Source organism: Pieris brassicae, chromosome 1, assembly GCF_905147105.1.
Source record: "Pieris brassicae chromosome 1, ilPieBrab1.1, whole genome shotgun sequence".
NCBI classification, from domain to species: domain Eukaryota; kingdom Metazoa; phylum Arthropoda; class Insecta; order Lepidoptera; family Pieridae; genus Pieris; species Pieris brassicae.
The window spans coordinates 5,766,469-5,873,452 of NC_059665.1; the positions used below are offsets into that span (position 1 = coordinate 5,766,469).

The 106,984-nt window shown below is 32.3% G+C and overlaps 7 protein-coding genes across 13 annotated transcripts; 3 read left to right on the forward strand and 4 right to left on the reverse strand.

Annotated features, from left to right (window-relative positions):
- The first annotated feature begins 1,031 nt into the window (after positions 1–1,031).
- On the forward strand, positions 1,032–35,700 carry LOC123712613 (estradiol 17-beta-dehydrogenase 11-like). The gene is made up of 7 exons (XM_045665817.1): positions 1,032–1,260; positions 12,506–12,862; positions 28,721–28,845; positions 30,612–30,722; positions 31,865–32,112; positions 33,218–33,334; positions 33,908–35,700. The coding sequence occupies exons 2-7, from the start codon at positions 12,556–12,558 to the stop codon at positions 34,083–34,085; spliced, it is 1,086 nt and encodes a 361-aa protein (XP_045521773.1). The 5' UTR covers positions 1,032–1,260; positions 12,506–12,555; the 3' UTR covers positions 34,086–35,700.
- Positions 35,701–37,684: 1,984 nt separating this feature from the next.
- Positions 37,685–55,245, reverse strand: LOC123714190 (integrin beta-nu). Of its 2 annotated transcripts, none has more exons than XM_045668389.1 (13): positions 55,070–55,245; positions 48,943–49,087; positions 46,523–46,677; positions 46,132–46,297; positions 45,706–45,850; positions 44,684–44,873; positions 43,704–43,825; positions 42,259–42,585; positions 41,743–41,915; positions 41,101–41,292; positions 40,363–40,532; positions 39,377–39,565; positions 37,685–38,366 (listed from the first exon to the last, which is right to left on the reverse strand). In XM_045668389.1, exons 1-13 carry the CDS (start codon positions 55,119–55,121, stop codon positions 37,981–37,983), a joined length of 2,412 nt encoding a protein of 803 aa, XP_045524345.1. In that variant the 5' UTR covers positions 55,122–55,245; the 3' UTR covers positions 37,685–37,980. The 2 variants fall into 2 exon arrangements, with proteins under 2 accessions (XP_045524345.1, XP_045524337.1); XM_045668381.1 differs by having other exon boundaries at positions 48,943–49,093.
- Positions 55,246–59,623: 4,378 nt separating this feature from the next.
- On the reverse strand, positions 59,624–63,170 carry LOC123710708 (phosphatidylinositol 4-phosphate 5-kinase 1-like). The gene is made up of 2 exons (XM_045662816.1): positions 62,825–63,170; positions 59,624–60,145 (listed from the first exon to the last, which is right to left on the reverse strand). The coding sequence occupies exons 1-2, from the start codon at positions 62,982–62,984 to the stop codon at positions 59,745–59,747; spliced, it is 561 nt and encodes a 186-aa protein (XP_045518772.1). The 5' UTR covers positions 62,985–63,170; the 3' UTR covers positions 59,624–59,744.
- Positions 63,171–63,567: 397 nt separating this feature from the next.
- LOC123708517 (dihydrolipoyllysine-residue acetyltransferase component of pyruvate dehydrogenase complex, mitochondrial) lies at positions 63,568–72,102 on the reverse strand. Of its 5 annotated transcripts, none has more exons than XM_045659308.1 (10): positions 71,874–72,102; positions 71,157–71,332; positions 70,706–70,888; positions 70,415–70,454; positions 67,625–67,809; positions 67,086–67,312; positions 66,921–67,015; positions 66,474–66,673; positions 65,865–65,967; positions 63,568–64,588 (listed from the first exon to the last, which is right to left on the reverse strand). In XM_045659308.1, the coding sequence occupies exons 1-10, from the start codon at positions 71,990–71,992 to the stop codon at positions 64,459–64,461; spliced, it is 1,458 nt and encodes a 485-aa protein (XP_045515264.1). In that variant the 5' UTR covers positions 71,993–72,102; the 3' UTR covers positions 63,568–64,458. The 5 variants fall into 5 exon arrangements, with proteins under 5 accessions (XP_045515264.1, XP_045515240.1, XP_045515232.1 ...); XM_045659284.1 differs by having other exon boundaries at positions 67,086–67,360; positions 67,625–67,806; positions 71,874–72,101; XM_045659276.1 differs by having other exon boundaries at positions 67,086–67,360; positions 71,874–72,101.
- A 298-nt stretch (positions 72,103–72,400) lies between these two features.
- LOC123709796 (60S ribosomal protein L37a) lies at positions 72,401–73,260 on the forward strand. The gene is made up of 3 exons (XM_045661349.1): positions 72,401–72,508; positions 72,674–72,802; positions 73,086–73,260. The coding sequence occupies exons 1-3, from the start codon at positions 72,506–72,508 to the stop codon at positions 73,224–73,226; spliced, it is 273 nt and encodes a 90-aa protein (XP_045517305.1). The 5' UTR covers positions 72,401–72,505; the 3' UTR covers positions 73,227–73,260.
- A 128-nt stretch (positions 73,261–73,388) lies between these two features.
- LOC123713927 (solute carrier family 41 member 1-like) lies at positions 73,389–75,335 on the reverse strand. Its single transcript, XM_045667818.1, has one exon. The coding sequence runs from the start codon at positions 75,045–75,047 to the stop codon at positions 73,734–73,736; it is 1,314 nt and encodes a 437-aa protein (XP_045523774.1). The 5' UTR covers positions 75,048–75,335; the 3' UTR covers positions 73,389–73,733.
- Positions 75,336–78,914: 3,579 nt separating this feature from the next.
- On the forward strand, positions 78,915–102,150 carry LOC123706552 (polypeptide N-acetylgalactosaminyltransferase 5). Of its 2 annotated transcripts, none has more exons than XM_045668074.1 (14): positions 78,915–79,024; positions 79,280–79,512; positions 79,625–79,835; positions 79,969–80,098; positions 80,853–81,019; positions 81,426–81,590; positions 84,663–84,816; positions 93,156–93,333; positions 93,548–93,728; positions 97,861–98,000; positions 98,723–98,821; positions 99,208–99,342; positions 100,217–100,383; positions 101,118–102,150. In XM_045668074.1, exons 2-13 carry the CDS (start codon positions 79,360–79,362, stop codon positions 100,367–100,369), a joined length of 1,866 nt encoding a protein of 621 aa, XP_045524030.1. In that variant the 5' UTR covers positions 78,915–79,024; positions 79,280–79,359; the 3' UTR covers positions 100,370–100,383; positions 101,118–102,150. The 2 variants fall into 2 exon arrangements, with proteins under 2 accessions (XP_045524030.1, XP_045515938.1); XM_045659982.1 differs by having other exon boundaries at positions 78,932–79,034.
- Positions 102,151–106,984: the final 4,834 nt, after the last annotated feature.

The following is a 106,984-nucleotide window of genomic DNA, read 5'->3' on the forward strand; positions in this document are numbered from 1 at the left end:
AAAATTTAACCAACCGTTAAAGTCATGTAAAATTCATTAGCAATATGTTTGATTATGCACGTTTACATTAAACGCGTCAATTTAAAAATGCTTTGATATTACTTGTTAATTTAAATTTAAAAAAAAATCTTTGTAAGAAATACGAATAATTTGTTAGTCATTATTATAATCCAGATAGTCTTAGTGTTATTGCACCGTTACTCTTTTGTCTCTTACTTTACATTGTACTTAAGGTATGTTAAAAAGAGACACAACAGATTATAAAACAGTGTAAATTGCACTGATTTAGTCTTAATTATATTAGAGTGTTTTTCAACTAAATGATCGTGAGTCGAATTCACTATCATCAAAATGACTATTCCCTTATGTGGAAAGAAACAACAAATATATTTATTGGCAGAAACATTTTACATATTTTAGATTGTAATTATTTATCAATTAGAAATTACGTATAAAATGCTTGAGGCATTAGAACTGTTATAGTATGCTATTTGACATACCAATTACATTGCCAAATATCTTAATATTCGGGTTCATACTTTACGAGATTCAAAGATTACTAATATATTTGTTAATATTGATTTATTTCAAGGCTTTCGTTTGTTACGCACAATGACCTGAACCTACTTTTTGATTAAACAAACAAAAGAAGTCACGTGCCTGTTTCCGCTAAGCTAATATTCTTTATAGGAGTTAGTCTACGGACAAGGACCAATTCGGCATAAGATGGAACATTTACAAATGGCAACTCGCTGTCGAACGTCAAACAATATTTTGTGTTTAAGTTAATTTTTGTTTTTTTCTAAGGAAAGGTGATTTTTAATGGGACATTTCACGACTGTATTTGTTAATCACAGTTAATGAGGGAGATAATCTTATATATTAACAATAACAATATCATATTTGTGTCAAATGTCGACTAAGCATTGACATAATCATCCCCCTGCCAAATTTTGTTAGTTGTCAACTTAGGGAACCTGCGCGAAGGTCACGATCTCGAGGGTGCGACGATAGTTGAACCTGCGTGCGCAGTGTGCAGCAACATTTACTAGCGTCTACGCTCAGTCGATTCACAGCATCGCGCGCTGTTGCCAGCCAGTCAGACGGGACGACCCAGCAGCCGCGCGTATCGCGTTCCAAATTCAAATTACGATTTATTTTAATTTTGAATAATCGTCTGTCTTGACTCTATTATCAAGATCATCGAATTTAAAGGCAGATTATAGTGAGTGTAGAATATCAAAGTGAAAAAAATTATAGGTGAGTTTGTTTGAATAATATGTCGTGTTAATTAAATGTTGTCATGTTAGGTAAACCTTTTCGCATAGTCCATAAGATATTGGAAAGTATTTCAAGGCGATCGCGGTTCGCAGTGTGCTGACTTTGAATTTGGAAAATGCTCATTTTCAGTTTGCCTCAAGCATATCACGCTGACGTTAAATGCCGCTAAGAAGTGAGGCATGTGTAAAATAATTCTAGATGCTAAAAAACTAAAAGTACTAAATTTTAAGGCTTATAGATTACTATGAATGTCTAGGAAAATATTATTTAAATATAAGAAAGGTTCGCGGTGTATTTTTTATATTGTTTATTAGTTTAAAGGTTTATACTTGAGTATTTAATTACACTTTTCTTATATCGGTTTCAAAATAGTTGGTACTAGATTACTTGAGTGCAGTACGAACTAGCAACGAGCTTACAAATAATTTCTTATTGATATTTGCGCAAACCACTCTATACCAAATCTTCTCTGGGCCAGGGGCAAAATATTTTGTGAGCGCGAAGTACGAAATATTTCGAAAGTCGATTGTCAAGTTTAAATTTCATAAAAAACTGAGAATTACTTTTACGCAACTAATTCGAAACTAAAGATTCAAATATTCAAAAAAAGAACAAATAAAAAAAGTTGCATGACACTGAAGAGACTCTTTTGTCTTTAAAAACTCTTTGCACATCGATTCGGCAGAATTAAAAAAAAAACAACGACGTCATTTTTAACAGAATGGTTTGACGTAGGTGGTAAAAAATTGTAGAAGAGATTTAACGAATTGTTTCTACTGGTTATGTGTAATTACATAGAGTAGGTTTGCTGTTTACTTCATAGTATACTAAAGATCAGGTGCAGGCTGCAAGTTATCGTATATTAAGCAACACAAGGCCGTTTGGACCAGTCTTATTGTAGGTACTTTACTTACAACATTGCGTCGTTAGATGGACATAATAATGAAACTTATAAGTCAAACCATTCCAATGTACTATAACTGTAATCAGCTAATCATAATTAATTTTAGGAGCTTAATGGATATTAAAACCCATCAAAACATACATTAAGAATCGGGATTAAAACTTAATTCTTATCCTACACATCACAAGTAACGTAGAATAATTAATAAGGATAATCTTTATTAATTATAATCCCTTAAATTTTTCGATTGACATATATTGAAGTAAAATGTACTTATGAATAAAATCGTCTTTATTTATTGCTTAATAACAAGGCTGTGTGATCCAAAAAGTGACCTACAATTTTGTCCAAAGGAAAAGTTTGTACTGACGAAACAACCAAGGCTTAAAAAATGTACAATACTGGGAATGTAATAAAGTCCTCATTCTCATACCTTAAATGGTTTGTAAAAGTACGACTTAGAACAGTCTTCTACTCTTACTGTAAGTCGCGTAACAAACACTTCAAGGGAAATGGGACACACATTTGCGTTTCATTGATAATTTTTGTGGCCGGATCAAACTTTCGAATTGATTGTTGCTTCATTGGGATTCGTGTTCGTTTCATGTGCCAATACTTTGGCTGTTTTACCAATACCATAGACAATTCTGCGTCTACTAATCAGCTCTCGAAGTTTCCAATTGTTTAATAATGTACTTTATTTGGCTGAGATTCGAACTCACGCGCTACAAAAAAATATGACAAGCATTTTGAAATGCAATCTACAAAGTGAATACGTTGTAAAATCATAACTGTAAAAGTTAATTGCGAAGTGAATGTGCATTTTTATAATTATGTTAATATTTTTGTACAGGTTTAAAATGACTAAATGTAAAGTAATTTTTTAAGGCCACATACATTTTTATCATTTTTCGCACTCAATTTCTATGACATCAGTTGCCATAGCAACGCGAACGCGAATCTGAATTCTGTCTACATTGATTGCCCAAATAGTGACTAAAAATCTATAAAAACTAGAATTCATGACATATTCATACAAATGCATAATGCGATTTGCATATTTTATATGCTGATCTTAAACGCAACGAGTCGCTTCGTGGAAACATTAATTTTGATTAATGTGTTATTTTTTAATTAATTGTAAGAACAAAACAAGCATGTTTTAAAAATATACTCGCAATTACGAAACAGTTATAATTTAAGCGAGTTTGTATTGATAGTTAATATTTGTGGGTCATTGCCAGCTCGCATACGTGTTTGATGCTATTTATTTGAATACTATGTATTACATAATCCTTGAGTATTTACTTAAGTTCTTGTTTAACATTTAGTCATCAAATATCTTTAATAAGACATTAACTATACACTAAAGAACAGGGCAGCGGAGATTATAACGTTCGATAAGTTGACGATTTAATCACGATTAGGCCTTCTGATGTTTTTTAGGTTCTGATTAGATCTGTGGTTAACTAATTAAATTAATTATTTGAGTTACTGTTAATTCCTATTGACTAATTACGGTGTTTAGTAAGCAAGTTTACCTATCATTCCATTTATATACTCTAAAAACCGTTTCTAAATCAAAAACTCCTCAAAAACTGCCTTTACATTAAACATGGGTTTCAATATCATCTTTGTTAAGATGGTTACGATGGTATTTCATATAAAAAGGGTAAGGTTAAGGGTAGTAACTATGGTAACAAATATCGTGCTAAGTTTAGGTTACGTTTTTTGAAGACCGTACTAGTCATTCACTATTGCGCCTCCATCATAAATTTTATTTGAGATTTCATTGTTTTATAAGTAAATACATATTAACTGACCTTTTTTGTTCTGTGCCCTTGTACTTATCTTTTTAATAACGTTTAATAACCGTTAAGGTTATTTTCAAACATATAAATAGATACAATAAAGTTGATATAAGCGAAATAGGCTTGAATATTACTTTTTTATATTAAATGGGGCTTTCGGGCAGGAGGCTCACTAGATGTTAAGTGATACCGCCCCCATGGGCCAGAAGGCTCCTACCAGAAGTGCGTTGCCCCCCCCCCCACTAAATCGAAAACCACCTTTTTTTCAATTTTGTTTTTAACGATAATAAAGAAAATCCGGTGGAATGTGTAACTGTGCTAAATATAATTGATTCAAATCCATTAAAAAAATATATCTCTTAGAGATCCTAATTTTTATATATAATAAATTTCAAAATATTTTTTTTAATTCTATGCGATAAAATACTTATATTTTTATTTATTTATTTTATTTTTATTTATTTACACTTCGTTACACTACAAAATAAGAATAAAAATTAACATAATTAAATCAAAAGGAGGGCAAGTGGCGGCCTTATCGCTTACGAGCGATCTCTTCCAGGCAACCACTGTGAGTAAAGAAAAAAATAAATGTATTAAGTAAGATAGGCAAGTAGTGCAAAAATACATGTAATACACAGTTATTAAAACTAAACAGGAATAAAATATTAAAGATACATTAAATATAGAAAGTAAAAAGACACATAAATCACGATAATTTGAGATAAGTCTCACGTCAGTTAGTAGTTAGTAAGAAAGTTAGGGATACGATGTGGACAGGTAATGTTTGTAAAGAAGAAATTTAAAGAAAGATAAAGAAGGAGCTAAGCGAATAGGGACGGGAAGTGAGATTGAATTGAATTGAATGACGGGATTTTTCTGTATACGTAAGACCGGTTCTCTAAAAAAAAATATTGAATGTTTTCCATTCTCGTAATAGTTATAGTTTTTTTTCTTTACATGCCTATTTTTTTATTGGAAATATTATGCTAATATCAAGCAGAGTGCATCGGTCAGAGAAAGTATGAGAGAAAGTGTATAAAGAAAAAGAAATACCGAAATTGAACGGCACTTGTACTAGTTAAATAACTGGTTTGTCAAACTTCAAATTTACAACCATGGCTAGGTCAAATTGTATTTTGTATCGTTGGAGCAAATCGCTGTTGAGCAAAAAATAAAAGTTTATTAATTCAAACAATAATTTTAACTAAATAAAAAGGCAAAGAATTCTAAATGAATATTTTTATTAAATTTATTCTATATCTAATCATTTTCTTCACCAATGAATTTATACGAAAATAATTACCGTCTACTGATGTCTCAACAATATCATTTTAAAACTTATAACACCAACGCGAGAGCTGACAGTACTAAAATTCAGAGTAGAAAACACTGGCTATTGTTTTACTATTGACTGTGAATGAGAACGTTAAAATGTATTATTAAAAAAGATTGCCATCGCCTGCCAAAGAATAATACAAGATTTAATTTGACCAGCTCTTATAGGCAAACATAACAATCAAGAAGAGCGAAAACAATCCATTCATGAATTATAAAAAGGAGAGGCAAATCAATTAAATTTAATGTGTGAAGAATGTTTCATGCTCCTATTAGATATCCGTAACGAATAGCTTAATTTTAGATGTGTTTCATTTACGTAATGTTTTTAACTTCGCTAGATCTTTTTAAATACCTTAGGGTTGATTTCACTATTACAATGTATGAAATATGGACTATATACAAAAAAAATATGAGAACGCTAATTAAATTTAAATTACGTTACTATACTACTCATATGTCACTTACTGTAGTATAATTTTGTGCGTAAAACAACACGATTAGAGCGTAACATAGACTTCACTGGCTCTTATGTTTATTGAAAGAAGACTCATCTTATAAAAAAGGAACGTCACATTTTTATAGGACTTTTACTGCCATACACGTCTCCATCGCCATAAACGTCTTGATTACTTTGTGAGAGTGTTTAATTCGTCTGAATAACTCAGATACCTCACTTTATTGCTGACTTCATAGCGGTACTCAGAATTGCTATATTGCATTAATATTGTCCATCCAAAATTCGCTCGGTGTAATATGATTGAACAAAAGAATTATTTAGTAAAATAACATACACAATATTTTATACCTTATCATAATTTCACCCAAATAATAGTTCTAATTTTAAAATCTAACACTATTTTGTATGAACCAAAATTACTTGTACCGGAGACCTGGAAAATTAAATTGTTTTGTGATATAGATAATAATATACGTTACTTTAGGTATATAATCTGAGTTAGTATTTTTTTTACTTGTATTAAAATTTGAATTATATTTTCATATTTTTATACATAGACAAGTTTCGTGTTCATAAACAAATACACATTTCTGGCTCGTGAATATGGCTCATATGGATTTGCACAGTTAGTCAGCCCGAACACATAACAAAAAGACACCGAAGATCCCAGGCTATATGCCATGTACGTAATCCATAAAACTTTTATATAATAGCTAAATACGTAAGTTTGTCTATTATGAACAAGAAAAGAAAAGTTATTTTGAATAACTACTACAATTTTATGTATATTAATATATATTATATGAATCTAAACATAAAACATTATTTTAATTAATTTAAATTCCATATTAGTTTAATAATTTTCTGACTTGTATTCCGCTGTTGAATTCTGACGTGGTAACAAAAGTCCTTGAGGTCATATTGCCATAATAGTCCGTCTTTCATTTCGATCAGGAAGAAAGGCTTCGAAAAGGCTATTTACTCTTGTGAACGATGCTTAACAGTGTAAACATGTTTTCACAAACTGCTAATAAATGAGTCAATTATGTAAATACAAATCATTATCCACTCTTGTGACAATTTCTCCGTTCAGTAATTTTTAAGATCAAAATCTATTAATATCAGAATTTTACAATGATTTCGTTAACTACTGCTTTCTTTACAGCTAGCGTTCATTGGTCAGACATTTAATAATATTTGTACGTAACGTAAAAGCACACACACTGAAGGAACTCGATAAACAAAAGAGTATCTTGATCAATGTGTAATTGTACATAATTCTAAGTATATAAGGCGTACTTGCGACAGTAGCATCGCGTGTTGAAATAATTAATGTATTTTCTCAAGTGCAGACCATACCATGGTCGGTGTACCATAAAGCTTAAATAATTAATTTAATTTCTTTTGTATTATATTCTATATAGAACTAAATAACTGTTTTGTCTGAAAAAATAATTAAAATGGTGATTAATCCACCCATAGAAGAATAATAAATCAAATGTCTGCACATGTAAAAAGCTATTTTTAGTTTAAGGTATGTGATGCGTTTGCGTATCAATATCTATTTCAACATTTTCTTACATCAACGTCAAAATTTTCCATAAACAGATATTTATATCTGACATCCAATTAATAATATTACTCTTTCGTGTCGAAACCTCCATATTTCGGGTTTTTTTTTTTGATTGCACAAGTGTAATATGGAGATTATTTGGTATACTATTATGTAAGCCCTTGATTAGCAAAGATAAATGTTAATTTTAAGTTTGTGACCGAATATAGGAAGCTATTACAATTGAGCACGTATTTTTTAATATATTAGACGCCAGCAACTAGATCATTACATTCCGATACCGTTATATTTGATGTTTATCTGCCATTGTATGCTTTCTATGCTTGTCAAAACCAGAGTCGAGCTGGACCTTCATGCCAATAGCAAGTTACATTGATAAAACCTTCTAAACTGGGCAATAATGGTAAGTAAACAGACCGTGAGCTCACCGGCTAATTTTCATCAAACTTTAAGAAAAACAGCGTTTATCGCAGTAGTAAAAATAGCAGTCGGCACCTAATAGACAATGTTGTTATTGATTATATTACTTTGATTTTTTAGAACCGCCTTTGAAGGATATTATAATGTATAAAAATACACATACTGAAATTCGAATTAGTTACTAGTTAGCTTAGAATATACTAGCTAGTTTAGAATATCAAAAAATCAGTAAAAAATCTACATAGGATTCCATTCTTTGTTTTCCTTTAATGAGACGTATTTAATTGTTTAAGTAGCATCCGTTACTTCCATTCAAATTAGCTTATTATTCGGTTCTAAGTATAAACGTCTAAACTTGTCCTCATTTCGTATCTATTATTTTATTAAGGTGCTAAGACAATCTCATCTATACAATACGTTGTTGCATTGTCACCACGGTTGAGTGGCTAGTCATTTATGGATGTCAATGCTCTATTGTTTTGTATTTAAAATGGCCATGACGACAATGAAAAGCCTTGACAGTGCATCGTGTAATCACCAATACGATGCACCCTTAGGGTTTATTTATAAAAGCTTGCTATCGCTCGGCACACTGATACATTGCTACAAAAAACCAATATTTAATATGCCAAGACCTACATACAGACAAACATAATATTCACGACGAGATAATTAAAAAAACAAAAAATTAAATTATAAAAACTACACTGGATATTCCGTTCTATATACAAGCAGTTTATCAAAATGCTCAATCTGGATATCGGTTTTCTGAAAGGGGGGACAAATGGAATGATGGAATGCCTGCGGTATCCCTTCATGTTTTAATGACATTTCGAAATGTTAGTAAACCTTCCTTCGTATTAAACTTGTTCATATCTCCGGGTGTCATTATAACTCGGCCCTAGATAAAACGCCGGCAATATGTTTCCTGCGTAACCTATTGGAGTTTATTTGTAAATGGTCATATGACTAATCGTAAAGTCTTATTCATATACTTTTATGTCCATAGCCCATACAATATATTATTCTTAGGTAAACTTCGTTCTTGTGACAGATTCTATCGCAACATCTACTTGACATCTTCTTGACATATTCGATAATGTTACCAACTTGTACTTGACAGTTGACACATCAATTATAGTGCCACTATTTTCATCATTAGTGTAGTGTTTTATGTTAAAAGAAACATGTGGATAAATAATTGGCCTGTGATGATATATTTGTGATTAACACATATGAATGATTATTTTCATAAATGATCGTTTGTAAATATTATAGGGACCTTCGGCGTGATAAATGTACCGTTAGGGATGTCAAGTATACCATTTATAATAAATTTTAAGGTAGTTTTTAAGTAACCGTTCTACAGTGAATAGGTACACTTTTATTATAAAGGTTGTTTGTTACTAGAAATCAATAAATATATTTAAAATATATATTACTAATAAAGTACTACAATATAATCAGTAAATCAAAATTATTTCTCAGTTTCAGTACATACTCCTAAAATACACAAACATCAATTAACATATACTCATCACACTCTCCAACAAAGTGCCGATAATCATAATATCATCTTACCTACCATTTTTAATGTACTTGGATTGATATTCTATTATCTTACATTTAAATCTCAATCCAATTTTGATTATTGAAGTTACGCAAAGTTTCGTTTCGCCGTAATATGTTATTTTTAATTAACCTACCTTTTTAGTAGCTACATACTAACAAATCGATTGTTTTGCTATATTACCCAATAGAGACTGTTTGCTTTTCTGAAATAAAAACCAATGTCTCCAATATTCCTCTCCATAAAAAACCTTATAGTTAAATAAAAAAAAAACTCAAATTGGCCCAGCCGTCTTCGAAGTCTGCGCGTAGCGACATACTTTACGATACATTTTTACTTAATAGGTATTGTAATTAAGGTTTAGCTTATATTTTTAATCATGTCGGTAGCCCTAGTTCAAACACAGTTTGTGCAATGATTGCATTCACCAACCGTCATTGCGCCACGGTATGTATGAAGTAGCATACCCATGGTTTTCTACAATTTGTACCAATACGTGCCATACGAAGTATTTGAGCTTCCTTCCAGGCTTAATTCTTGATATTGATGCGGATATATAGATATATAAATAGCTATATACCTATTAGAAAGATAACGTGTTGGGCTTATCATTTTTCTTGTTTAAAAGGAAAAACGCTGAATGTATCCTCATACATTTATAACTTAAAACAAATAAACATAGATAATTGAAATAAATCAATTAAACAAAAAATCATTTAAGTTTATATTAGTGATACTAAGTAAGCCTTCACACAAAAGATAGCTTTGTAATATTAGTATAGGTACGCAATTTATATATCTTGTAATTCCTTAGAAAATAGATTTATCATTTGGAAATATTTTTTATCATTGATCAGGATTTGGCTACACATAAATCAATTGAAAATCATTTTGACGAAAATAAAAATACTTTTTTTTAAATATGCCTTTTTTACTTTATACGGTATTTTTTGCCCATACGGTGTAAAGTTTAACACATCCTTACTTGGAAACCCAAATAAACAATTATACCGACTTATAAAAACAGTTGCTGTAGGAAATTGCTGGTAATATTGATTCTATTATTATATTTATTTATTACTTAAAATGTCATGTGGAACATGGTGTAATGGTTGCAGCTCCATACAAACGTTGTGTAATACAAAAAATAAACTTGGCGATTAAAAAGAGTGGCGAAGAGTTTATTGCCAATTCTTTTCCGTTCTACGCCCTTGATTTAACTGGCAGTAAATGAAAAAATTGATGTATATTTATTTTTTTGACGTTCATAAGTGTACATTGTGTTACCATGAATAAATGATTTTTGACTTTTGCTTTATTTAGTACATACATTATAATACTAAATTTATTTTTTCTTTGTTACTCCACGGCTACCAAACATTAACCACTTTCTAAGAGGTTATGATTACACTGCCGTGTAATGCTTTCAAGGGGAAGATGATTAAATTTTAAAGGCAAAGTGCCTTTATAGCTTGACAGTGTTTAGACCAAAAGTTTTGACAACAATTATAACTAACTTAACTGTTCATATTATTATTATGACATTATGATAGTTAATATGTTATTTGCATGCCTATCTTATATGGCGAATTGGGAGATTTTTTTATAATTAATCATTATTAAAAAAAACGCACATTGTACAACGTATACATGTTTACCCCTGTACACGTTGCATTGTTCATTGCAAATAAAAGATTTATTATTATTATAACTCGTTTTCAAATAATCTTAATTGAAACAAAGGTATGTACAGTGTTCGTCCGGTAACAAATAAGAACAGCAAAAGTTACCGAGTTAAAAATAACTGTACCTGTCAAACTGGATTTATAATTGTGTGTTATAGTGCGTCTTCTCACGGCTAAATTCTCACGTTTTGCCTCAAATAACAGATTCCACACAATATCTAATTACTTTATCATTTTTTTAGTTTTGTGAATTTATTTATATACAGTATACTATTTATATTGTCACTGATTCCCACTGAGGTGAAATCATGAATATACACGACAACTGAAACTAAATATGATTTTTACAAAGAAAATGTTTTAGTTTCGATGTCCTGATTGTGAGAAAAAAATACTATATGTGATGAGATATTATGAAGTCCCTTTTAACAAAAAATCCTTTTATGTTCGTATTACGTAGATATTAAATCTAACTTATGAAAATAGGTACAATACGAATTTGCATGTATGAGGTATTCCTAGTGTGATTCCATTTATATATTTATTTCTTTGTAACACTAGTTTTCAAATAACCGTCATGCAAGTTTCATAAACATCTCTACCAAAGGTACGTTATAACTACTATCTAAATTTGGTATTTTAGTTGAACTTTACGATGTTGGCAAATATACTTGATGATAATGTCAGACCAATTCAGCCACGCCAAAACTTGTACTTGAGAAATACAAATTCACAAGTGATCTATTCCATAACTACGATGGGACAGCCATAAAACGGCTATTGAAACTAAATCAAAATAAGATTATAACACAAATTATCAGCAAATAAATATATTTAATATTAAAAAAACTCTGGTATCTTTTATTAATAAGGGCTTTGTTATTCTTCCTTTACATTAAATATTTATTATAATTATCAATGAATGTTAGAACTTATAATCTAGAATTTAGAATGAATTTGTACTTTGTTATATTTTTTGTATAAATAGGTAAAACTGTGCTTTATGTTTGAATGTGTATTCCGTTTTTGGCTTTTGTGTATAATGTAATTGTTTGAATATTATTTAATAAGTAGCTGTAGGAATACTGTAATAAAATAAAATAACTTGTAAGACTCACTATCGCGATTCAATTTGCTTTTGTCGGCTTACGCAAAGGTCTCTAACATAACTCTTTACGAAGCGAATAAACCGTTTATTTGCGTTACGTCACTTATACGCAAACATAATTTTACGCCGAAACTTATGTCTAATTACGAAGTTATACAACAACAATATTTTATAAGAGAAATTTATTTATTTAGCTAGTCAATAAAACGGCCTAGTAAAATAAATATCCGTGACTATTTACTTTATATAATAATCTGAACATAACTCCTGTAATACGCCTTGGTTTTTATGAAAACGTCAATATGAGAAAACTATTGAAATTTTATATTAATAATAAACTCTTATTTTGTTTCAGATAATACCGGTGATGCGATAATAAATAGCAATAAGTTAAATACAGAAACAATGAATATCGAAACGCAAGAATATATTAATGGTTTAAGGCCGGGTCCTTTGTCGAGCGAGATACCAGAATGTATGAGGAACAAATACACTTTAGTTCAAGCGATTTTCGAGCTTATCGTCACTCTATTGACGGCACTTGGACACTTATTTTACGAAATATACAAATCAATATTTAGAGACCCGAAAAAGGATTTGAAGGGTCAAATTGCCTTGATAACTGGAGGTGGAGGTGGTTTGGGAAGCCTTATAGCATTGCGGCTCGCCAGACTCGGATGTGTCGTCGTACTTTGGGATATAAATAAGCAAGGTCAGTGTCTGTTTGTAAACAGTTATAAAATAACACGGATAGTTAGATATGCAAAGCATATGCATTGTAATCGCATTGTTATGAGTAACTATTAATGTTTCGATTATACGAAAAAGTGTTTTATATCATGTAGTTAGCATATTAAAATTAACGATCCACGGATTACTTTTACAACTTAAAATTTATAACAAAAATTTAAATAACATTATTTGGTCATATCAATGCGGCTACATAAAACTTATAGTTTTTAAAAACTGATACATACATCTAATTTTTAAATTTCTATATTTTTTATTTATCTTTCCAAAAAATGTTTTAGCATTTTTTTTTTATATTATGGCAATAGTTTTTACTTTGTGCCAGTTTCAAGTAAAATTTCAGCGTCTAAAAGTTTATGTTTAAATTCAGACAAAATGAGGTTAAATATCCGTTTGATATCGACAACCTTGCAATTCGAAATATAAATAATTCTACACCCACTTGGATACTTGTTTGAAATTCCCATTTATTCGTTCTGGGCTTCGGATCCTATGCATTTTATATGCTAAGACTCGTCATCGTGCTTGCAGACTTGTTATTGACACATCACACCTCTTATCTCCAATCAAATTAAAAAGTAGTATCGTAGTATTTATGATAAAGAAGTATATTTGGAGCTAGGATATCAATCATAATATTTTGTAGGTTATAATTTTAAAAGTTGGTGGAACATGAATGAGACCTTGGTCTTATGGACAAATCAAAATGCCTAGAGTGTATCGAAGCCCCCTTTCCTTTCAGCAGTGTGACTTAAAAATAAATAAACAAATACTAAATCAACGTAATCAAAACATACCGATCGCCAAATACCCACATAGACATTGTAATTACTTTTTAAGGACTAAATTAAATGTTAATTAGCCATGACCTACTTACGTTAAATCTTAATCCTGAAATTCGCACAAAAAGTGTGTTTTCTCTTGACCTACAAAGCTATTGAAGTACTGTGATAAATCTGTAGTTTATGCTTCATTCGTTTTATGAGTTAATCGTTTGGAAAGTGAGTGATAGTTATAAGTTATTACATGTCCGTGTGTCATTGGAAATGTTGTTAAAATGTTCACTAATGTAGATGTCTCTTGAGCATTTCGAATATTAAAAGGCTTTAAGGGCACACAAACTAGGCAAATAGATAATTTAAACGTGGTAAAAATTCATTGTTCAATAGAATATGTCGCTTTAAACAACTTTGTCTATTATTATTAGATTATTTAAAAAAAAAACTCCACGGGCTTTATATTCGCCCTTGGACCACTTTGACTGGCTACGCCGATACTTTTACCATATATCGTAATGTATTTCTAAAGAATTATCAACTACTGAATAGAATTTATACTACAAACTAAACAACACAATATTTTTTTTTATAATTATTCGATTTAAAGTAGTTTGGTAATAAGTTTATATTGTGCTCGTATATACACTTAATATATCTTACGGATAATTGTAAAATAAATATTACAAGGTAATTTATCTAAAATATGCGTGCCTCGCCACACATCGCTAATACTTAACATCAGTATATAAATGAAAAGTACGTTGTAAAAATATTTTCTTATAATTTTATCTTGTTGATGGTTATCAAACAGCGGAACGTTGTGGAACAGTAATTTTTGCTTTCAAGCGGTTTGTGAAACGTACTGATTTCATCTTGTCTTGACTGGCGCCAAATATATTGCAATAAAATACTGAGTTAAAAGAGTGGAAGCATTGTTGGCCTAGTGGCTTCAACGTGTGACTCTCATACTTTGTGTCATAGGATCGATCTCCGACTATACATCTGTGCTTTCGGAGGAAACCGGGACGCATCAGACCCAAAAAGTCTACGGAGTGTGACAGGCAGAGAAGGTCGATCACCATAATTAGAAATGATCACGAAACATATATAGAAATGAGGGCCAGTTCAAAAGGTTGTAGCGTCATTGGTATATATAAATGAGCGGTAAAACAAAATTGCCTTATTTGTGTTATATTTAAAGAATTCAAAATATATTTTAACAATTACAAGAATATATTTGACTAGGTAAGTAATTGTCTATTATAGAGCAAATGCTTGTATAATCATGCGTAAAAACAATTGAAATCACAGATTAATATTCATTTAAAAAAAAATTGAGTTTAAACCCAAAGAAAATCTAATGATCCTTAGAAACTTTAAATGCGAGAACAATTTAAAAACCTATTAAGGTTTCAAGGGTAATTGAATATTCACGACAATCATGTTCTTCATATTTTATAAACCTTAAGGAAAATTAATTTTAACTACAATGGTTGTACGTTGTCTAGGTCCTATCTAAATAGGTCTTGAACTCAAGTACTATAAAATAGATAACATTCAAATAATAGATAACTCGACACAGTTACGACGTTAACCTTTATAAACATTTATCTGAAATAAAAGATATTTTCGCAGGTTTCTTAATGATAAGAATATTAATAAAATAGCAATGTTACTCAGAGATTACGTTAATTTGAAATTAATTTCAAACATAAACCATTTTATTATACACGCTTTTATTATTAATATTGCGTAATAAAACAAAGATTTACGCTTAATAGTACAATGTTACAAAATTTGATTACATACTTTGAAAATTCGAGAATGTATGTACATTTTCATAATGATCGCCAATTATGGTTATTTGGGCTGTTGCAAACGAAAATGTAACAAAATCAGCCATCTTCGTCTATGTCACGTAATTCTTTTGTCTATTATTATGTTACGAGGCTTTCGAAAATGTCACAAAAACGGCAACGTAACTAAAATTTCAAATAACGTGAGCAACGTGTTTGTACCATGTAATATGTTGTATGATATATACAAGATATTAAATATTCGCGTATTATTACTGGTGCGTGTAATTTATTCAGTCAGTATTACCCAAAGCTTAATTAATTAATGTTTGACTTCAAAAAATACCTAGAAATTTGTCCAGAAAAACCAGAAACCAAAACAGATTTACTTTGACCTGTTATAAATAAATTATATCGGGTTAAGGTCGCAAGAACCTTGGGATGGGAAAACGGAAACTGAACCGGTTCGTTTGTCGGGATGCATTGATTGCACTTTAATAATTTTAAGGATAATAATAATAAACGTTTTTATATTATTAAACCTTTATCTATGTAATTTAGATTCTTCGTTATTATACCCAAAAACGTAGAACCTCAAATTACTATTGAATGTGTTCTGTATCTCTTACGGTTCAATGTCACTATAAAAATAAATAAACAAGAGTTTAACAAAAATGTTTTTAGATAATTGTCTATTTATACATTTTTAATTATTATTATTATTGATATGTAGGTTAAGAGAATAGTCAAAAATATATTGATATTTTAATCTTAAAAAAATGGAATTTGCTTATATAACATAGGTCACACAATGTGCACAATCGTCAAATTTATATAAATTCAAAAAGTAAAATAAAATGTCATAAAAATCAGACTCTATAGTGTTGAATATGCTCAGAGTCACTCTTAAGTGCAATCTCTTTCATTTATCAAAATCCTAGTTTATATGACAGTGGACATGGGAGTGCATCTTTAAGTAGTTTTTTTTTCCAATTTTCGTTTATATTTCCTGCATGACGTGCATAAATACTCGTTAATTTTTGCAAAGTATCATAAAGTCGTTTATGTATGTAGAATAGGTCACAGTGCTACAAAGAGATCAAGGAAAACTTCATGTTATATAAAATGCTATTATCGTGCCAATTTGTATTTTTATAGCCAACAGATCAAACAAACAGCAAAAACAAAACTAACCGACTCCGTAGTGGAAATTTTTGCGAGATAAATATATATATTAATAATAAGCCTGATGAATTATCAGGCCGACATGATTTTCGGTGCTTTGAATTTGATAAGTGTCCTTAGCTAATACTGGTACGCTGATTCACGACAGAATTTTTCACAAAATTAAAAATATTTTGTACTCTAGCAAAGAAGAACCTTATTAATATTTCCTAAATTGCATTAAAATATTTCTTTAAATTAAACATACTATTTAATATCCCGATTTACCGTCCTCATGGATATGGGCATTCCCATTCCACCTTTTCTACATATCCAACAGTAATCATGAGACGAAAGTTCAAAGGAAAAAACCTATGTAGAAGAATTCAAGCCTGATATAGGCCAACCTCAACAGTTTATTCATGCTAAACTAAATTACTTAGTTAGTGAGAGACTTGGGCCTATTATAGGATGCTGCACAAATCTTTGGATCAGGATTGAAAGACCAAAATCTGTTTGCTCCAGGAACCACATTTTCGTGGTTCAGGCATCGTAAAAAAGAGTTCGTGGAATATTTCTTTCAAGAGGGTTCACTGGTGTAATAATATTCCTGAACTAGTCATGAAACTGGGAGCTGACAATGACAATTGCACATTATGGTCATTGATTATTGTAAGAGAAGAGAAAATGGTGCCTTGTTGCACAAATGTAATACTTAGGTATGCCTCGGTGCCTGTGGCTCACTCCGTGCATCTCAAAGAATCGTGTGACAATCTTGAGCTGTTGCTTATTAAAAAATGAATAGATAATATTGTAGGCAACTCTGTGAAGACTTCAAAATAATATCATTTTCCTAACTTTTGGGTCAGCAATCTGGATTAACAAAGTATCCATGTTTTTGTGCGAGTGGGACAGTCGAGGACGAAATTTACATTATGTTAAGAAAGAATCCACTCAGACTTGAAGAATTTGCAGAATTATGCATTCGTTAACCCAAAATAAGTTATTTAGCCTATCCTTTATATAAAGTTAGGATTGATGAAACAGTTCGTCAAGCTTTAAATAAACAAGGTGACTGCTTCAAATACCTGTGTGACCTATTTTCTGCACGAGCAAAGAAGGAATTTTTCGGACAGATTGTATAACGCAATTGTAGCCAACATGGTCGAAAATTATAAAAAAAAATGGGATGCAATATGAGCGTCAAACTTCTTTACCACGATTCCCACATAGACTCGTTTTCTTAAAAACCAGCGAGGAACAGGGAGAGAGGTTTCATCGAAACATAAAGGAGATGGAGAAACGTGACCAAGAAAGATGAGATATTAGCATGATGGCTGATAACTGCTACCTTGACGAGGGACTCGTTTTGCAAATATCCACAAAAAGAAAACCACATAACGCAGTTTTCAGGGAAAATGAGAAGGATTAAAAAAATAACGATGGTCTAACGTAAATTATTATTCATACTTAATTGTTTGTTTTGCAATTTTGCAGTGTTATTTTCTAATGAACATTTTCTCAATATTTTTTGGCAGTTTCTATAAAATCTTTCAACAAACGTTTACTGACGAGCTGAAAAAACTAAGCATATTCGTGATTTACTATACCTAGTAAATTTGGCAGGTCTGTGTATCCGCTAAGAGACGATACTAATGACTATATAAATATATAGATACTAGGACCTATTTTATTTAATGAAATAAGAATTTGATAACACTATATAAAGTGGTTTTAAATGTGTCTCTCTTAACTCGATTTTCTATCGCACGAAATAACTACTTAAGTACATACTTCATACTAACTGAAAAAAAATCTTTAATATAATTGATAACAACCATAGACTAAGTAGACTATAGAAGCAAAGAATAAACGTCTAATAAAATAACCTACAAAACTGCTGTCAATAGATTATCTACAGACGCAGTCATCATAAGTACATACAGACTATAAGCAAAATCATCAATTTGACAGATACGTTTTAGATTTGTATTTATACATTTTTATGTATGTCGGTTCATTTTTGTCGTATAGTAGTAACGTCTTAGAAAAGATGCTAATTATAGTACAAATTATAAGAGGAATCATTTATCTTGGAAAATAAACAACAATTAAAATAATGGATCTTAATTGACTGTGCTGTGAAGTGATGTCAAATGTAAATTTATATAATGACTATACACGAGTAATGACTGTGATACTGTAAAGGTTATTTATGATTTAAAAGGGTGAATTTATAATCTGTGAAGGAGAACACTTGTGAGTGAATTATTTCTTTTTTTGATCTCTACATTACTGGAGGTTGGCGTCAGTCTCGTGAAGCGTGTCCTGTCTTGGGCCAGATGCAGAAAATCTTTCGCAGTCGCAATACACACCCTAACGTTACGACTCCATGATTTTTTCCTTCTACCAACAAGCCGTTTACCTTAAATTTTACCCATTATAATTACGAAAATAATTAATTGACGGAGATGCGCAGGTCAGGGCGCAAAAAGTAGACCAGGTACGGAAAAACAAATTCGACATCAATATATAATAAATTTGATAAAACAATTTTATCACATAATGTTTATATTGTATAAAAAAATCAATGGCGCTACAACCTTTTTTAGGTCTGGGCCTTAGATTCTGTATCTGTTTCATGATCATTTGTTAATCGAATAGGCAAGTAGGTGATCAGCCTTCTGTGCCTGACGCACGCCGTCGACTTTTTTGGTCTAAGAGAAGCCGGTTTCCTCACGATGTTTTCCTTCATCGTTCGAGCTAATGTTAAATGCGCACATAGAAAGAAAATCCATTGGTGCACAGCCGGTGATCGAACCTACAACCTCAGGGATGAGAATCGCATGCTGAAGCCACTAGGCCAACACTGCTCGTTTATCTCGTATGCTCGTATACAATATACGTCGATATAATAAAGCCGCAGAGCCGCACACACCATGACAAAGGTGGCAGTTAGCACTCTCTTCTAACTCCTTTTAATTGAAGAAGCAACAACTCCTAACGGGAAATAATTATGTTAATTGTATAGGTAGGGAATGGATCCTAAGTTTATGAACCCAATTTCAATATAGTTCTACTAGTCGTAACGCGACCACAGCTTCTAATTAATATCAAGCTTTATGATATTTAATTCTGAATCACTTATTATTTAGAAGCTACGGCCCTAGATGCAGTTTATATTGACACCAAGCGTCTGAGTTTAAGGACAAAGATTTTATGAAAAGTTATTGACTTTAAGTATTTACAATGTAAAAGTAACATGACGAATGGAGTGTAAATTTATTCACTCGCTAAAATCACACTTACTTCACGTGTTTACTCCTTTCTCTACACAACCACTCAGCATCTATCTATTTAAATAACTGAACACCTCTATAGACGCGACCGCCTCTTTCTTAGTGTTTATTCAATGGTTATAGCCTTAAAAGTTATCCCATAAATAAATTGTTATAGAGTCAAGATTTTCATTCAGGGCTATATAAGCTTTGATCTAGGACTCGTGGTTTAGCGGAATCCTTCAATTTATGTTATAAAAAAGAAAATCTTAATTTCAAATGTAAAAACATCCATAACGTTTTCCTGTTAATGCAATTAACAGGAAAACTTTGTTATTTTTTACATGGATTAGGAATTTTAAAAACTACACAAATTATAAATTTTGTACACTTGAATGCTATTATCAATTCGATGTTATTTTTCCGCCTTCTAGCTATACATGTAGCATTTTAATATTTAAAATAAACATGTTAAAACTTTAAAAAAAATATGTAAGGCTTATTATTATTATTGATATATTAAAAAATATTAAGAAAGAAGCTGCTTAAGTGGTCGGAAAGGTACAACGTGGTCATCATGCTTCAACAGTGATGGTTTGGTGGGGCGTGTCCCTGTTCCCCTCACGCGTCTTTATTGGTATTCGACTTTTATATATAGGTCTTGAACGAGATAAATTTTATAAAGTCGTTTTGGATCTCTTCAATTTTCACTTAGTGTACTGTGTAACTGGGTGACCAAACCGAGCAACCATATTCGAGAAAACTTCTTACATATGTATTGTGCAGTACTTTCATATGACATCATGAAAATATTCACTGACATGTCTTACAAAACCATGCTGCTTATAGGCTTTGTCTACTATTGTGTCATCACGTAACTTCATAGTCTAGCCTTATTTATACCTTATTATATAAGTCACGAACACAATCTTCTTTAACGGATTTGTTGTTAATATTATAACCAAAGTTAATTTTGTTTTCTTTTCATAAAATAAATAAGTTAATTTCATGAGCGTAACAGTTATTGCACGTCTAAATTTTGGACAAAAAGCAATTATAATTTTAGTGTAATTTAGGACTTCTAGCTTCAGTTAGGAAATTAGATATAGCAATGCAAGATGATTATTGGATTCATACGGTGGAACTAATTTAAGTTTTTATAAAGCGTCTTATATGTAATTGAAATTAGTGCAAGATAGTAATTTTGAGTGATATTTTACATTTAGTTGCATAAGTGTTTATTTGTTTTTGCTTGAAGATGTCATGCCTTCGACTTCGGCTATTAGTGATAATAGCGGTTACGAAGAGAAATCAGGGTGACTGTCAGTATTTAATATGTAAATATAAAAAAATAATTGCTGTTCATTTATCTTGCGAGAAAAACTCGAGAATAACTGAACCAATTCCGCTAATTATGAACTTGAAATATTTGTGGAATTCCAGTGAAGGTTTAAACTACTAAACTAAACAAAAAAACAATTGAGTTTTCCAACAAAAACCGTACCAAGCTGGGAAATATTTGATGTATTTTGTTTGTTTGATGTTTTTTTCGAAATATTTTTTTTTTCTTGGTCGTATACTTATGTCCCACATATTTATGTAATGTCATACATGATGCCTTTAGAAATTTGTGTTACATAGCTGTAGTATGAGGTCCGAGCTCTGTAGTCTCTTTTAAAAAAATTGACGTATCTATATATATACATATATAAAGTCGATACGAAGTCAGGTCATGTAGTTAATAATAAAAATGTCCTAGTCGTTCCCGTGCTTGACCGTCACAAGTCTAGAAATTTTAGTTGAAAGTGATGAAAATAAAAGACATTACAGTAAATTCATATTTAAAAAACTCGAACAGATCCATTTATTATAAGGCATTCAGTAAACATTTTTAATTCGGTGATGTATTTTTAATAATTGCTTATACTGTATTGAATAATTTACTTATTCAACATTGTGTTAAAGTCTAGTCTTAATTAAACCTGATAATTATTTTATTCTAAGAAGTTTTCGATCAGCATCAGCAATCCTGGCCAAATGGCGTTTGGTAGGTGAGCGTTGCGAACCCTGAGGTGAAGCGTTGAAATTACACCTGGGTACCAATGGATGTCTATGCATTTAAAACCGACTCGTACAGTGAAGGAAAACATCGTGAGGAAACCGGCATACCCTAGACCCAAAAAGTCGACGGCGTGTATCAATTCACCTACTTTTTCTATTAAAAACACGAAATGATCACGACACAGATACAGAAATGTCCAACGAAAGGTTGTAGCGGTTTTTTATGAACATTTGACAGAACAAATGATGAGGACGTTTATGTCTTATTAACATCGCTCACGTCATGCATTTATAGCCCATCTGATATTTATGCCAAAATTTGAATCCCGGCCAAAAAATAATTCTGTTTGGCGAACGAAAATCATTTATAAATCAAATTTTTATGAGCATGGCAATTAATAAAATAAAAAATAATACAGTTTAAGGAAATGTTAATACTTTAGCCGTTGTTTTTGTATTTTTCTCAAAATAATTATTATAATTAAATGTCAACAAAATAAGTGTCTCCAGTTATGAACTTATGAGAACCGGTTTCCATATAAGGTTTTAACACTACTTATCTTAAATAATTCAGATAAAAATTTCAGTTAACGATATATTTGCCTTGCACATCTTATTCCTCTTGTAATTTTTGTAATTTGTGTGGTCCTCGTTATACATTTATAATCTCACTCTTAAAATATTTTAACCTTAATTAATTTATGAATTAAACAAATATAATATGGAAAGGGACAGGATGCGATTTCATTGATCCCTTGGAAGATGGGACGGGCTTTAGTATGGGATGCTACTTGTGTAGACACGTTAGCCCCGGACAAGCAAAAAATCTGGGGCGGCCGCAGAGCAGGCGGAAAATAATAAACGGCTCAAATAAAATAGTTTTTCTCTAACTTCGATATTGTTCCCTTTAGAGTAGAGACTCTTGGGCCGTAGGGTTCAATTGCACAGGCGCTAATTAAAGAATTATGTTGGCGCCTGGTATATAGTACTGGTCACCCCAGAGCTGGTGCTGTCCTCGATCAACGAATAAGTATCGCAGTACAGCGAGGAAATTCTGCCAGCACAGGGACTAAATTATTATTATTATAATATGAATTATTTTTATTAATTTTTTATTATTACTATGTAGGTTAAGGAAATTGTAAATACCGTATATTTGATTGTTATGTTTTGTTGAATAAATAACAAATAAAAATACTTAAAACAAATATAATATTAGATTGTTCGAAACACAAAATATTAAATGCAAGCATACAAAAGTATTTTTCTCAAGGTTTTAATAAGAATGAAGATGTAAATATTATCTAATATGAAAATAAGTTAATAGGGTATCTCGTAACATACTTTTGTCTGTATACTAAGAGGTATCTATCGAGTTAGTACAGAAGATTGAAACAAAATTACCATTTACACAAAGACATACATTTATTTACCACGCTAATTGAAAACCATTCAAAACGTCGAGTTGCGCAATAAAGAAATGAGTTCGCGTTATATTAATGTGTAGTACTCACGTAAAAACAATATTAGTAATTGGGTAGTGAAACTGATGCGCAAATAGAGCCGGGGCGGAGTTCCACTGAACAACAACAAAAAGGAACAACTTATTTATATTATAATTTAGTTTTAAACTGAAACATCAGCATTGCTTATAGATTTAAGGGAACCAGTGGAAACCAACAATTTAGTTTAATACACAGTCCTTCCACAATTTTTCAGATTTAGTGGGTATCTTAGCGAGACTCACACTCAATCTGCTCGATAAAAAGGTTAAACACAGTTATTTATATTGATTCTTAACCTAAGAATTTATTCAAATCTGTTGCTATGTATACAAAAATAGAAAATAAACCTCAATATCTAACAAACCTTACATCTCTGAGAAAAAAATTACATTACTACAATAACATTACTTCTTGTAACAAGGTAAACTGGAAATGGCTATTTTGCAAGTGTTCGCTGATTGGAACAATCGCCAAGTGTACTGGGCCAAGATCAATTACGAAATAAGGTTTTGTTTAATATAAAATATATTTTATTAATTTCACGTATGATTCGTACGATATTATTATTAACTTGTTTGTAATGTTTCACGCGCATGTCTTAATTTGTACAATTACAGCATAGGTTAATATTTATTATGTTTGCTAGTTATTATAAAGGTGTAGTTTTTTGAAGAAATAAAGATAAACTATAAAATTATACAATCTTTTGTGATGCAAGGTCATGCTTTTTTGCTAAGAACCAGAATTTATTTCATTTATGCATGTGTCATTTTTACATGATTTTAATGCTTTATACTTTTTGCCATATAGCTAATTAATACCTACATAAGTGTTTATGGAAACTGTATGGGCTAGTGAGTCGCGGGATGAACGCCTAATCACGCCAAGTTACACTCCCCAAAACAGCCCGAGGTGAGCTGTAAAGCGAGTATCAGCGAGACTTAACACATATGGTCTAGTAAAAAAAAACGTGCCAAAATTGTGGTCGTCTGCATTTACATATTGCCAAAAGTATATTTAATTAGCTGTTATACTCTAGTGGCCTTATGTAAGTGACTAGTAGGCTTCTTAACTACAATTTTTTGCCAAATGGGGAATCTATATTTACATGCTACATTTGGTTCTTTTATTTATTATTTTAAATAAGATTGAATTATCTATAGTGAATGTGAGCTTAATTAGCCGTTCAATTAACAGCCTAGCCTTTTAACTAAACGGAGCCGTTTAACTAACGGCCTGAAAGATATTCAGGCGTAGCGTTTGTTACAACATTTAATAAACTTGCTGGCTAATGCTTAGGACATTCGTACGATAGTGTCATTATTTGGTAGAAATAAAACATATGACATAAAATATATTTATATATTTGAAGATTAAATTGGTTAAGTCAAATTCACATTATTGTCACTACATTCTTGTATTGTACTTTAATTAAACTTTGGAAAACGCTACAAAAGTTTTGGTTTGCCAACGCTATGTTGACAGTTTGAAGAGTTTCATTTCGAGTTTGAGAGTGGCAGAAAGTGGAATTAAATTTAAATTAACAATCAACAGGCTAGGCAAGTAACGAAACGTCATCGATCCAAGTTTATCAATCAATCCAATTTGCCTAGCTATTTAATCAACTGGCTAAACATCTTTCAGGCCGTTAGTTAAACGGCTAGGCTGTTAATTAAACCGCCGACTAAGCTAGTTGCGACACATACATACATCTGAAAGCCTAGGACGATGTATAAAATGCATTCTATAGATTTTTATATATTGTTTAATACTGACCCGTGGCTTAATTTCGGCTCACGTACCTTACGTCCTTAATATGCATTTAGGAACTGATTATAGTATTTAAATAGTGTTTATGAGTCACCCACAACAGGAATGTGCTTGTAAAATAATGTTTAATTGACAAAGTTTTATTATTATTAAGTAACTAAGGGTTAGAAATAATATTTTGGTTCATTAATTACAAACGCTTACAGTTTTAATTACGCTAATAAACAATTACATAAAAATCGTAAATCTAAAGGCTTTAGTTACAAGTTTTTTTAGTTTTCGATACCTTCAATACGATATTGGTTTTTGGCTTTTCAAACAATTTGTAAAGATGATGTCATGTATTCTTTAATCTTCCGTATGCCAACAAGAGAGATTCGATTTTACGCATTGTTCGTGGGTGGTTATATAGGAAGATGCAGATTCAAACATGTTAATAAAAATCCGAATCTCTACTACAGTAGCTTTCAGCACGTATAAATTGTATCTATTTAGGCACACCGCTGATCTTCCGTGAGAATCGGTAGTTATCATTGAGGAGTGATGGTCACGCATCAGATTACAATCGCGTTACATCATTCTTACGAAATGAGGAAAGGAACGCGCCAATGAACAGTGAATCAAGGAATTTAATTGTAAACCTATGTAATGAAAATTAAATATTATATTTAATTTCTTTTAAAGTATAATTCAATATGTGATGTAACTCCAGATTTTAATTAAATATTTTATATACTAAAAGGAATATATTTATGAAATTGTTAAAAAGAATGCTGGCGACTGCATATAATATCCTAATAGCTAATTATCTTTCCACTATTTAACATATTCAGTTAAGGAACTAATAACATCTTTTAACAGGTTTATAACTGCTCCAATTTGAGAAAGCTGTTATACCGTTACACATAAACATTTAACATAATCTAATAGAACAGTTGTATGGCCAAAAATGTAATATTTTGTTAGATCCGCTAATTTGTGAATTTCAAATATAACCCAATTGTTATATATTAGGCGATGTCAAGTTTGATAGTAGTAATAATCTGTTTGTTAATATTGTATAAATACATTACCACAGATACCACAGATAGATAGATAGACATAACTTTTTTGTTAGCTACTCAATCAATAGCATGTTTTATAAATGTATTAAGTATAAATATGGATAGTTTAAAAAAAACAAATCATACATATGCTCTAAAGATTAATATTCCCAAATAGATTCTCTATAACAGTTTAATTTTTCTTTATATTAAAACAAAACGGGCTTTCCGATTCCTTACAATACATATATAGATTTTTTTATATTTATCCTCGACAAGGTCCTATCTATTCTCCTATCTACCTGTCTATTATTATATATATTTTATCTATAGTTGAATATACAGATAAAAACAAAATCTAAATATGAATTTTTTGTTCAACGCGCGAATTCTAGATGGCCAGCATGGCGTCCGTTAGATATAGATTATAGTAATCTTAGCTAGGGTAATTGTCTATGTTATTATCTATAGAAAGTTTATATCACCAACCAACAATCTACGATGCCAGTGAACTTATTACTTTTCTTGAAAGTAGAAAACAACAATGTGTTTTTATTTTATAACTGTTATCTTTCAGGAACCTGCCCATTATCCTATGTATCTTTATATCTTTATTTTCGCAAACTCAATAGACATTATTTATTATCCATTACAACATAAAAAGGGCTGTTAATCTTAGCTTTAAAATATGCGAGAGAAGGTTTTAATTATTTTTTATTTTGGAGATTTACTATTTTTTGTTGGAAATTTAGCAATTTGTGTTAATTCTTTTGATGATGAAAAAAACTGTATAATGTTTTATGAAGTAAAAAAATAAATTGAAGTAATCTTTAAAGATGGGGCAAAAGATTACGTCGGTCAATAACATGTAAATTTATTTTTCAAAAATGACAAAAGTAACTTATATTCATTATTATGAGTATTCTCAATAATGACACTAAGGTCAAAGTATCTCATTTCTAGTACTCGGTAGTAGGTGAGTTAATTCGTTTTTTCCAATAATAATTCATTCATGTATAGTAAAAACTAATTTTTTTTTGAATAAACAGTAATTCTACTAAAACAAGATTTAGTTTTTTCGGGTGTAATTTATGAAATCAGTTGTATCTTTATAGTATCTATGGTAATATTTACGCGGTAAAATATGGAGATGAGTTTTGTAATATTCTGTTTCAAGAATTCAATACAAGATCCATTTCGAGGTACTCACTTCTATTTGTCCGCTAGCCCATTAAAGTTATTACTTCTCATTTCTATGTAATGATGCCAGGAACTTGATCTCTCGACTCAAGTGCTTGTGTACCTTGAATGAGAGAATGTCTTATTATAGTAATTACTAATTTTATGACGACTATAGAAGCCCTTTAATTCTTAGACATTTTCTTACTTCCGTGTTAAATAAGTACAATTTTTGCTTAACAACGATACTAACTCCAAAGTTTTATCTACTAAAATATTTCTAGCTTTTCTTAATGTAATACACAGTAGATTACCTTCCTTTTGAAAATATTATTTTTGTAATTAGTTTTAATTATTTTAGTAAAAGGATAGCTAACACAGACACTAGGATGTATTTATTTTGTTGGTTTCAATTTTATTGTTTTTACAACAAAAAAAATCGAACATCGCAATAATATCGTTTCGAATCAACTTGGAAATTTTTAACAAGCATTAAATAATTAAAGTAAATAAAAGTATGAAGTCCCGTAATAATAGGACATCGGCCAGATTTCCAGGAATAAAAATCCATTAATGCGCGAGTACAAACGCACAACTCAGGGTTGATAGTTGCATGCCCAACCAGTTAACATATATTTAACTAATCATGGCAGAAATTAATTACAACCATGTTTTCGTATATAATCGTTGATAAAATACAAAATATTTAATACATATGTAATCTATTTAATTATTCACCTCCGTGATATGCCTTTCATTGAGTTGTGTTGAATAAACACTTTTATATTAATTACCGTAACCAATGTTAGTCGTTGTGTAAAGCAAAGACAATAGCTATTGTCAATGGCGTCTGCAATATATTTGCCGCCATCAGGTTTAGTACATCATCAATAATCAACAACCTTTTAATTATCTTAATGCTGAAATGTAGGTCTTTAATAAACTAGATATATGAATCTAAAGATATGAACTTTTCTAAAGTCGTTTCGGTTAGCTGACGTTGTTTTATTTCATCAAAATAAATAGAATAAATCAATTGATGCACAGTCGAGGTTTGAATACGTGACTTAAGTCTTAAACATCGCTTGTTGGTAGTACAAATGTTGAGGCTACGCTAACACTGCACTGAAAGGTTTAGAAATATAACATGATAAAATGTATGAACATGACATATTCTACGTTTGATAATTATACTTGAACACTATTGATCCTACTTTTATTAAGATATACATAATATTATTTCAGGTTTGGAAGACACAGTGAAGTTAGTCAAAGGTGTCGGCGGCAAATGCTTCGGCTATGTAGTGGACTTGGCTGCTCGTGACGACATCTATCGGGTGGCTAAACAGGTCAAGAAGGAAGTTGGAACTGTAAGTATATGATTAGACGAAAAACTATTACCGGCGGCTGCTAATTGAATTTGTATCGAATATGTATATATATTCCTTAACTACATCTTCCTAGTACTACACAGTTCTGCATATTTTATAAGTTGAGTGTGTGGATAATATGTCTTAATATAATATACTTACTTATATATAAATTAAAATTGTTACCATTGGAGTGTTTAGTTCTAAGCTAACCTGTGACCGTAGTTAATCTGCATTGTTTTCGCATTCTATATGCGCACCGCTCAGCGACGAGCTGGCAACACTACTGTACCGTCATACAGTTTTTAACTAATACGGAGGGTAGGTGTTAATGTTTTGCGTCACAACAACTAGCCAATCTTTTGCTCAATTGAAATGTAACACGAAATGTTGTTTCACGCGCAAGTATTAATATGTACAACTACAATATTTATAAATATTTATTATGTTAACTTGCAATTATTAAGATGTACTTAATCTAAGTTTTTGAAGAGACTATCTAAGACCTTTTGTATATATATATAAACGAATCTGAGAAAGTTTTAAACGATAATGATCTATCTTGACAATGAATTATATGACAAATCTAAACGTACGGCCTATCAATTATTGTAAAACAAATTGTTATACGCAGACGTTGCTTAAACTCGTACAAAACAATGGCATCAGTTTTATTTTTTGTTTCTCATTTTATGCCATTAAAGTTTTTGCTTAACGTTATGCCTCGCCTCATCTGATAACAATACAGAAGTTTGGTATAACGCACTTCCTTAATAATAAATTAATTATAATTTATAATTAACTGGTCTGAGGCGTCAAAATGTTGATGACTATCCTTAAAACGTATTGTATTTTGCCATGTTTGTTGTACGGGTGTCAGATCTAGGCATTGACTGAACATCTGTGAAATAGAATAAAAATTTGTCTAAACACTTTGGAAAGAAGCACTAAAGGAAAGATAAATAAAATTAAGACATATTAAAATATAAACAAAATTAAAAGATGCATACACGACATACCGAAAACTAAAGTGGAAATGGACGGGCCATATGATGAGAGAAAAGAAGTTAATATGTAACAGAATCGTAACGGTCTGGTAAACGTAAGAGAAGCAGGCAGATAAGAAGGGGGAATGATATATAACGCCAAAATTGTAAATAGAAAGAGTCGGCCTTTATCTAAGGAAAGCTGTAAATAAACAAGTAACCGTTTGCATAGGAACTAAATATTATATTTCCTTAGGTACTAAACAGTATTGAAGGTTTTTTTATTTATTATGTACCTAAATCGGAAGGCACATCGTTAATGATAGAATATTTAGCAAGAAGGTGCATTCAGTAAAACTGAAACTGATTCCCGTATTCTAGAAAATAACTTAAATCTAGTTACAAAGCAATGTTATTATATAATTTTTTCTGTATGAAATTTGGCATATTTGACAGCTCTCCTAACTGTAACTTGAGATACGAATCTGTGTCTTTGTAATGACTACCATAAACTTTTTATGACTACTTTAAGAAAATTCGTAACCAAAAGAGTATTTTTAAGTTTTTATCGCAATTCACACTGATTGCCCTACACAACAATAAATATATCCAAACTGTGGGTAGGGCCCATTAGCAGTTTGATGCTCTATGACATTTTCTTTTAGTTCAATGTATTGTGAATCAATGAAGTAATACAGTCATACTGGCACATATATCACTCGGAATATTCTTACGGAATCTGTGATGATCTGTTAGTTGCAATAATTATTTAACTTGCAGGTGTCGCTCCTCATAAACAATGCAGGAGTGGTATCTGGTCAGTATCTTCTGGAGACGCCTGATCATCTCATTCAGAGGACCTTCGACGTTAATATCCTAGCACATTTCTGGGTATGTATAGTTTCGAGTCAATAATTTCATCATCATTCTTTACATATAAACTAAACATTTTTTATTAAACAGTATTTGCAAGAACTTATAAATATAAAAAAAAAATATTTTAAATGATTTCGTTCAACAGTCTTAATCTAGACTACTGGACTCGGACTCTGGTCTCCCAATCTTTACAAAATAACCACTACAATAACCTTACAAATTACAATGTTCGTAAAAATATTAATTATGTAACGTGCAAAAACTTTTGACAACAACATTAATTATTAAACACAAAATAATGTATGCAAATGCAAATTATATTTCAATTCATAATATGCAAGTTTTTTTACGGTTCGACAGTATTTCGGCATTTTTTCTTAGATTGAAATAAATCTACTTAATAAATTCTTTTCCTTAAACAAATAATTATCGTGATATCGAATATATTTTGTATCAAGTGTTGGGGCCAAATGACTGTATGTTTGCTAACTAAACCTGTTAACTAAATTCCATAGTCTAGATTTGAGAGATGAATTATTATGGGAGTGAATCACTATAGCTCAATAACCTGAACCAAATTAAACCAAATAAAATTTTAACTGATTTAAAGACTAGATGCCTTTGCGTATATTCAGTTTCGGGTTGGATAGGTATTGATGACTGATCAACGAATTCAAAAATCAGTCATAAAACTACCGTAGAAATGTGAGATCCAGTCAGGGATTTTGAACAAATATGTATTCATGCGTTTAAACAGAAGAAACACCAAGTAACATTGTTGCGCTACAATAAAATTAATAAAAATAGCCTTTAGTACTATAATATATGGTAAATTAAGTTTATGTTATTATTATATTAAATACTGGCACAGGATCTCCAAAGAACTAAGTGTCTTCCAAAGTATTCCACTTGTCCCTAATTCATGCTACTATTTTCCTATCTTTCCTCGCGATCTCTTTTATTTTATCTTCCCTGATTTCGTTATCCTCTTCCCTCATTTTGTGGACATAATCCACTGGGCCATTCTAAGGATCTTTTTGGACCAGTCTGCCATTACAGACGGGCAGCGTGTCCCCGAATTGGTCACGCGCTGCGCTGCGATACTTATGAAAATTTGTCTAACTACGTAACCTGAGTTTTTTAGTTATTCTTTTCAGACGGTCAAAGCTTTCATACCAGATATGATAGACAGCAATCACGGGCATATAGTAACCATAGCATCGATGGCTGGACATGTTGGGGTTCCAAAACTCGTGGACTACTGTGCCTCTAAATCAGCTGCTTGTGGTTTTGATGAAGCCCTGAAGGTTGAGCTGGATTCAAAGGGAATAAAGGGAGTCCGCACTTCATTGATATGTCCATACTTTATCAGGGCAACGGGGATGTTCGAAGAAGTGCAGTCAAGGTAGTTTTTTTTGTCTTGGCATCATGGTTGTTTAGTGATCAATATAGGTCGCATATTTAAAAAGATTAGTGATCCGCGTGCTTATCATGATGTCACCTTCACCACGTCATATTGCGTGGTGTTGCCATTCTTTGAACCTTAAAGTCATCGTGCTCATTTAAATACATTATATCCGACATATAATAATACATACATGGTAAATTACCTTTTTGATGAAATGTAGTTACTATATGTTTTAAATGGAGAGATTCCTCCAAGACCAAGATCATAATATCCAAACATACCTGTATATTTTTTTTAATTTAATGCCCAATAAAACTATGAACTATTAGCTGCCACTAAGTGAAAACAACATTTATTTTTACTTTTACTTGCAAAAGTGTTGGTCTAGCGGCTTCAGCATACGATTCTCATCCCCGAGGTCGTAGTTTCGATCCCCGTGCACCAATGGACTTTCATTCTTCGGAATATGTGCGCATTTAATATTCACGCGAATGATGAAGGAACATTGTGAGGAAACCGGCTTTTGTTAGACCAAAAAGTCGACGGCGTGCGTCAGGCACAGAAGGCTGATCATCTACTTGCCTATTTAATTAACATAAAACACATTAATGATCATAAAACACTCACTACAGAAATCTGAGGCCCAAACCTAAAAAGGTTGTAGCGCCATTGAATTATTTTACTTGCAAAAGTTACTTAAAAACCTTGCATTATAAACTTGTTATATACTTTAAAAAACTTGAAGCTTGCGCAGTTTCTCACTTGAACGGCTGAGTTTTGTTGCTTTAACACTGGCACCTTTTCGAACCATGTTAATGTAATAAATTAATTTTAATTTTACTTAAGTAGAGCAGTGTTAACCTGGTTGCTTCGTGTGTTAGAGCTACTGCGTGTGTCAGGCACAAAAGGCAGATCACCTACTTGCCTATTAGAAAAAAACAAATGATCACGACATAGATGTATCTATCTATCGAAATCTAAGATGTTGATGTTGATGTAGCGTCACTGGTTTCTTTATACTCGTAACTCGTCTAGTTAAAAAGAAGAAAATAAGGTTTTAAAAGAACTTGAATATTTGAAAATAAGCAACGCTCTATTACAGGATCGTCCCTCAGCTGAATTCCAATGATGTAGCAGATAGAGTGGTCTACGCTATACGGACGAACGAAAATGTCGCAGTCATACCAAGCTATCTTCGAGTGCTGTTACCGTTAAAATGGTAATGGTTATTATAGTAAAAATATCGTAAGCTCAAGTAGCCCGCTAAGTAGTTGAAGCACATTGCCTGTTTTTTTTTTTGAGAACTTTTACGATCGAAGACTCGCTCTGAGTAGATACACATTGGGCGCTCGTCGTTGCGTTTGACGCGTGTTGGTAGCATACATACACCGCGATTCGCAGGCGCTTAGCGAGCGTTAGTAAAGTAAAACAAAGTATTTATCGGGATTTTCCATAACCCAAATAGTTGGATTTGGACGTTTTTGGATTTCCGTATCAAAATGATCGTTCTCAATTTTCATCAACGTGCGTCCACACTTTACGAAATCGCGCGTTCGAATGTACAACAAAATGGCTGCTCATGCATCTTGTAGCGCGCGGCTAACGCCTGAGCAATCCGCGTTCTAACCAAAATCTCCGCCTTAAAATGCCTAATGTGCTCTATACAATGTGTATCAAACTTAATATATTACAATATTATGTTTAATTTTTATTATACATAAATTACTTGCTTGTAGCTAAGGTATTTAGGATTTTAGTTGTGCCAATAATATTAATTTATATTATTTTATAGGTTGGTACCTTGGGCGTGTGTTTCTGAATTCATCCGTGGCTTAGTACCGGACGCAATGCCAGCACCTATGCCCATGCCGGAAAGAAAAGTTAAGGCAGATAGTCTCAAACCAAACGGAAAATTGGAGTCCCGCCCCATGACCCTTATACCACCAGCGAGAGATGATCGACGTGTCTGACACTCTCTTTTTATATCCATGACTTTATAGTGCCAAGAGTATGCTTGTGAAGCAAGAAAATATATGGTATTGGTGTATAAATTTTACATATTTCCGATAGCATATGTATGTGTATAATCTGACATTGTTTTAAGTTTTGTATAAGTGGTGTCGATATCGCCATGCAAATTCAGCAAGTACTGTTTAAATAAATTAATGAAAAAAGTATCGGTAAACCCTAGCTGTTTTATAAAATGGCCGAATATCTTTCAGGCCGTTAGATGAATTGCGCCGTTTAGTTAAAAGGCTAGGCTGTTAATCGAACGGCTAATTAAGCTAGTTGGCTGCGACATATACAATAATATAAATCAAAAACTAAACGCTTTAATCGACAAAATGTATCTGACAATGTTTGAGTATAACGACATGTTGGTGTGACTTGATGGCCCATGAATAAAAGCCGTATTAAAAGGTGCTTCTAATAAAATATTTAGTTGAAATTACCGATGGACCAAAAACATTCCCTAAAGAATAATGAAATTACCATAGTAAGTAAACTTTTAGACTTCTGAATTGGACTATCTTCATGAAACTAACTATTAAACGGTACTGTACTCGTCATGTATATATTGGTCTATTTTTTCATTCTCCTAACCAAAAATTGATTAATGGTGCAATTTAATAAGTGTCCTTATTCAGACTTAATGTTTAATTCATAAAATTTACAAAGATCTTAAAATAACATCTTAAGTCAAGGAAATAAACAAATCATTTACTTTTGACATTTTGACGTCTGCTTGTCTATAGAATTTCAAATAAGTTGACGAATTGAACATAATTATATTCACTAATGTGCCTTTGGCTACATTTAAAATATTATCATAAATTGTAAAATATTGACATTCGATACTAACATTAAGTTAAGGAATAAAATAGTAACGCTGTGGTACTTAGTCAATATGTTAACAGGAGATTCTGGATGTGATTTCTAGTTGAATAGTTTATTTTATATCTCTTGATAAATGTTAATTACTGCTATAGTTGCAGAAAAAGATCACCCGTTTATGAATAAAACAAAATAACATCATATAATGTATTTTTTTGAATATTTTTCCTCAAAGTTACCCCTTTTTGTAATTATAGCAGTAATAAAGCTGTTCTTAAAAGCAGTTTTATGACATTACCTCTTATTTTTTAAATAGGTAATCAAAAAGGGGTTTGGTTAGATATAACGATTTGCTCAAGGTCTGAATTGTTATGTGTATATAGGTATGAGTATAAGACAATTTAGTTTGTACCATCTAACTTGGCCGCCAGTAATTTTCCATAAAGTCAGTTTTTGCTGATAGTAATTAACGAGATAATTTTGTAACAATGAAAACTATAAAACAACAATATTTTAGATTTGGCACCATAAATGAGTTTATTCAAAAAACAATAAAATATTATTTATATAAGATAAAATTAAGAATGTTTAAATTTAATTTTCTTACAGACGGTCAAATTATATTGGGCAATAATTAAATATAATCTAAATACTAATTACTTCTTTAACCGAATATTGTGTAATAAAGTATATGTAAATAATTCGTTTAAATTTTAAGTATATATGTTTTGTACAATTTAGCATTTTAATACCTTGATTTTTTCATATTGTGATAAAATCTTTTGATAAATATTTTCATAATTAATGTTATTGTTAATCGCATAAAGAATTAAACGATTCATAATAAATTTTGAAATAACAATTTTTTACTTCATTTGAAATAAAAAAGCAGCGGAGGAATTTTGGCAGCTATTATTAGGAAGTCATTAAATTTCCCTATCAAATATAAAAACCAATGTTTTTAGAAGGCACAGATTCAATAAGTACCTAAACTAAAGTTGTCCACATATGGCCATAAAATTCTTACAAATATATCAAATAATTTCCGTCACCAACTCTTAACTATCAAAATTAAATTTTAATTCAAAATGTATTTACCATAAATTCACATTAAATAGTTATTTAACTATCTATTGAGCAATAATAATATACCTTTGAAATTCAATACTATAAACACTGTATGATTGGCGCCAAAATTGGGGCGCACCGCGCATGCTCTACGTTGACGTTTACACAGATAAATACACACTATCAACACGTGTTGAAAAGAAGTAGAACCTTTGCTGACGAATTCGAAAATAATAAATCATAATATATACTTTCGCACTGGACTAGGTTACCTGCTCAACTGTCATTATTGTTTTGATAGTAAGAATTATATAACTTCTTACAAAATGTACATAAATGCAAAATACATCGCATTAATAAACATTCAGAACATAAATATAGAGATAGTTTTGATTTTTTTAGTGTATTGGTAAAGTTTGTAGTGGAAATTTTTGGTAACAGAAAGGTTTTCCTTACAAACTCTATACGTCCCTGGTGGTACCAGGTATGGTACCCGTTTTAATTAACATCAAATATTATCTACAGAAATCTGAGGCCCAGACCTATTATAATATACGAGATGATTTTATTTATTTCACCATAATAAAGTATGTTCTTTCAAAACTTTATGTTACAGCGATGTATTCCTTAAATACATGCAAGGGAGCATGATTTATATTTTTCAGTATTTAGCAGTTTTCTTTATTTATTTCAATTGCCTCAAGATGCCGATAAAGACTATGGCTGTGTGCTCCTAGTACTTTTAATTAAAATTCATTCACTTTTTTTATTTGAATTGGGATAAATAAAAACAATTAAATTCAAAACATACGTTCATTATTATTAAAAACAAATGCAACACATACATGTTTTATATACTACTTAAAAGATTTAAAAGCATTACATTATTAACACGACTGCACGGTTTGTGTGACGTCTCTACAGTCGTGGTTGGTGGTGGCGAGTTGTAAAACATAGGCTGTAATAGATCGCGTTTATTGTCTTTTAGAGACGTTTTAATAAATTATTAAATACATATATTATATCAGTGACATAAAAACGATATACACATACTTAACGCAACATAACTCTATATAAATACTTTTATTTGACAATTAAGTAAACACTTAATGTGATTTTAGTGACTAGGTCAAGATGAAACGTCTACGTCTGCCTACAGTTGAAAGTTATAATGAAGAAACATATTTTTATTCATAAACCCCTTCCGCAGTTAGAATGTTTTGTCAAACTTAGTTATTTAATGATACAGGAGTCATAACTAAAATAGTTATTGTAGAAGATTTGAGTATCAGAGAGGGGGTCAGACATTAAAATGTAGTTATTATATCTTAGCTATAAATAATGCCCTTAAACTTACTTAAGAGCGCCTTCGGAGGCGCAGGGTAACGGTAAACATGTCTTATATTAAATATTCACTGAATTATTATTACTTACCTAACAGCTAATAAGTACAAGATGGATAATATTATTTTTATTATATAGCACCCTTTAATTTTTGGTATTTTAATTCTCATTAAGAAAATACATTTTAAACGGATTGAAGTATTATTATTATAAACTTATAATTATTTACATAATTTTAAATTTTAAATTTTCCGACGTTTCGCGTGCTAATTATAAGTTTATAATAATGATACATAGCTTCAATCCGTTTAAATAGTGTTTTCCTAATGTGTAAAAGCCATGTTAACAAAAGACAATACTAAGTTTAAATCTCTTTTCAATTTTAACTTTGTCATGATTTGTAAAATTGTATTAAAAACATTTTAATAAATCTCAACGTGACTTACAAAAGTATCTTTATCAATTTGTATCTACTCTAATTATATATTTAAAAAAATACTTATTGAACCAGCGATTGATAAAAGCGTGGAGGTCATTTCTATTGGATTTACTTAGTATTAGTAGTATTTCACGCGTGAAAACGTCTTTAGTTTGAAATACACTTAAAATAACTTATGACTAATCATTTCTATCCCTCGGATAAGATTCTGGTAACGTAAACTTTGATATAGGCGAAATATACAGAGGATTCAATTCTTGCATGTTCTTTCTGCTCTCTTGCGCTTCCTGTACAAATTTTGCGTACGCCCTACGATCGGACACAATTTGCGCGCTTTTTACAGCTAAAATAATAATAATTCCGCCGAGTATCACACATGCCATAGTTATAATGGCACTCATCATGATCTTGGCTGTTGTGGGCTGCGAACACATTTTAGATCGGATAATTATTTCCATAGATATCATTGCCTGCTCTGCGGCGTTGTATGTGTATTTGTATTCGCACTCCAAACCGTCCTCCTCCCGGCGCAGTATACATGGTATGTCATTAATTTTGGCGTCCTCTGAAATAATATAGACTGGGTTTAGATATATATCATTTAAAATATCGTTTTGTTAAATTATGTTTACATTGTGATGAAGACAGACAAATGAGTATTCTAGTTAAAACAATGCAAATGGACAGATTTTTTGTTCACGACAGTTTACATATAAGGTAATTAAAATAATACCGAGATTAAAACTACTAATGTAATTAATAATCACATTAAACGACGCTGTGTTCAAATCAAAATAGTTCGCTGATTTACCAATAGATGGCGCGATACGCTAATGATGATAAATTTACTTAAATGCGCTTATAAATCAATTTCATAATATATAAAATAAATACATTTTATTTGAAAAAATCATTCCGGATGAGGTTTCTATTCAGACTGAGCTAAAACATCTGATCAGTCTTTAGGCCAACAGCGAGATTCCATATCAAAAAAGTAGAGGCATTGATTCTTCATACATTAACAGTAGCAGTGTTTACTTTAAATGTTATTAACGATTAGACAGTAGACGCTTTGCACAAATTACCCGTTTTATTTTACCGCAAACGACTAACTCATTTGCGGGAAAAAACAGTCTAATGGTAGTAGTACGATTGTTGGTCATAGAACCGCAGTTACAAGCGTCATTACCCTACATTTCATAGCAAATTACTACACTATGACATACAGTGAGTGTTAAATGCAATGGATGTCCGTTTTTTACGCTATTTGAAGTTTTCCTATGTAAGTTAGGGCTTATAGATCTAAAAATCTATTGAACTATTCCTAACTTGCATTTTTATTTATAATAAAGATAATATAATTTAATGAAAACACTTTTTTAACGGACTGAAGCTATGTATTATTACAAACATATAATTATTTTACATATTTTTGAATTTTTCCCGACGTTACGCGTGCTTTACATCGTGCGTGGTCACGGTGATTCTAATAATACATAGCTTCAATCCGTTAAAGTGTTTTCTTTAAATGTGTAAAAGTTATGTTAATAAAAGACAATATAATATAAATCTTACCGTCCAATCTTTGACTAACAGTATAGTTAAGGCCACCAATACTACAAGTTTCATTACAATTGTTGTTAAGGTTACATAATACACAGAGTTCTGCGTTTGCGCATAGAGGATTCTCACAAGTGGCACACGTCTCACAAAACGGTCCTGTATACCGCATTCCTTCTATTGTCGAGGCACATTCACATCGACCTGCAAAAAAAATCTATTATGCGATTGTGTCATAAGCAATGACGTCATAGCAAGATTCTACACGAAGTCGTATTCCGAATCTCGCTAAAGGTCAAAAATCATATATATTAGAAACAATGGCTTGACAGGTCTTGAAACTAGATGTATTTTTTTAAATAAAGGTCTTTGAATTAGATCTAGTAGTACACGACATATGCAAAATATGGGAAAAAATGGAAGAAAATAGAAAGCTAAGCCTGACCAAATAGCTACATATATTAACGCCTTTCCATTTTTAATATGCAAAGTTGACAGTTGAAGATTATCTAACACATAGACAATTTATATGTTATTTAGTAGGTAGTTTTTAAACGGGCTTTAAGTAGACATAAATAAATAAGTTGACATTTCTTTAATTTGTAAATCCACATCAGCAAAAGTGATAATGACTCAATGTGTCCAACTCTTACAGTTAATCTCACATATCTACTACTTAAAATGACCTTTCTGACACCGTTTTACATTAGTAATAGCGAACCTGACAGACGTTGTCCTGTACACAAGTTTTACATACAAAAAAGTAATTTAATTACAAATAACATTAATAACAAACATAACCATTCTCGAATCCACTCACAAAATTGGTCCAGCTATGCAGAAGGAGTTTTATTACAAACACACGCACAGAAAATTTATATATAAAGATAGGTAACAATTAAAGTAATCGTCATATTTTTATCTTTTGTTTATTAAATAAATTGTACGTAGCTCAAGGTAAAAGCTGGGAAGTATTTTTTTATTTATATTTCTTAACTTACCACAAACGCAGTCCCCATGTCCAGAGCAAATTTCTTCCTCTCCAGGAGGAATACAGGCGTCAACATCTTCAGTACAATCACAGGCTTCCCCAGTCCACCCGGCCTCACACGCACAAAGGCCGCACACACATACACCATGATCAACACCACCGCACTCCATTCCGTTTAATCTGATATTTTGAAATGAGACAATAATTTATTTATACCTAAAATCAATTTGCTATTTATTATATTCTTATAAGATAGCTAGCCTTAGAAGCATGAGATTTTTAACCCTGAAAGTTCTATGGCCAGTTGAACGCCATTGAAATTTATATGTAAATAATTAACTCGGTGAAAGATGGGACTAAACAAAGACACGTGATAACTGAGAAAAATCTGTAAGAGACTCATCTGGCACATTGTCTATAAGGCAAGTAGGTGATTACCGAAGAACCCGAAACAATTATTTATTTTAATAAAAATATAATCTAAATGGTTTTATGGCTCTAAAACTACAGAGCATGTAAATGAGCAGCCGGTATTGTTTCATTATATACCACTAGAATAAAATATTTTAATATTTTCTGTAATCACCCTTCATATACCTGTTTTGTAACGACTCCGGTAGCTCATTAACAAATGTTGGTATTGAACACTTCAACGTGGATATTTAAATTTATTGGAGTACTTAAACTATTTAGCAGCGCCTCAATTATAGTCAGAACATACCATTATTTATAAAATAATGTTACGTACCTGCTAATTTCACAATCTTTACACTGGCAATACTTCCCGCTGAAGCCTCTATCACATTCGCACTTTCCGCAAAGGCAATCACCGGCCCCGGAACACGTCAGCAGTCGAGTGGAGTTCGGTTCTCTGCACTGCGATAGTAGAGCTGCGGATGCTGCTTCATCTTCTATTGAACAGTCGCACTTGGGACCAGACCTGCATTATAGGTAAGTCAATGAAGACATTACGTACGTGTTCAATACTTTTATCGCATTAGAGCAGGCAGCAACAGCAGGAGCTGCAGTAGAAACTTGGTCATGGTGTAAAATGAAAGGCTAACAAAGAAAGTACGAGTGTAACAAGTTTGGTTTCAATCTAATTGATAAAAAGCATATATCGGCAAAGTACTCGCAAGCCTTCTGTCATTGTAAGTGTGGGCGGCGGTATCACTTAACATCAGATAAGCTTCCTGTCAGTTTGTCCCGTATAAGAAATTTTGGCAAATCACAGATAGCTGACACAATCCTTCCTTCTGTATGACCAATCACAATGAAACGTTTCATCTTTCGATTAGAATTCTTATCTCCGGGACCAAGTCTCAATAAACAAAACTAGCTACCTATTCGTTTCATGAACTTTCTTTTCTTAGACAAAACTATTACTCACCATCCTTTGTTGCATTGACAAACTCCACATACGAGGTGAGAGTGTGTTGGACAGGATAAAGACATATCCTTGATCAAGTCACTTTCGCAGGAACAACCACACTGGATATTCACCTCAAGAGTCAGTGTGTCTTGGCCCAGCTGACTTTCTGATATGTTTATTATTTGTTGCGTCTAAAAGTTCGTAATTTACTATAAAATTTCCAGTGATAGCATTAATGATTCATTTGTTCTTAATACAAAACTTATGTGAACCTGTTAAAAGTGACGTTAAATGTTAGCGTTATAAAATAAAATAATGTTTTACGCATAGTGTAGAAATTGCTAAAATCTAAATCTTAGCGAATATGAATGTATATTCTTCGTGCATAATATTATTTATTGAATCGTAATTAAGTCTTGAGGCATACTAGTTCTATTAAAACAGCGCTTATTTAATTAAACTACAATCTCCCATAAAAAGGAATCACTCCATATTTGTCGTCCATTACGATGCGATACGGCAAAACAAACACACCTTTTTGAATTCAGAACAAGAGTCCAATGTAACATGAGCTTCAAAGTTAAGTGTCATCCCATACTCGACACCAGTGCACCGATGGGTCTCGATTAACGAGCCACCTTTCACTCCGCAATCGGTGAAATATTTGACCTTGACAGGTCCCAAGGCATCATCTTCGAAGTTGACAACGCTGACAATGTCTTCGTAACCCATTTTTACCAATTTGAGAATGTTGGAACTATCACTTTCCAATTTGGCGATGTATGTGAAATCGCTGAGCAGTTGGTGCAAACTGTCATAGTGGTCTTTGACGCTCTCTGTAACCGCGAAGATTACGTTAACCTGGAAAAATATAGTCCTTAAAATTTGAACATTGTTTTTATTTAAGAAAGTATCAAACTACACGATCTTACTACAAACCCATGGCCACTGTTGCTTAAACACCCGAGCTATCGGGACAATTTTATTTTTGATTTAAATTCTACAGTTAACTTACCACATATCTGGATCGCAAAAACTAATCCAGACGTAATGCACGCACACTTTTAACATCAGCCACACACATGCATTCGCAAACTCACGCACTTGCGTATACTTAAGGTCTTAACTATATTTAATTAAAATTACGTTGAGGATAAAGTTCGTTATGTTTCTATAAACTATTACATATATCACTCATGTATTTTTTAGTATAATTGCACAACAAAAAGCTAGTTTAGTGGTTGACTAGACTATATTTGATAATATTGAAGACAGCGTAGTGACTAGCGTCTAATAAAATTGTACAATTTGTAATAAATATTTTATTAAATAAAGATTAATACTGGGCGTGCTCTCTGATAGTCGCATCTCACATACCATCAGGTGGGATTAGGGTCAAACGTCTGTCCAGTTCTTTATAAAAAATCTATTAATTATAAATATGTGATGGGTTACGGGGGTCATACATACAAACGCGCGCCAGCGCATTTCATTACCTAGTCATATATTGATTGACAGATACCAGCTTAACACACGCATTTAAGTACTTGGCAGAATAGTTGAGAATATTTAACTAAATTAAATAGAAATACTAGACAAGTTTTATTCATTTTAAAGACTTTGCTGCTAGCTTTTGGGGAGAAACTCCTGAATGTCTTTTCGGCTTTGTAAATTTCTTAAAATTTTATATTTTATAACCAATGGGTAAGATGATGAGTGATAGTACCGTCCATGGACAATCACACTGCCAGAAAGCCCGCAAATGCATTGCCCACCTTTTAAGAATTGGTATTTTACGACCATATAAGACAGCGTGAATGGACGGTTCTCCAGAATTAATAAACACTACCAGTGTTTAACTCGCAAAAATAAACATAGATTAGAACACAAAATAAACCTAATATACTGATAAGAAAAGGTTTGCGTAACACGACGGTATAATACAGTTTACATACAGATGAACAAAGAGGTCTATTTACCTTATACTTATCTAGGAGTCTGTACACTTGTGCAATGGAGGGATAGTCGTATTTGTCTGCTTCTGCATAGTAGCCATTTTCATCTAAGTGACATGTCTCGTCATTTTTCAGGGAGGCACCACCTGAAAATATTTGCCAAATAATTCAATTTTTTTTTAATATTATGGCAATAGTTTCAACTTTATGCCAGTTTCAAGTAAAAACTGGAAAAAGACACGCGAGAAACTCAATAATTTTTGGGTTCATTTATTTAATGATTAAATGGGAAACTAGAATTCAAGAGTTATGTTATTTAAAAAAACGTACCAATACTTGTAAAGAAATGTATTTACATCTTGTAAAAAAAATAAAAAAAGCCATTGGAGTTACATCCTTTTAGATCTGGGCCTTCGATTTCTGTATCTGTTTCATGTTTTTTTTTTTCTTAAGGCATGTACGTGACACACCCCCAATTTTTTTTGGGTTTAAGCCATGACGATTTCCTGAAGATATCTTCCTTCACCGCACTAGCGAGTGTTAAATGAATTACAAAGTCAGCTGCTGCTGAGAGCTTGGATTCGAACGTATGACAGTAGTGAGAGACGCTGAAACCTCTAGGCCAACACTGCTTAATTTAAAATCATCGTATATGAATACTGATGAATATTCTAAAGATTTCCGCATCCATCGCTGTAGTTAACTTATACGACGAGTTCCGGAGGTGTAGGATTCGATTCCCGAAAAAAAATCAGATTTGGAAGACAAAAGGCTTTAGCAGCTGCTTTAACAACATTTGTCACTAAAATTCATTTTTTTTTAATAATTTTATGGCCTGGTAACGAGACCTTTAAGCCAACTAAAATTCATAAAGCGTTTGCTATGTGACAAATAACATGGCGTCCTAACTTTGGCATAAATTTCATAATATTATTGATTTCCCAACGTTCATACATTATGTATTTACAATAGGCTATTAAATATGTATTTTATTAAGTACTTACCTAACTTCCCATCTCCGGCGGTATGAAGCAATCCGTCAGACAATAGGATAATAATCTTACGACTGTGCAGGCTCCAGCCAATACGGTTCCCACAAGTTATCGCTTGTACCAAAGCGTCAAGTTGGGCCTCAGCGTTGTCTAAATTTGCCGTTACCGAACTACTGTTCACGCTTTCTATGAAATCGTTCACCTTAAAATAATAAGTATTAATGATTTGACGGTTTTGACGGAACATTGTATAGGCTAAATATATGATGTAATTTTGTTCCGTTACTCTTTTGCTACAGTTAACATAGGCTATTTAACAAATTAAGAGTTATTGTATAAATATCGCGTTAAAAGCGCTGCGGTAAAGCGTCTTTAATCATTACTTAATAAAATAGAAATAATACTATTTTCATACGTTTCTCACACAAAACGGCCACAGATTAGTCGAATTGACGTAAACCGTGATTTCGTAAACTGTATTTTATCGAATTCTAATGTGTATTTCTATATTAAGTTTGTTTACGGGTGTACAAGTATAGTACAAGGAGTGTTGCAACGCCATCTAGGCAAAAAATAGGAAAAGTATTGAAATTATGAATGTTAAAATTGAATTTCTGAAAATAAACCTAGGTATAGTATATAAATTGAAATGGTTTTTAATATAGTATCACATAGCTTCTTCTGCCTATTTATTTTTGTGACTGCCGCCATTGATTTCTAGCTCGTTGATTGTTTTCCATGGTACAAGCAAGTGATTTTCGATACAATTTGTATAGTTCCCTACTATTTTCTTTCACGTGCACGTGCGTACTCTGTAACTTCCAGTAGTCCAATATAAGTTCGATATAGTCCTCTCAATATCCGTAATGTAGAAACTTTGAGATCGCGCGGAACAAAATCTCATTATCGTGATTGACGGAACGCTGCCGTTTGTTACAGAGTTAGGCTCTGTTCGCGCTACAGCTGTCCAGTAGGAATATGCTATGCTTCATATTTCACCGTAAAGGACTCCAGAGGATTACATAAATAAGTACCTGGTTAGTAAGAGACAGGTGATGTTTATAACTATAGGTGGGTTCACACGCTTCTTCCTCTACCGTGCAGGGGTTTGCGCGTCGCCCCGAGTCAACACTGATGAACGGCATAATTGGCTTCTCAGCGAAGCTTCCAAAACCCAATCTGAAAAAGTAACCCATATCTATGAATGGTTGGTATTAATTGGTCTAATCGCATGTAGATATTATAAGGAATTAAATATAAACATCGCAAAGAAGTTCTAAAGTCGAATTAAAAATATTCCGTCTTTTTAAATAAGTCTACTCTCTTTGATAACATATAATACTCGTACAATATTAATATATCCTGTGAAATTATGTGTCAAATTACACTATAGTTATTAAAATTACGAAAATCAAATATAATAAATTTAAAAAAATATAGGAAGATGAATAATATTTTACCTGAAGTTATCGGTTAAATTCTTCAGCATCTCAGGAAGATCGTCTCTTAATGACACAAGGGTTTTCTTATCATCTTTCATCGACCACGTGAGATCCATTAAGTAATATAAATCCAGAGGATAGTTCTTTGCTGGCCGGTATTGGAACTTGATTTTTTTTGTTTCACCTATAACAATTGAATTAAATCGAATTAAAGGCAAGCTCTCTTAATAATTCAAACGATAGCATAGAAAACAATGTTCTCGGATGAATACTAATTATTCAAACCTAAAATTGTATCTTTATAAAAGCATCTATCTCCTCGTCAACTTTTCCATTAATATTAGTATAAAGTATATATAGGTACATATATTGTATGACAAAAAGCTTTATGCAACAATTAACCACTTACGTGCTTTTAAAGAAAGCTTTATACGCTGCGGCTGTAGTTGTACAGCAACCAAGCCATCCGGCAGCACGTCTTGCAAACTGCTGTTCTCAACCACCTCCCAAACTGGCTTTTCAGGACGCTCTATCGTACCTTGGCCACAACCGAAGGCTACCAAACTGAAAGGTTTTTCACTTTATTACAATTCAAGGTATTGTCTTAGTTTAAACCATAAAACGCGCAAGTTAATGAAGTATATAATAACATAGGTTAATGTTATTCTAAGTTCGATTTTAAACCATGCCAGTTTTTTTTTTCGTTACACTAGTCCATAAGAACGGGTGTTAATTGCGTATGTAGAGGTTCAATCGTCTTATCAATAAGGTATAAGGACTCCAAATTGGATAAGGAAAAAAGTACAGCAATAATGTATCGTATCATTTGTTCAGTATAATCCCAATATGAATAAAGAGTATTTAATAATTTAATTTTGAACTTTTATTACTATTAACGAAACTAAATTTTAAAAACAAAAGTAGAAACATAAAATTTAAGATATTAATGTAAATTAAGGTCACTTAAGTAACAAGTTGAGATGTGTTGGATACCTACAATACTAAAATGAGTACTATCAACCAAGAAGCACTCTAATGAAATAGAAAATTAATATTATCTCTAATTAGCATTTCTAATTATTTTTTCAGTTTAAATCTAAATACTGCTGAATATAATTTCACAACGAAGATTACGTCTGTAAACGTTTGTCCAGGGGGATATGACTTGATATGATATGATTGTGAGCAAATTTTCAAGTCAAACTTAACCGTTTATATCATGACATCGAAGCTCAAGAGAGGTAGGGCCAGATATAATTATTGTTGTTTTTCAACAAGATTCAAACCCCAAAGAAAATAGAAAAACACATAGATGTACCTTGCTACTATGTGCTATTTATAGAATTAGCAATAACCAAAAAAGTATAAAAATATTGTTCAAATGAAAATGTGTTGTTACCTTTTTTGCTGATAGTACAAAGCCTACACTAAAACAAAGTAACACTTCAGAGTGTACAAAGGTCATTTCTCTTAAACATGTGCATCTTATTCTGACCCCTTTTACTGTTTTAAATCGTCTGTCCATCAATGATAAAAGTAACTAACCCAGCATGGGATTCGGCATTTAGACTATCATCAAAGGGAATTCAAATTGTAATTGGTCTTTGTCGGCGCGAGAATTGAATTATTAAACCTCAATTAACCAAAAACAAATTAATAATTAAAAAAAAACTTTGATTCCGATATCAAGAATAAAATAAATTGGGTATAAGAATTTCTTAAATATTGACTTACTTTATGCCGTTTAACTAATGTACTGATCATTCTAATTAAATAGGCTTTATCTAATACATATAAAATTCTCGTGTCACGAGATGTTTGTAATTAAACTGGGTCAACCGATTTTCGTGAAATTTTGTGTGCTATTTTTCATCTTTATTTTCTAATTTTTTTATTCAATTCTTTAGATAATTTGTTTTTTTATGATACAGCACACAAGACTAAATACCACCCTTAATTTTCACCCCTCTACGATCAACCCCTATTTTTTTGTTAATTAAATACTTATGAGGTTTATATAGAGAAAATTTCACAGAAAAACCCGAAAGTGATTTCTTTCTGGAAAACTTCCTGGGGAAGCTTAGCAAAATGTTCTATGTTTGTATGTTTAACTTATACAAAACAAATAGTTTCCCGTTAAGAGTTAAATACTTAAACATGTATCAAAAATTGTGTCAACAGCATTACTCTACAGTACAATATTATAACATTTGATTCGCTCTCTACTAGCAATTACTATGCAATAACCGCGTCTTAAAGTTAATCATGTTCCACGATCAATCAAGAAATCTCTTGGTCATGTTGAACAATCCAACATTAAAGCGAACATTGCCATAACACATTTTCATGTTAACTGTCATTTTTAATCTATGTAGCTATTTTATTTATAGTCTTTGGTTACCACAAATGTTCTATGGAATTATTTAAACGTTGAACACGTCTAAATTTAAAATGAACGTGGAAACTATTTTTGTATTAATTTAAATTACTCACACATCTGGAATAGGGATAACTTAACATTGTGATGTTTTCAAATAACTCAAATAATTTCGGATTTAGAATTTAAAAATAATCTAAAGAGGCGTAACACATCGTTGTATTTTATTTTTTTCAAGGTCATTAAACAAATATACATTAAATTAGTTTATTATTATACTCCATGAAAACACTAATAATAAATTGGTATTTAAATTTTTTAATAATATTCCTGTATTTTAATCGATATTAGTGAGATTTGAGTTTAGAATACGGATTTAACGATAAATCTGAAAATATATTTGTAATTTATTTTTAGATCTCAATGGTTTATTTTTTAAATTAGCTTGATACCTTTCATCATCATTGCACCGTGGCGCAGTGGTGGGATAGTAGGGGTCAGCACACCATCGACAGTGCGAAGCGGCTGACAGACAAGGCCCACACTCCTCATGTTCAATACACACCAGCTTCTTCGCCAGCTCTTGTTGCTGCAGTACTGGAACTAAACAATTTTAATTATGAATTTTACTTTCTCTTATAAACGATGAATTTCATGTACTAAAGCTAGATTAGATTATGAAAAAACAGTATGATTTCAATTTTAAATAAAGCTTACATAACTATAATTCAAATTAAATTTAAATTGAAACTATTAGAAGGTTTAACAATAATATGAGACAGAGAATGCGTGTAGTGTGTGGGAGTGTACCTGTGTGTTAAATTGGCTTAATTTACTGACATAAAATGCCTGATAGAGATTGAATAATCTTGGGAATCTTTTCTCGCTTAGTAACAACGTAAACACTAAAAAATTATGGGTTCATGGTAGATACTATTCGCGTTTTGGACTTCTGGCCTATGAGGCACTCTGCCAGCTGACATCGTGCCCAATATCAATGCAATAATGAACTACTGTTTATCAGGTCAATAACAATGCAATTTTGTTTGATCTAGGTTAAAACGCGTAACACTTTGTAAAAAGCGACAATTCGGTGTTTACTTAACCATATTTCCGACGTGCTCACCCCATTGAGTTGCTTCGTAGATTTTAGCTTTAAGACATAACAGTTACCTTTTGGGGTTTCTCTTCGTCATAGTAGGTGTTTTTTTTTTGAACTGGTGCATTTTAGATTCATTATAAAATTTTACGCTTAGTAGATATTAAGAATACCGTAATATTAAGTGGCGTGGCGTAGAAACGTAAAAAGAGAATTTCACAGCATCATAAATTTTCCTAAAATGTAAATATGTACTCACGATTTCTTAGGCGGGGCCTTTTTATGTTTTTCTAGATATACTTATCAAGATAACAATGGTATTTGGGTTAATCAAAACCACGAAACTCATGATTAATATCATAATGTAAACGCTAACATCATAAAGAGATATTAATGTCCACGGAATAAATAAATATGGTTGGAATTGATCTTATTTTGTTCGAGATTCTGTGACGGCGCTTTAACTGAAATATTACATTTTGATATCCAATATTTAAGAGTACGATTGTTTGATTATAGGGCCTGCATTAAGCGTATGTGTCGTCTTGTTAGTTTTTGTTTTAAAAACTTTTGACTACTATTGCTCCATAATACGCATTTATTTAAGTGGAATCCAAACCAAGTCTCTGCTGCGTTCTTATTGACCACTGATTGAAATACTTCCATCTGATAAAGTGGGACGTGCGTGAATACAATAGATAAATGTTAGCGGTGAACAACAAAAGAACTAATGTCATTCATTAAAGCTACAGACTGGTTCATTAGTGATCGAAACCTGCCATGACTTACTTCCGCAATAGTATTAACAACGCGGAACTAACTTGGAAATGGTTTTGTGATTAATTATAATTTGTATCGAAGATATTAATTAAGAATTGATATGATAAGCACGCTTTCCTTAATGGCTTCGAAGCTTTTGTCTTTATCACACCTATCGCCACAAAGCATATTATTAATCAAACATGAATAAACTTATTGTGCCTTAGCCTTAACTAGAGATAGTATAAAAGCAATCATATTATATGTAGATACCATAATTTTTTATAGACAAGTAGATTATACTTGTGCGCCCGAAACACGTGGTCGACTTTTTGGGTCTGAGGCACGCCGATGTCTGATTTCCCTCGGCGTATGAGCTAGTCTTAAAATACGCAGAAAGACCGAAAGTCCAAGCCAAGGTTCGGCCTACGACGGGATGAGAGTTTTTTTGTCACCGTATCATTCAAAATCAGTGATACCGGAGATTGGTGACACAAATAAAAATAAGTAGATATATTTGAAACAAAACTATTTATAATATCCATATTTGTTTTCTTGTGAGTTAAGTGTTAAAAATTATGACACAGCTGACCTCAATTCGAATGCAAACCTGTCCTCTACTATTGATTGTTTATTAGTTTATACGCTTCAAGCCCACATGTCTGCACGTAGTTTTATTTACATACACTTGTTTAGAGAAACTAGCCAGGGGTCGAAAAATCTTTAACAAAAGTGGAAAATTTGATATAAAACAGTACCAAAAACCTGCGTATTACATCCAACTCAATCATCGTTAGCGATATATCAAAACGAATGTTATAAAACATTAGTTTAGTTTAGGATAAGGTCACCAACATACACTAGGCACATATCTTCTGGATGCCGAGCTGAATTTCGAGTCGGGAATCGTTTAACAGCAAGGTAAGGCATTTTTAAATAAAATTCATGAAAAGCTGTCCCATGACTTCTAAAATTTATTGAACGATACTTTGTTCGATTTTTCATTTAGATAAGTTTGACAAATTCTTGTATCGCACCAGCTATAAGAAACTCTGTTACAATACCTTATCTTAATATATATAAATTAAGCGTCACGTTGTTTGTCCGCTATGGACTCCTAAATTACTTAACCGATTTCAATAAACTTTGCATACCGCGGCCAGTTTGTTTTGACTTAAAAGATAAGGATAGCTTACATAATATGTATAATTCTACTGTGCGTGTGTATGTCTTGAACACCTCTTAAGCGGATGGACCGATTTGAATGTATTTGTATGCGTTTGGGTTAAGATTCAAAAATATAATGCAGGACAACGTCTGTCGAGTCCGCTAGTTTTACTATAGATTAAACTTAGTACTGTCATACTCACGGTATGCCGTATAGGTGGAGATATATATACTGTTATGAAGACGGCAACGCAAACAAACCTACGAATAACATTCTAAAAATAAACAGTTATAAAACCTTTTCTATGTAATTAATTTACCAGTAAAGTCGAGTATTTGCCATTTTTCTTAAATGACGTAAACGTCGTGCTACAAGCTAATATTGTTCAATCAATACCCTATCTAAAATATAAGTGGAAATAAATGCAGAATCCAACATATTTTTAACTAAAAATCTGTCAATATCGTACTAAAGGTTGATCAAGAGCATGCCTAAAAATAAATAAAATATAATATAATAGAGTTAATTTATATGTCCCTCATCCCGTTTAAAGACTTTAAATAAACACACACGAGTCTTCATTACTGGATTATCATCAAAGACGGATTCCACGGGTCTAATAAACGTGGAACAATCGCAATATAAATTTTATCCGTTATCTCACTCGGGTAGCAAAGGACATATATTTTTCTATTTATATAGATTTTTATAAACATATACGCAAACCTTTATCTATCTATTTAAAAGTTTATTGAAAATCCGAAGCTTTTATTTTATAATAAAAAGTATCGCAATATATGGCAAAGTAAGTCGACGACGGCTGGACCAATTCAAGTAATTTTTGAACTCTGTGGATGGTTTTTATGGAGAACAATATTATAAAAATATAGCAAAATGTTCCTTATGTGTATATAGTGTAGTTACTAAGGTATGCTAAGTAAAAAGCGAAATAAAGTGCACGGGGGCTGCTAGTGCCTAATAGAAATTGTCCATTGCTTAAAATCACCTATTTTATTCTAACATTCTCAGACACTATCAAGCTCTCACATAAACACCCTTACTTGACGCTCCAGCCAATTTTAGAGTTTATTTTTGTAATGATTATTAATTATAATAAAATATTTCTCTTTATTTCGCGGTTTTTGTATTGTTATAACAATTAAATTTCTGTTCCATATTTAAATACATTACTGTTTTTTTATTCCATACATAATCTTTAACGTACGCGACGTAGGCAGTACCGGTTGGGAAAGACAATAATAAAAAAATCAATGCGTCCCATATTTGGAGTTTTTGTTTATCATGACTTTTTAATTACAACCCTGACAAGCGTTCGTAATATTTGTCTTTGGTTTAATCAAAACGAATTAATGATGGGAGTTAAAAATCGCTTTTAATAAATATAATTTCTCACCGGATATCTTAATGATTATCAATATATTTTTAGAATTTGTATGCGTTAACAGAATCTTTGATCGTTTCAAAGAAGCATAGCATTCGTAAATTACCATAAATACGTCATTCCTTTCCACAAAATAAAACTAATATCGCGTATATTAGTAGTTACTTTACTATCAGTTTATTAGTTATATTGAAACCTATATTAATTAACTTTTGGCACATCGTTTCAGACCGTTTTAAGACATTTTTAGCATGAATAATAATACCAAAACTTCGATTCGATAATCGTCAGAGTGGTTAATGTTTGGGCCTAATTCCAATTTTGTAATCATGTTTCCCTCGCCGTAACAAAAAATGGTAACTAGTACTTAAAATAAACAAAATGTTTTGTTTTTACCTAGGGTTTGAAAGCACGACCTCAGGAATCGCACTAAATACTTGTGCAAAAGCACTTCCTTAATATCAGGAAACAAGGTTAACTTTGTATTTTATGGACTATTTAGTTCGTGGTATGTTATTTGAGTCTGCTTACTTTAGAAGCGTGATTTATGTTCTCCAATGTTATATTGATGCAGAAATATGTATTACTTAAACTTATTAAAATTATTGAAAACCTTACCAATAATATAAATTTACTTTCGGCTACACCAAGAAACCTGAGAAAACGGGTAAGGCCCAAACATCTCTATCTTAAAGTTCACAAGGCCCTACTCGGATAGAAAGTGATTGAAGATCTCTTATGTTCTTTAACCATAAAGGGTTTATGTTTTTTTCCCCAATAATCTCGTGAGTAATACTTAAATAGACTAGAACAGACTAGAGGAGGAAAGCTGGAGCTGCAAGCCAGCAATTGGCGAATGTGGACAGGGAACGTTGAAAGTTTCTCGTTACGAAGACACTTTTTGAGCCAACGGAGGAAGTGAGTGAGATATTTATTATTTTTTATTAAATTATAATCGATCCAAATTATTCCACTACAATTAAAAAGGTGGAAAATATAGATTCTAATTATACAAAGAAAGAAAAACATTCGTTTCCATTCCTTACAAATGTGTTGTCTATTTATATCGTCACACGGAAAAAATACCTTAAAGTTAACACGTGCGTTGGTTGAAAATTTTATCCCATATAGTTTGAATTTGATAAATTTATTTTAAAATTTTCATATTTTCTCTTGACTTGTGATATTATGTGTGTTGTAATAGTGTTCATTATTACTTATATAATTATATCTCACTTGCGTTGTCGCGAGAATAATTTTTGGTGCTCAATGGTTGTATAGCTTTCATGTTGTGTGTGTATTTGTGTCTTATGTTTCAGGTTAATATCAAGAATAATCAATTTTTAGGTTAAAATTACAAGTATACTCATATCATCGTCATGAAATCTATGTCATGTAAAACAACTGTTTACACATAATGCAGTTTTGTTGAGAGAATTTTGAAATCTTTCCCGTTGACTTATTTACAAACACGCGTTTATATGCAAAGAAGTAAATAACCACCGGAACCCCTTTAACTTTTATTACCATTGGCAGTCGTTAGACGTAAAGACTTAATAACACTAATAATTTATAGTGTCGATGTATGAAATTAATTTAACCAAACAGAGATGCCGAAAAACAAACATTCAATCTAATGGATATAGCAGGTGGGATCCGGAAGAGCATCGAGGTTATTTTAGGATTTTATGAACTGCATATATCATTCTTTGAAGATAAGTAGACGTTTATGGACTGATAAAAATTAATTTTAGGCAAAAGATATTTAATACGCACACACAAGACTGGAAGAATTATACAAAAATATTAAAATTTGATTCAACTTTGAATTTTTTAATCTCAAACCCATAACAAATGTATCTTTTCATCTGATAATGTTGCGCTTCTCATTTTTGTATTTTACTCAAAACAGTGACTGACATATTAAGAAATAGCATATACCAAATGCCATAGACTAATAAAACATATAATGACATATCTATTATTAACGCTGGAAATTAAATATTTTCTGCACGCATTGAAAAAGCAAGTCCATAATTATTGAATTACTATGATTACTGATAACGCATGACTCAATTTCCACACCTCTTATCAATCGCATATGGTATCATATTGTTTTATATTACAACATATGAAATTTTAAAATCTCACCTTGACAGAAAACATATCCAATAAAAAAACAAAACAACACTTTATAGTACATGATCGGGAATAGTATTTGCACTGAATTAACTGTAACCCGATCGGTTTCGCGATGTCTGATAACAGATAAGGGCCGATAAGTGATAAGGCGGCGGCGCCGCCGCGCAAGCTCGCGCCCGTCCCTTCGACATCTGCCGTTGTACTAATCTTTGACTACCTTTGTAAGTGACTAGTGCTATGGGGCTTACAAACGAGCTCCTAAAGCTCGTAATACTAAACAGTTGTGCCAAAAGGGCGTAATATTCGATGTACATTTCTTCTTGACATGACGTCTTTGATTTATACATACCCTTCGGCCTACTAAATATTTAGTTAATAATATCTTTATATAATTTTTCGTAAACTATTTACTACATAAATAAAATTATTGTATGTACTTTTATGTATATTTAATATTAACAAAAAGTGATATTTTTATACTGATAGTGATTCGAAGAACTTTATTAATATCAAATACAATAAACTCTAATTAATACTGGTACAAACCCGTACAGGGTTGTGCATTACTTACTTCAGTAAAATTGTTTGATATTTGTTTATTAAAAATTCAAGTAAGACGGTCGCGTTAATATTATTTAAATGGCACACAATAGTCCAAGAAGGTCTAAGGTCAGTTATAATTTAACCTTTTTTGTCTATTTAAGCGTTTTCGAGTAATTGCTAAAAACACTTTTAATTTGTGATTGAACCCTCGCCGGGCTTTTTGTATCATTAAATTTACATTATATCAAAGTGTCGAAATTGTGATTTAATAATTTATTTGACTAGACTAACGACGTCCGTTTACAAACACCGTGTGATAGAGGCGACGCAACAAGTTGTACACCGAAAAAAAATAAAAATATTCATTGCGTGTTTTTAATATATGACATCAAGTCTTTACTGATAAACTCGCCCATGTATATACCGTATTATGTTTACGTCGTTTATATTTCACTGAAACGTTTTGAATACAACAGTGTTACAACAGACGCCTGATAAGAGGTTTTTCAGCAATTTGATACAGGAAGTTTTCATCTAACTAAAAGTGTATGATTGTGGAATAAAATTATTTAGACCACGTTATTGACGGAATTTAGATTAAAACACTTTTTAAATGTTTTATACGATATATGACGTTGAATTAAATGTAAAGCTATTTATATTATTAGTTCCATTTGTTTGTTTTCGTTCGACACACGAGGGAGGTATCTTAGTATGATTCTCGCGGAAACAATAAATTTACAGAAACGTGTCTGCCCATACCACATTAGAAGCCTACGAGATTTCTAATAAAAAACTCTCGTACGTGAACCTGTCTTCTCGTGATATTTTGGTCATCCAGACATCCGTGCCTTCGTAGTATGGAGTTACAGAAAAATAAATGCAAATCGTAATTCACAATACCCAATTGTAAGACATTATTAAAAAATAATAACTAATACATAGTTACTTGTTATTGTGAAATCTCTGGAAAGCTTAAAAATGATGATCTTATCAAACATTATCAGGGATGGAACTAGGTCAGGTATTAAGCAATTTCAGTGTCATTACTAACTACGTCTACTCATGATAATAATTAATTATTTGGTCTTTCAACACATACAAGGGCCGAAAATAGCAGTCCGGCTGTAAACCAATACATAATACATATAATTATAATGAAGTTATTATACCTGAGTGCGAAGGAAAGGGAAAGAGTTGCATAAGAAAGACTTCCACTTTAGCGAAATTTTACCGTATTACCGTAACCGTATTTTGCGGGTTATATATATGTATATAACCCACTAGATTACCAAAATTCATCTGTTTGTTAGAATTTTTTAATTATTAGTTTGTTTTCCATGTAGAATATTTGAGATGAATACCTCAAAGCACCACCAATTGCCGCATTGTAAAGCTAAATAATTCTGCGATTCCCTAAAACTATGAGATATAAATACGTTAAAATAAACAACTAATTGAATTTTCGCCAGGGATTAAACAACGTTTTACCAATCCACTACTACTATATATAAATAACAACAAAATATCATTCGGGCTTTTTATTAAGGCATGGTAAATTGCGCTATTCAACTGAGAATGTACTTTATGTAGGCGTTATGGCCTTGAAATAATGCTTAGGTCAGCCTTTAGTGAACGTCTACTTAAGGCTTGCTTGTAGGCGTAAACCATTTGCTACTTAATCAGGATGGCGTCGATTGCGACATGCCTAAAAGGATTACAAATACCATAAAAGGTTTTTTTCCATTTACTTCGTATTTGAATATAACTCTTATATTTAAAAGCAGACTTTTACATAGTCTAAATATTTATCTGGTTATATTATCTTATTGTCTGTAATTTGTACTTGCAGTTATCAAAGTCAAAGCCAAATAACTTAATTCAATTAGGCCTATAAAGGTTCTTTTAAAAATCAAAATTACTGTTTTAAAATAGTTGATACAATATTGTTACGAAGACGGGTCGACTGCCATGTTTCTAGATTTTTCCACTAGTTAGAGAACTTTTCAGCAGGCTGTAATATGATTTCTGACCGTTTCAGGAGAGGGTCAATCACATATTAGAAAATTGTAATTTCCATAATGTTAGCCTAGTTTTCAGGAAGATGAAACCTTTTTTCAGTCAGTTTCAGAACATGTGTAGTCGATTGGTGCAGTTTTCAGGAGGCCCGTTTTCAGGCGTTTTCAGGCCTAGGTATACCCCTTTGATGAAGGAATATTCTAGACCGAACTTTCTAGGTGTGAGACAAGGACGAAATGATACGAGAGAGAGAGAGAAGATCAGAACTTTCTCGAAACTATACTGAGCACTCTAGAACGCCGTACGACAAGGACGGAGCAACGTGCGAAAGAGACAAAGAGTGCGGACGTTCTAGAATTGTGCAATCGCTACTCAGTAGCAAGCCCGCCTAGAAAGTTCTCGAATATTGTTTAGAATTATTCCCAGGGATATATAAGCGAGCCGAAACGCGACTAGTCGCCTTTAGTTTTGAATGCGATAACAAGAGCGAAACACCGAAGCGATAAAGTGAATACAAGTGATAAAGTACTGTGTTAAGAGTGCATAAGTGAAGTAATAAGTGATTGTTTTGTGTGTGTAATTAGTGCATCTCTGCAATTAATTTGTGCCCATAAATTCCTCATTGATTTATCAAGAAATAAACCCTTGAATAAATTCACGGCATTTTCTATCCGATCCCCTAGCTCGTAACAATATTTTGTATGCATTGATTTGAATTATTATTATGTACATACATAATGCTCACATATTATGTATTTATGATATATCCTTTTTCTAAATATTTATAACGAATTAAATTAAGAAACCCTTAACCATAAAAACTAAATAACTAAAGTACTAATTTGTCCGTCGCTCTGTCTTTTCACGTTCTTTTAAAAGCAGATAGAGTAATTCAAAACTTACAGTATACAAATACGTATATTTCTTCTAAAATACATTTTTTTAAATAATAGCCACTATAATTGTTCTATTAATAAAATTGATCGCAACAATTCGCACCTACCCATATTTACTAAGAGAGTTATCAATTATAATCAACTCGACAAGTGCAATACTAATTTCTTAAAGTGGTACTTATACCATTTGCACCTAACACCAACCAGTTTTGTATTGTTTAAATATTTCACTTAAAGTTCGAGTTGATGGAGCTTCCTACGCTTGGAACGCACTGCGGTGAAACCGGCAGCTTTTAAGTTGACAAAAAGTGTAATAAAAAGAAAGAAATGGAAACAAACGAAGTATACTTTGATACAAAATTAATAAACATTAATCATCTGTAACACAACAGGCTTTTTGTTATAAAAACATTTACTCAAATAAATACACACGAGCATTAAATTTAACTTCAATCCCAAACGTAGCCGGCATAATACTAATCATATACGAGACGCCAAGCACACCCAGCAGACCTAAGCTTGAGCAAATAAAATCCGTTTTTTAGGAAAACAAAGATGACACTTCAAAACAGAGATGACACTTCCTTCTGATCTGATCCACACTATGTACTCCTTTGTGTTAAGAAAAATATTATTATTATTAGAACAACAGGATCGCTGTTACAATTTACAAATTTACTGTTCCTCCTACTAACGGAGAAACTTGCAGTGCGGCCTAAACATTAAGACGGTTTAATATGCATTTTGGTATGCTTGAAGGCTTCCTGTCACGTTGCAATAGTAAAGTTAGAGTTAAATGACCCACTTATGGGCCTTATACCGTTATACCTTTTTGGCTATCGTCTTAATTGGAAAGCATAATGATGTACTATGAATTAAGTTTAATAATAGTCAATCACGTATGCGCCTTGTAAGTGATCTAAGATGGACGTGTAGATTTGGTTATTGCATCATATCTCCTTATATGGTTAACTAAATTCAACCGCGGCATAGTTCGTTCTATTGTATGTTTCTTAAGGATTTTGGTATATCGTTTTTATAACTCACGAGACAGAAGTTGTTGAGCGTAAAAACTGCCAAATGAAACATATGCGGTAGGCAAAAATACTCAACAATAACGTAATTTTTTATTATCATCAATAATTAGTAAAATACATAATTTCCATTCACAATCTAGACCTGTGGCTAATAATATATATTATGTAATGAATGAATGAAAATGAATTTCATTTTAAAATCTTCGAAACCTTTTCGGCCTCTTCTATGTCCCTACTCTTTGTACGCTTCCGAAATCTAAAATCGCGTGTCTTTTCCAACATCTCATAGAAATGATTAACCGGTTGGAACCATCCAAAACCCTGCTCGGCTTTGCCTAACCAAGTGTGTCCATTTGGATCAATAAGCTTTAAGTTTCCTACGGGAGCGTTTTCAGCAAAGTCGCAAAGCAGAGTGCTTTCGTCGGGGTATATGTACTTTCCGTGGCCACTGTAGCACCAGTCTTTGAGTGTTCCCTCATATTTAGCGCCATCTGTGAAGGTTATGGTTGATTCTTCATTGCCTCCTAGACGGTCTACCTCCCAGGTACCTGCGTAGACGTCTCCTTCAGCAGTTGTATACACCCCCGGACCTAAATATATAAAGAATATATCAGTAATTGGATGTGGTCCGTCGCATTTTTCATTACTTCAGAAATACTTGCTTATATCAGGTAATGAATATTATCTAATTAGTGAAAATGGCTGCCTGGTAGAGATCGCCGAAAGCGATAAGGCCGCCAGTTTCCCTCCTTTTCATTTAATTGTGTCAGAATGTTTATGCAACGAAGTGTTAATAAATAAAATAAATAATTATCGTTAATAATAAATGAAGTAGTAGTGTATTTGATATGTTTATTGTAGTTAACAAATTGAGCTTAGGTACACAACGATCTTCTTGTTTTTTATAGGATCGAGGAACGAGGCTACGGAGATCTGACAATTCGAGTTTTCGTGTTTTCTAAATGACTCCACATATTATCAACTAACTGCTGCTCCGGCTGCGCGCAAGCAACCGTGATCGTATGTATATATTACAAACCTTAACCTTGGTCATAAATTAATCGATATAGTGATAATCGCAATAAATTCCAAGTATGTATTGAGTTTAACAAGAACAGACGAGAACAGAGAGATATAAAAGTTTGAAGGACTTTTTTGTTTGTTAAGCTTTACAAATTGTCACTGAACTTACACTATATATCTCCCCGTCGTTAAAGCGATGTTCACTTTTAATTTTTACTACAAGTCTTCCATTTTTTCGGTCTGATAATACTTACAAATAACGCGGCTTACTATTCGTGAAACAATGCAAGGCAGTTTTTGCCGCGCACCACCGCTATGTGGAACCAGCTGCCAATTCATTATTTCCGAACCAAATCGACTTAGCGTATTTCAAGAAAAAGGTCTTAAAAGGCCGTCAACACACTCGCGAGCCCTCTGGCATTGAGGGTGTCCATGAGCGGCGGTATCACTTAACATCAAATGAGCGTCCTGCCCGTTTGCCACCTGGTCAATAAAAAAAATCTGTAGATCGAGAGATCCTTGAAAACTTTATCTCTCTATAATATTAGTATAGATATGCCGCCTGTTAAGTTCGCATATTTTTAATCTTGTGGACATTTAACCTAGCCTCAATTCTTTAATCCACAATTAAACTTAACTAAAGCCTATTGATCGTGAGTGAATTTTTCAATCAATTTACAATTTATCAGACTAACGATACACGAAGCGAACAGTAGGGGTCATATCAATAAACCATAAAGCGATTTATCAAATATCGTTTGTTCGCTCCAAACAAAAACATTGGATCTAATATTTTGAGCAATTGGAGCATAACGCAAGTTATGGAGTGGAATGGTGAATGGTTCATTAAATTTAACTTAAAAGACAAAAGTGTTCCGAAACGCTTCGATAATTTTGATTATAGGGCGATGAACCTCTAATAGATATAATTATAATTTTTGTATATAACCCTCTATTTTTTGTATATATCTCCCTAGTACAACCTTTTAGGTCTAGGTGTCAGATTTCTGTATCTGTTTCATCATTTGTTTTTTCTAATAGGCAAGTAGGTACGTGTTCAGCATTATGCATTATTCAGCAACCGGTATGCCCCAACTTTTTGGGTCTACGGCATACCGGTTTCTTCCAGAGCCCTTATATTGAAAAACGAGACTTAGCACTAAGTGTAACTGAAAGTGTAACGGATGTAACGACTGACATACGGGAGACATAATAGACATCTGGCGATGGAGAGAAATTGGCTGTGTCAAAAATTAATCTGGAATTGTATAGGAAAAACACTTTTTGTATGGTAATCAAGGTATAAAATAATTTCTACTTATAAATTTTTTTTTTGATAACGTAATAATATATTTTAATAATTTGATATTTTATCACTACTAATAATATATAAATTGACTAATTAAAATGACTCAAAATATATAACTTTAATGTAAAATTTCTTTGAGACAAATCTGCACGCCATTATGTGTAGCAGAATATGCGAACTTTCGATTGTACCATATTCTTTCAAATAAATTATTATTATAGTTAGTAGTAAGGACTCCTTTCTGAATCTCACCCTTACTCAGTAATGAGTTTTAATTCTACGCGATCCCAAGGTGGCGACATCAGCGCAATGTTTATTGAGGGAACTGCATTGAATTCGCATAGAAAAAACGTTGGTATTGCCATCCCTATTGAATTTTGTGTATGGGCGAAGTCGTTGGCCATTTCCATAGCAATATGATAATAAGTCATAATATATGCATTGTATCTCCTCGGCTGTTTTGGAGTAGGTTAAAAAATAAGTGGGGCTTGCGATCTTTTCCATTGTGCGTTATTGATCTTTATACAAGTTTTCATTCAAATGATAATACTTTCATTTTAGAAATTGTGATGCTATATAGGTCTAATTCAAGCATTTAGTATATAGCGAAAGAGTAACGAGAGTTTTTATGCCGGCTTTGTCTCTCGGCCTACACCCTCTGCATTATTTGTCAATGAATAGGGATGTCTACCAATTCAAATTTAATGACGTGGAATAAGTGATTCCTGTATCTTATATTCCATAATAAACATATTTATTAGCGCCGAGTTTAAAACAATTTATCAAGAATTTAATTGTATCCAATACCGTAGTAAAAAATACAATGATTGACGTAGAATTGTTACTTAAGAAGTTCTAGTAATTACGGTTAAAAGGAAAAGAGTGACGCGGTCTCGGCTTCACAATTTTTGGATAGATCATAAAACTCTCAACTAACCATGCATTTTAACATTTCTATCTTTCTTTTTTGCTTCAAAGAACCCTTCATAAGTATCTCCCGTGTCATGGATGAAGTAACCTTGATCCTGAACTACAGGTATTTCTTTTACCACCTTTTTTTCATCGCCTTCAAGCTCCTGTTCCGTTGAGTCAGTCATTTTGTAACGACTATTTGACAATTTCAAAATATATATTGTTACGTTAACCTAATTCTAAACCTCCGTTCGCACGAAGTTCTACTTGTTTATTTGGTAATAATACATTTACATAATGATGTATTAATATAATTACAGAATTATTTGCAAAATGAATAACAAGCCCAACTGACACACCTTTCAGTTTAACCTTGTTTTATCATTAGTCTATGGCCATTTTCACACGCAACTTTTTAATTTATTTTATTGCACGTCCTTGACCTACCTTATGTTGGAAAGTACTTTAAAACTAAAAAGCGACATTATTATGTAAACATCTAACAAAAAAAACTAAACACATCTTTTTATAATGGCCTGGCAAGGAATTGTATATTCCACCTTACAACTCACTATTTGGACATTTAGTGTAATTCAGCGTATTCACGTGATGCATAATTTATCAAATTAAAAATAATCTGACGTCAATATGCGAATAATTATTGTCGTTATTATTTGCAAGCAAGTTAAAAATCCTATTGATTTGAACTAGTTAACAAAAATGTCGGTACTTGTACGGTGATTTTAACATATTAGGAAATAAAACAAATTTATTATAAATAAAATATATTCCGCTAACATCCATAAAACCACATTTCAGCATCAAAACGACAGCCTTGATTGATGGTAACAAGATTTATTGTATAATTTTATTTCACATTGGGTGCACTTTTCCTGAAAAACTACAAATAGCTACATTTCACTATAACTAAAAAAAAATGCATGAAACCGATTCGTTAATAAAATACATAAAAAAAGCAAAAAAATAATTCAAATATTTTCGCTTAGACTACATGATAACGATTTTATATAAATAAAAGGCAGTTTTTAAGAATTTACCCAACTTACAATTCCCTAATAAACTATATCCAAGATTTCTGATTTAACGTCTATAATACGATTGGTACACAATAATCTCTTAAATATTATTTTCCCTAAAAAATATAACAAATAAAATAAATATAACAATGGGATAGAATTTCAAATCAGTTATCGAGGTCCATACAATTCAAATAAATACTAATTATCTAAGCAAACATATCACTTCTCGATAAATTGATTTAAGATAGGAGCATGATGAGGCAACATTTCAAAATTTATAAAAAAAATATGAATCATCAATAATTATACATAATGTAGATTTGATATATTCTGTATTTTGCTTTGTTGCGTCAAAATTGCGCCATGCAACTCTGGTTAGCCAAACGCATTCCTTATTTAAAATTTGAAAACGTTCCATTTTCAAGATTTCTCATAGAATTTTTACATACAGTGCTACAAGATTTTATGGCACACTGTAAGAAATTTGTATGTTGATAATTTGAGCTTATTTATATATAGCTAAAGTTAATTAATGAACAATAATGCTTATAGCATATTTCTCGCTGTATAATTCTAAACGATTGGCTAACAAGAGTCTATAGAATTTTCACTGGTTGACTTATAGGATCATGTTGGCTGGATCTTCGAGGTTTTCTTTAAGTGCCTTCATCCATTGAGCGCCGATCGCGCCATCTATTACTCTATGGTCGGCCGATGCAGTGAATGTTACGAATTTAGCTAGACGGAATCTGGAATATAATATTTAGTTTTAATAATGTCACAAGGATTTCGATAGACAATAGAGTCAAATATAAAATCCGTTCAATATGACCATAGTACGTTTTCCCGCATAAGACCTCTTTTGCTGTTTTATGAAAATCGAGTTTCTTTTGTATTTTTTTTTTAATTAGAAGTTATATTATTGCTTAAAATATTTACAATCACATTAAATACACTAAATATATGAAATATGTTATCAGCTATTTTGTTTGGTTGTGTAAATCATATTTTTATTCTGAAGTTTTTGTGTAAACTTAATTACATATAGAAAACAAAGTGGAACATTTATAACACGAAACTGGCTAGGCTAATAAAATATACTGTTACGAAGACGGGTCGACTGCAATGTTTCTAGATTTTTTCACTACTTAGAGAACTTTTCAGCAGGCTGTAATATGATTTCTGACCGTTTCAGGAGAGGGTCAATCACATATTAGAAAATTGCAATTTTCATAATGTTACCCTAGTTTTCAGGAAGCTGAAACCTTTTTTCAGTCGGTTTCAGAACATGAGTAGTCGAGTGGTGAAGTTTTCAGGAGACCCGTTTTCAGGCGTTTTCAGGCCTAGGTATACCCCTTTGATGAAGGAATATTCTAGACCAAACTTTCTAGGTGTGAGACAAGGACGAAATGCTACGAGAGAGAGAGAGAGAGAAGATCAGAACTTTCTCGAAAGTAGACTGAGCACTCTAGAACGCCGTACGACAAGGACGGAGCAACGTGCGAAAGAGACAAAGACTGCGGACGTTCTAGAATTGTGCAATCGCTACTCAGTAGCAAGCCCGCCTAGAAAGTTCTCGAATATTGTTAGAATTATTCCCAGGGATATATAAGCGAGCCGAAACGCGACTAGTCGCCTTTAGTTTTGAATGCGATAACACGAGAAGAACACCGAAGCGATAAAGTGAATACAAGTGATAAAGTACAGTGTGAAGTGTGCATAAGTGAAGTAATTAGTGACTGTGTTTTTGCGTGCAATTAGTGCATCTCAGCAATTAATTTGTGCCCATAAATTCCTCATTGATTTATCAAGAAATAAACCTTTGAAGTAATCTACGGCATTTTCTATCCGATCCCCTAGCTCGTAACAATACCAAAGCACCTGCGTTTCACACTACATATAATACAGATTTCTAACTTTCTAACTTAATTTAAATAGACATAGATAATCAATCACTAGCAATTAAATATAAATATAAATAAATAATATATTAAAGACAAAAGGCACAAATATTTGTCAACATACCCTTGAGGTTCATTCTTGTCGGGTATAACAATCTCTTGTAGTCCACCACAGGCTAAGATTAGGGATTGAGGCGGATTGATGATAGCATTGAACATTGTAATACCTGAAAGTTAAATAAAAATATTAATTAATATGTTTCTACACAAAATATTTTAACACATAAAAGGTAAATTTTATTTTAAGTATGAGATCCTCCTCGAAAAAATTGTATTAGTCCTATCGATTTACTAAGTCTGTATAAATACTGTTACAATTGAAATTAACAAAATATTATATTTGAATTTGGAATCTGTAATTTTTATATGATTGTTCATTGGGTTTTCTCAGTTTGGCGCCGATACATTGTACAATATTTTGCAATATTAAAATGGAGTGGAATTGTAAAGAAAACCGAATCGCTGTGATTGCATTACACAAAGTAGGTATGAAGCCAAATGCCTATCCTAGCCTATTGAATTAGCATTTTCTTCGACGGTTAGGTATTTTCAAAGTAGAGAAATAAGATACATATCTAAAGATTATTGTAAAAATTAAAACTTCAAATAATTACAGTGCGTGCGTGCGTGCGTGCGGCACATGGCCAGTCTCAATATAGATTGTGGTACTTACCATACATTCCAAGATTGGATACAGTAACAGTTCCACCCTGGTATTCTTGAGGCTGTAATTTACTGTCCTTGGCCTTTTGAGCAAGCTCTTTCATATTCTTTGAGAGGTCAATAATCCCTCGTGAGTCCGCGTTGAAAAGAATGGGCGTGATCAAGCCAGTGGGCGTGGCCACTGCTACGCTTACGTCAACGTTGCTATATCTAAAAAATTAAATTAAACGACTTAATAATTATGTTTATAGTCAATTAAGTCAGGTTAGAATACTAAAATATATAAATTCCTCTTCCTTCTTTACTTAAAATTAATAACATTGATGTATATAGCAATACAATTAGTATGAGTTTTATATAATAGACATGATTGACTCAATAATTTGTTGGAAAAGCTACTGTAGTTATATGGTAAGCTTGCATTTTCCCTGGGCTATATTAATAGAAAGTATCTTACTGTCTAATGAAGGACTCCATCCAATGTGAATTGACAGCCGGCACACGCTTGCAGGCCGCCGCAACTGCTTTCACAATAAAGTCATTCACAGATACCTGAAATTTCCAAATAATATTTGATCACAGACGAAGAAATAATTACTAAGGCTAACTGCAAAAGCCATACCTTAATATCAGACTTCTCTTTGGCAAGCCGATCGTTAACCAACTTTCGCATTTCCAAGGTCTTCTCTACATTGACAGTAGCTGACAACTGATAGTGGGGTATCGTCTGTTTAGCAGCTGACAGTCTCTTTGCAATTGTTTCCCTCATGCCGGAGAGTGGGATATCCACAAAGGTGGCACCAGGAGCTGGTGCTGGTATTGATACAGGCGCTTGTGCTGGTGCTGCTCCTGCGAGGTCACCACTCTTCACTGAACCATACAGCCCAGACCCTTGGCCTGTGAGGGGTCATTTGGTAACCAATATGTACCGTAGTATAGGACGTAATTTTAATATTGCAATGGAATTGTTAAAATAATTTAGTACAATAACTATTATACTAAAAATAGATCGTAGTAGATGGAATAGACAATTTAAATCCAATACACAACTAATTTTAACATGAAATTTAACATAGACTTGATTACCTCGAAATAACGCCCTACCTAATAAATTTTCAATTATTAAAATCTTCAAAACAAATAGCTTAATATGTAACTCACCCCCTAGCCGAATATTTTTGAGCTCCGCTAGCCTTCTTGCCATAGGGCTGGCATAGATCCTGCTATGCTGGTCTGGCACTGGTTGAGAGGCCGCAGCCGGTTGTGGGGCTGAGGCTGCTGGGACAGCAGCAGCAGCAGGCGCAGGAGCTGCAGGTGGAGAAGCTGCGGATGGTGCTGCAGCTGCTAGAAACGAAATTACGTCAAAGAGCCATAAATGATAGTGGTCTTGTTGAAATGAAGTATATATATATATGTGTTCCAGCAAAACAATAATTACTTTGACTTTTGCTTTTATACTTGTATCAATTATCTGTTTAGGTTGTTAAACAAAGATGAATTTGCCTTAGGAGAGTACAGTGCAGCATTGAAAGAAATGACAGTGGACAAAGAATGATAGATTTTTCTTTCGCTTACAAAAATAAAATAATGAATAGTTTCATCAAAAAACGAAAATCGAGAAAGTGGAGATGGTTAGCACCGAATGGCATAGATAGAAATGAAATTGATTTTACTTACTAGAGAAAAACATAAATTTCATGACATTGAAGTTCTTAATAAATTAAATTTTAATACAGATCATAGAATGGTAAGAAGAGTTATTCAAAACAGAAAGAACAAATCAAGAAAACATATTACACACAACCATGAACAAGGTAATAAACTTCACCAATATCACAAAATAGATTGAATGATCTAGAGACAACATTAAATAGAATTCTCAACGAACTAAAAATTCTCAACTCAAACACTACAAGAGAAGTATATTTTTTTGGAAAAAGAACTTATAAATGTAAACAAATCGATAATGAAAAATGTGAAGAAAATTAAGTTGGTTATGTTTCTTACATTCAAATTGATGAAATAGAGAAATGAAATGTTACACAAACGAAAAGATAACAAACAAAACATTGCTAGTATTAGCAAGAAAATTCATCAAACGATAAGAAAACATCAAAAAGCAGAAAGACTGAATATTTTGAAAGAACAAATAGAAAACACCAGCGGTATTAGTAGAGGGTCTAATACAGTTGAAAGAATATCCACATTGGATACCCAACATAACAACTAAAATAATGAGGACAAAATATAAAATTACGACAAAGAGACTATCAAAAGCGAAAGTAGCGACGAATTTTTACAAAAACTTATACAGGGAGATCAATGCCAGAAGACGAAAAAAGGGAAGCTTACAAAGAAGAACAAATACAAGAATCTGAGGTCACACAAGCTATAAAATAAAATAAAAGTGAAAAAGCTCTTGGAGATAATAAAATATCCAACGAACTACTGAAACAGTCTCTACCCGCGATATCCAAATATGAGACTCATTTTTTAGGAAATAATAGCAACTGAACAAATACCCATTCAATGGACGAAATCAACCATCATCCAACTACACAAAAAAAAGGTGACAAAAATAAAATAAATAATTATAGACCTAAAGCCTGATGTCCAATCTATAAAAAGTGTTTTCTAAAATAATACTCGAACGAATATCAAAACACCTAGAAGAAAACCAACCGAAGGACTAAGCTGGCTTTCGCGCCGATTATACTATCATCGACCATATTCTTGTTGTGAAGCAAGGAATTCAAAAGCTCAATGAATACAGGCAACTGTACTATACGGCATTCCTCAATAAGGCTTTTGATTAGCTGAGTCATACCAATATCTGGAAAACAATAAAAAATCAAAGAATAGAAAGAAAATACATAAAAGAAATTACGAATTAAGAATTTATAGTTCAAAAAGCCGTTAGGTGCCCTTGCACTTGCCCCAAAACTCTTCACAGCAGTGTTAGAAAATATATTCAGGAACCTAGGCTGGGAGCATTTTGGACCTAAATCATTTAAGATATACTGACGACAGTAATTTTCGCTGAGAAACCAAGCGTACTACAAACTATGTTACAACAATTAGATGATGAAAGCAGGTTTATTAGGAACCCAACGAATAGTAAATGACGAATGCCTATATTAAGGACAACTTATTTCAATAAAAGACTAGTATTCTAAGGAAATAGATAGAAAAATATGCACCACATGGAAACGGTACTAGTCTCTAAAATAAAAATGAAACAATTCCCATGACAATGAAAAGCAAATTATATAATACATGTATTCTACCATGTCTTACTTATGGATGTCAAACGTGGCTTGCGACAAGCAAATACAACCTAAACAAACTAGTAGTTTGTCAACGCAGCATGGAGAGAACCTTGCTTAATAAAGGACTATGGGATCAATGGACAACTTCAAAAATAAGAAAAAAAACAAAGGTCAGTAACGCTTTCAAAAAAAACTTTAATGGAACTGAACTCAATGTATAAAGAGGACTACCAAAGAAAAATGGACTTAGGATGTAATATAGTGGTTCCCGAGGAACAGGAAAAGAAAAGGGGGAGGGAAAATTAAAAGATGGGAGGAAGATCTACCAAAAGGATAGAAGGTCAGCCAAGGATAGAGATTTGGAAACAATTGGGGGAGGCCTGTGTCGACAGACAATCTGACCAAAGTAGTTCCTAATAAATTTATTATTTTGCAACGGGAATTAGATTTAACATTTTATAAGAATAGCATGCAAGTTAAAAAGGTTAGAAAATAAAGGGCTTTTATTATTATTATCTTCTTTTGCCAACAACCAAGTATTGCTAAAATGAAACTGAAAAAGGCTATAATAATCAGAATGTTCTATAAAGATACTGTAATGTATGTAATGGATACAATCAATAATTTAATGGCAACATTCATGTTAATATGAGAATAAGAGTGAAATTTTAAATAAAAAGCTTTTTCTTTTGGTGGTGCAGGCCTGGAGGGTGCACTTGACGCTGTGGATATATCCATTAGTTGTGTAAATTTAAAGAAATTAATACATTATTATAATTATATAATATATATAATACTCTTTATATAAAATATTGCTTTTGTTAACATTATTCTTAGTATATACAATAATTATTCACCAAATTCTGTTATCAATACTTTAATTCTAGTACATACATGCAAAGAAGCATCCATTTATACACAATAACACCAATTAATTTTTTGCCAGGGTTAACTCACATGTTATGTTACTTACAGTCATCTTTAAAGTCTTTGAAAGCAGCAACATCAGCCTGATTCTCGACAATGATACAAAGAAGTTTGCCAACAGGAACCCCCTTTGTACCAGCAGTAATCAATATCTTAGCTAGATATCCTTCTTCTGGAGTTTCAAATCCCATAGTTGCTTTGTCAGTCTCAATTTCACATAGCAGGTCACCTTGAACCGAAATTTATTTATTTTACTGAGTGATATAGATAAGAATAGTTAAGAACATATCTTTATATATTTTATTTTCTCATATATTAATTTGCCACAGAACAATTTTAGATTAATTTTATAAAAACAATAATGTGTATGGTATAAACAATACCAGGGGATTAGACAGACTATTCCTGAAAATAAGGCCCTCACATACATTTTAATATACATTGGAAAAAGTAATATATTAAAATATTACTAACAATCAAAATTATACTTTCTTTACCTTCATTAAGTTTGTCACCTTCCTTCTTTTCCCAGCTAACTATAGACCCATTTTCCATTGTTGGCGAAAGAGCTGGCAGATTTACTTTGTTGTGTGGAGGGAGATCTGAGTAATGCCTTACTTGTATGCTCCATTGCTGAGTTGCAGATAATGGCTGATTTGATAGAGATAATAATCTGTAAATTTTTGAATTATACATTACTCCAGAAATGGATATAGGCCATTTAAATGCTCAAGCATAAAAATGCTAAGCCACTATTACCGAGTCTATTAAGAATACTCAAAAAATATTCATCAATATTCTAAGATTTCTCATGATTATAGACAGTTTGTGTGCCACTAAGATTTAAAAGTACAGTTGTTATTCATCTTTGTACACAATCAAATATGACACAAAATCGATTAAACTTGATAAAATACAGACAGATCAAGGATGTGATGATTTAGTGAATCTTAAATGGATTATTTTTCCATTACAGTAACATATGTATTGTAAATCAGCAATTAGACCGGTACACGCACATGCTTCCACCAATGTCATTTACCAAGGTTTTGACATTATGATTATGCAATTCCCGTAAGTTTGAACTTGCGAAATTAGTACTTACTGATTTGTTTAGAATAAACTTAATACCATAAAGAAAACACGATAGGTTCGTGACTGAAATCAATAATAACGAGTAAACTCAATCAAAAAAAAAGGAAAAGAGAACTTACTTATTGGCTTGTTTCCTCCTGGTTAATTCTGTACTCAAACATCTCTTGACATTATACCGAATAGCTTTCTTAACGCTATCAGCTAAAACTTGGTTTCGTACAAATATCGTTCGCAACATGTTTGTTTTTATATTACAATTTTTTGCCCGTCCAGATTTTCGGGACGGTTTTCTAAAGCCGAAATCGACCTTTAACAATTTGTAGGTCGAAGAAATGATACAATCAGTCAACTTCAAACGTTTTCGCACATTACCGTTTTAAAAGTCTGCAGAGTTAAATCAATGTCAATATAGTTTTGATTTTAATATTTACTCTGTAGTTTCATACTATCAATATTATTAAATATGATGATACTTTATACCAATGATGTAAATGTATCTTCTTTTCGGCAATTTTCAGATTTTAACAGTGCTACTACATTCTTTTAAAAAATTTAATCACAGCCATCAAGGGACTTCACTGTTTATAAAGTGCTTTTGGAAGTTGGAATTGGTTCCCGGTGGCTGTGGTTCTCAGGTCAGTTGTCAATTATATGTTATACTTAGTTGTCAGTCGTCGACGAATGATTTAAGGAAAATTACAAATGACAACTCTTTTCTGTCATACATATTGTTAGGCAGGTTTCTTTAAAAATGGTGAGAAAATAATTCTCAATTATTTTGGAAATCGTTCGCGCATTTCTAATATAATTTAATTAAATGGAGTACTTATTAAAGTTATTTGTTTATTAACGTTGTATTTCCTAGCGTGAGTGTTATTTTCTACAAAAATATATCTTACAGTGGTGAATATGTTTACAGGCCAAACGCACCAAGAAGGTTGGAATTACTGGCAAATATGGTACTCGTTACGGTGCCTCCCTTCGTAAAATGGTCAAAAAGATGGAAGTGACCCAACACGCCAAATATACTTGCTCCTTCTGTGGAAAAGTAAGTAGTTTTTTTCTTCATAATAATCCCACTTAGTACTTGTAAATAAATTTAAATAATTAATAGGTTATGAATATTGATTCGAAGCTTTAAACTAATCCAAGGCGATATATTGCTAACTACTCACATCTGATTATCATTAAGGTTATGTTTTGATCACAAATAAGTTACCGTACATTGTAATTTAAGAGTTAGAGAATATATTTTATGCTATTTAAATGTGAAAAAGTAATAGCTCATGTAATCACTATACTAAGGTTAACCAAGTAATTTATTATTACAGGATGCCATGAAACGCAGCTGTGTCGGTATTTGGTCATGCAAGCGTTGTAAAAGAACTGTAGCTGGTGGAGCCTGGGTTTTCTCAACAACTGCAGCTTCATCCTGTCGTTCAGCTGTCAGAAGATTACGTGAGGTCAAGTAAATGTTAGAATAAGTCAATAAAATAATTTACAAAATGTCTTGTGTTTTATTAGCTGCTATAAAGTATACAGTATTAATGATGTTTTAAATTTTTTATTGGTATAGTGAGTCTTACCTGTACAAAATCTATATTAAATGAAATTTGAAATAAAATAAATTTCTATATGAAAATATTTAATATTAAAAGTATGATATGCAAAAGTACAGTATTAGCACCAATATAAAGTACTTATGGCTCAATACATTTATACAAATTATTTTTATTATAAAATAGCAGGCAGCTAGGCATAGGAATTAAAAACATTTGACAATGGTCTGGAAGATAAGCAAGTTCTAAAAAAAAATTTTCTGTATGCCCATACACTGCTCCACTTAGTATTCTTTTAAAAAGATTCAAGTATAAGTACATTCATCACAACAAATTGTTAGACAATTCTTAAGGTAGATGAAACTAATTATTGTAAAAGTATTAAATAGCCTTAGTTAATAAATTCATAAAAATGTTCAGTCAGTCGCCTAGATCACTGTCTTGATCCCCTATAGCAAACAGAATATAAAATGCTACTCCAAGCAATGCTGTACCAAGTAAATCACCTAGAGCAGTTAAATAGGGTATAGCGGAATTATCTGGATCTAATCCTAATTTCCACATCCACACAACCAAATAATGGCTAATTATCAACAAAAGAAATACTTGCAATAGTGCTGCACACACATAAATTAAAATAAATATAGGTGTTACAGAGGTATGACCTGCTTTGAGATAAGCAATTGTGTAAACAAAAACAAGTTGGCCGGGTACCACCATCAACATCAACAATTTAGTTGTGTTACTTATAACATATTTTTCTTTTTGTCCAGTATGAAATAATGTAGATAGTCTGGAAGCATGTACAGCAGCCATATTTCCACCGATACCATTAATAACTAATTGAAAAACAGCAACACCTTGATAATTTGACACAGTGTAACCCAATATTAAACCTCCAGTACTACTTATAACCATTCCTGATACTACAGGGACCCATCCTTCATCTAAAGCTTGAGTAGTAAACTTATTTTGAGACGCAACATATCCACAAGCAGGGACCAAAATTGCCCCAATAATGATAATAATAGATGGCAATATAAGACTTGTGCCAAGTGATTGATATAACATTGAAGAAATCCATGATAGCAGTGCCAAGGTTGTTAAATCACCCAAACTAGCAGCAATTGGTGTAGCTATATTATCTGGGTTTATATTTAATTTTTTGGAGACTACAATAACACCAATCATAATGAGTCCAAGCACAAAACTTGCAAATGACGCAGTAAGTACACTTGATGCACAGAGCAGCATAGCCTGGTGAATATCAAATAAGCCTTGAGGTATCCATCCCATTGCTACTGCAGCCATGGCTGCTAAGAATCCAACGAGCACTGCTTGACACTGTATAAGGCACAGGTTACCCAAAACTAGCTGCTTCAAACAGGCACCTAAGTGGCCCATGTTAGCATGTGTTGACATTCTTGATGCTAAAGTCATTTCTAAATTTCCTTTAAGTCCCAAGAGAGCTGGTACAAGTATATAGACACCTGGTATCTTCTGAAATACTTCCCAGTGTTGAACCACATCCAAGAGAAGGCTTGCTGCTACCATACCAAACCCAGCAAGAAGGAAAGACACAAACATTTGCACTGCTGCGATCCACGAGTTTTCTTTATCATATTTTATATCTGGTGGTTTATCCTCATTCGTAATAAGTTTGTACACGTTTGCACTCATTTCACTCTCGTTGTTACACTCAGTTTTGGAGTTATGACTTTTAGTTCTATTCATTTTTAATTGAAAAAGCTATTAATATTTCCTAATTAATTATCCATGAATTCGTAGTTAACTAACATTAATATTTAAGGCAACTCAATTTACGAAACGACAACACATTACGACCAGCGATTTGAGTTATTATGCTACACTAATTACTAATCAGGAATCTGCGTATGGTATTTCTTAATTATTGAAATCCATTGAATAACAGAAATAGTTAGAAAGATGAGTAATATTTAGTGGATATTTTCTATGGTATTACAGTTTTCATAGATGGGCCAGACCCGAGACTGCCCAGAGCCCAGAATCTATTTTTAAGGTTCAGATTTGACATCTATCAGTTTTAGCCTAATAGTGAGGTGATCTGTTTTTAACATCGGGACTTGAATTAAGTGACTCGGACTTCAAACATATGTTAATCGAATTCAGTAAATATAAAAAAAGTACAGTCAATGGGTACTATGTTTTGTCTATCCTAAAAATTAGGGTTGGATTTAGAATTACGTCGCCCGCCACTCCTACATAATTTGATGAAACTGATTATGTAGGAGTTTCGGGGGACCTTGATGGACCTACAAGTGATTTATGCTGTCAGAGCTGCGTCTAAGTATTTTTTAAAAAAAAATGTTTTTTGTAATGTATTGTAATTTGTAAACAATCTGACATTTTCTACTTTTCTATTGGTTATTAGAGATGTGACATTCTGCATTAAAAATCGATTGTGATTTTGCATGAACAATCGATGAATAAAAATAATTGATCTTTTTTATTTATCTATTATTTCCTCATTTTTGAATTTCGTGTTGATAGATTTTAGTTGGAATGTCGATTTTGTCAGAAATTAAATCCTATACTTTCAAGATTACGTGAATGTGCTTCTATTTTATTTGGATGTTTTGGAAACTTACCTATATTTTACAATCGAGGTAATTGTTTTATAGCACCATTAATTAATATTTACTATATGTCAACTGTTAAACTATTATTTAACTAGATGTAAACTGTTAAATTACTATTTAACTAGGTGTAAACTAGATCTCGGTTAAGTTAGGTCCGCATTTATGACAACATCGATTCAGTCAACCTCAGCTTATGTCTACTAGTCTGTTTTACCCCTAGAGTGTTATTTTAAAACCGTAGGCGAAGGATGAGCAGCCCCCACCCGCTGTAACAAAGTACAGGCATTATGCAAGCCGAAAGTGCGGGCTGAGGGCTTGAATAAAATGCCTGTGCTTTGGTAGACAAGGGTGGAGAGGCTGCATTTCCCGTAGTGGCGGAGCTGTCCAAAAAACCTATTATAATTATTCTTCAGTTAGGTTAGGTAAGTATGTTATTTTTTTTTTAAATAACTGTTTCCAGTGCGTGGAAGTGATGGGTTAGCTTACGTTACTTAAAACACTTTTTGAACGGATTAAAGCTATGAATTATTATTAAACCTTATAGTTATTTACATAATTCTAAATTTTAATTTTTTTTCCCGACGTTTCGCGTGCTTTTCAGCGTGCGTGGTCACGGTGAGTGAAGACGAAAGGTGTTATATGTCAAAAGTATCACAGCTGCAGAGAAAGTTGTTTTATCTGTTTTATTGCCCCGAAGTTGGTATCGACTAAAAGATGACGGGTTTTTGCAAAAATGACTCACGGTGTCCTCTGATTTCGCGGATTGTTTGTCTTCGGGTTTTAATTTGGATATTATTGGATCCCAGGTGTTTGATAATTTTATGCCGTCTTCTCTATTGAAATTTGGGTGTTTTTTTATTTCAATGGCTTCGCGTACCAATCTTGGGAAGAATCTTTTTTCTTTCACAAGTACTTTCGGTTGGTCAAAGCGTATGTAATGATTAGGCCTATCTAGTGTTTTGTGTGTCGTCTATGTCTTATGTCTGCAATGTGCTCTTTGAGTCTGCTGGACATATTGCGTTTAGTTTGCCCTATGTAAGACAGGTCACAGTCGCAATCCAGTTTGTATATTATACCTGCATCTTGCAACGGGGTGTTACTTTTGATTGGACTTAGGAATTTCTGAATCTTCTTGTGCGGCTTGAAAATTGTATTAATAGAAGCTCGTTTTAGGATCCGGCTAATTCTATCTGTAACTCCCTTTACATATGGCAGGTAGGCTGGTTGACGGGGAACTGTTTGTGTCTTGTTTTTGTTTCTGTGATGCACCCGGGGGATGCGCAGTTTGTTTCGGTGTAGCACCTGTTTTACGTGCTGTAGATCCTCCTCAAGGTGGGCAGCATCACAATGACGTTGGGCTCTCTGGAACAAACATTTACCGACAGAAAGCAGTTGTGGGTTACTTTCCTGTGTATTGTGTGACCTAGTGTGCCATCTGCTTTGCGTGTAATTAAAATATCCAAAAAGGGCAGACAGTTGTTCTCATGTTCAACAGTAAATTTGATGTTGTTGTGTATTAAATTTATATGTGTTAGAAATGCAGATATTTTGTCATTCGGGAGTACTTATTTAGAATTATGTAAATAACTATAAGTTTTATTAATAATACATAGCATTAATCAGTTCAAAAAGTGTTTTTCTTAATGTGTAAAAGCTATTTTAACAAAAGACAATACTATATTAATATATTTTTTTAAATAATAGTTCAAGGCCTGGCTTATAAAAGACCAGACATAATGTCAAATTTCAGGTCGGAAGGTCGCACATGAAAAATTAACTCACATATTAATTATATTGCGGTAAAATGTACGGGCCGGGTCCAATCCGCGGTAAAACTATTGAGGTGGGAACCACCCTGTCATTGTTCTTTCATTTATTATCACTTCGTTACATCACAAAATAAATAAAAAAATAGAACATAATTAAATCAAAAGGAGGGCAACTGGCAGCCTTATCGCTTTCGAGCGATCTCTTCCAGCCAACCACTCTATTCTGCCAAATTCTACATAAGTTAGCTATAAATATATACACAATTCTAAAACCACCATTGGAAGTCTAGTTATTAGATAATTACTACTAAATATGTTGTAGAGATGATTTATTAGTATTGGATATCGGTAACTTTTTGAGGTTTTTGTGACGTGAAACATTAAAAGAACACGTTTTTAAGACAATTTAATAGATCCCATTTGAAATCGGTCAGTTTTATGTTCGTAAATAGGTTACTATGTAGTTGAGCAGTTATGCTTAACAAATTGATTAAAGAGAAATAATCGGTACGGACTCCAAACATATTTGAATCGAATTCAGTTATTACAAACAGTACAAAAGATATATCACGTAATGGTATGTCACCATAGCGTCATCGACAGGCATTACTGTTGCCAGAATATTGTTAATTTGTCTTTTTAGTTCTTTTGGCATTTTTATTGTAATCACAATAAATAATCGTTGATGGTGAAATATTCATTCATAGCCATCACTGCATTTGATACGGCAATGCTCATATTTTAAACCATTAATATAAACCGAGTACAGACTAACACATTTCCTTTACTGAACATAAAACTGGGAGTTTAATTTGTCTACACTTGTATACAGATTTGGACTCGGAGTTGGCTGATTCTTAAAAAATAAAAACATATTATATTTTAGGCTTGGTCTTTTAAAGTAGTTCTTCCACTATAGTGAAATGAGAACTTATACGTAAATGATGCTTTGTGCAGTGATCAAGGTCAAGTGAAAAGCGACACGTTCTGTATTAAAATTTTAAATTTTTGTAATTTATTCCTTAGTCAAGATTACAAAAATCACTGTGTGTTTAAAATTGATTAATGTTTTAAAATTTAAATCGTTAAATATTATATTAATGTGACACATCATTGTGTGTCAGTTACCCATTACAGAATAGTTGATATTGTGACCATAGAAAATAGGTTGTAATTCGTATTCGAAGATTGCCAATGTCATTGTCAAATGATGGCAATTGGCGGCCACAGGGCAGTAGGCAAACTGCTGATTGCTGGCCTGAATGGAGGCTGAGTAGTGTTAGCTTCGTCGTTAGTGATTAATAATAATTAACTTATAAGCGTAAGTTTTGGTAAATATAACTATTTAATAAATTTGAAAAATATTCGGTTAAGGCAGTGTGAATAATTGTTTCAAATGTTATGTTAAAAATTAAAGTAAAATTATAATATCCGGAAACCTACTTTTAAAATAACATGTTCATGAAGTAGACGTGTCTGTAAGTGTAAGCCGCTAAATTGCATTTCAACCAAAACATACACGAGTGCCCAGTAGATTATTCTTTAAATTACTAAAATCTTTGTCCCATTGTTTCAGGTGAATGGTCTTACCACTGACATTCGCGTCTTAAAATTGACATGTGGCAGTGAATAAACTAGTAAATCTTATTAGTTAAAATGTTTAGAAGTAAAATAAGGATACACACATGCCGAATTATCCTCCTTACATCGCTTGTGTGGTTGTTAGTTGATGTTGCAATACTAACTTTTTATTCCGACTGTTTTGGTGATGGTTGCAACAAGAAAACAACAAACGATTATGGATTAAGTGTAAGTGATTAATTTTATTGTTAAAAAAAGCATTACAACTCACGATTTTGAGAATTCATTTTATTTGTTAATTAATTATTGTTTTATAAGTAATTTAAATTAATAACTATAGGATGTAGAAGAATTAAGAGGCAAAAAGGCTGCCATAGCTGCTGGATTACATAGAGATGTGGGTGATGATGATACAAATCTGGAGGAGAATGAGGTAGAGCCAGAAGTTGGTGATGATGGGTTAAATTTGCCCTCATATCCAAGATCTAGGCTTAAGAAGTGGAAGCCTTCTCCACAAATAAAACCTCAAGGAGACATCCCAGGAGAAATGGGTAATGCTACAAATACAAAACAATTTAATTTATATTTGTGTTTGTCAATGTGAATTATCACCAAGTTTTATTCAAAGCTTGAAAAATGAGCCTGAGCCTGAGCCTGAGAAAAGCCTGTATTATTTTGTTTTAGGCAAACCAGTAAACATTCCAATAGAACAGGAAAAGATAATGTTGGAGAAATTTCAGGAAAATCAATTTAATTTAATGGCTAGTGACATGATCTCGTATAATAGGTCATTGACTGATGTTAGATTTGAAAAGTAAGTCAATATTATTGTATTATTAATCAAACAAGTTTTTTATTACTGATTCCAATTCATGGAGTACTAAAAATAAAGTAACAATTTTACATTTAATTTTGCTCTATTTTCTGATATTTAAATTCCATTTACATGTTTTTATTGAACTTGTTAAATACCTACGGCAAATATATTATGAAATATAGCAGAAGATTTCGTAGCCTCCTCCTCCATACACATACCTACACTCTACATAGCATTACACCCACTCTCAATAACAACAATTATTACGAGTAATCCTTTATAAGTTGCTATAATTAACAAAAACTGTGTAATTGTATTCATTCTTTAGTAGCTTTATTATCCTAGCCCGTAATAAACTCTGTCTGCAGTATTTGTTAGAAATTGGGATAGCTTGCAGGTGTAGACTGTTGTTGACGAAAAATTAGACAATTAGTAAAAGTGCAAGTTATGAACTTCATGCAAAATACTATTAGGATTTGAAAAGCAGGAGAATAAGATTTATCAAAATTGAATTCTGTTATTCACAAGAGAAACCAGATACAGTACACTGTCATCTAAAATGATAATAGCAAGATAATGCATGTTATGTTTATTTACATTGAAAAAAAAATACATCTATTACTACCAGTGTAATCAGGTTGTGCTACAACAAAGATACTGTAAAAATTTATAAATGTTTCAATATCACCTAGACATGAAAACCCATTTATATTATGTAACATATAATTATCAATTCATTTTGCAAACCTAGGTGTAAAGATAAGCCATATCCACAACTACTGCCAACAACAAGTGTTGTGATAGTTTTCCATAATGAAGCGTGGTCTACACTGATAAGAACTATATGGAGTACAATAAATAGATCACCGCGGCCACTTTTGAGGGAAATTATATTGGTTGATGATGCAAGTGAGAAAGGTAAGTTAGTTTTTTATGTGTTTTTGAAAATACTATATTTAACTATAATTAAAAAAAAATTTTATCTAATTTTTGAAGAAAAAAAATTTTCGTTTATTAGGATGATACTTATTTGTTTATTGTTGCATTTTAACGAACGTATATTACAACTTTTACACACCCCATTATGAAAAACCAATCCATTGTATATAAAAAAATACAATTGGGACTGGAATTATGCTACTTATAAATTTTACATAAATATATTTGCTATATTAACATTAGAGATAAACTAAACTACTATATATATACATATGTCATATAATTGAACTAAACTACTATAAATATATTGAAAGAAAACACTTTTTAACGGGATTGAAGATATGTATTAACAAAAGACAATACTATTTATATATTTTTTTAACAGAACATTTAGGCAAGAAGTTAGAAGAGTATATTAAAACACTGCCAGTGCCGACGCATTTGTTTCGTACGGAGAATCGTTCGGGTCTAATTCGCGCGCGACTCCTCGGCGCGAAACACGTGAAAGGTGACGTCATCACCTTCTTGGACGCTCATTGCGAGTGTACAGGTAAGATGGCCAATAAACCAATACGAGTATACATATTAAATATTTATGCTACGATTTGTGTAAAAGACTAAATTAATTTCTATAAATATTAATGTTTACTTTATTTTCTTTTATCAGTGATTCAGGTAAAAATCTTACATAGATTTCTTAGAGCACTATTTTGTACTGTCACCATCTTAGCCTTTCTAAATTTCTCAATGTAATAAACAATTTATAATATTCAAAAAATTAATTAACTAAAAAATCATAGGTTTTAGGAAGTGATTACAAAGAAATTGAAATTCCAAATAATTTTATTAAATTATCAAATTCAATAAAATTGCTTTTTTAAATCTAAAAAGTTCGTTTTCGTAGGAAAAGTTAAAAGTTTTAAATATTATTAACACGGTAAATGATTTAAAAAAATTGTATTAGTACAACAAAATTCAAAAAATTACAGAACACTAAGACTGTTAATGAAATGTTCATTTCACCTTTAGTTCACCTTAGTTTAATTAATTAGTATTGTACAAAATTAAGTCATCATAATATTACTTATTAGCCATAATTATTGTATAGCCTAATTGTAATTAATGTAAGGTCGCACTCTTTTTCGTGAACTTTATTGCAATAAAAAAAGGACAATGATGTTATAGATATGACTATATCATTATATTATTTCTAACATATTTGATTGTTTTGTGCCAACACCAAAGGTGAGATTTCGAAAGGAGACTGACGAATTATGATTGACGTATGTCAAAAGCCAATACATTTTCGACAGACTGAGCGTTAGGACTCTCGTATACCCTAAGAACTATATGTACCCGTCTCATACATATTAATAGGATAATGAATATTCAATATCGACGCCAGAAGCTGTGTTTATTGTTAACTGGCTTCTTTCGAATATTATTTCTATACATTTGTAACACAAATGTGAAGTAAAACGGGAACTTGAACGAATGTTGCATTTGTTCACCTCATTTATTTATAATCTTTATGTTCAAATCCGAGGGACGTATATAACAGCTATTTGCGACTTATGTGACTTATAGAAAAGTCGTGGTTTTTCATTATTAAAAATAATCACTGAAATTTAACCTCAAACCTAAAATGAATCCTTCTATGAATGATAAAAGTCGTTACCGTTAATTGACAAAAAATTTAACTGATAAAAATCTTCAATTCTTATTGAAATAACAAAATTATATTAAAATTGTCAGTGGTAACTTTAATTTTCAACCCAAAGCACGTTAATTAACATACAAACTTTTCCAATTAAAAGATTGTTATCGGTAAAAATATTCATTTTGCGAATTGAACCGCAGACATCTCAAGTTTTTACTGTTAATGCAATTAACAACTTTTATTGGAAAAGTGTCTTTCATACAAATACCAATTGAGAACTGTATAAAAACCCACGATTTAGTGAGTGTAGAACTATTGAAACTTGCCCAAAAAATCTCTCTCCAGTAAAATTTCTCATCTATTTAGCTAAGTTAAGCTTAGCTATCTAACTAATTTCGAGAAAAAATGGAGTGCAGATTTATTACAAATAACCTTCAAATTGAATTATAAAAGATTTTCAAAATAATATATTAATACAAGTCAAAATAAAATAAAGGTTACCACTGCCACACAAATCATTGTTTTTCAAGCCTGGTTACATTCTAATACATATTTTTATATTGAAAGTATTAATATAATTATTGTATAATCTCTCACTCTCGTGTTACAATGTTCGTTCCCATACTCCTCTGAAACAGCTCGACCGATACTTATAAATATTTTTTTGCATATTCAGTAAGTCTGAGAATCGGCTTCTATCTATCTTTCAAAGCCCTAAGTGATAATGGGTAACTAAAAAAATTGTTTTGGGGTGGACCCAAAAAATATCTTTTAATTTTTTAAACAAGTTTTATTATGATACAGCATACAAAAATACATTACGATAAATACCTAATTTTACTATAGTAGATGGGTTATTTTTATTGAACTAAAAAAATGTTTTCTGGAAATAATATACATGGCAAAACGACGTTTGCCGGGTCAGGTAGTAATTTATAATTATCACAATTTTAAAACATTTCTTTTGTTTCATTCATTTCGATAAGAAGTAATTGACATGAAACAATTTTTCATCGATTCATGGAACACATGAATTTGCTGCGGTAATACGATAAAGACCGATACAAATCTAAGACATGTTTTAATTAAATTATTGATTTAATATATTTATGTTACTTTTTCCTGGTTAACTTAACTCTTGGTACCGGCAACGGTTATATACATTAAGGTACATTATGTAAGTAGCCCCATTAAATGCTAGGTATACATATTTTAGTAACCGGCACAGTATTTTTATAGGGCAAGGTATGATTATAGGTCAAGAGTTTAGCATAAGCACTAAGTCAATACTAATTATTTTAAAAGCTTCAGAGATGTATGGTAGAAACGTATATATATGGATTTTAATGAAAGATCTAGCTTTTTTACATATAACAATGTTTTTTTAGATGATAATTAAAAGTTCAGTAAACCTCATAAGCAATTATAAAATTTTCGTTATTTACTTACGTACCTCCGTCGGGAGGTGATAAATCAGTATAGAAAAAGACGCTTCCGTAATTATATCGCGCTAAAACTACTATATATATAGTACCGCGCTATACTTATTGATTTATTCATATTGCTAGAAATGGCTAGTCAAAGCGACTCAGGTCGACAAAATTCGGTCAAAGATCAACCTTATTATACGCGCTAAGTGGAATGACATGCTATAACGAATTTAACTCAACATTTACCAATGCGATTTGCTTAAAGGTGTCAATCAACGCAAAAATATTTTCATTGATTGATTTGGTACAAAATTATTCCAATATATTTTGTATTTAAATAATACTTGCTTATGAATGCCTATGCTAGCCATATATATGCTACCATATAGCCTATACCCATAACCGTTTTAGATTCAAATATCGACGGCGTGTCAATGCAGATTGATGCACCCATTAAAATAATACGGAAATTATGCTTTGATTTTTTGCGCCTTAGTTTCGAATGTCACTAAACGGTCGGTTTCTTCCACAGAGGGTTGGTTGGAACCGCTCCTCGCGAGGATCGTTGAAGACAGGACTACAGTTGTATGTCCGATCATTGATGTTATTTCGGACTCAACATTCGAGTACATTCAAGCTTCGGACATGACGTGGGGCGGTTTTAATTGGAAACTCAACTTCAGATGGTGAGTGCTTTTGACATTATTTTAGTAATTAATGGACTGCAGTGGCCGATACTTGAATGTAATTAAAGTATTTTATTTAATTTAAAATACAAAAATGGAGTATTTTGGTTCTAGGGCTGAATTATCTGATATTATTATTTATTGTTTACATCTAGCTTTTACAAATAGTTTTGACCTTTTATTGGGTTAAGTGGTTAAAATAAAGTTCTATTCAAATTAGTGCTCAAAAATAATAAAGTTGTTCGGACGGTTTGAAGTCCTTCGTTCCACAACTGAGCGTTTCATAAGTCAGTTTTTTTATAGATGCTTAGGCATAAACTCGCATCAATACAATGTGGAAAAAGCTGTTCTTCAGGAAAAGATGCCTTCTGGCAATGTGAGTGTCCATGGGCGGCAGTATCGCTTAACATCAGATGAGACTTCTGCCCGTTTTATAAAGAAAACATTTTGTCTATAATTTAATTTATAGATTTGATTCTGAATAAGATTAGCCGTTAAAGTACCACTTGTTTATAGGCTTTCACGTAATTAATGTGAAATTATATAGAAAAAGATTTAAAACAAAATTTAATACAGGATATAAATAGTGGTAGAAATTTTCATAGAAGTTCACGTCTCAAGGTTAGGGCGATCGTAACACAAGATTGTTTTGGTTGCATAACCCCACCATTGTTCGCGCTACGTTCGTTTAGTATATAGCTCTATTTATACTCTAAATAGGTAGGCCTCGTTTATATATGGGACTGAATGTCCTATTAATATGTCGTGGCCTATCCTAAATTCCCAATTGTATTGTTATTGCTTGTTAGAGGCATTTACACACGTTTATGGAAATATTTAATATCAAACTATTATATGAAACAATAATATACTGTTTGTACTGAAAAACTCAAACTACGATACGAATCTTTCTACGAATTATGTAGTTTATTTTTAATATTTATTATATACACTAATATTATAACTGTACTACGGATTGATAGAACATATCTACAAAAAGGCCGCGATAACATGTCTAAAAAAAAAGAATGAATTTATCTGATTTTCTACAGGATTATATTATGTCCTGATTATAGGCCCTCGGGAAGAAAAATTGTAAAAGAATTTTTAGAAAATCCGGTTTATTTTTCGTATACCAAGGTTTTGGTGCTTTATTATTAACAGTGGTTTATTTTTATTATTTATTGTGCTTGCTAAGCGTGCTCATCCTGATGTGATGACGTTTTGGGTTTCGAGCCCCGGCTGTGCATCAATTTACACATATTGACGTTGACGCATTGCATATAATACTCACGCATTTAATACTTATATAGTGAAGGAAAACATCGTGTAAACAAAAACAAAAATTCGGCATGTGTAAGGCTGATCACCTTCTTTTTATTTGGAATCAAATTCGTAACGTAGAATATAAATACTAACTCACAAGCACGAATAATACAATAGGGGAGAAATAATTGGCGGCAATATACAATTCATTTGCACTTGGCACAACCTCTACTGACACAATTCAAAAAAAATCTAATTGGACGGTTTCAATGCACCAATAACTGAAAAGTGACGTTTTTGTTTAAAACATAAACAAAAAAACAGACTCTGTACGGAGTTTGTTTTTTAAATTAACAATTAGTTTACTTAAAAAAGGTCCAACTTTTTAATAATATCCCGGCTATTGCATATTAAATTACCCGTATTTTATTCTACATATTTAAAAAAGGAAGCAATTTATTATGACAAATGTCTTGACTAGTCATCATGCTCTCATATAATGCAATACAGTTTTATATTAAACATTTGTGACAAAGGTACCTTATTGGTACCCTATAGGTACCATCTATATAGGTTATATAGGTATCCACAGCAAGCCATACTTTTCTATAATCTAATTAAAGTCATACATCACAAACTATGATTATAAACCCGAGTTAATCTATTAGAGATCTCTTACTTTCTCACACATTGAATCATATTTGCATTGATGAGATGATAAGATGATGATCTACGATAACGAAGTATGGGCATTAAAGGCTAAGAAATTCTAAAACTAACCTCTCTTCAGCTAAAATCTGTCTTTTTTTCATCAAGTATTAAACACTTTTTGTCAGAAAGAGACGAAAAAGTACTTTAGTTAAAATAAGGGCAATTAGGTTTAGTTTTTATGAATAAGGTAACCCCTTTATTACACAGGGCAAGCCTTATTTATCAATATGGTCAGTCATTAATGATTTCAATTACCATATTTAAAAAAAAAACGTAACACACTTATCACCTAATCCTCATTAAGTAAATTCTCTTTTAAATCCGGAATTAAAAAAGTAATAATTTGTAGTAACATTTTTTAAAATAATTCCACAATCGTGTCATCGGGTTAACAAGCCGTCAATAACAATATCTGTCATTTTTGTTGTATGTTTGTATATTAGAAACGATATTATATGATAGTCACGTGACAAAGCTTATGTCACTTCCATACAAATTTGTTTAGCGGTCACGACTATCGAAAAGTGATTCTCTCACAAGCCCCTAATTATATTAGAGAAAGCACTATCTTAAGCCTTAATATATGTATATGTTTTGTTTTAAGTAGGTGAGCCTTGAAACTTCATTCCATGTTTATAGGCATTTTCACCAAATAATAGAAAATTGATAATGACGTTTATTCATCATAGTCACGCATTGTAATTATGTCTTTCATGGTTGAGTTGATACTTGTGTATACTTACAGTAAGGAATATGCTTTATACATTAAGAAACAAATCTTTCATATAAAAATATTTTTTTTATTCATGTTGCGATTTTTCGTCTAATTATAAAATATAATTCTAATTTTCGTGACTTCGTAACAGTGATAAATAATAGTTGATCGTTTTATTAAGAATTCTCATTACTCTACATACATATGCTTGCATTCTATTATTTATTTAACACTTCGTTGCAATGTATCAGTTTTAATTAAAGTGGTTTCGTATAATAATTATATAATAAGAAAGGCAACGTGCGGCCGCTGTAAAGAAACATAAAATAAAATAACATCGACGAAAGTCCATACCGACTCAGTTTATATAAAATATCTTAGGCATAAAGAATATAACAAAACAAAACAAATGGAGATGGTGAAAAGGGACACAGTTGCGATAATCTTGTAATACCTGTTTAAACGAAAGTGCTGCTGAAAAACTGCGTTGCTGGCCTTTTAAGAATTGGTAACTCTTTTGAAGGATCCTAATTCGAATTGGAATTAATTATTATTAGTACATATGTTTATTTGGAAATACTTCCACATAGTGGTGGTTCACGGTAAAAACTGCTTTACATAACGCTCAGTTGTTGAACGACGGACGTGGAGGTGATATGGGTGGAATTTCCTATTCTACCTTGACGTCCGATGATGAAACAGCTGCAGGTATTAATCCGCACAAGTCCTTCGAACACATTTCGAACATGGTTTATGCAAAATTTAACGGCAAGGGATAATTTCTGTTGTGTCACAATCGAGTCAAAAATACTTTAGTTTTTTATTAGATTTCACACTATGGAGTTAGTTATATTTCCGGATATCGAATATTACTTTATTTTAATTAAATTTTTCTTTGAATTCTCGTGAATAATGTTTATTGTTTCATCTTGTCCAGAGGCTCTTATCATAAGTACGGCACTTATTCGTATTCGTTATGCACATTGTTAATTTATTGATAGAACTGGTTTTGTATGTGAACTTTAGCTTAGACGCGGAGAAAGGTGGCCTTGGTACATCATAAAGGCCACGTAGCAATAAATATTGGTATTGGTTTTGAAGCGTACAGTACAGTTTCCGTATCCGGCGGTTCTAAATTTGAATTCCAACGAAGTAATAAATGAACGGGTTTATGACTTTAAGTTGCCTGTTATATTTAATTAACATTAAAAAAGGATTTTAAACAAATTAATAAGGGAATGTAATTTTACGGCTCCATTCAAATTTAAATTTGGAGAACGAACAGTTTGCTGCAATCATGTTAGGAAAAGCGGGATACGGAAATAGAATTTATATTGATCTATGATTTGGTTTACAGTACTAACTTTCCGGTTCCGGTTCTATTTATATATATTTGTGTCTGTAATTGCACTCCTAAACAGCTGGATTTTGATGTTTTTTTTTACTTCAATTGATTCGAGAATGTTTTAGATTTGGATGATGTTTTTTGTTTAACGTGTGTACAGTATAACTAATTACAAATTATATTCATAGATTGGTTTCATTTTAATATTTGTTCTTTTGTGCTTTTTGTAAAACTTGGAATATTTTTTATTAACTTTGATGAGAATGAAAGTAAAATGATTATTGTAGACAATCAGTCTCGCGTTATAACCGGCTATGTTAAATTCAGGTTGGCCATGACATCCGACAGTGCTAGTTAAACAACTTCGTTTTAGATTATGTATGTTTGTTTTATTCAGTGGAAATAAAATATTTTCTTACTTTGCTTTGCTTACTACATGTGCCTGATAAGCGATAGGTTACCTGACCAAACTTTAATTGTTACGAAACACCAATAGTTGGTGATAATATCCTAAGTCTTAGAATTTACTTGCGCGGTAAGCTGTGCTTTGTTTCCAAAACTATAACTCAAATATAGTTTCAAACGGTCAATAACTCAAATGTTGACCAGGATCTGTTAATATTTTATTTTATAAATCATTAGGTGATCAGCCCATTGCCTGATACACGCCGTTGACTTTTTGGATCTTAGGAATGACGGTTTCTTCACAATATTTTCCTTTACCGTACGGGCGGGTGTTGAATGCGCACATAGAAAGTCTATTGCACAGCCGGGGTTCGAAACTAAAACCTCAGGTATGATGGTTGGATGAGTTAGGCCAACAATCTTCAACATACCGTGGAGAAGACAATTGTTCAAATATACGTAATACGCGGTCATTGCTAAAACAAAATATATTTTTAATTTATACAAAGCTATACGACACACATTTGATTGAATGTAATGATGATAGAACCCTTGTGGCGTCGTCCATGCGTCGGGTTGTCTCTCTCCCTAAAATATGGCGAGGTGACCGATGGCTGACCATGCGTAATACTCGTAAACGGGTGCTACTTGTGGTGACTGGTGGTACTTGAATTCGTGTATGCGGTGATGTTAGTTATTTTTGACTATGAATTTGCGTGTTGTTCCCACGAGAATGTAAGTGCGTGCTCCTATTTCACCATGCCTTGTGCTGATGTCATGTGAACGATTAAAAAGAGTGGCCCAGAGGTTATTGCCAGTTCTTCTCTTCCGTTCTACGCCCTTGATTTGAGAACTGGCAGTAAATGTAAAATTAGAAGCATTTGATGTTTATTCCTTGTTTATTGACGTTTATAAGTGTACATTGTGTTACCTATATGAATAAATGATTTGTGACTTTGACTTAGAATGGAATCCTTATGTAAGAAAATATTTTGAAAGTGTTTAAAGAAAATAGTCAGAACGGTCAGGAACAAACATTATAAAAAAAATAAACAAACCTTAGGCATAATCTCTGAAACTTATAAAATACTGGCCACCATAATGTTTCAGGACTTGAAAAGTATTTTAAGTGTGTAAACAAATTTGAGGGGACTTTTGACTATGTGGCTACCCAATGAAATATTTCCTAACCAATTCGACGTAGGGTCCTTTAAGAAACACCTGATGAGCGTTCCAATTTATAAAAAGCTGGCAACGCTTTCGCGAGCCTCTAGCGTTGAATGTTTCCATGGGTATCACTTCACATAAGGTGAGCGTACTGCCCATATGCCACCTGTTCTATACAGAACATTTCTTTTAAACTGAAAACCATTCAATATAAACAAATACCCTAAAAAACTTTTTCCAAAATTGAGTACTGGCTGACTGCAATAGGCCTGGAAGGTGTAACTAGTGCACCATGTCTTAACTCTTTTTAATACTCTTTTCCTATAAAATAATAAACATATAACTTAAGAATTCCTACTCACATATGGCAAATGAAATATAGGTTGACAATTGGGTGAATTCGTACGGATTCGTCTAGAGTTACAGTAGCTTGTGGTTGTGGTTAATGATTAACAGACCTTCTACTTAAGTATTGGTCATATGTATGTAACAATTTTCAATACCAATCTGTACTAATATATGGATCTCAAACTTGGGCAGTAACTAAAGCGCAGCATAACTACAGGTGTGTAAAGATCGATGTAACGATGTATAATAGGGATAGAAATAGATTTAAAAAAAAAACAAATATATAATTTAAAAGAATAGCTAAGGCAACAGTTATCACATAAAAACCAATAAAGTTAAGTGGAAATAGGCGAGGCATATATGAGGATTAGAAAAGTAGAGCAACAAAGTACTAAACCGGTGTACTGGATAGACAATTTGGAAGGTGGATGCACCAGATTAAGGAAACAGCAGGTGATGCATGGTGGCAGAGTGCAGACAGAAAGGCAGGCAGCGGCGAGATTTGGAAAGAGGCCTTTGTTAAACCACATAGCATTGAATGAGATGACGTAATTATAAATATGAAGTATCTGAAATATAAGGCTTTTATTATTGAAAGAAAACAATTTTTTAACCGGATTAAAGCTATTTGTATTATTATAAACTTATAATAATTTACATAATTTTAAATTAATTTCCGACGTTTCGCGTGCTATATATTATAAGTTTATAATAATACAGATAGATTTGATCCGGTTAAAAAATTGTTTTCTTTCAATAATAAAAGTTATGTTAACCAAAGACAATACTATAGGCTTTTATTATTATTAATATGTAGCAATTATAGCGCGTGCGCGCTTTCAACTCTGGTTGTGCAGAGCCCGGCTGTGCTAATGGATTTTCTATACATGCAATTGAGGTTTAGGAAAAGTACTCGGTGAGAAACTTGACCGTAAGAAAAGCGCCTAAGCCGTCTGTTTTAGAATCTTAACGTATGTCTTTATAAAGGGTTTCGTCATGTTTTAAATATGTTTATTATTTCATACATCTTTAATGTGTCAAAAGAATATATTAAAAGTAAAAAAAGTCTTTATTTACATAGTACTGATTGATTAGCAAGAGTAGCTTTAGCATGCGACTTCCATCTCTAAGGTCGTAGATTACAACCCCGGGTATGCAGCAAGTAGATGTATTTGCGCATATAACAGCTCGTGACGAAACCAGCATACTTCAGACCCAAAAAGACGGAGTGTGTTAGGCACAGAAGGCCGATCTCCCACTTACCTATTAAAAAAAACAAATTATCACGAATATAATAGAAATTGGTCCAGACCTTAAAAGTGGCCAGTTTTTTATTGATTGTTGAAGTGGTAATCGAAAATGATTTAGCATTTTCGATTTACATATATTTGCCAATCGCTAACAAAGAAAAATCGATTTACAAAAGATTTATTATATGTACTTTTGTAACTTAATACATTTGTGCAGATATTATAATCCCACTGTATATAAATGTGTGCGCTATTAATGCTATTAATACAACTGTTATAATATAAGTTTGTATAATTATGAAATAATTATACAACCAACACTGGTGTGAATTTGCATATAATATGTTTTTTCCTACTTTTTATTACGAATTTACTAATTCGATCACCAATCAATAACGATCTTGTTTTGAGATGTAAATTTTAGGAAGTTTGACATTTAGTAGAGCAAACGAGGTTGTCACTTCACACACGATTAAGTGCTCAGCTCTCTTGGTCAAATTAGTTATTTTATAAAATTATTATATTAATTCCATCGACCAAATTATTACAGCAGTCAAAGCAGTAGGAATTTCTATTAAAAACATAGTAATTGATACAAATTCATTTAACCTGTACTGTTTATAAATGTTTTACAGTTGTAAAAATACAGTTTGTATTTGTCTTAAAAACGTCGATTTGGTTTATTAACACAAGTAACCTAGACCTAAAGAAATCCCATAGTATGACGATTTAATTAGTATATTTAGTCTCATTTACTACTAAAACGGCGGCGAGTCGGCACAACTTGATTTTCTAACGGATGTTTAGTTGACAAACCATATAAAATGTGTACGTATGTACTCACTCGTACAACACATTGCACGCTATAATAATTATGTTGTAGTTTTTTCGCTCTTACATCTTATACAGATGTATTCGTGTATTGTTTATGTAATATTTGATTTATGTTATTTTATCTTTTAAGACCTTAATATGTACTATCTAGAAACGTTTTTGTAGCTTCATTGCGTGTTAGTAGAATGAAGCCAAAACTGTATCTCCAGGTGCAGACACGGTGAATGCTAAAGTGAAAAATACTTAATTTGACATTAAGTAGTAGTAAAGAAATTATACAATTCTATGTGTATTACAGGTACCGCGTACCAGAGCGTGAAATGGCAAGAAGAGGTGGTGACCGAACAGCTCCTTTACGCACGCCTACAATGGCTGGTGGCCTTTTTGCCATCGACAGGGAATATTTCTACAAAATCGGCTCTTACGACCAGGGGATGGACATCTGGGGTGGAGAGAACTTGGAGATGAGCTTCAGGGTATCGTATACGACTTATTTATGGTGAATTTCGATATCAAGGGTAACATTAGGCCGATTAATGTGTCTGCAAGTTACCGAATATGAAACAGGCCAACGAAATTATTGATACTAGTATACCACGTAATAATAAAAGCCCAACATTAGTATGAAATAACGATAGCCCTGGCAAAAATGTCCAAATGACCCATTAATTGGTACTTTCTGGGGTGAAGGTGTGGCAGTGCGGCGGGCGCCTTGAAATAGTGCCTTGCTCTCACGTCGGCCACGTGTTTCGTGATAAATCGCCGTACTCATTCCCCGGTGGAGTTCAAAACGTGGTCCTCCATAACGCGGCAAGAGTTGCCGAAGTGTGGATGGACGAATGGGGAGAGTTCTATTACGCCATGAATCCAGGTTCGGTTGAACTTGCGTACGCGTTGCACGTTTTGCCAAAAGATACAGAGTTTTTTTTTGTGAACTGAATTATTATGAGAGGGAAAATGTTAAAATTCACTTTTATTGGAGTGTCAAACTTCGGCGTTCTTTATACTTGTGTAGTAAATGATGTAATTAGCTAATTATAATCGTGACCTAATATTACTTGGAAAGTTTGATTTACCAAATCGCGTGATATTTTTAGATGTTAAATTGAAACCAATATAATACATTATATAAAACAGAAAATACAATTAAGGCGAATAGATAAAACAATTAAGGCGTGTAAACTTATTAATGGATCATGTGCGTATGTCGTTGCTTTATCGTGTGATAATCTTCGAGCAATTAGCTTGATTTTACGTCGGCTCTTTGATTTCAAAACTTAATATTGATCGATTACGATTTGATTTATTTTCGGTTTTGGTTTATCAATAATGAATAACAGCTGGATTTTAAGTAACATGACAATTAATACGTGTAAAGATATTTGATATTTATTGTAAGACAATTAGGGCTTATATTTCCGTTTAAACATCTTTTAGCGTCGATTATTCTATTCAATCTTTATTAAGATCTTTGAAGTTTCGTATAAGCGAATAAGGACTTTATTTCGAAGCAATACAATTCTTATTGGTATAAATAATAATTATTTTAGGTGAAAATGAATTGGCAAAGCGTGAAACGCTCGCACAAAGTTTTGTTGTGGCTTGGGAGTATTAACAGTTTGTGTGTTATTAACGCTTAATAACATTTGATGATCATTGCAACTGCATTCCATCTTTGTTTCATTATTTTCATATTTCGCTTTATATTGCATGCTTATATTTTCCCTTTAATCTTATCCTTTAGGAAGTTTCGTTCTTTTGTCTTTTGTTTTGCTTCTTCTCAATGCAGAAGCAATGAGGTTTAAATATTAAAAATCCCACAGCAATTCTTCGCGGAGAGTATTGAATGGTTTTAAATAAGCAAAGGTCATTGACTCGTACAGTTCGCAGTAACCTTGAAGGGTCTTTCGTACTAATTATAGTTACGCCATTTGTTTCTGTTACGGATTCGGAGCACAGCTACTAAGGAACTAAGGAATGGTATAATTACTTATTAGAAGCGGCGATACAACCTTTTAGGTCTGGCCCTCAAATTTCATTATCTGTTTCGTGATTTTTTGTTTTTAATACGTACGTTGCCTTGTGATCAGCCTTCTGTAGATCGTATCGTCATCTTATAGTTCGGAATAGGTTTATAAATATGAAGATCTTTGCTTAATAAATTACTATAACCGAGTTTGAGATGAAACATATATCACGATACTCTCCGTGTCATGGCTTAATAGAATAGTATAATTTAAAAAAAAACAAACTTAACCATTACTGATTGAATTGTATATTAAATATATTTATTAAGTTATATGTATAATGTATATCACAGATGGATCTCGTACATCTAACAAACACCTACCTATTTCTTATGCAAAAGAATGGTAAGATTTATGTGATCAGGCGCACTAGACCGCAGGTAATTATTACACATAGTATTGTATTGACGTACACTGTGCAGTTACGCAGTATAAACGTTTAAAATTAACTGAATGTTTTCTGTTTATTCAGTTGTTTAAATATGTAATCCTTTATTATAACATTTATATAATTAACATTATTTATGTCTTAAATGTTTACTGAATATGCAAATATTGGGGAATTTTCCATTGGCTTAACGATGTATATTGTTTAATATATTTAATAATTATATTATATAGCATAATGTGTTGATTTTGAGACGAACGCATTTGTTTCATCTCACGCTCAATAACAGTGAAAATTGTTTATATAACAACTATATAAAAGGGTTGCGGCGGCATAATCGTGTTTATAAACATTTTTTTCTAAATGTTTATTATATTAGTAAATCATACTTGACCGTACCACTGCACCTGGGGCCCTAGAGAAAATTTTTGGGCGACAGGTCTACCTGGTAGTGTAAAAATGGGCACCTGTATATTAGCATGTGGGACCTTTGTTCAAGGTTTAGTCTCCCCAAGTTTCAGTAAGGTCCAACGTTTTAAAAATTTTGTTTGGTACTTCAACCAGTGTTTCCGTCGTAATTTTATCGCCTACAGTCTCGACCATGCGAGTGAAAGCTGACTGCTGATAGCAGTTTTGTTTTGTCGTCTTATAAAATTCACGATATCTAGAATTTGCCAAATTCTTCAAACGGACATCTAGTGGGCTTAGTATCGATTCCATACATGACTAATACATCTAAGCTTATTGGCAATTATCGTAGCCGTTATCTTGATAGTTCACAGAAGTTAATTGGGGTAATTATAAAATAATGGTCTTTGTTATGTGTTTTTAATCGCGGAAGGTATTTAATAGTATAGGAAATACGAAAGGATTTCAGATTATTGTTGAATTGAAATAAATTGCTGTCCTGTCGCAATTCTTCATATAGACACGGACAATATTTAACACAGTTATATGTTGATTTCTCTAACGAAGTTACCTATCATAACGTAAAATATGTCTATTCTGTATTTGATAGATATACTTTTTGTGTTAATGCGGGTAATAACAAATTTAGAATATGTTGTTGTATTGTGGTTTAAGATCGTCTTGCCATGTGGTAATAAGATTCAACGATGTCACGTCATGACACAGCTCAATTGACCTTTGAATAAATTTCATGCGCATTTCGAAAGTGAAATCAAATAAGTTTTTGATTGTGTAGTAAGTAATACATGATCTCTCACTTTATACATTATTATCATTATTGTCACATCATAATTTTCGCATGACAAATCCGGGAGAATGCCGGGAAGTAAGTCAGTTATTGCAATACAATTATTCTGACAGTTTTGGTAGCTTAAGACTTCGTCCTCTATAGGATTACTTGTTGCCTAGGGTTTTGATGACAAAAGACCGTGTGCAAAGAGTCTAAGAGTATCTCAATATATATATTTGACCTTGATATCCTTATTGTTCCTCGTCAGTATTTCCTTCATCGTTTTTTATTTCCCCTTTGCCGGGAATATCGTGTGTACTTTTGCCCAAGTACCAGATTGAACATATCCCTCTAAGCTAGAAAAAAATGGTATCAAGTATGCAATACCAGACTTGTGCCCCAGGTATGGATGTGTGGGGGCACTCTGGAGATAGCGCCATGCTCCCACGTGGGCCACGTGTTCCGCAAGACCACACCCTATTCGTTCCCGGGAGGGACGGGCCGTGTCGTGAACCACAACAACGCGCGTCTCGCCGAAGTCTGGCTTGACGACTGGAAACATTTCTACTACAATATTAACCCAGGTTATTGTGACTTATATATGGCGTGAACGTGTCGCGAGGTATATTTGGGTTTACTTTTGTAATTGATTCGACAAAAAAATGCTATTAAAAGGCCGATGAAAATGTGCATTAAGAAAACTAATTTACTCTATGATATGACTTTACGTCAGATCCAAACTTGGATGTACACACTTACGAATCAAGTTTGATACATTCTGTTTGAAGGCGTTTTCAGTAATGCCGGAAGTAAAGCAAGCAATGAATATACTGTATAGTAACGAAATCATTATAGTAAATAAAAATTACATATTTTAATCAACATAAATGATGTATTAATATTATTGGTACTTCTATGTTAATATTCCCAAATCGCCATTATCGAGAAAACAATTATCCATTTCTACGCCAAATAAAAGTTATAATCCTGACCAATTCTTTATCTATTTATATAAACCATTAATATTTCATATAAATATTTGATATAATATGATCGCTATTATTGCTATTTCCCGTTATATGCATCATTGGGTTATATCATTGCATTAACACATTTTAATTCATTAAATAACTCGCAACACGCGTCATGGTTAACCCACTTGTTCTTGTTCTGCTAATTATAATTAATGATTTTATCACTTACGTTTAACAATCTTTTAATTACATCATTATTCCGGTATTTTTATCATTACATTCGGTATTAGTTGACATTTATGCCGAATAAGAATGAGTTGATAATATGGTTATGGGGATGTTTTATGTATTCTAATGCATGTTTAATATTTATATAATATTTTGTTAGCGATTTTGTATTAATGATGCGTGAGTAGGTGCCTTGAACGTGCCCGTCGGTGACGTCACTGAACGGAAGGCTTTGCGGGAGAAGCTGAAATGCAAGAGCTTCAGATGGTACCTGGAGAATATTTATCCGGAGAGTCAGATGCCTCTTGAATATTATTATTTGGGAGAGGTGAGTAATTTTTTTGCAGAAGGACATGAGGCTCATCTCGTTCCAGTAGATAAATTTAGAAAAAAAAACGAATGCGTAAATTTCAGACTGCATTTGTAATAGATCCAAATAAGTTGTTTATGTATAAGCAGTAGTCATTAATAAAAATAATAATTTAAAAGGAAGCAATGCACGCTCGCGCTCTTTTGCATTGAGTGTCCATGGGCGGCGGTATCATTTAACATTAGGTGAGCTTCCTGCCCGTTTGCCCGTTCTTTAAAATAAAATATCATATTTATATACAAGAATTGTAGATCTCTGATTATTATAATATGTGTATGCGATAATAATCTCGTATCACTATCAACACAACTGATAAGAAAATAAATCAGTGTTTATCGTGTCTGATTGTTTATTGATACGTTATCAACACTAACACATATATTGTGTAATAATCTTGGTATCCATTAGGCCTTGTGGCTAAGTTTTGTGATGACACCGGGGTGCCTGGGGCTCGATACAAATTAAAATTTATTTTGTAAATAGGACATCAAGTTACAAAAGCGTCATAGACTAAACACGATAAATGTTCCTTAGATGTTCTGGTCTGTTTGTTCTTATTTTTAGATATTAAGATCGGAATCAGCCCTCGTATCCTTACTTTAAATAATTATCTTGAGATCAACCAATTTAGTTTCTGTATGCAATAAAAAACTTATACTTACTTTATTCCAAACTTTTAGATTCGAAACGCTGAAACGTCTAATTGCCTTGACACGCTGGGCGGGAAAGCTGGACAGCCTCTGGGAATGGGATACTGTCATGGAATGGGTGGAAATCAGGTAAAATTAATAATTTGAATGCCAAATTATTCCTAAATAACTGGTCAAAATTTAAATTCAAATTGAACTATTTTGGGAGCGTTCAAGTATTACGTCACGCAATTTTTGGAGATTCTTGACCCCCCCTCATGAAACGCACCGTAACGTTTTCTGTATCCAATAGTAAAACGTTTCGTGATCACACCCAGTGACTCTTTATACCTAAAACTTACCATTATGTGGTGTAAAGTAATGGAAAGTAGAAAATAATATTATCCATAACGCGTAATTCAATCCTTTAGTTATTTTTAATATATATATGTATAGAAACATTCCGTTTCAAATAATTTGAGTTTTTTGTTTTATAGGGATTTAAATTACATGTGGATTTTTTTAAATATTTCCAGGTATTCGCATATACAAAACGCAAGCAGATTATGTCTGATGACAATTGCCTTGATGCGGCTCACCCGAGGGGTCCAATTAAGCTAATCCGGTGTCATGGGATGCGAGGAAACCAGGAGTGGACTTATGACGCTAAGGTAGATCTTAAATTTTCTTCATAACGGCCCAGGTCTAAGGAGTCAGAATTCGCGCTGAATCTCTTAATTACAAAAATAAATAATAAACTCTATCACGATTATAGAGGTTCACATCGGGTTATTCTTGGGTTTATTATCGAGCGAGGTATTACTTAAATTACACGAATAAAGATCATTACAATTAGAACCCACTTAGTGTATTTTTTTATTCAATTTTCTACCAAAGCAGCAACTTCACACTTAAGGGCCTATACGGTCGCACAACTCCAAAAAAGTACATTGTTTCTTTCAATTTTTTGTCATCGTTTCTTGAAGTATGGCAAATGGAAAAAATATATGGAGTAGTTGAGTAGTTTTTGTATCCATTTTGAAAGATCGATACACGATTTAAATAACTTCGCTCGATAGAAAAAAATTCAAACATAGCCAATTTTTAATACTTCGAATTCATTTTATGACGAAAATGTATATAGAACATGATTTTGAAATGTACACGACATTTTATAGCAAATCAAGTAAAAAAAATTCAGAAAAAAAAGATAAAAATACATTAAATGTTTTACATAACTGATTGTTTTTACGGGCCGGCGCGCCTCAGCGCTCCAGCTCTCCATTGCGTACCGCAGTCCACCCCGAGACACTGACACAGCAATACGTGCTGGGATGGGGCCTTAAAAGCCATCTTGTCCCTTTTGGACGGGGCCGGGTAACAGCGAAGCCTTATCGCCTCACCCCGTCCAGCATTCAGGACTCCACCCTACACAGAATTATCGGGAAATTTAGCAATAAGATAAAAAGACCTTATAGTAGAAACAGCTACCACCTCGTGTATTAAAAGATTTCTATTGAAGATTATAATTGTAATATATTTTAGTTGCGCACGATAAAGCACTCCAACACGGGTATGTGCCTTACAAAGCCCGAGTCGGCGGATGTATGGAAGCCGGTCCTGAGGGCGTGTGATAAGTCAAGGGGACAGCAATGGCTGATGCAACTTGACTTCAAGTGGCAAGCCCGTCGCAGCTAGTGCACCTCGATAATGTAAGGTTTTTAATTACTATTATGAAACCGTTTTTTTTGTAGTTTAATATTTTTGTGGAACTTGTTATAGACAGCTAGTTTCAATAACTTATTAGTTAAGAAAAACACTTTTTGAACGGATTAAAGCCATAGCTTTATATTATTATTAAAACTTTTTATTTATTATAAAAAAATATTAAAATAATTATTATTTACATAATCCTAAATTTTAATTTTTTTTTCCGACGTTTCGCGTGCTTTACAGCGTGCGTAGTCACGGCGACGGTGAAGTTTTAATAATAATACATAGCTTTAAACCGTACAAAAAGTGTTTTTCTTAATGTGTAAAAGCTATTTTAACAAAAGACAATACTAACTTATTAGTTATTTATACTTTCCTCGAAAGTCCACGGTAGTATTCACTGAACGACTTAATTAATATTATGCTCTATAGTTAGTACCATATTATGGCGTATATTATACCCGTGCGTTCTAGTTACGCACGCACGTGAGCCTTTGCGTATTACCTGCGTAGGTTTAAAATTAAGACAAGTCCAACTTTTACCTGCAATAATGTCGAAGAAACCGTAGAGAATGTGTTATACATTTGGGGGGATCTCGCGAGACTCAACACGAAGTTGTAAAAAAGTTCCTGGACACATGAGCAGGGAAGTAGATGTAAAAACATCTACTGTGCTTCAATCCATGTTTAAGGCCGTATAAGTGTAAAATAAAATTATTTTTATTTATTCCAGATTTAACAACGATAGACCACAACAGTCTTCCCCTATCGTTATATATTAGATTCTTTTATTCCTATGTCTAGTTTTATAACGACTTTGCCCAATTTGACAATACATCTCGTATTTCCTGATGTTGCTCAAACTGTTTGTTTGCTCTTGGAATTATTTAGCGTAAGATTGTAATGGTACGATGGTATTTTGAGATTAAATCCACGTTGGAAATTTTTGCGTTATCAACGTTTTATAAGTGTTTCTAATCGTGTTCAAATACGCAAATAAATAAATTATATAAGCTAAATTTAAATTTTGGAATTAGATACAGTTTTTAGCAGTTCCAATATTTAATACATCTATATTTAAGATGTCTTCAAAAATTTGATTAATACATGTATGTATATCATGTCCAATAACTCCAAAGGCAAAATGAGCAGCTTTTTAGTTTTCTTTATCTTTCTTCTTTATTTAAAACGCCTTAAAAGCTTATGTATTTAGGTTAATATTGTGTGAGTTATACATGTCCGAATACTGAAAGGTCTTCCAAATAATTTCCGTAATTTGATTTTTGCGTATTTGAATTATTATTAGGCTAAAGGAATTTCGATAATGCCCATTTGAGTTTTGAGGTGTGAAGTGATAAGTCAAAAGTTGGCGTTTTCCAGAAATTATCACGAATTTATTGTTAATGTTCCATAATTGTTTAACGCTTATTTCTGTTTCGAGTTCTGTGACTGTTGAAGTTTTCACGAGATTTTACATTTCCATTTATTTTCTCGATGAACAATTGACAGTTTAGAATTACATTTTTTCAATTACAAACAGAATTGTTTGATATGTTTTTTGAATGTTTCCCTTATTTCAGTTTGGTTTTGGAATTCTACGCGTCACCTTAATTTCGTTTTCCTCCTCTCTTGGAGACTTACGCTTTAGAAAACATCCCTTGTTACATATAAACTTAAATTCTTTATAATTATTTGTTAACGTCCCAAAAAAAAAAAAACCAATTTTTACACCTTTGTAATAAGATGTCATTTTGCTATCGAGGGAATAATAATGGAAAAGTAAACCTTGGTAAACATATGCAGGTGTTCACTAGACAGAAATAATATAGTTTTTATAGGATCTATCTATTCAATAAGATTTTAACAGTAGATCTATCTGCATATTTTCTAGCACTCTGTTGATATATTTTCCTATCATATTTAGAAGGCTAGGGCACTCTGTGCCATATTCGATTAATGCTTCCTTCTGTAAACCCCGTTTTAACGTTTCTTAATGGAAATTTAACATCTTCGAGTAATTTTCTAATTGGTCTTGCAAGCCTTGAGGGAATTGCAACGCTTGTGTCGAGAATAAATTTCACCGTATGCCATACAAACAGGGCTTTCAATTTCTGTTAACTTTTACGTGTTTTCCCAATTGGGTTATGACCGTTATCTGTTTAATTACGTTGTTAATTATACTCTGTTAGTTTTTCTACCACATTGAAAATAACTTTTATATAACAATGTGTGGTACAATTTTAAACACTGAACTAGAAATGCCGATGTTTAGCGTGTTCAAATAGAAAATTGTAAACCTCCTTGTTTAAAATTTATAGAAAGCAACACCGCTATTATAGGGATTGTATCATTATTACTTTGAATTCTTGTGTAATTAAATTACTATCTTTGAGTATCTTGCTGACCTGATATCAGATCCGTTCTCATATTTACGACTTCAGGCGTAAGTTGTCTTTACTCGAAGATGTATGACTATGTTTAAAGTTACTATTTTCTTTAGTAATGCTTATTTACTGCCAGTGATAGGAGTTATTTTCATTAAATTTATTGAATGATTTTATATAAATATATATTACGTCGCATGGTTGTTATATTATATATTTAATTTCGTTGCAACAAGAGATTGTAACATTAGGTATTTTTATAAATATTTATAAAAACCGCTAAATCTGCATATTGATTCCAATCATTCCATTAATTGTAGTAAAAAAAATCAATTGAACCTATTCTACTTAATATTGTTTATCTTAAAATATCTCAAAGTTCCACAAAGCCAGCTCTGTGGTGTTTATTGAAGAATCTGTAGATACAAAAATATGTAACAGGGAATTGTGTGCAGGTTTAACGAATACACTTCTACTGTTGCCTTAATTTGTATGTCTGAAATTCTTGTATTACAAATTGTTGAATTTACTCTTTATTATATAAGAATGAGAATAATTTAGTGCATATCGAGTAGAATAGGCGCTGAATGGAATTGCCTATATTATCATAGTTAATCTAGGTATATATTTTATAATTACGTATGGTAACCCTCGATATTTGGTCGTAGTAATCTTACTGATATGCTGATTTTAATGGCATTTAAGTAATTTTGAATTGAAAACGTTTTCGGCATTTCGTGTAATTCGAGATTATTAACTTGGTAATGAGGGTGTTTTATAAATGTTAAAAACGTTTGTAACGAATTTAATTGAGATTTAATAATTTGGAGATTATTTATTTTAAATGTGGCATTTTAAAATTTAGAGGTAGCATCACAATTTATTTTTCCTAACAGATCAGTTTATTGGGTTTGTGAATAGGTTAGTTATTGACGAAAATTTCATTTCTATCAGTCAATAAATAGGCGCGAATATGTAATTATTGTAAATAATTTGTTACGTCCATTTTGTCCAATCGATGATTGATTGCATCGAAATTGCATTTATTTATTAGAAACACAGAATCTCGAAGATATTTTGATTTGTAAATATTATAACGTGCCAAATTCAGTTTTTATATTATTTATTCTGTAATGTTTCACCATTCCAATAGTCAACAATTAAAAATAAAAATATTTTGACTGAAATCGTGTTTTTTTATTTCCTTACCATGTGTCTGTCTTGCTTGGATGGTTCATCGGCCATGGCTATCTATCATTCGGTTTGTTTATGGTTAAACATCGTAATGTTAGTCCTGAGATGGAATCCATTGAAAGGTGCAGTACACGATATAAACAGTAGTTTCTATTATTATTATATATAGAAATCTACGGTTTTCATTATAGTCTTACCGTTGATAGCATTGGAACCAAATTTTTAATATGTGACAAAATTTCTGCGGTGTGTTGGCTGGGCATGCCTACTTGGCTTGTACTGTGTTAACAAAAGTTCCTGGTGGAATTTTAGATTTGATCATCTACAAGTTATCGATATTGCTTATGGAGTACCCTATAGAAGCTATATCGGAACGAAAAATAAGTAGTCCAAATTGTATAATAGAATAGTTTTTCTCTAGAATTATGTTGCTACCTAGGTAACACTGAAAATGTTTAGAAAATGAAAAACGGCTTAATGTAGAAAGTTGCCAATACTTTTATTGTTCTTCGAAGGAATCTCCATTCGTCTCTACATATCGTCGCATTCAATGGAACCACTGAGAAAAGCAGTGGGCCCATTCTTCCTTAGGGATATTTTCTATGGTATTTTCGTACGCTTTCACCGCATCTTCAGAGCTCCTAAAGCGAATACCTCGAATTTTATCTTTAGTTCTTGGGTATAAATAAAAGTCACAGGGCGCCAGGTCAGAACTGTATGGCGGATGACTCTTTTTCTCGACACCTGCCATAGTCAAATAATCACCAGTCCACGCGAAGGTGTTTCTGGTCGTCGGCTTCCTGACCCCTTGATAACATAAAAGTATCCGACCTAAAGTTAATAAAAAATGAAGTTTCTCCTGCAATAAAAATTCTAATTAACCAAAGTATTAAATACGGGCTTTATCCATACGATTTAAAGCAAGGTTTTGTAAGACTTGTCTTTAAAAAAGGTAGTTGGCACTACCTATAACGATACTATCTTTTATAAACAAGATAGTAGCAAAATGTATCGGGGAACAAATTAAATCTTTTTTTTAAGCGACAGGACATTATACAAGAACCAATTCGGGTCTCAAGCACGCAAAAATATCTCTAGACTGCTATCGCGTTTGACGGACGAAGTAAATAATAACTTAGATCTTAAAAAATATACTTCCTTTATCAATTTTGCCCGCGCTTATGACATTTTGGATCATAAAAAACTTGAGGATAGACTAAATCATATAGGAATTCAGGGGCCACTAGGCACTTGTTGTTCAGATTATTTAAAACATCGTACTTATGTAGGGAAAATAAACAATACCCATAGCGAGGTGGTTTCAGTAACAGAAGGCACCGCCAAAGGCTTGGTCCTCGGGCTTCTCCATTTTTTGACTTGCGTAAACCAAATGCATAACCAAAAAGAACATTCCACTTGTGACCAATTCGCAAATGATACCTGTTTGTTAGTTGGAGATAAAGCTATTGAACGACTTCAATTCGACTTTAACAACATTCCAAAACGCCACGACGCTATACTAGTACTCAATATTGAAAAGACAAAACTGCTTATTATACAATCCAATTCCATCAAGGAAGCTACTGGTATAGCATTGGTGGCTCACAAACACGCATGTCTCCACAAATTAACTTATTTAGCTACGGTATAACTTATTTAACGAATTAAAAACACTTTTTAAACGGATTGAAGCTATGTATTATTATTATAAACTTATAATCACCGTGACCACGCACGCTATAAAGCACGCGAAACATCGGAAAAATTTAAATGATGACTGCAATCCTATTTTCTTTAACACTACATTCCATATTGTAATTTAATAATGAAAAAAAAATATATGTACAATGGCACAAAATAGAAGGAAGTTTTAAAATAATATACATGTTCAAAATTGGAAAAAATGCAATTTGATTTCTAACAGAACTTACGGCCAGACTAGTTACATACATAATTTTCGTGAATTAAAAAAATTATTGGCTTTTAATAACGACTAATTGTACAGTATTTACAGTAGACGCATTTTTGTCTCAAAAGGTTGAGTGCGGTGAGTGAAAGAAAACATAAAATTCCATATACTTTATTAAACTTAACATTAACAATACTTATGTAATCTATATCTAAATTATATCTAATAAAATCATATGCACACCGAATACATAAATTAAATATTAATAAGACTGTAGTGGGGTTTGTAAACAGGCAAGTTTCTCAGTAAAGTCGAAAATTGCTCGTTTACCAGGCCTTCTACAAGTATTGTCAATCATAGCTAAAAGAGCCCTAAAACGTGCTCTCTTGAACGTTTTTGTGATTATAGTTAAAACATGGTTTTATTCAAAATCTTCTGCGATAATCTTTGCACACAAGTTTATCATAAAGTGGCATTAAATACGTACCTTATTCAGAAAAAAAAACTAAATCAGTAAATTACATTGTTCAATTAAGCCAATTTTCATCGTCACGTGATCAAAATATTTCAAAGACGTGAGTTACTTACGGGACTTACGGGAGAAACAACTATGTGCGTCTCCCGTACGTCAAAATGTATTCGATAAAAATACAGGAATCATACTGTATCCATTGTGTGCATCTTCAAATCATCTTCAAATCAAATAAAAAACAAACGGAGACTAAAACGACGGAATTAATCAATTCCAATTGTAAAGCGACTAAAAAAGGACTCATACATTAAACTCTGTATAGGCATAGCTATTAAAATCGAATTTTCTATCTCTTTCTCCCATGAAGAGATCGCATCTACGATTTTCCGATGTTCGATATTCAAACCTCTTTTAAAATGTTATGCATGCATATGCACAAAGATTTGGCGGATTACATAATCTCAGTACTAAGTATCTATCTAAGTACGAGCCAAGGTTTACACCGAGGCTTTTTTAGTTTTATAAGTGTGGCGATACCTTAATCGTCAAAATTACCATCCGAGAGTATAATATATAGAGTATAGAAACACTTTCATGATCAATCAACACCTCCAGTTGACCCAGAAACCGTATACCACCAG

Excerpts from the sequence above, each read along its gene's own strand:
- LOC123712613 (XM_045665817.1), top strand. The coding sequence starts at position 12,556 with ATGAATATCGAAACGCAAGAATATATTAATGGTTTAAGGCCGGGTCCT. Across the intron at positions 28,846-30,611 it reads TCAAGAAGGAAGTTGGAACT|GTGTCGCTCCTCATAAACAA; the intron begins GTAAGTATATGA and ends TTTAACTTGCAG. Across the intron at positions 33,335-33,907 it reads GTGCTGTTACCGTTAAAATG|GTTGGTACCTTGGGCGTGTG; the intron begins GTAATGGTTATT and ends ATTATTTTATAG.
- LOC123713927 (XM_045667818.1), bottom strand. The coding sequence starts at position 75,047 with ATGAATAGAACTAAAAGTCATAACTCCAAAACTGAGTGTAACAACGAG.
- LOC123714190 (XM_045668381.1), bottom strand. The coding sequence starts at position 55,121 with ATGTACTATAAAGTGTTGTTTTGTTTTTTTATTGGATATGTTTTCTGT. Across the intron at positions 46,678-48,942 it reads CGGTGCAATGATGATGAAAG|TTTGGTAGCCTTCGGTTGTG; the intron begins GTATCAAGCTAA and ends AAAACCTTTCAG. Across the intron at positions 44,874-45,705 it reads ACCTGTCTCTTACTAACCAG|GTGAACGATTTCATAGAAAG; the intron begins GTACTTATTTAT and ends TATTATTTTAAG.
- LOC123706552 (XM_045668074.1), top strand. The coding sequence starts at position 79,360 with ATGTTTAGAAGTAAAATAAGGATACACACATGCCGAATTATCCTCCTT. Across the intron at positions 79,513-79,624 it reads CAAACGATTATGGATTAAGT|GATGTAGAAGAATTAAGAGG; the intron begins GTAAGTGATTAA and ends TAATAACTATAG. Across the intron at positions 93,334-93,547 it reads ACTTGGAGATGAGCTTCAGG|GTGTGGCAGTGCGGCGGGCG; the intron begins GTATCGTATACG and ends TCTGGGGTGAAG.
- LOC123710708 (XM_045662816.1), bottom strand. The coding sequence starts at position 62,984 with ATGACTGACTCAACGGAACAGGAGCTTGAAGGCGATGAAAAAAAGGTG. Across the intron at positions 60,146-62,824 it reads TAGAAATGTTAAAATGCATG|GTCCGGGGGTGTATACAACT; the intron begins GTTAGTTGAGAG and ends TTATATATTTAG.
- LOC123709796 (XM_045661349.1), top strand. Across the intron at positions 72,803-73,085 it reads CTTGCTCCTTCTGTGGAAAA|GATGCCATGAAACGCAGCTG; the intron begins GTAAGTAGTTTT and ends TTATTATTACAG.
- LOC123708517 (XM_045659276.1), bottom strand. The coding sequence starts at position 71,992 with ATGTTGCGAACGATATTTGTACGAAACCAAGTTTTAGCTGATAGCGTT. Across the intron at positions 65,968-66,473 it reads ATCCAATCTTGGAATGTATG|GTATTACAATGTTCAATGCT; the intron begins GTAAGTACCACA and ends TTTAACTTTCAG. Across the intron at positions 64,589-65,864 it reads GACAAGAATGAACCTCAAGG|ATTCCGTCTAGCTAAATTCG; the intron begins GTATGTTGACAA and ends ATTATATTCCAG.